We start from the raw sequence: 144179 nt of genomic DNA on the forward strand, positions 1-144179 counted from the left end.
TGCTGCCTGTTTTGTTGCCTGTACTTCATATTTTATAGTTTCTATTGATTGATTAATTGATTTTTAGAAACAAGGTCTTGCTCTGTCTCCCAACCTGGAGTGCAGCGGCATAATCATAGTTCACTGCAGCTTCTGACTCCTGGGCCCAAGTGGTTCTCCCGCCTCAGCCTTTCAAATAGCTAGAACTATAGGTATGCACCAGCACACCCAGCTAAGTTCTTTAAATTCGTTTTGAGATTAGGGTCTCACAATGCTGCCCAGACTCATCTCAAGTTCCTGGACTCAAGAGATCCTCTCTCCTCAGCTGTCCAAAGCGCTGATATTACAGGTGTGAGCCACTTCACCCAATTGTATACCTTCTATTGCTTTGTCTACGAGGTCGCTGAATCTTTCTTTGCCATCTTTAATCTTTTGTTAGTTACATCAAATAAATTTTTATTTTAACTTCTTAGAACTTTCATTTTGTTTTTTAGTAGTTCTATTTTTAGTTTTACTTATTAAGATTTGCTTTTCTTAAAGTGTTTGCACATATTTCAAACAACTGCTTTAAAACTCTGCCTACTAATTTCTATCTCTGGTTTATCTTGGATTATTTATTTATTTATTTATTTTCCTTCAGTCATATTTTCCTAGTCCATCACATATTTAGTCATTTTTATGTATTACTAGACACTTCGGATGGTATACTGTGCAGGCTCTCATCCCAGATTAGCCAAGACTTTGAGGAAAGGTTATACCTAGGTATGGATATCTTTCATTAATTTTTTGAGCTAATATGTTAAAAATAAGGTTGATTAGACTTTAAAATATGGTTTTCAAGAAATTATATTACAAGAATTTTATGAAATTTTTTCTTTAAATACAGAAAATGCCTATATAAGTGTAAGTATATATGCATATATTTGCACATATATAACCTTTATAGTAATTAATATTTTATAGCATTATGTTCAATGTTGATCATGGTAACAATACTTGAATAAAATCAATCGCTGAAATGTAATTCTTTCCCATTTTTGTATAAAATTACTTATCAGTGTAAGTAGTGCTGGGAAAACTGGATATCCATGTGTAGAAGAATAAAATTATACCCACACCTATTATCCTATACAAAAATCAACTTAAAGTAGAAGAAACACACAAATATAAGACTCAAAGGAGTTGAACAATGAGAACACATGAACACAGAGAGGGGAATATCACACACTAGGGCCTGTCAGGGGCTGGGGGGCTAAGGGAGGAATAGCATTAGGAGAAATAGCTAATGTAGATAGCAGGTTGATGGGTGCAGTAAGCCACCATGGCACATGTATACCAATGTAACAAACCTGCACGTTCTGCACATGCACCCCATAACTTAAAGTATAATTTTAAAAAAACCTTAGAATAAAACATATGGGAAATTTTTCAGGCATTCATATAGGAAAATATTTTATAAGACTTCAAAAGCACAGACAACAAAAGCAAAAAAAGAAAAAATACGACTTTATATCAAACTAAAAAGCTTCTGCATAAAAAAGAAACAACAGAGTGAGAAGACAATTTACAGAATGGGAGAAATATTTGCAAACTATTCATTCAACGGGTGTTTAATATTCACAATATCCAATGAACTCAAACATCTCAACACTAAAAAAAACTGATTAAAAAATGGACAAGTTATCTAAACAGACAATCTCAAAAGAAGAAAACAAAAGTGTTGTGGGCATTCTCCAAAAGACAAAAATATAAAATGCTGGAGAGGACGCAGATAAAAGGGAACCCTTATATACTAGTGGTTTGAATGTAAACTAGTACAGCCACTATGGAAAACAGTATGAAGATTCCTCAAAAAACTAAAAAAAGAATGACCATATGAGCCAGCAATTCCAACTACTGGGCATTTATCCAAATGAAAAATAAGATCAGTATGTTGAACATCTGCATCCCCATGTTCACCGCAGAACTATTCACAGTAGTGAGTTAACCTATAGGTGTCCAAAAACAGATAAATTGATGAGGAGAATGTGATCTATACACAATATCACATTGTGTGATATACACAATATCACATTGTGTGATATACACAATGGGATACTATTTGGCCATAAAAAGATTAAAAGAATGAAAATCTGTCATTCATAACAACATGGATGTAATTGGAGGGCATTATATGAGTGAAATAAGCCAGGAATAAAAAGTTAAACACTGCAGATTCTCTCACTCCTATGTGGAAGCTAAAAAAGTCGGTCTCACAGAAATTAAAAAGTAGAACAGAGGAAGGGTGTGGGAAGGGAGGAATAGGGAGAGATTTATTAAGGGGTATATAATTATAGCTAGATGGGGGAAAATTTCTAGTGTTCTATACCACCGTAGGATGACTATAGTTGACAATGTGTTATACAGTTTCAGATAACTAGAAGGAGGATGTTGAATGTTCCCAACACAAAGAAACGATAAAGGTTGGAGATGCTGGCTATGCTAATTACCTGGAAAATAGTATACATCACTAACTGCTGTTAGTGGTCTAGTCACTATACAGTAATACAAAATTACTAATAGTAATTAGTTCTTCAATTAATATTAGTGATCTAATCATTTGTATATATCAAAACATATATTCCATTAATATGAACAATTATTACATGTCAATTAAAAAAATTTAAATGCCACAGTACTTACTTTTCCTATAGTCTAAGGTGAAAGCATAACATTTTCTTCTACCTATAATTAGATATTAGTACTAATTCTCATAAAACCTGCTAAGCTTCCTGGGAAAGTCCCATTTAGACCTCTAAACTACAGAAACTTGAACACATTTCGGCAACCATGGTAATGTGAAGGGGTGATCCCTTCACATTTATGATATTCATTAGAATCTCTATGATTTGTGCAGATCATATTTAAAGCAGAAAAAAAGTGCTGTGGAGTTTTACTTGTTAATAAACACTATAAGCTTCTTTTCCATACAAGATCTCTTTCCTATTTTTCTTCACATTTCCCTTAATGTGTTTCCCCTTCTGCTGTTAAATTAATTTATGTTTATAAAAGTTAATCTACTTTCTTTTTTTTTTTTTTTTGCTTTTTTACCTCTAAAATAAGTGTGAAATTATTTTGAGTTTCTCTAAAGGTTGTTTGTTATGAGATAGAGTAAGGCAAAATACAAAGAGATGAAAGAAGACAAAGCCTTTGCTTTAGAAGTAATGAGATGTCGAAACCACTGAAAGACTCAAAAGTAAAGGACTCACTGTCACTTTTTGTTCTGGTGGCTCCTATGTGTACAGAACCAGCTTAATGCTGCCCACAGGTAATCCAGAGAACATGGGTTGAAACTAATCCACTTTTATATTTTGAAAGTATTTACAATGTTCATTTTTGTTACTTTCTGGCTTAAGATAAAGAAAATAATTTTTAAAAATAAAATTTCAAGGTACCCAGAGAAGACATACTCTATTTTAAATGCCACAGAAGCAAGACATTTCAGAATTTTTTTACAAAGTAAAGAGAGCTGTGTAACAATAACAAGCACAAATAATCACAAACATTAAATAATAATAATAGTAATAAAGATAATTAGTAATCAGACTGATGTAAACAGGTGTTTTATGAAAGAAACTCCCCATCAAATTATTGATGAATAAGACAATAAAAAGCTGAAAAGTTAGGCAAATCACCAATTTCTAATGGAAATGTACCAGCTCATGAAATTAAAACAAACTAACCAACCAAAGCCAATTAATAAAGTCTATTAAGATTTGTTTCAGGCAGATGATTTCAATGATTTTTATAAACTCATGATACATATGTAATCTTTCTCACTCCCCAAATATGGAACAACTTCTAATGCTCTGATTCCTACATTCAGACATCATTCCTAGTTCTACGCACTTGAATTTATAAGCTTTTTTTGAGAAGTCTATTAGACATTAATATTTATTTATTTTATTTTGTTTTCTGTTAAAAACTTTATATCTATGGCATTAGACTCTTCATATGCTATGATAAAGTTGAGCAAATGAGAATTTGAAAATTGAATTTTGTTTAGTGTGAATTTATTTCTCATCTTGGTTATTTAAAGTATAAAATAATCAAAATTTATCTTATATATACTTTTCTAATATAGACAATCATCTTAAACAATATAAAATAACAGATATCTATAAATGGATAACATAAAATATAGACAAAGATTTCCCAAAGTACTGAATAAACTCATTCTCAATATTCATCTGAAAATTGACATTAACTTTTGCATTTTGGCCACTACTCATCTTCACACCCATTTCTGGAAATCCCTCTCATATGCTCTTTATTTCCCCTGTGGTTTGATAAGAACATAGTGAATGTAGAGCATACTTGGATTCCACGAGAATATGGTTGAATCATAAATATCTCTATAGCAGAATCCATTTAAAAACATATAAATGAGTAGTTGGTTTGGGGTATGTTCAATGTTTTATGTGAACTATTTCCCTAAATATTAATTACTTGTAGTAATGCTTTCTTGGAAAACCAAATGCTACAAATAAATATTGTAAATCAGAATTAGTGCCAATATTAGAATGTTATATACAGTAACTATTATATATAATTTATTTTAGGTAATACAAAGTACATATGGTAATAATATATTGTAAATATTCAAAATATGCTTAGATCCCCTTATTATTATTCTCCACTATGTTTTAGAGTATTTTAAATTCATAATCTAAAAAATTAATAATCTATTTTTCTTACATCAGAAGTTTTATGAAACTTATAAATTGTAGAATAAACACTATCAGGATTTTTAACTGACTTTCTTATATTACATACGAGTGCTCTTTACTATGTTTTGGCCTGAATTATTTTATATTTTATATTTGTAGGATGTGGGATGATTTTTACTTCCATAATTGCTTTTAAAATTATTTTTTAATCTGACCTTTGATGCATTTTTACAGAAAGCATGGCAAACATAATTTGATTTGTTTCTTCAAGTTGTTGATGCAAGACTAAGAACAATCAAATAATGTGGTTAATAAAATTACTACAATGATTTTTAAATAATTATTTGAAATATGCATTCAACGTTTAAAAATATAATTAAAAAATTGAGTCGAGTATCTTCGCTGATGCTTTTTAGAATAATAATATAATGGACTATTTTTCATTTATTCATTTATAAATTAAGAGTACAAAATTTAGTAAGAATTTGTTGAAAATAGGTTATATGGAAAGCTTTGAGAGATATAATTTTTGGAGGTTGAAAATTACTTTAGTCACAATATTAATTCAACATAAGTAAAATTAACAATTATATTTAAAATGTGATAGTTATTTAAAAAACTCGCAATTATAACTTATTGTGCCTTAGCAGTTACTGGTGTAAGTAATGAATTTTTTGTCAACTAAAACACATCTAGGAACATCTACTGATGAAAAGCTGGAATATTAAAGGTTCAATATAACTAAACTGTCTCCTGAAAAATTTTAAAACATCTAAAATTTATTAATATCTTCTTCCTTCCAAACAGTAATGAGATTGCCAACTTTTATCAGTATTTTAGTGACATTTTGGTATTTATATTTCCTAATTTGTCATAGTTACTATTACTGTTTACAGTCAGCACTTGTTTATTATATAATCAGAATAGAGTTTCAGTATTAACCATTATATAATTTGAAGATAAATAATCTTTTGAAAAAGTCTATGATTTCAATATGTTGGGTCTCATAAAAGTGATACTAAAAATCTAATGCTTTACAATCTTTTTCTGTCTTAGTAATCTAAACTAAAGTATCTGTAGCTAACATAGTACCAATCATGGCAACATATGTAATAAGAATATTTTCTTGGGCTTTAACTTACATATGTGTGAATTATAGAATTAGTTACAGGCAAGGGTGACTGACTCTGTCTTAAATCAGACTGCTAACATTTACAGTCACAGCCACAAGATAAAAAATACAACTAGCACTAACTGGAGCACTTCCAATAATGGCCTTTTTGACGAGGATTTATTACTGTGGTGCTAAGGCCCTGTTCAGAAGTCCTGTTCTGAGGTGTTGTGTGCTAACCAGTGAAAATATTCATTGTGTATTATATATACTGTGTGTACTTGCACACACACTGTGTGTATGTAAATACATAGGACATGTACCTAGGAAAATATAAGAAAGATAATATAGATTTCACTCAGACCCACCATACCCTAGTCCATATATTTTAAAACTTGAATTTGTCTATTGCAAATTTTCTATTTTTGAATTAGTTAGCTCTTTCATTGTCATTAAGGTCTAAATAGAAACAGGCAGGTGAACTGTTCTTATGACCCATTCCTTATTTGCATATTTTTTCCTGAATTAATTTAAAACTCAGCTCCAATTTTTTTTTTTATTGAGTTATTAGTCAATATACGTTGCAATTCATTCAAAGTCTTCTAAATATAGTTCTCTCTTGCTTGGCCTCCACATCCACTTTGAACCCTGCCAACCCTGTTTTAGACTCAGGACGCTGACATAATGTGGGCTGTATCAACAGGAATCCAAGACCCTCTGACTTCTAGTTGAGTCCCACCAATGATTAGCCCCAGTAGGAAATCTAAAGGGTGAAGGAGAGATAGGTCAGGAAAATTATCCTCAGGCTCCCTCTTAATAAGATCACAACAGTTGGCTGTGTTCCTTTACTGAAGATAACTAATCCTCAAAGCTATATTTTTTCTTGTTTCTATAACCTCAACCTTCCTTTATTGTTTAAAACTTTCAGCTAGTGCAAGAATCTGCACTAACACTTGAATTTTCTTACACCTTATTCACACCTTTATAATTTATTCTTACATAAATAAAACCTCTTCAAATTATCTTAACTGAAATGTGCTATATGTCTCCATTTGGGATGTAGATTGATACATTTTCAGTCATAGAATACATACTTTGTATAGTATGTACATAAGGATACATCAATGTGCTTGAAATCTAAGACATTATTAATTGAGATCTAATAACTTTGTCAAAACCGACAGTTGATAATGTGTTAACACCTACTGCAATATAGTTATTCAGTTTTCAGGAGAATTCACGGGGCAAAGCACAGAATACTGTGAAAATAACTTGAACATATTACTAATAGACAAATTTTTTTCAAATCATTACTTAAAATTAATTACATAATTTATATTATGGAACAATTTATCAAATGTTAGAAGATCATCTTCTGTGGTCAAGATTTCTATTTAAGCCCATATAAATGCATTTAAAAATCAGTATAAAAATTAAGTACTTTTATTAATTACTGTGTTCCCTATGTTCAAAGAAATAATGAGGTTGTACTACTTCAAAATTTTTGTTTAATTGCTTTTTAAATAATAAGATTAGATTTAGATGTTACCTCAAAAGATAGATCAGCATGAAAAGAATTTTAAAAATAAGTGTTTAAAATACATTTTATTTCATCTTCATGAAATATGTCACAGTCATAATAAAATTGAATTAATAACACCTGGATGGAAAACTGAATTAAGTACAGAAATACTAGCTATTTCAGTTGAAATTTGAGTATGTTATTTCCTTTACTTTTCATTTTGTTGTGTTTTCCAAACTGGGACCTAAGTACTAATTTATCAATTTCCCTCTCCAGTTCCACATTGTTAATCACTCAGTGTGTGAAGTGTAGGTTTACAGGATCTGGGCATTTGGCTCAATTGGTGGGTGTATTTCTCTAATGAAGCCAAAGATCTATGCCCAGTCCCAATAGAAGCCACTTTGTTTCACATAGGAACAGTAACTACATAATGTATCTTTAAACTCAATACTAACTGGAAAAAATCAAACTATTCATATGCAAGCTTACTTTCATATTTTTGCTTGAGGAAATAGTCTCTACTTCATTACTAAATAAAATAATAATAATATCAATACTGCTACTACTGATGAAGCATTTTAGCTTATCATTTGCTGAATACAGCACTTCATCTTAAGCTCTCTCATGTAGAAGGTGCTCATTTTCCATATCTCACAAAATTGGGGGTCAAGGAGATTATATAGGAACCTCCACTATCCCTGCTGCTGTGATTCTATTTCCAAATTATAACTTCTCCATTTTTATGTGAAATCACCTGTGAATTACAGGCTCTTAGCATTGTGTTATATATCATATTATTTTCAATTTCTAACAGTGAATTTTGAAGCATTCAATTTACACAAAAAAATTAAAAACATTAAAAAGAACATGTATACAAGTTTTACTTGTATCCTATGTATTTTACCAAACTTCTGTTCAATTTCTGTGTATTTTCTCTCTCACACACACATACACACATTTGAGGGTAAATTCTAAGTGAGCTGCTCCTTTACCTGTGAATGATTTTGTATATAATTGTGTGTGTGTTTATTAAAAGGACATTCTTTCGGCCAGGAGCAGTGGCTCACACCTGTAATCCCAGCACTTTGGGAGGCCGAGGTGGGCGGATCATGAGGTCAGGAGATCGAGACCATCCTGGCTAACACGGTGAAACCCCGTCTCTACTAAAAATACAGAAAATTAGCTGGGCATGGTGGCGGGTGCCTGTAGTCTCAGCTACTCGGGAGTTTGAGGCAGGAGAATGGCGTGAACCCGGCAGGCCGAGCTTGCAGTGAGCTGAGATCGCACCACTGCACTCCAGCCTGGGCGACAGAGTGAAACTCCGTCAAAAAAAAAAAAAAAAAAAGGACATTATTTCAAATAACCACGGTTTAATGACAGATATCACAAAATCACATTGATAAAGTACTATTTATATAATGCATAGATTATTTTTTAATTTTACCAGTATTTCCCACTGGCGCTCTTTTTTTTTTTTTTCTAGTCTAGAATTCAATTCAGGTTGTCATCATTTGTCATTCTTTTAAGGCCTCTTTAAGATGATATAATTTTTCAATCTTTGTTTTTTCATGACCTTGGTATTTTTACTGACATCTCCTTAACTCTTTCTCATTCATTAAATTACTGAGCACTGGCCTTACATCTGCCTTTTCCACGCTGACATCAAGCTAGGTAACTTAAACAGAACCTGACATTATCTCTAATACTATTCACCTTCTGCTTATTTCAGCTCTCCTTTATCATGGCTACATCATGGCCTTAGTCAACACCCAGAAGTTTCCTCACATCTAAAATATTAATGCTGCGATTCCTTTCCTGTGTGACAACATTCTTACTATTGACAGTGATTATCAACCACTTCTCCCAAAACGCAAATCTCTCTTGTCTTTATCCTTTTTGGATTCCTCCTGTCTTCATTTTCCTCTTTGTTCAGTAAATATTTTACAGTATATCACTCTACGTAAAGCTTTTCAGCACTTTAAGTTCCTTTATTCAGTTCATTTCTGTGTCCTCACGTGACAAAACACCTATTTCAGAGTAATCAAATATTTTGCAAAGTCTTGCCTCTATCATTAAAGCAGACATAATTATGACCCTGCAAGTTTATGATCTCAAAGACCAATTAGATAATCAATACTACCTGTCGATTATGTCTATTTTTCTTTCCAAGGAAATAGAAATTGACCCTATGGGCAACCAAACGCGAAACAGAGCAATCAAAAAACTATCTCCTCTTCCTAAGCATAGCACTCCTGTTTTTGAATTATCACTACTTCCTTACCAGTGACAAACCTCACCAAGCTTTAATATTCCAGCCTCCGGATAAAGATTATTGAGATATCCAATCACCAAATTAACATCACTTCAAATTCAGAAAATGGCCCATCTTTTGAATTACTTCTTTAATATTATAAAGTCCCTCCCAATTGCTCCATATTAAAATCGTCCTGGCTATTCCCTGGGGTGTGTTTCATCTTATAACAAACTAAATAAACCTGACTTTGTTTCAGTAAAATTTGTCCTGGATTTACTCATAAGATGCTTTTCATTTTCCAAAAGGAAATATGATAATTATTATCTGTCTTCAGATAATAATTTTCTGTCCTCAGATAATAATTTTCCCTGGCTGTGTTATAGGGAATAGATTGCAAGGGAGTTAAACTTAAGGTAAGAAAAATGGTTCAGGCTGGGCATGGTGGCTCATGCGGGTAATCCCAACACTTTAGGAGGCCAAGGCAGGTGGATCACCTGAGGTCAGGAGTTTGAGACCAGCCTGACCAATATGGTGAAACCCTGTCTCTACTAAAAATACAAAAATTAGCGGGGCGTGGTGGTCGGTGCCTGTAGTCCCAGCTACTTGGGAGGCTGAGACAGGAGAATTGCTTGAACCTGGGAGGCAAAGGTTACAGTGAGCCAAGATCATGCTGCGAGACTCCATCTCAAAAAAAAAAAAAAAAAAAAAGAAAGAAAGAAAAGAAAAAAAGAAAAATGGTTTACATTTTCAGGTCAGAGAAGACAACAGTTGGGGTTAGGCACTAGGGTGGAGTTTCAGAGAAGTAGTCGGAATTCAAGGAAATTGAGGAGACACAACCATGAACTTAACAGCCAATCACTACACCCCTTCACTCCTACTACAAAGATTCGTAGGTTTGAGATAGCTTAGAAGAGAGAGGAGACAAAGTGAACGGGAGTTCCCTTTAAAGATACTGGCTTGGACATTTTGTTAACTGAGTATAGATTCTTCTTGGCTGAAAGTGATGCTATTGTACACCAAAACTGAAAGGCCAGTTGGAGAGTTCTTTCTAAAATGGTGAAGAAGAAATAATCCATAGAGTATTCAGAAAGAGAAAGAGAAAGAAAACATAAAGTTTTTTTTTCTAGATTGTACCACATTGAATTCAGCTCATTCAGTAGGTTATTTATGCATGCCATTTTATTATTTCTGATTTTCCACTTTAGGTATTATCTACTGCTTCTTCACTGTGTATCATGATCCATGCTGGGGCAATAGAAAGGCATCATTTTCTATCTCTCCATCTCCATCCACACACATAGACAACTGAAATATTCACACATTTACAAAGATTTTTTTGATGTGTTTCTGATTTTCATTGGAAAAATACCTGAAAATTATTTCAAGACTTGGATAATAAATTATTCCTCCAGAATGCATAGGGGTTTACATCTTTCAGTTAGTCAACTGGGCAACTATTAGTCCATGACCATTTTAAATAAATTCATGGTTTGATGTTTTTAGTTTTATTTGTTTTGTTTTTTGCATAGTGCAGATAATATGAATTTGTGCTGCAAATCCACATGAGGGCGTGTTTATGATGATAACTTCGCATGGATAATTATTTTAATTCCTTGACTGTGTGATAGTATTTTCACTGCAGTCAGCTAAGGTTGTAAGGTCAAATTTGTTTGCTTCCAGAAGGGATAAACCCGTGGGATCCCTGCTATAAAGGATTTGTCTCCTATTTAACTCTCCCTTTGGTTTTGGGCTTTGCCTTTTATTCCCAGCAGCCTAAAAAGGAAACTAAAGCCCAAACCTGGTTCTGTAAATGATCCCAAAGCAAATGATCTCTGGTTCTCTGCTTATCTCTGTGGGTGCTCATTTTCTCTAAGACTTTAGTTGAGTAATAGCTGAGTAAATAACTATCATGCAAAGTTTTTAATGTCTTTACTGAGAAATATATATATTTCTTCTTAAAGTAATTTAACTTGCTTTTTTTACCCTAGTATATCTGGCTAAGTATGCTTTTAAAAACATCCCGGGGCCTGTTGTGGTGTGGGGGGAGGGGAAGGGATAGCATTAGGAGATATACCTAATGTAAATGACGAGTTAATGGGTGCAGCACACCAACATGGCACATGTATACATATGTAACAAACCTGCGCATTGTGCACATGTACCCTAGAACTTAAAGTGTAATAAAAAAAAATGAAAATTTAAAAATGCATGAAGACATACCTAGACAGCTATAAATTAGAAAGAAAAACTCCAATAACACACTGATATTATTTTGTGATAAATGAGATTTAGTGTACAATACATGGTTCAATATCCACTTTCCAGAAAGTATAATGCACAAATGTTCTGAAAATTGTATTTAATATGTATGTATGTATATATGCATATGTATGGATGCATCTGTGTATACGTATGTAAAAGTGTACATATACATAGCAGTGGTAATTTCAACTTATAAAAAAAATAAACTTGCCAAAATTACTATTCTTAATACTTATTATGCATGATAATACTATAACAGACACTGAAATAAAAATGTTGATCATAAATTATAAGCAAATCTTTTCAGAGATCCATAGTATTTTATATAACAGCTGTATTTTAAATGAATGTTTCTTGAATTAGGATTTAGGGTGTTTACTTTGTAACAATTTCATTTTTTTTTCCTTGCCAGTGTTGAGAAATAATAGATTTTTATTGCTACAATGTACTCATAAGAATAAATCATGATATATTCATTGGGATGACATTTAGAAATGTCTCATATAACCCTACTTTTAAAGATTTCTTTTATTATTAAAAGAAATTCTCTCTTTAGAATGTAATGGCCCATGAACACAGTCAATCCACTAAATTTATTCTAGAAAACACAGGAGAGTTGAATCTCCACATGACTAGAAAACTGAATGTATAGGTGCTTTTAGCAAGGATTCAGGATCAATCATATGGGGCTAGCTTCAAAGGAACTGTATAAACATGAAATAAAAGTCACTCTGTTTGCAATATTAGTCACAAACCACTTGTTTATTTGTTCAGTTTATTTCACAGTGAACATTTATTTCTTTTGCAATTTTCATCATATTTCAAACTCTTTTCCTCAGTAAAAGTTATCCGCCCATAAGTAAAATCTACCTTCTATATTTCTGGGCTTTAAAGTGTAATAGAGAAACTACTGAGAAATTGAACTTCTTTGGATGTTTATCTGTCAATGCCAAAATTAATCCTAAAGGTTGTTTTCCCAGTAGGTACAAATTTTTTATTTATTTAGGTTACACAATTTAAAAAATACAATAGTCTAGCTTTAGTGCTTATTTCACTTAGAATTTTTTTTAAAAATGTGCTAACTGGTAAATCCAGTTGTTTATCAATAGGTCTCAGGAACATACCTTCTCTTCAAAAATAACAAAGTTAAAAAAGGAGGGATAAACAGAAAAAGTAAAGAAGAAAGGGAGATGAAAAAGAAAAAGGAAAAGGCAAAAAGGCTTCACTTCTGGGACAATGAATTCATGATATTATGAAAAGTTATTTGAAAATTATGACCACCACAAAATATATTTTTGTATTACCATGATAAAATTTGAGGACTGTATTAGAAAATTAAAGTGTGGTACAATTTGTTGAATACTTGAGTTTATTTATAACTTACAATGTACTCACAGATTCAGCACTAACAGATGAAAAGTAGGCAGATGAGGCAAATTTGAAATTGCTTCCCATCTCAAAACGTGTAGCAGAGGATATTTCTATATGAAGCCAACACTAAGTAAAAATCAGTTGACATACAAAGCCCCTAAAAACTATCTTTTCAGGTTCATCCCTTTTTACCCTTTGGCCAATAGCTAAATATCTTCCATTACTATGAAACTGGTTTTCCATTTCCCCTTTGAAGCATGTTTCCATCATGCTTTTGTGCATTATTGTAAGCATATTTATCTGCAGTTTTTCTGGGTGGTGAGGATATTTGATATAGAGGAAAAAATAAATATTGACTGAAACAATGGACAAGTAATAAGATTTCCAAAGGAGTTTTTCTAATCTTGAATGATTAGTTCATCATGTAGAGAAATTTGAAACAAAATATTCAAAGTAGAGAAAAATTATCCTCAGGGCTATATTTCTTTTTTAACAATTTATTTTATTTTATTTTTTTAAGTTCTGGGGTACATGTGCAGGATGTGCAGGTTTGGGACATAGGTAAAGGTGTGTCATGGTGGTTTTCTGCACCTATCAACCCATCACCTAGGTGTTAAGCCCAGCACGCATTAGCTCTTTTCCCTAATGCTCTCCCACATGCCCCACCCTCCCCCAGCAGATGTCAGTGAGTGTTGTTTCCCTCCTTGTGTCCATGTGTTCTCATTGTTCAGGTCCCACTTATAAGCGAGAACATTTGATGTTTGGTTTTCTGTTCCTGCACTAGTTTGCTAAGGATAATGGCTTCCAGCTTCATCCATGTCCCTGACATGATCTCATTATTTTTCATGGCTCTGTAGAATTCCATGATCTATACATACCACATTCTCTTTAGCCAGTCTATCATTAATGGACATTTGGGTTGATTCCATGTCTTTGCTGTTGTGAATAGTGCTGCAGTGAACATACATATGCATGTTTCTTTATAATAGAATAATTTATATTATTTTGGGTATATACCCAATAATGGAATTGCTGGGTCAAATGGTATTTCTGGTTCTAGATCCTTGAGGAATCACCTCACTGTCTTCCACAATGGTTGAACTAATTTATAGTCCCACCAACAGTGTAACAGCATTCTTATTTCTCCACAACCTCTCCAGCATCTATTGTTTCTTGACTTTTTAATAATCACCATTCTGGCTGGCATGAAATGGTAGCTTATTGTAGTTTTGATTTGCATTTCTCAAAAATCAGTGATGTTGAGCTTTTTCATATGTTTAGCCACATGTGTCTTTTATTGAGAAGTATCTGCTCATACACTTTGCACAGTTTTTCCCCTTGAAAACTAGGACAAGACAAGAATGTCCTCTCTCACCACTCTTATTCAACCTGGTGTTGGAAGTTCTGGCCAGAGCAATCAGGCAAGAGAAAGAAATAAAGGGTATTCAGATAGGATGTGAGGAAGTCAAATTGTCTCTGTTTACAGATGACGTAATCCTATATCTAGAAAACCCAAATCCATTGAGCCCCAAAATTTGTTAAGCTGATAAGCAACTTCAGGAAAGTCTCAGGATACAAAATCAATGTGCAGAAATCACACACATTCTACATACCAAAAACAGACAAGCAGAGATCCAAATCATGAATAAACTCCTATTCACAATTGCCACAAAGAGAATAAAATACCTAGGAATATAACTAACAAGAGAAATGAAGAACACTTCAAGGAGAACTGCAAAACACTTCTCAAGGAAATCAGAGAGGACACCAGCAGATGGAGAAACATTTCATGCTTATGGATAGGACGAATCAATATTGTGAAAATGGCCATACAGCACAAAGCAATTTATAGGTTCAATCCTATTCCTATTAAACTACCATTTACATTCTTTGCAGAATTAGAAAAAAAAGCCTATTTTAAAATTCATATGGAACCAAAAAGGAGCTTGTATAGCCAAGACAATTTTAAGCAAAAAGAACAAAGCTAGAGACATCATGTTATCCAGCTTGAAACTATACTACAATGCTACAGTAACCAAAACAGCATGGTACTGGTACAAAAAGAGGCCCATAGACCAATGGAACAGAATAGAAAACTCAGAAATAAAACCTCACACCTACCACCATCTGATCTTTGACAAATCTGACAAAAACAAGTAACGGAGGAAGGTTTCCCTATTCAATAAATGGTGCTGGAAGAACTGGCTAGCCATATGCAGAAAATTGAAACTGGATCCCTTCCTTATACGTTATACAAAAATTAACTCAAAATAGATTAAAGACTTAAACATAAAACTCAAAACTATAAAAACTGTAGAAGAAAATCTAGGCAATACCATTCAAGACCTAGGCATGGGCAAAGATTTTATGATAAAATCACCAAAAACTATTGCAACAAAATTAGAAATTAACACATAGGATCTAATTAAACTAAAAAGCTTCTGCACAGCAGAAGAAACTATCATCAGAGTGAACAGGCAACCTACAGAAAAGGAGAAAAATTTTGCAATTTATCCATTTGACAAAGCTCTAACATCCAGAAACTACAGGGAACTCAAGCAAATTTTCAAGAGGCCATACTTTCTACTCTTCTTTGAAAAAGATCAGGCACTGTTCTTTTTTAGGGATTTTAGATTTTATGTACCCTCTAACTGGAGTTGCAAATAACTGCATTTCCTCTTGAATAACTCCTTCAAGTATTTTCTTAAATGTTTTCTAGTAAGGGCACTTGTCAAAAATTGTAAACTTCTATTCCAACACTCTTTATTTTGCTTCTTTATTTTTTCTTCCCAAATCTATTACCATTAATACATAATTTATTTTTTAATTTATTTTTCTTTTTGTCTTCTATTTCTGGAAGGCAAGTTTTTAAGCATTTCTCTCTTTCTCTCTCTTGCTCTCTTTCTCTAACGGCCCTAATCACAGTATCTGGAAAAGAACCTAAGCCCTCAAATAAATCTAGCATACAAATGAATAAATTGGCTTAGATAAATATGAAAGATAGAAAACTCTGAATTAGTTTTAATTATTGACATTATTGTTGCATTTGTATCACTCAGGATAAGCTAGGTTTTACTGCATTCGCTAACAAACCCTGAATTAATTAGCATAAAATAATTATCATATGCCCACAATAAATACTCAAAACAAGTCTATGGGAAGTTCTGCCATCGTAGACAGAAACTTAGACTGACAGAGGATGAACTTGAGCTTTTTTTAAGTGTTTCACCCCCAAATAAAGGGCCAGTTGGTGTACCTTGTACTCTATACTATAAAGAAAGTGGCACACTTCTTTATTGGCCACATTTGATAATAGAAGTGACACAACCACTTCTGCATGTGCTGTGTCGTCTGCCTGGAATGTCATTCTCCCAGAATAATCCATTTACCAAGTGGCTTTTAAGCTTTCAGCTCTCAATGGCAGGCAAAGAAAGAGAAGGCTTCCTATCAAGTATGAGCAAAAGTGTCAGCTCTTCTGCTTCTTTGGCCAAATGATCTAGTGTATCTTATACAATTTCAAGTTTCCTTGGCAGATAAGAAAGCTTTATGGAAACTGTCAATTACTGATGGAAATATCATGGCACATACACTTAGTGCTATGGGAAAGCTTTGGAGAAGACTATGTACTTTTCTTGAGAAAACTATTCCACCTTTTAAAGACAGAAATCAGCTTATGACTGGGTCCTTATGGAGACAGAATACTTTATTGTGGGATACAAAACTTATGAACCTGAGCTACTTAACCGCTTTGTATATAATCCCTAGATTACACCAAGTGTATGGCATGTAGCAGAATCCTGTCTTTAGAAGACAATTGGATTCCTAATGATCCTGAAGGAACCAGTATTTGCTTAAGTAAGTGGTTATTGTTCCTATAAACCTACTGCTTCTATTCTTTTTCTTTTTAGCTATCTCTTATGATCTCATAGAGTTCCCTCTCAGCAGCTTAATAAAGAAAAAAAACAAAACAAATATATGTTTGTATATGTTAAGCGATTCCTCTCCTTTCTTTATGTTATCATTTTACATGATTTCATCTGGGATAGTTAACTTTGCATTTGAGTCTTTATACAAGTTATCAGAGGACATTGGTACTAAGTTTAGTAAGTTTAAATGACATCTAGATAAGCATAAAGAGACTAATGGGACTGCTTGCCTATAATATTATAGAGATGATAAGCAAGTTTTAATTTGTACTATAGTGGTTGGTAGTATTAAGTAGAAGACTGATAGAGGAGTTGATGTTTAACAGCTCTAATATAGATAGAAGTTTGTATACGTTAAAAGTGGAACAAACACGTAAAACGTTGGAGACTCAGTATCATTTCTGTAACCTTTTACCTTCTCTCCTATGTCATATGGAAAGAAGTTTGAAAATGAACTTCGCTAAATCTCTCCACAATATATTTATAGAATAGAAGGTGACAATTAAAAATCTAAAAGATGAGAGGGAAAGAAATCTCATTTTCTGGCAATAGCTGCATATAGGTAGTTGAATTTCTAAGCTGTGGCTTCCAGATGTTGTGGGATTAATCTTTTGGTGCTTTAGGTATATGGGATTATTTGTAGCAGTTCCCTTGCAATTATTATGGAATATCTTTTGCCAAAGAATAATTAAGATGAGTGCAGTTTATATAGGATATGTTAAATAGTTACCATGTAAAAAAATAATAAATGAAGACACATGTTTAGTTAAATGAGTAGAAAAAAAACAATTTGCACCCAAGTATTAAAACTAAGAGAAAACAATAATGTTTTACTCATTTAAACATACCTTTGCAATAAGTTAAAACTAGAGTTTATTCTAATGTTTGTAAACATAAAAATACAATTGACAAACCTGTTAATTAGGCTAAAGACCATAGTACTATTATTCAAGATAATTGTAAGGTAACTAAAATCCCATAGATTCAACAGAACTGACAAAGTAAAATAAAATGAAAGAGTGGTTTGACTCTTGAGTATAGCTAAGGTAGGGAACTTATGAAGTGTGTAGTTCAAACATTTTAGTTAATTTCATGAACATTCTTTGTTTTGAAAAAAATTATAAAATTATAAAGAAATGGCTTATAGTAAAAAAATCACATAAACTTATGCAATTGAAGAGCTTCTCCCTGCTTGTTGACTCTATATATTAACTGGCATCTGTATAAAAGTATAAATTTATACATCAGTACATATGCACGTATATGTCTGTGTCTTTATATGTCTTCACTGTGTACACTCATTAAAAAATTAAATCTCAATTTATTAGTAATTTAGGAACTTTCATTGTTTTTGTCTTAATTTAAAAGAAGATATTTTAATTTCATTTTTCTTTTTAAATATATATGTATAAAACAAGTAAATGCATAGCATGCTGTATTAACAACATATGTACTTGAAAAAATAACTTTGAAATTGTAAAAACTATATAAAAATAATGCTGTGAAATCTTTAAGTATGCCTTTTTAAAAAGCACTTAGTAAAAATAATAATAATTGACTATGTAATTTAAAGATGAGACATGTTATAAACATCATTTGAATATATAATTAAGAATATTAAAAAAGTAATAAAAAAAGCACAAAAATAGATTCCACTATGCCTAAGCCTCATCCTCCTTTCTGCAGATGGTCTGTTGAGGCAAACATCTCTGGGAAACTAGCCATTAATGGAATCAGTGGAAGTCGACAGTTAAACATTAGCTGGAGGATTTAAAAATTACTTGTGTCTGCTTGGCAAGTACACTATAACTGATGTTATAAACCCAATGATACAAAAAGTCTTGCCTGAGTGGAAGGGAGGCATTCAAGGACCAATGGGATTCTCAACTTATTTAGGTGGTATCACTGGTGATGATGTATCTTCATAAGAATTGAACAGAAAAAGATGCTCTTTTAACCAACAAGATAAATGTATTTGTTTGTTAAGCTTTTTATCCGCAACCATTTTTATGCAATTAAGTTATTTATACTTTAAAATTGTAAAATTATTTAATCTCTCCATGCATTAGTTCCATCTTCTGTGAAATAGGGCAATAATTTTGTCAAACTCATAGAGTGCTTTTTGGATTGAATGTTATAATACAGGTGGAGCATTTAGAAAAAGTACCTAGAAACTCAGCATTAGTAAATACTACTGTAATCAATATTTTATATATATTTATGTAATATATTGTATAATATATAATTTTATAAATAATAAAATTAAATTATATTGGAACTTGTGTCTCATAAGACTGTCGATTGTTAATCTTCCACCTTCTACAATCTCCCAAATGAGAATAATCAAATACAACTCAAATAAATCAAATAAAACCATAAATAAACTTTTAAAAAATGCAACCGATTTTTAACAAAGGTGCATAGTCATTTCAGTAGACAAAGGAAAGTCTTTTTAATAAACAGTGCTACAATATTTAGTTACACGTATGCAAATAGTTAAGCTTCAATCTATAACTTGTAAAATGTACAAAAATCAAAGCAAATGGTTCATAAATCTAAATGTAAAATCTAACTCTATGAAACTTTTAGAAGAAAGCATAATGAGAAAATCTCCATGAATTTAACATAGACAAAATCTCAAGATACAACACCAAAGCATGATTTATCAGAAAAATATGATAAGTCACTTCATCAAAAGTAGGCAATTTTGCTCTTTGGCAGAAACTCTGAAAGAATGAAAAGGCAAGTCATAGAGTGGGAAAAAATGCAGTACAAATATGGGATTTAAAAAATCACAAAACCAAAAGCCTGGTATCTAGCACATATAGAGAACTCAATAACAGTGATACCACAACCCAGTTTTTCAAAGTTTACAAAACATGTGAGCATACAATTCACAAAAGAAGATAATGCATTTAGTAAATAAGCACATCTACAGATATTCAACGTTAGTAATCATTATGGAAATGCAAATTGAATTCACACTGAAAAGCATTAGAACTCTATTAAAACATCCAAATTTAAAAGATTCATAATAGAAAGTGCTGCTGCTGATGAAGTACAACTGGAACCGTTATAACTTGAAGGTTGAACGTGAAAGGGAACTACCACTTTAAAAAATAATTTAGCAGATCCTTAAATAGATAAATATATCCCTGCCACATAACCCAGCCATTCCTCTATTCGTTTGTCAGTTCTAGAGAAATAAAAGCATACGTCTCTACTAAGATTCTTACACAAATGTTTATAACAGCTTCATCTATAAGAGCTTCAAACTGGAAATAACCCAATTGTTGAGCAATATACACTGTAATATTAAAATGAATGGTGCTTGGCAACAATGGAAAAAATATTAACAGTTGATACATGGATAATCATGGATGGATATTAAAATAATTATGCTGAATAAAATAAACAGAAAAAAGGGTACAGGCCCAAGGGTGGAATCCTCGCCAGAAACCCCGCCCTTCTCCTCCTAGCACTTCCCTGCCCCACTTCTGCATCAATGGCATGAGTTTACCTACATAACAAATTTGTACATGTAGCCTTGAACCTAAAACAAATATTAAAATAAAAAAGCAGAATTACCATTAGATCCAAAAATCCCACTATGGGGTATCTATCCAAAGAAAAATAAATTGTTTCTCCAAAAAGACACACACACTCATATGTTCATTGCAGCACTATTCACAATGTCAAAAACATGGAATCAATCTAGGTGCCCATTAATGGTGGATTGGATTTTAAAAATGTGGTACATATACACCATGGCATACTATGCAGCTTTAAAATCAGATGTTTTTTCTCAGTAATATGGATGCTGCTGGAGCCTATTAATTTTAAGCAAGTTAATACAGTAACAGAAAAACAAATACCACGTTCTTACTTATAAGTAGGAGCTAAACATTGGGTACACACAGACACAAAGGTGAGAACATTGGGGACTACTAGAAGAGGGAGAGAGAAAGTGGAGAGAGGACTGAAAAACTACCTCTTGGGTGCTATTTTCAGTACCCGAGTGACAGAATTAATCGTACCCCAAACCTCAGCATCATGCAAAATACTCATGCAACAATCCAGGACATGTACCCTCTGAATCTAAAATAAAAGCTGAAATTATTTTTAAAAATTGGAAGCACAAATAAGGTAAGTTACTTTGATAAGGTCTCACAGCTCACAAGTGGCAAGGCAAAGATTTGTCTGTCTCCTTGCAAAACACACCTGGAAACTGCAAAGTACTAATAACTGTTTTATTATAGTTTTGAAGGATGTTTTGTTATTTGTAATGTTTTTCACTTGGAAATTGTAATAATATTTTACTTTAGAAATGTATATATGTAGAATTTCTTATGTACTGTCATTTTGATTCTAGTAGAAATCATGCCTGCTATGACCCCTCTGTTTTGGAACTGAGACAATGAAACAGAGAGATAGGAAAATTCATTTTCTCTCTAAAAGCCATCTCACATTCCAATGTAATTGATCAGATGACACTTCAACATCCAGCTTTAGTGCAACCAAAACAACAAATTCAAGCAATGTGTTTTATTGATATGAAAATCGGAGAATTATGTTTCAACTCCCAAAACAAGTTTCTAGGGAAAGACAATGGAAGAGACAAAAATAAGGACCCAAGAGGAACATATAGCCACTGACACGTACAGCTACAGCAAACAGTGAGCACAGCATAATCTCTAGCCAGATAAACATAAAACCTCATTAAAGGCCTACTGACCTCTCTTCCTTTCACCCACTAAATCATATCCAGTTTTCAACAAAAACTTACAAGGCATACTAAAAGACAAAAAAAAAAAAAAAAAAGAACACATTTTGAAGAGACACAGAAAGCATCAGAACCAAGACTGTGACATGAAAGATGTTATTATTATCAATCCTGACTTTGAACATAACTATAATTAATATGCTAAGGACTCTAATAGAAAAAGTAGACATCATGCAAGAACAGATGGATAATGAATGCAAAGAGATGGAAACTCTAAAAAAATGAAGAAAATGCTATAAATAAAAAACACTGTAACAGAAACAAAAAATTATAATTACTACTTCAGTTACAAAAATAGCAGGCTTTGTTTGAAGCCTTTTGTGTGAAAGTTTGTGAATGTCTGAGAACTTAATACTTCTAAATATCACTTGGATTTTGGAAGAAAATTAAAATTAAGGGTTCTAGAGATTTTAATACTTTTTTATTTGCTTATAAGTCGTAAAGCGACAAGTTAACATTATTTCTCTTCACACATGCATGCACTTATTTTCTATGGGAAGTGTTAATAGTTTGATTTAGTTCTAACTTTGATTCAAAGCCTTTATCTGGCCCTGTGAGCACATGAAAAAGGTCTCCATGCCAAAGTTGTGATTAACTTTATAGATTCAGGGGAATTATGGAAATGCATCATGCAAAATGCCTACTTGCCAAAATTATTCCATGACCTTGTGCTTAGGCTGAGTTTTAAATAATTCAGTGATGTATTGAATGAATAAATTTGTATTGCTTGTTACTCTAAACAGTCATGCATTCACTTTTCCTTGCCATTTTTAATAAAGCCTAGTTTTCTAATATTCATGAAATATTGCATTTCAATTAAATTACATAGGTTTTGAAAAAATAGTTTGCCCTAAGCTGTTTGGTGTTGACACCAACTGTCATTTACTTTTTCTTTGGTATAATGCTCAAGGAGTCTTTGAGTACAACTAATGCAAAATACTGTCACTTTTTAATGAGATACTTTTTGATCATGTATAACAGAACACTGTTGGAGGAACTGGATAATAAATACAAACAGTATTTTGTGTATGGGGTATATGATGTATTAAAATATCCAGAAAATTTCAACTTAAACTTTTGCTAATTTATTGGAAATTATAAGTGTATACTATCCCAAATCGTCTTAATTTCAAGTGTATGCACATAATACATTATCCTCAAACTTTTCCTTTTTCTCTCATTCACATTACACATCTTCACAACACAAAAATAACTGGACAAGACCAAGTGGCTTTTTGGATTATTAGACTTATTTGCTTTTTAAAACCATGCACTGTCATGTAGCTGTTACATTTTACTAACCTGTTGAATTTGTCCTATATTTAATGATATTTATGCTTCAAATAATTTTGATGTTCTCAGGTTATTTCTTAGTGAATCAGAACAGTAGTTCTTTAATTAAAAAAAAACTTTCTATGATTAGAAACAGCAGCAATAATAATTCTAGTTATTATATGTTGTACTTTACAGATATTATCCTATATTTAATTATAATACATATACTTAATGAACTTTACCTTGCATAGCAGCATATTTTTATCCAACTTTAGGCATAGTAAAACTATAACAGCCATCCCATTAAACAAAAGAAATATAAAATTGAAATGTGTGATGTTTTACACATGAAAAACCATGAATTATTAGCATCTACATACTAATACGCACTTTGCACATGTCTTTTTAAAAAATGTATATGATAGCATTGATTTTGGTAGCTTTGAATCATTTCGCATTAAAATTATTGGCATTTTCATAACAAAACATCCCTTTTAGGTATCCTCCTATTCACCTTAGCTCTCTTATTTTATAAAGGCAGGTGATTTCAGGCAGCTGGGATTTGATGCCACAAAAGAATTTTAAATGTATTCCATTGCAGAGGGCTTAGAAAAAGACACAGTCAGAGTCTGTCATGAGGATTTTGTAAAGCATTTTCATTTTTATAAAAATCAAGGAAATACAATCCTATTCATTTATTCTCTTTAATTCACTCGATCTACACTGTAGCAGCCATTAGTGTAGCAGCATCAGAAAAGGGTAACTTCAGATAGCCCAAACTGCCACACACTCACTCATTTCTTTTGTGTAGATAATTATTAAAATAATATATATTATATTAATATAGCCAAATATAGTGTAAAATAAAATCACATCTGTATAAGGATTTTAGATTTATTAAAGTTGATCTCATTAACATACTTTGACATTTCCCTCAGCCCCTATGCAAAAAGACTCATTTTATCTCTAGCCACATACATGAGCAGACTTCTAAGGTAATCCCTGAGACTCCTGCCCTGTTATACATGCCCTGTATGTATAAATTTGTATACATACCTTGTACGTGTTAAATTTCCTCTTTTTGAATATGGGGGAAGCTGTTAATATAATATGATAGCACCTCCCTTGATTGTCCCTTCATATGGCAAAAATGATGATATAGTCACCCCCATGATAATGCCACAAAGACTCCTGTTTATTACACTGGATAGCAGAGACACTCTTCTGCTGTCTTTGAAAAAGTAAACTGTCATGTTGTGAGAGAGCCAAGTAGCTATGATCTGAGGGTGGCCTCTGGGGCCTGTGAGTAACCCCCAGAAGACAATCAGAAAACAATAAAGACCTCAAGCTACAACCACAATTAATGAGTTCTGCCGACCACTCAAGTGAGCTCGAGGAACCCAAACCTTAGAAAAGACTGCAGCTTCAGCGAACACTTCTATATCCGTCTTTTGAGCAAAGAACACAGGTAATCCAGGTTAGGTTTTCTTACCTACTGGAACAGTGAGATAAATGTGTGTTGTTTTTAAGTGCTGAGTTTGTACTGATTTGTTATGCTGCAATAGAGAATGAGCACAACATACAAAGGTTTCAAATTTGAACAGGTATCAAAAAATCATAACAAATATTTCAAAGTGTCTTTCAAGATATAACAATATTTATCTTTGCTTTAATGTATTGGAAGTTATAGATGTAAATTCTAAATAATATACATTAGAAAATATTACAGCCCAGGATATTTATATACATATGAGTCTGTGTGTGAATGTCTGTGTAAAACAACACATATGGTTCCCTACATATATTCATGTTTACACACACACACACACACACACACAGACATATCACAAATATTCATCGCTAAATGCTATAAGGAGATATATTGCCCTAAATAAAGTGAAAGTTTAAAGTTAACCAATGTTTTATATCTTTATCAGAATTAAGGGAGAATGCCTGCAGCAGAAAAGATGAAATAATTGTGTAAAATAGAGGTTTATTACCATTTTCTACTGCAGAAAATCAATGTTGCTGATAATGTACCTTTACATTTTCAGCGTAAATAAATATGAATATAAAATATTTAATTGAAAAAATAAAATTATGTTTCAAGTGATGCAATTTTTAATTTAAACCTTAAAAATCATTTTAAATTTTAAATAATTTTATTGCATTACATTCTAAAAAGCAGATACAAACTTGAATCATTTTGAATCATTTGTAAATTGAATAAGAATAAAAAGTTTAATGCATCAAAGTCAGTGTATAAAATAATAGATTAGCACCATCCTCTTCGTGCTGATCTGGTGATAGAGACTGAGTTCTCATGAAATCTGGCTAAAGTGTATGACACCTCTCTCCTTTTGCTACTGTTTTTTGCCATGTAAAGTGCCTGCTCTACTTTGCCTTCTGCCATGATAGTAAGATTCCTGAGGCCTCCCCAGAAGCAGATGCTGGCACTGTCCTCCCTCTATAGCCTGAAGAACTGGAGCCAATTAAACTTTTTATAAATTATTCAGTTTCAGGTATTTCTTTATAGCAATGCAAGCGTGGCATAATACAGAGACATCATGTATGCTGAATTCGAATTTGTATTTCTAATACAATGTGGTGTTTATGTATTACCAATATCATTGATTCATATATTCTAATTGAAAAATAATAGCAAAATCTTCTGTTAGTGTTAGGATAACTATAATATCATTCTATTTATGAGCTAATAGAATTTCATCTAAGATATTGCTTACATTGCATTTAGAGATACTGAGAAGAAAATAAAACTTAACTTTGGTTTATAAATACTGAAATTTGTGCCATAGTCTAGCATTAGGTGAATACTAGAGTATTAGATTTACTCTATAAATGGACTAAAGCTTTAAAATCTGAAAATATATTTGGAGATATTAATTGTTAACTTACATTGGTTATTATTAATGGAATCACTGCCTATTAGGAGAGATTCTGACATAAATTATTCCTTTAATAAACTGTATTTTTGACAGCAGAGCATAAAGAAATTTAAAATAAATAAAGGGTCTAAAACTGATAAAATATAAGATTATGTAGAAAAAGTGAAGCTTTAAGATGAACCCTATGTAAAAGTCACTAATCCTACCTTTCGGCCTAACTTTTGATTTTTGGTTACTAAATATAAGCCAATATTCAACTCCAAAGTAATCTGGAATAATTATAAAGTTAAGCACTTTATCGCTTAACATTTGAATTTTCAAAGGAAATAACATAATTTCTGAAGGTGCTTGTAGTTATGTTGTTCTTGTTGAAATACATGATGATTTCTTATTATTAATTTTACCTGTATTGCATCATTTGACATTGTAGTTTTGGGAGGTTTTGCATAATATTTTAATGTTTAATGTTACTAAATATCTCCTTACCAGTATGCCTTGACATCAGGCAATGGTGAGCCTAAGGCTCAAATCTAGACAGTTCTTATTTTTGATGTTTGTATTTTCTTTAGAAGAACCTTATAGGTTTTTAACTAATTTGTTTAAGAAAATTCAAAATTTGTACACTTTCTAAAATATATATTTTGTTGTTATTACTATTTAATTATATACATTTGTAAAAATATATTTAATTTAAATTTATATTTATGGGTACATTTAATTTTGATTGGTATGTTTGCATGGATAGCAAATCGTTCTAATCAGTCTCTGATAAATTTGAAATGCATTTCTTAATTACTACTCTTGGGAAATTTGTTGATATCCTCATCATTCCAGTTTTACATGCAATGAATTAGACACTAGGGAGAACCCGATATTTTTCTATTCCATGTGAATATTGTTCCAATAGCTTTTTCAACACCTGTTTTGTATTTTGTTATTGCCACTGTATTTTAATTAATAAAATTAATGCTAACATTTCATAATATTAATTTATGTAGCATTTAAAGGTACTTTCATCTTTCACCTGGAATTTCCAAACGCTACATATTCATATCATAATTGATATTCATGGTTAACTTCTAAAGCAATTAAAAAACATTTTGTGACAGGGCCTATTCTTCAGTTGCCTGAATCTATAACAATATTATTTCTTAAAATTTTAAACTTTATAGAGCATAGTAAACTACATTGAATCACAATTATATACTCATTGTACAAATCAGTATTTTTCTTTACAGTTAATACTATTAATTTTCCCTACCAGATCTGCGGTTATAGTAAAACCTTCCTAACAGCATATATAAGAGATGTCTAAATGGAACTATAAAATTCATTTGGGAGTAGTAAATGTCATTTTTTTCAAAATTATTTTTATAATAACATGGTAAGAATATTGGAGCTACATTTCGTGTTTTTTGGAGGTTAAATATGATCTTTACTGAATACATATATAAATAATGATAATATAAGCTGTGCATCTCAGTAGTTAAGTATATTATAGCAAAATGTATATTTTACTAATAAAGACATTGCTTATTAGCATAAATAAGGAATAAAATCATTTATTAGGACTTCATAAAGTGTAATGATAAAAGAATGCTCTCATTATTTTTCAAAAAACCTTTTTTTCATTAATGGAAAACAAATATTGTGACCAAAGTACATAATGCTACGTATTTATAGTACATGTTAGTAGTATTTTAGTGTCAATTATTTATTTTAGAAAAGAATTATCAGTTAATAGTTTCAGAAAGTAAGTACAGTAAAATGGCAAACCCCACGTTAGAAGCTGAGATGTGTGAGAATAACTTTCTTTCAACTTAGCACCTTCAGCCTATGCTCATATTTCTTATTCTTCTTTGTGTTTACATTAGATATTTAAACACAGACCATCTACTGTGTCAAATATACAATGATGACAGTGGCAGCTTGAAACTATAGAATATTAGTATAAAATTACAGCAAGTTACCAAATAAGAACACAACAGAGAAATTAAATAGAGGTAACTACCAGTCTTCAGTTTATCTCTTTCCCCCAAATCCTGAGAATCTCTCCTTCTTTGATTCATTCCACTTTAATTTTATTTATCTGGAACTGAATAAAGTAACACCTAATTTATCTATGAGCTATGTTTAAAAAAAACTGGGAGTTATCTATTCAAATGTGTCCAGTTGTCTTGCTTATGTGTATTTTAATTGATTTATAAATGTTATTTTCATGTATTTTAGAACTCCTTGCTTATATGTGATATATTGAGGATTGTCTATGTGTTCACTGGTTACACATGATTCATGGTATACATGTTAAAGCTTCTAAGAAATGTACTGTTGTTAACAGTGCTATGCTTGGCTTAAGTTAAATCTGGCTAAAAATAAGTATTTTTGTGTATTATTTTTAGTTCTCTTTATATTTTCTCCTCAAAGGAATGTGGAAATTCAGAGGATTATAGATGGCAAATGCTTTTTTCTTAATTTTTGAGAGTTAGCAAATAATTGTATGCTTTAGAATAGAAAAGAATTTGGTAGCCACCATACTTAACTTTATTCTTTAAATTGATCATTTTTTTAGATAGAGTAAAATTATTTGAACATGAGGATATGATTAGCTGATGGAGCAGATTACATTTTATGTACCATTGAAACAGTTATTGATGCTTCTTTGATTTGGGGCAGCTTATAAAGAAGTCTTGTGTGCATCAAGAAACACACAAGGAAGCACTCACACAAACACACACATACACACACACCTGACATATAAACATTTAATTACCCTTGCTATGTAAATTCACTAAACACACTAAGAAACAGTGGATGGTTATTAATAGCTTATAGCTGATCTCTGTTTATGACCTAAACACCAAGGGAAAAATCTGGCAAATGAATTAATTTGTGTTGCTTATATATCTTTTATTAAATATACTTATTTGGTTGAAAATTTGGTTGGCTTTCTTCACTTATTATAAAACTAGAGTGCCCAAAAGAAACTAGGAATATGAAATATAACTAAAGCTCTAATTTGGTGTTCACTTTATTTCACAGAAATGACTAGTTTTGGTCAAAATTGTTGCAGTCTGAGAGAAGGCACTTCATGAAGATATAGGTTATAAAGACAATAATTTTGAGTATTAGGTGTTCTTTTTTTAATATAGTAATCAGTTTTATGTCTGGGATAATTATGAATGATACTTTTATTATTCCATAAGGTATGTAGAAGATCAGAAGTACTATTTTTTTTCATCTATCATGTTAAAAACTCATTTCACATACAACAATACCCAAAAAATTAAGTGGCATTGTTTGATGAAATTATTTTTCAAGGACATAACATTTTGCAGGATCCTATTCATGCATATTTTACCATCAATGGTGACTGATCCTTTGCAGCTCCTGCAATCTACCCTGCATTTGACTTTTAAATTCTAAGGTCTAAAAGTAAAATGTATTTATTTTTATTACCTAGGACATAATCATGCTGAAAACTAATTTACATTATGTAGTGATTTCCTTTCCTTAAATATTATTTGGTGATGGGGGCTGAACTAGAAAAGCAAAATGTACATCAACTTATAATCATTTAATTTACAAGTGAGAAATTTAACCTAAAGTAGCAAATAAAAGGTAGTGTAATAAAATTGGCCTTAATGAGCTTTGCATATTTAATCTGTCCAAAGAACATTTCTTACAAAGCAAAGACAGAATAATATTGACTATACTGCAAAGGCTAGATGACCTTCTGACTATATTAAAGTTCTACCCTCCCTGCCTTTATTTGAGGTAGCTTAATGCATTTTTCTTCAGGTAAAAAAATGCTAATCATTATTCCCTTTTCTAGAATTTTAAACATGCCTAGCTAAGCTCGTATTCTTTCTCAAAAGCACTAAACTTATGAAGTTAATTTAAAAAAAAAAAGTCTATCCAGTTTGGGAATACTAACATTAAATCTATTGAATCATAGTTTCAGATAAAAAACACTGAAATTTAAATGTATATATATACACTTAATTATATAACAGATTGATGGCCATGCGTATATTTAAAAAACAATCATTTCAACTATTTTCAGCTTAATTGAATCATGTTTTATTGCTAACCATAATTCAAAAGCTGCCATAAATATTCTCTGGACTTTTTGGTTTAAAATTTGACTTCTTTTAGAAGCTGTGGCTCTTATGCCATCAGGATTCATAGTGTGAGTGAAAATATATAGTACCTATGAATCACTAATCAACACTGATGAAAATGAAATATTAGGGAGTCCCAAATTCAGATTCTTTGCTCCCAGCTACCCTCACCACGTTGCGTGGAAACTTATCCTGCAAAACTTCATTTTAAAATCTCCCCTAGATAACGCTATTCCACTGAACGTCAGACCTCAGACCTGCCCTGTAGCTGAGCATTCCATCCTGTTCATCTCACTTTATCTAGTTTATAGATTTGTTATATACTGTTGTGAAGGTTATTACACAGTGTTTCTACTTTTTGAACACTTTGCCTCCAATATCATGCATTGTTGAACTAAGAGTAGGGACAGTGTTTGATTCAATTCTATATATCTCACAAATCTTTCATTTTAAGTAACTAAAAACTGTACCACTATTTTACAGAATGAAAAAGAATTATCTAGATCAATTTTATAAAAAAACATAATTATTAAAATTGTATTTATTAGCATGCTTTTGAAATTCATGATTTACTGATTCATTGTGAATGCTGGTAACTTATTCTTACAGGTCAGTAATAGTGAAATGTAGTAGGCTTCCAATGTTTGAATCCATGCCCCTGTTTGACAGTAATGAGAACCTCACCCAAGAATATTAATTTAATTTCATCTGCCACATCTCAATAGTTTTAATGGAAAACAATTAATTGGATGACCCTTTATTTAGTAGAATAACGTAATGCAGAACCCAATCTAGATTCACAGACAGCTTTTATAGAAGGGGTTGAAGTGATGAGATCCCACTTCCTCCTCTATTTCCTAAGATAGCAATCTCTCTTCCTTTTTACAAAATTCCTGCTAATCAGAGGCTATCATACAATGAAAAAAAGGAAAGAACATGGAAACAATAGAATAACATATAGCAAATAAATTAAATTTCTTCTAGTAATGCTCCACGATGGAACACTAAAACTGATGTCATCATTTTGGAACCACATTATATATTACGACTGATGACTCCCTGCTTCTTTGTACCTGACACCTTACTAATCACCTTTTATTTCCCCCATATGTAGCTTTTAATCCAGTCTCCGTTGTTCTTCTCTGTGCTCTTTTAAATGGCATTGCTCTTACAAAGTCTCTATTCTAGGTTAAAATTAAAAGAATGAACAATTTTTGCTAATTTTCTCTAATAACATTTATTGGCCTTTTATATAATAACATTTTTGAAAGACTTCTTAATCTTCCTTTCAATTAATGACATATTTAGTTCAATTGTGTAAATTATTTTTATAAAACATCAATTTCTTAATATCAGTACTTATTTAAAAGCGAATTTCACTATTTTACATTACTACCAAATTTAGTAACATACTACATATTATTGTGTATTTTTTGTCAAATTTCTATTAGTGATGTGTATTTAGTAATATAAGAATATATTTGTATTCATTTGTAATCTTTATAGGTTTTACTTTATAGGTTACTATAAAGTAAATCCCTTTATAGGTTTGAGAAAATTAAATAGTTTGCCTTTTCCTCATAAAGACTGGTTTTTAAACAATGCAATGAGATAATTTTCTAAAGTAATTGCATATAGCTTGTTTGAGTGACTTAGAAATAAATGGCAGAAAGTCTCCATCAGCTTTTTATTCATGACATTATCCAATATGTTCACTGCCATTCACTGATAATGTCACAAATCACTCTGTTACCTACCACTGGCTTCCATTCAGGATGTTATTACTTACTCTCACATTTCTGCAGCCACTTATTATATAATTCAGTGGAGGGTAACCAACACATTTGAAAGCTTTCCCTTTCACCCCACCCCTTGATTGACAGGATTCCTGATTTCTATTAGGACTGGACTCATTTGTATGTAAAATATTCTGTAACATCCAATTGCTTGCATAAACATTTAAAACAAACAAGAATCAATGCAATTTTGTCCTAGTTTCAAGTGACAAGTACTGGATGTTGCACACATTGAAGAACCCGTCAGAGGAATTTTTATGTATATGACTATTTTAAAAGAATTTAAGAATATGTATTTTTAACTAAAATCCAAAAGAAATATTTTAAGAAAGGAAATATCAATAACAGGGGAATCCTGGATTATTTGATTTTCAGGCTTGAAGGTAAACATAATTCAAGTGACAGATGAATGTACGCCTCCAGCTGTACCTCTGAACATTGAACTGCATAATTTTTAATGTGACAGCAAAAGGTTGGATGCCTACTGATTGTATAGTTAAATAACACAATCTATATTCACAGCTTGCAGATAGGACAGTTAGATCACAGAAACCATTCACTTACTAGTATTTTAATGTTTTATTTTTGCAGCCTTCTTACATTGTATTACAATTTAGGAAATATGCTTTATTTTTCATTCTAGAAAACAAGTGTCTCATTGGTAATAACCACAACCTAGACTATATTACTAAAACAGCAGAAGGCAAAGCTTGCATGTTAAAATAATGTATATATTCACAGTTTTTATGTTGTTGAAAGTAACTAAAGATTTTTACCCAAAGTTCCCCTTGTTAAAAATTATATTATCTAAAAAGATTAAAATTGGACCCTCAATAGCAGTAATGTTATATGCTCTTTAAAGCTTAGGAATATAATGTCCAACTATGAGAATAAACTGAAAAGTTCTATCGTTTAGGAAAGAACACACTCTATAAAGCAGTCTAATTAACCACAAGAAATGTGTTTGACTATAGATTTTATTATACATTTAGCCATTTGGATGGTCTTCAAAAATCTGGTGATTCATTGGGGAATACGGCAATGACTGAGTTTAATAACTAATTAATTGAGCTGCAGAAACTGACTAAGGATTAACTTCCAACATAACTCTCAAATGGAGTGTGAAATAACACAAAGAACAAGTGGATACATTCTAGAAATATTTTAAAAATATATTCAAAAGGGCTTAAGCATTTCAACTGGTTCCCCTTCTAAATCATAACTTCTCTGATTTCATACTATTGAATAGGTTATTTTGATGTCAATTAAATAACAAACCCTCTCTATCTGCTTAATGTGTGTGCATATGTAAAGCACTGATGGATAATTGTAATGACATCACCAAAGCTATTAACCAGCAATTAGGTAAAATATTACACTGTGGAAGTAGAAAGGCATAACCAATTGTCACTTATCACCCAACATCATCTAAGTATCTATGATATATCCAATTACTATGTTGCCTAGAAACATTTTATAAACTATTTTCTACTTACTACTTGTTTTACTGGCCCTGTAAATACTATAATCATTTTGGGGAAAAATGCAGGATATATAATTCTCTCAAATTCTAAACATTAGATAGAGCTAGGTTGTCAGATTTCAGTTATTCATGCTTAAGTATCAAATAATGATTTTTAAGCCATTTATTTTATTTTCAAACTTTGAAATCTTAATTAGTTAAATGATTTAAATGTGAACGTGTGAAAAACAGAATTGTGAGTTTGTACTTTTGTTTGTTTATTTGTTTGCTGTTTTGGTAGCATATCCTTTTTATCAACGAGGTTTTTGCTGCCAGAAACAGATTAAATGGGAATTCGCTCTTGCCATTTTTTCATTCACCTCTCATGTTTTAAGAAGTGTAAGGTATGAAATATGCTGATCTTGTGCTCAAGTAATGTGTAAATTGTGAAGGAAGGTGACCAAATATGCCAAAGGTGAAGCTTAGAAAAAATTAATTGTAATTGTGATACATAGCTTCTCAATACATGAGCTGAGGAAATCTCAGCATAGAGAGACATCACATTGGTAGAAATAATCAGAAAATATTTTGTGAGAACTATGACCTAATGGAAATTGTACATAGGTAGAGATAGTCAATCCATAGATTAGATACTCTAGAAAATAGGGCAAGTAGAATTTTACCATAGTGGTGAGTTAGGAAATACATTTGCCTGCTATTGACAAATTCCAAAAGTAATAATGGTTAAAATTAGGTAGAAGTTATTTTCTTCTCAAGTTAAAAAAATAAATAAATAAATAAAGAGCACTGAAAGCTCTGTTCATTTCAGGCAAAACGCCAGACACAGAAGTCACAGGTTTCCATATACTGCTTAGTTAGCTTTCAGGATTGTGTAAAGTGCAATATTTATAATCAATTACATATTAAATAGTATTCTGCTTTCTTTTAGTTTAATCTTATTCTATTTCCCACACTGGAGTGCAGTGTCAAGATCATAGCTCACTGAAGCCTCCAAATCTGGGCTCAAGTGGTACTCTCACCTCAGCCTCCAGAGTAGCTGAGACTACAGGTACATGCCACCACATTCAGTGAATTTTATTTTTATTTTTGTAGAGACAGGGCCTTGCTCTGCTGCCCAGGCTGGTCACAAACTCCTGGCCTGACGTGATTCTCCTGCTTCAGACTCCAGAAGTACTGAGATAACAGGAGTGAGCCACTTCACCCAGCCTTCTGCTTTCTGATCAAAGTCTGATACAGAATTTGAAACAAAAAATTATTTTAGGCTGGGCATGGTGGTTCATGCCTGTAAACCTAGCACTTTCAGAAGATGAAGCAGAAGGACCCCTTGAGCCCAAGAATTGGAGACCAGCCTGGGCAACATAGGGAGACCCCATCTCTACAAAAACATTAAAAAAAAATTGTTGGGTGTAGCAGCACACGCCTGTTGTTGCAGCTGCTTGGGAGGCTGAGGCAGGAGGACTGCTTGGGCATAGGAGGTCAATGTTGCAGTGAGCTGTGATCTCATGAATGTACTTTAGCCTGGACAACAGAGTGAAATTCTGTCTTAAAAATAAATAAATAAGTAAAAATAAGATAGATTGTTTCAGGAAAACAGAATCATACAAATTAGTTCACTGAATAGGTTTTGGATTATATGGAATGAGTTCTCTAATTTAATTTGACTACAAATTATATTAAATTTTGATTTTAGTAGATCATTGATGACCTCATTTCCAGAGGAAAAGTGGACAATGTATTGGAAAATCATTACTTAAAGTATTACCTGTGGATACTTATAATGAAATTATCATTGAAAATGAGGCTTGGGTTAAAAAATAGTCACTCTCAGAATATTTTTGCTAAAATAATGAATATAATGCAATTGGTTTCTTCTATGTTCACTGGAGAATGTGGGGAAATAAAATAATAAGCTCAGTGCTTTAATTTTTAAGATAAAATATTTGAGTAAAGAACAACAAAAGGTCTATGATTGTGCTTAACAGTCATTATTGGCTGTGGCTGCAGGGCTGATATTGCTCAAATCCATAGTTAGAGTGTAATCCTATAGGTGGCTGAGTTACAATACAAATTGAATTTACAACCTTGCTAAGTCTATTATTATAAAATTAGAACATTGGGAAGGAATGGAACCCTGAAAACTGAAATGAGAGCATGTGGGCAGATTCTTATCAAATTGGAGTTATTAAAGTCACAAATTCATTCTGATTTTCCTGGTCAATAAAACCAGACTTTTTTCCTTTCCTTGAGGAATTTAGTCTGCCGTTGTCTAAATAATCATTAAATTCCTTCCATGAGGAAGTTGCCTACTGGAATGCTTCTGATCATCTTCTGGACCCATTCATATAGGCTCTTATTGCCTCTAGTACCTTTCACCAGATTCAAGTGCCAGCATGTCCCAAAGGGAAAAGTAAAACATGGAACCCATCAGGCATATTATGACAAGTTACCTCAATAAAAATGGGGAGAAATGTTCAGAAAGAAATCCTAAGGGTATTGTGTTAGAGTAAAATCAGTGCAGTGTTTTATCAGGTCGAAATCATTGATAGGGTACACTGATAAGGCATTCTAGGTTTATCATGTTAGCTAGAGTGAATGGGAGTGGCTCTCACAGTTTGATATGCGGAAGAAAACCTAGACCCAAAGGTTACCTATAGTAAATAAAAGTAAAATGCTAAATATGTCTTAGCATATGGTAAAGAAAGTCCCCAGAAGACTGGGGACACTAGAATGTTAGAGTAGATTTATCATGCAATAACCCCAAACTATGTCCTTTGGAAAACTTCAGTGAATACTGCTTTGTAAAGGCTTTTATATATATATATATATATATATAGAGAGAGAGAGAGAGAGAGAGAGAGATTTATCTCAAAACCTATATATATATATATACCTCAAAACCTATATATATGTATATATGTGTGTGTATGTATGTGTGTGTGTGTATATATATATGTGTGTGTGTGTGTGTATATATATATGTGTGTGTGTGGATATATATATATATATGTGTGTGTGGATATATATATATATATATATATATATATATATGGTTTTTTTTTTTTGAGATGGAGTCTTTTTTTGTGTGTGTGTGATGGAGTCTTGCTCTGTTGCCCAGCTCAAGTGCAATGCCATGATCTTGGCCCACTGCAACCTCCACCTCCAAGATTGAAGCAATTCACCTACCTCAGCCTCCCAAGTAGCTGAGAATACAGATGCCACCACCACACCTGGCTAAATTTTGTATTTTCAATAGAGACAGGGTTCCTCCATATTGGCCAGGCTGTTCTAGAACTCCCAACCTGAAGTGATCTGCCCACCTAGGACTCCCAATGTGCTGGGATTTATAGGCATAAGACACTGCTCCTGGCCTTGATAAATATATTTCTAAGAAGAATCCTAGCATTCTCAAACTCCAAATTGTCTCTTCTCTGTAGTCCAAAATTTATTATCTCTTCTCTGTAGTCCATAAATTATTGTGCAAAAATTTGCATTTGAACTACCTAACTCCTTAAATTTAATTCAGAGGATGGCCCCCTGTGTGGCAAGGGCCAAGTGGTAGCGTGTAATTGTCAAAGATAAAGTAGTTGTAGTTACTTTAATGGAAAGCACATATACACCATAACCATAATGATTTGCCCTGCAGAAATATTTGACATTGACTAACTAACCATGGTGACCCTAGAATTGAAATAAATGGTCACCTTACATCTTTCTTGAGTTATATAAACAGAAAAGCTCTTGATCTGGTGAACACAAGTATGAGTAAATTACTACAATAAAGAATGACAAACCCTCAAAATATTTTCAAATTTAAGGCAATTCACAGCACAGAAATTATTATTTTTTTAAGCCAGCATCTTGCTCTTGTTGCCCAGGTTGGAGGGCAATGGTGTGATCTTGGCTCACTCCAACCTCTGCCTCTTAGATTCAAGTGATTCTCCTGTTTCAGCCTCTCAAGTAGGTGGGATTACAGGCACCCACCCCATGCCCAGCTATTTTTTTTTCTATTTTTAGTAGAGATATGTTTCATCACGTTGGCCAGGCTGTTCTCAAAATCCTGACCTAGGTGTTCTGCCCACCTCTGCCTCCTAAAGTGCTGAGATTATAGGCATGAGCCACCACACCCAGACAGCACAGAGATGATTGAATGAAGAGGAGGCTTCATCCTCTTGAGGAAGTATCCTACACTGACAGAAATTTATAATGTAAGTCTTCTTTCAGCCTTCCCTTAAAACAACCTCACATTATTCATCAAGATGGCTGTAAACTGAAGAAAGAAAATAATCAGAATATTGAGGCCCACCTAATACTGGTTTTAAATTGAGGCCCCAAATATCTCTAGAGTGTACTAGTCAGAACACAAGTTAATAGAAGTCAATCATTCAAAAGAGTTTTGTCGAGACCAGCTCAGTCGTGGAGACCCTAACCCAGTGGTGCTAGAGAAATTAAAGGCACACATACAGAAATGTAGAGTGTGGAGTGGGAATCAGGGGGCTGACAGCCTTCAGAGCTGAGAGCCATTTACAGAGTTTTACCCACATATTTATTGACAGCAAACCAGTGATAAGCATTGTTTCTATAGATTATAGGTTAACTAAAACAGGAAACAAAGGGATGGGCTCTGGATAGTTATCTTCAGCAGGAACATGTCCTTAAGGTGCAGATCTCTCATGCTATTGTTTGTAGTTCAGGAATGCCTTAAGTGGCTTTCAGCCCTTGGTTGCCCTCATTCTGGTAAACGAACAACCTTCAGCGTGGGTGTCATAGCTGTCATGAGCATGTTACAGTGCTGCAGAGAATTTGTTTATGGCCAGTTTGGGGGTCTGCCTATGGCCAGATTTAGGGGCCTATCCCAACATTTCCCCCTTTTTGTTTTTGCAAGACGATAAAAGCAAAGGTGGCTTTATCACAGTGAGCTACTTCTTGCAGGAGTTGGGATCCACGTGTACAGACTATACAAAGACAAACAAACATAGATTAGAAGCACAATCATCATTGCCATCACAGAGCCTCCAATTGTTTTTATCCATTTTAATGGGCTAATAGCTGCTAATCTGTCTGCAGCTCTTCAAGCACTCCAGTTCCTGGCATTAAGGTCAGGTGTGCCTGGGATGCTTTAAATATTTGTTCTTTTAATTTTGCAATATCCAAAGACAAGTTTGTAGAGTGTCCTTCTAGATGCTTTTTTATTCTTTCCCAAATTTTGATCTTATTAACAGCCATTAATAGTTTCCACTAATCCTTATGTTTAGCTCCTAGAGCAGGCCACATCATTTGAGGTTGAGGTGCCACTATACCTCCATGTTTCCTGATAATTGGAACTCTTGCCATACTTATTACCATTTCTACCATATGACTGTTTTGTTCAGACCAGCTGAACACAGTGTGTCCATGGCACACAGACTAAGAAGTGCAATTCAAGCTAAACATTCCCTCAGGAGACCAGTTAATAATGATTCCATAGGAATCGTTGCACAGCACCTCTGCCTCTTCTGCAATGCAATCTTCCCAAACAAGGGCATTCATTTTTTTCTGACCAGGTCCAATCCTGTTTACAAATAGGTTTTTGAGGGCGGTATGCCTCAATTATAGGAGCAGATTTATTATGGTAAATACTGAGACCACAAAGTATGTGTAACTGTGTCATACTGTGATTACATCCAGGCATTATTGCCAGTCAAGATTGATAGCGAGGGGATAGGCAATTAGTGGCCTTTCCCAAACAGATAGGCAGGTGTTCAAATCCTAAAGAAATATTCGTAACAGTTCCTTCCTCATGTGGGTGAGATGGGCCTCTATCATCTAAAGGACCGAGCATCCAAGAGCTATCATGAGTGTATACCTCCATTGGGGATCTAGCGAAGTTACAGGCCATAGAAGTGGTGGAAAAGGTAAATATCCCCAATAAGTATAATTGTTCTCTGTGCCAGCCTTTGCTAAAGGAATACTCATGGCAATGGTGATCACCACTATCATAGCTATCATTAAATTACTCACTGTGACTGGTTGTCCCACTTTCCTCAGGTTTTCTTCTGCCATCTGTGACAGCTTCTTGATCTGTCCCCAGGTAGGTGGCTATGTTCGATGGGTGTTGCTAATGACAGTTGGGGTCCTCCTCAGTGTCAGTCTCAACATGGCTGCAACTGGGGGATCTTTGGGATCCTTCCAAAACCTCTTCCTGGGTATCTGGCTCATGATAAGGTTTCAGGTGTCTTGATGGTATCCAAATCGGCTGCTGGTTGTGGCCTAGAGAAACACAAGCATAACCTCTACCCCAAGTTATTATTTTACCTATTTCCCAACTTTTTGTTATCGGACCTCTCCACCAAACCAGTTGTTCTGCTTCTGTTTTTTCAGCTGGTTTCTGTAGATGCTGTTCAGCTGCTGATAGCATCTGGCCTTTAGGCAGGCTCAAAAAATTTAAAGTCAATAATGCATATGTGGTGTCCCATAGTCCCTGTTTCCCCTTTTTGCTTTTGCAACTGCTGTTTCAGGGAGAGATTCATTCTTTCAACTATGGCTTATCCTTGAGAATTATATGGGATACCAATAATGTGTTTAATATTCCATATAGAGAAAAATATAGCTAGAGCTTGGCTAGTATAGCCTGGTGCATTGTCTGTTTTAATAGAAGCTGGAATACCCATCACCGCAAAATACTGCAAAAGGTGACATTTAACATAGGCAGAAGACTCTCCTGATTGGCATGTAGCCCAGACAAATTGAGAAAAGGTGTCCACACATACACGTACATAAGCTAGTCCCCCAAACGAAGGAACATGGGGGACATTCATTTGCCAAAGAGAATTAGGTTCCAATGCACCTTTTGGCAAGTTGGGCATCACTGGATAATAGCTTTAGCTTCTTGTCAGGTAATGCTCTATCTGTGTTTGAGACTAGAGGCATTAACATAGGTAAAATTGTGCAAGTGTCTAGCATTAGATTTTGCAGTAGCAACTAGGAGATCAGCCATTTGATTCCCTGCAGTCAAAGGTCCTGGGAGAGATGTATTAGCCCTAATGTGAGTGATGTAAAAAGGGTGCATTCTACTTCTAACTGCTGTTTGCAATTGGGTAAATAATGTCATCAGTTGTTGATCTGTATGGAATTGTAGCTAAGCATTTTCAATTAATTGTGTGGAATGAACCACTAAAGAACAATCATAAATCACATTAGTAGGCATATTAAAAGCAGTCAATACCTCAATTTCAGCTACAAGCTACGCTTTTTGAGTAGGGCATACTTTTTGAAGTATAGGGCGTATGAAAATCTTTACCTTTCAAGCCAGAATAAGAAGCTTTACCATTACTAGACCCATCTGTGAAGACATTTTCTGAACCTTCACTTGGTTTACATTTAGTTATTTGAGGGATAATCCAATTAGTTACTTTCAAAAATTGAAACACTTTCGTTTTAGGAAAATAGTTATCGAGAATACCCACAAAGTCAGCTAAATGGGTTTGCCGAGTAAGACTATTTATAAAGGCTTGCTGTATTTATGCCTTTGTGAGAGGGACAATAATTTTTCCACAATCATATCCACGTAATTTAACAATCTGAGTTCTCCCATTTCCTATCATAGTAGTGATTTGATCAAAATAAGGAGTTAGAGTCCTTGAATTAGTATGTGGAAGAAAAAGCCACTCTACGAGATCTTGCTCTTGAACAGTGACACCAGTAGGTGAATGCCGAGTTGAAAAAATTAGCAAATCTAGAGTCTTCTCTGAATCTGTTATATGTATTTGAGTCTTATGCACTTGCTTCTCAATTAGCTGTAACTCTGCTTCAGCCTCCTTTGTTAATTGCCAAGGGCTAGTGAGACTAGGATCTCCTCTAAGGATAGAAAATAGATTACTCACAGCATAGGTAGGAATGCCTAGAGCAGGTCATATCCAATTAATATCACCTAGTAAGTTTTGAAAGTCATTTTATGTTTTCAATTGATTCCTATGTATGGTTACTTTCTGTGGCACTACTGTAGTGTCATTTACTAAGGTCCTCAACTAAGAGTACAAAGTAGTAGTCTGAATTTTGTCAGGAGCTATAATTAAACCAGCACGAGAAATCTAATTTTGCTAGTGATCATAACACTGGAGTAATATTTCTTGAGCGGGGGCAGCACAAAGTATATCATCCATATAATGGATAATGTAACACTGTGAAAATTTTTTATGAGTAGGTTCAATTGCTTGCCCTACATATGTCTGGCAAATTGTTGGACTGTTTAACTTCTCTTGTGGCAACACTTTCCAATGAAAATGTTTAGCAGGTTGCAGGTTGTTTACTGCAGGAATTGTAAATGCAAACCATTCACAGTCCTGCTCAGCTAAGGGGATAGTAAAGAAACAGTCTTTTAAATCTATGACTATTAAAGGCCAATTTTTTGGAATCATAGCAGGAGAAGGCAATCCTGGCTGTAATGACCCCATAGGTTGTATAACTGAATTAATGGCTCTAAGATCTGTCAACATTCTCCATCTACCTGATTTTTTCTTAATAACAAAGACTGGAGAATTCCAGGTGGAAAATGTTGGAGCTATGTGCCCTTTTTCTAATTGTTCAGTAACTATGTCCTCTAAAGCCTCCAGTTTCTCTTTACTTAGCAGCCATTGTTCTATCCAAATTGGTTTATCTGTTAACCATTTTAAAGGTATAGATTCTGGAGGTTTAACAATGGCCACCATCAAAAATGATATCCTAAACCTTGGCGGGAACTTTATCTTTCCACTTGAAGTGGTTCCTTCAAACCTTGCAAATTTTTTCCTAGTCCCATACCAGGGACATACCCCATTTCATGCATCATATGTTGACTTTAAGGGCTGTATAATTGCTCTGGAATTAGAACTCATGCTCGCCATTGTTGTAATAAATCTCTTCCCCGTAAATTTATAGGTACAGAAGTTACAATTGGTTGAATAGTCCAAGGTTGTCCATCGGGCCCATCACAATGCAAAATATAACTGCTTTGATATACTTTAGGGGCTTTACCAACTCCAAATATGTTAAATTGGATGGGTTGAATTGGCTACGTGGATGGCCAGTGCTGTAGAGAATGATTGAAATGTCTGCTCCTGTATCTACCAAACTTTTAAATTTCTTTCCTTGAATAGTTTTTTCACAGGTAGGACATTTATCAGTAATTTGACTCACTCAATGATCTGCTTTGCCTTGTTTATTTGTGCTCCCAAATCCTCCTGTTCGTTTAGTTTCACTTTTCCCCATTTCCACACAAGGCGCAATCAGGAGCTGTGCTATATACTCTCCTGGCTCTGTTTTCCAGGGAAAAAAAGTAGATATAATAATTTGAATTTCCCCATTATAATCTGAATCAATGACTCTTGTATGTACTTGCACTCCTTTTAAACTTAAACTAGATCTACCTAGAAGTAAACCTACCGTCCCCATTGGTGTCATCTGACTGGAGACAGCAACATTCTTTAACAGTCCCATTACAAAAGGAGAACCTGGTCCATATTGGTTAATAGCTTGTTTAAATTCTTTGAGTAATTTAAAAGGAAAAGGCTCAAATGTAGCTATAATATTTCCCTGTTGATGTAGAGGGGTGTATCCTAACAGGGAACTGCCAAGCCTCACTTTCACCCTCTCATCTAACTTGCTGAATTCCTGCCTGAATAGAACTGAGAGCGGTCACTTGTGGCACTGCTCAGTCACTGGGGCAACTACTTTTGCCCAGCATCCTCCGGAAAAGAAAGATCTGGAGGGTCAGGCCACTCTTTTTCTTCAAAATAATGAGGGGGTGCAGAAAGGTAGGGACAAGCCTCTCCCTACTTTGCTGCTTTAGCTTTAGCTGGCAAGCAAACCTGCTCTGTCACCTCTTCTATTACATTATACTCTCCTTCCTCCTCCTCATCAGTGTGAAAAGGTTCCAAGGTGGAACAAACCAGAGCCTACACTTGTTCCATTGTTACCCTGATGCTTCTGAGCTCCCCTTCTTACTCACCAAGGGGATTGCTTAAGAGTACTCTGGTGTCCTCCAGCATAGTTCCACGTTTTCCAACCATCGTTCTGGTGACCCTTTGACCTGGGTTTGAGCCCCATGTATGGGCACCACTTGACGAGACCAGCTCGGTCATGGAGACCCTAACCAAGTGGTGCTAGAGAACTTAAAGACACACACACACACACACACACACACACAGAAATATAGAGTGCGGAGTGGGAATCAGGGTGCTGACAGCCTTCAGAGCTGAGAGCCACAAACATAGTTTTACCCACATATTTATTGACAGCAAGCCAGGGATAAGCATTGTTTCTGTAGATTGTAGATCAACTAAAACGGGAAACAAAGGGATGGGCTGTGGCTAGTTATCTGCAGCAGGAACATGTACTTAAGGCACAGATCGCTCATGTTATTGTTTGTGGTTCAGGAATGCCTTAAGCGGTTTTCCGCCCTGGGTGGGCCAGGTGTCCGTTGCCCTTATTCTGGTAAACCAACAACCTTCAGCGTGGGCACCATAGCCATCATGAACATGTCACAGTGCTGCAGAGATTTTGTTTATGGCCAGTTTGGGGGCCTGTCTATGGCCAGATTTGGGGGCCTGTTCCCAGCAAGTGTGGTTTGGGTCTACCTTCCTGTGAAACCAGTGAGAACCTGAGGGCAATCTGTGATTATTTCCTCAGTTTTGTAATTAAAAATATTCATAACTAGTAACTCACATTTCTACATTGATACCCTGATCCATAGAGTTAAGACTGTTATGGCAATACAGGTGAATTGGAAGTGATTATAACTGCCTCTATCAGCCAAAACAGTCAGTCAAATGTAATACCATGTTACTTAAGGAATTTCAGAGATTGATGCTACCATCGCGATGTAGTGGAGGTGAATTCCTTCGTATGTTCACTCAACTTGCCTTTTTTACCTGTGCAGAAGACAGATGAGTCTTAGAAAATGAGAGTGGATTACAGAAAATTTAATTGGTTATACTTATTGCAGATTATGTTCTAAATGTAGTTGAAGTACTGGAACAAATTAGCACATCTGGCACCTGATATGTAGGTATTAATCTGACAAATGCTTTTTTCCCCAAAACCTGTTTATAAAGATTATCAGAAGCAGTTTTCCTTTTTCTAGCTTGGCAGAAATAAATCTTTACTGTACTACTCAGGGGTACATTAATAATCAAGGCCTGTGTTAAAGGACCCTTGAATGCTTCTCCATTGCACATGATGTGATACTGATTCATGAAATTGATGATATGCTGATTTAATGGATCTACTACCATGCCTGGTGGCCATGATTAGTAGGCAAAACTGCAACCCTATATTGGTAGAACCACTGAAACCCTCAGCCTCTCAAGAATAAAGGATTGTATCACTCCACCAAGAAGATAATTATTTCTAGCTAGAATACAGAATCTGAGGGAGCATGAAATGTTTATTGGAAGTTAAAGATTTGTAACTGTAAAAATAAAGTTTATATAGATTCTCTTTGTATTTATTTCCTTGGATTGCAATGTGTAAATCTGTATCTGTTTAACAAATATTCCCACTACATATCCCCACCACTAGCAACAAATGTATGATGGTTAAATATATCATAAATTGCTCACTTTTTAAAATATTGAAAATCAATTGCAATGAGATTAATGAGGGTTTTTATTCTGAGAAGCTAAACTTAAAGTAGGATACTAAAATAACTAATACAACTTTGGATATTCTGTAATACTTGAAGGAGACATATAGTTTTGTTTGTTCCTGGAATATTTTTCTTATGTTAATCTTGAGATTTCAAGAATTATATTAGGCAATAAAGATGTATGCTAGGCAATGCAATGACTTTATTATAACAGACATGTTATTTTTGTCTTGGCCAACCTCCTCCCCTTGATTGTCTTATGTGGAATTACTTAATTGTTATCCAATGGAATTTGGTTGTATACATTAAGTTACTCTTTCTCAGCTACAAAAGGCAAACATTTTGCTCAACGTTGGTCAATTAGAAGATTTCTCCCTGTAATATAAATCTTCAACAAAATGATAAAAGAGCCTGAAAATTCAGAAAGTAGCTTTACTCTTTATAAGGCAGGATCCTATAGTTTTCTGCTTTCTGCCCCTGTGATGCTTTTTTGGTTTTGGCAAACTTTCAAGCTGGGTTTTCATATTTCCATAGATGTAAACTCTCTGTACAATTTTGCTAAAGATAACTAAAATTGAAATCTGTTGCTTGCAACCAAAACAACCTTAGTTTAAAGAGCATTCTAATAGTTACTTTCCTCTCCTCTTTTTTTAACTATCCTATGTCAGCAAGTGACAGAATCAATTGTAACACCTTTGCCTAATGATGCGAGTTCCTTGTCTATTCTTTGTATTGAATTGTATTGCCACTGAGATTTAATCTTTACCTTTGGGATATATGTGCATTTTTATACAGACAGACACATACAAATGACAGCAAGATTTTGTTTGTGAGTTCTCTTGAGAAGACACTAGAATGTGGAAGAAAGGATGAGGGAGCATTTCATTACCTCAAACTGATAGAGAATTCTCTAAGGAGACAACAAGTAATATGTCAAATGTTAGTGTGGACTATTGCAATTCAACTCCTATAATCCCCAGGGTGACATTCTTATTTGTGTATTTTAGCGTGGCTAAAAACATTTGGTTCACAGTTGCTAAGAGTTAAATAAAGGAAAATAGGTTAAAAACCAGTCTCTCCTCAGAGAGAAGGGAAGAAATAAAGAAAGAGCAAGGAACATCTTGGCAAAATGTAAAATGTGGAAGTGGATGCCCAGGGGAAAACTCAGCTTCCCCAAATGCTACAGCAAGAAAACCTGCCAGAGACACACAAGGGAAATATGCCAAGATAACATATTTTCTCCGAGGGAAACAGAGTCTGAGAGGAAAAACAAATTGAAATTGGGGAAATAACTGAAAACAAAATCTGAAGCAGTAAGGAGACAAAAGGTAATGAGCATAAGACACAGAGGAGATAAAAGATGAGGTTCCATTTATTTGCAGATGTTTGTTTTTATTTGAATACATATGATAATTATTTTTCTTCCAAAATAATATTGTTAACAAGAAAAATTTAACTATTCATGCATACAGCTTTATTACTATCTTATTATATAATGAATTATTGATGATGAATGTAACAAAGTGTTCATTATTAATCACAAATCTGCATTAGAGTTAAGATTCAGTTAGTAGCAACATAATTCCCAGTAGTGACTAGAATGTTACAATGTACTTCTTGTGTGAAGAATATGGTTGCAATATTATGAGTATTATGAGATCAGTTTTTCTGTTGTTTTTTTTTTAAGCAAGCCATTCTACTACTTTAAAGGCAAACTATAGAAATAAAAGTATACTTAGGAACAATGAAACTTCCCAAAATTATAATAGCATGGTAAAATTATAATGAAATCACTTTAATATCTAGCACTTAAAAAACAAATGTAAATTTATATATAGAATTGAACTTCCAAAATAATGACATTAAATTTTGACAAAATATTAAAACTTAAAAAAAAATCCTAGAATAATCATCCAAGAGTGAAGAGACTACAATGTCAGCAAAAGAATAATTATTCTTATTGATACTTTATAACTGAATAGATAATTTCACCAAAATGTCTTTTATTAAGACAAGGCAGTAGTAATTTCTCACTGTGTTTTTGTGAGAATTGAAGTCGTATAATATCCATTAAAGTGTTTTGAGAAATAGGTTTTGATAAAGATAATTTTACTATGATTTTTTAAAGAATCTGATGAGTAATCCAATGTTTAAAAATGATAACCCAATAACATTTAGAAATATATATACAGACATTTACTATCCTTTAAGGTACAAGCTAATGAATATTGTAATGAAAGCTAGCAATCATATATTTTATTTAATATTAAATTATATTTACTTAAAATATTAAATGGCAACCTATTTTCATATTAACTAGAAAATGAGCAACTGTTTTTCAGCTGAAATTCAAAAATGTTTCTATTATTTTGCATTTATGAATAATCATAACAGTTCAAGGAACATGAAGCATTCAAGTATGAACCCATTTTAATAACGTTCAGCCTATTGATTAGATAAACACAGGATTACTGCTGAAATATATCAAAAGGTAGCCAACCTTTAAAAATTATATTTCTTTTCCAATATATTATCTGAAATGACAAATGTGCTTTTGAAATACTAACATCCTTATGCATTATGATCTAGGTTAGGTCAAGCTATGTAACAGGCAACAAAATGTTTCTTTGCAACGCCACATTGAAAAATGTGTAAAAAGAAATAAGATAAAAGTTATTCAGGAACTTCTTTTTTTCTGGTTTCTGGGTCATTTATTTATTGTTTGAAAATGTCAGGGGCAAGACAAATATTAATCATTTCTTTTATTTGTTTAAAAAAATAATGTTGAAATGCTTTCTTTTTTTAACAGTTTAATTTATATCACAAGTAGTGGTGGAACGTTCCAAAGCTCTTATCATTTTCTACAGCCTTTACATTTCTGGCACTGAACTGAATGTAATTGATGATATACAACCATTTTCAGGTTAAAAGTTTTAGAAAACAGGTCAGTGCTACAAGCTTTTTTATTTCTATACTACCCTACTTTTTTCCATACATACATACCTGCTGTGTTTTCTTAACATAAAGAATATAAAATAAGGTTAACTTAGATTTAAAATAACCTGGATAAAATTAGCTAACTTCCTGTAACATTTATTTTTACTGTACACAATATCATTTTTTCTCATACGAATTGTAGCTAACAACTTGACCCATTTTTTTCAACTGAATTGCTTTCCCCAAATTTATGTGTTGAAGCCCTAACCCCCAAAACCTTATAATGTTACTGTAAGAAGACAAGATTAGGACATACAGAGAGAGAGACACCAGAAAAGGCTACTTGAGAACATAGCTAGAAATTGTCTATTTGCAAGTCAAAGTGAGAGGTCTCAGGAGAACCCAAACCTGCCCAAAACCTTGATCTGAACATTTAGCCTCCAGAACTATGAAAAAATAAATGTCTGTTGTTTAAGCCACCCAGATTATGGTATTTTATTAGGCAGCTCTAGCAAACTCATGCACTCATAGAGACTTTTTTTTTATTTTTCCCTTTTAATTTGCTTTCCTCTGCCGTGAGAAGAAAGTTATTTCTGTAATGAATCAGGTATTATCAAGTTTTTAAATTAGACTTAATATATTTGTTTATGTTGGGTATTATTTTTATATAAATCAGAACTCTAAGCTATCATATTGAAATAAACCAGAAAACCAATAATATTACTAGACTTTAACATGGGCAACACAGGTTATTTTAATTATTTCTGAAGGTTATCCTTTATAGTCAGCAAAGTTTTAAAGAATCACTGTCTAACCCAACCAATTTTAGAGAATGATAGATGTAACAGAGATACTCAGTTTCTTGTCAAATTATCTTCAATTTTATACTTTTAACTTTCTATGATACAGTGATATAGCAAGATCCTAGAGTGGCATAGGCTCAAAAGTAGTACAATTGAAATGCATAAAATAAAATTTTATTTATAGACATCTACTATTATGTTTTATTGTAATTTTATATGAGTAATTTGTTTTACAAATTCAGTTTATTTATGCTGAATTGGCAATGCTCATGGTGCCATTTAATTGTAGAAAATGAAATCAGAACAATGCATCACTTAATGTCACAAAGGAGGATTGCTGGTAAAAGATTATTCGTTAAAGAGACACGAGCTCTGAGTCAAAGACCAGGTTCTAATAAGCTGTGTGACCTTGAGGGACTCACTTAATCTTATTGGCTTCACATCTACACAAATGAGACATTTAGAAAGAATAATTCTAAAATCCATACAGCTTTAATATTCTATGATGGTCAGACATAGAATATTAAGGTTGGATGAAGTATCTTTTATGCATAAATATATAATTCTATACATTTTAATAAAAGTTGAAGTTTTAAAGCTATGTGTTTCTGTTGTTTGTACTGTCCAATATTTAAATATATTCACTGATGTCATTACTTGATTATCTAATTCATAGACCACAATTTACAGAATAAACATGCAAAGATTTGACCATCATTGCCTTCTAGTACTAGAAGATATAAATGAAGGATTAGCAGCAGTGATTGATGGCCATGCTCACACAAGGTTAGAAAGTGGCTAGAGGATGATGGTAATAATAATTAACTTTCTAGGGAAGTGTGCTGAACAAAATCGTTCTCTATGACAATGCTGGCATATCTGTCACAAGTTAAATGGAACAACATATTTTTCCTAATATGTTAAGGACTATGTGCCATGCTTTGGATTAGATGTTTCACATGCAGAAATAAGATTCTCTATTTTCAATAAGAGGAGAGTTTATTTTAGCAGAGTACATACCTATGTATGTAGGTATGAGGGTGCGTAAAGATATATATATATATATTTATCTTATTCTGTAGAGAAGTTTTAGATTCACAGTCAAATTGAGAGAAAAGTACCAAGAGTTCTCATATATTTCTTTTCCCCCAACACGCACAGTCTCCTCCACTATCAACCTCCCACCCCAGATTGGTGGATTTGTTACAATGGATGACCTTCCATTGTCACATCATTATCACTCAAAGTCCATAGTTTATATTGGGATTCACTGTTGGCGTTGAACATTGCATGGGTTTTGTCAAATGTGTAATGGCATGTATTCACCATTGTAGTATCAAACTGAATAGTTTCACTTCCCTAAAAATCCTCTGTGCTGCCTATTTATCCCTCTCCTCCTTCAGATCTCTGGCAACCACTGATATTTTATTGACTTTATAGTTTCGCCTTTTTCAGAAGTTCATGTCAGTGGAACTATACAGTATGTACCCTTTTCATATTGGTCTCTTTCTCTTAATAATGTGCACTTAAGTTTCTTCCATGTTTCTTAAGGCTTTATAACTCATTTCTTTCTGACACTGAATGATATTCCATTGTCTGCTGTATTACAGTTTATATATTCATTCACCTACTGAGGGATATCTTGGTTGCTTCCAAGTTTTGGTAATTGTGAATAAAACTGCTATAAAATCTGAGTGTAACCACCAAAGAGCATGATTGCTGAACCATGTAGTATGTTTAGTTTTGTAAGAAATTGCCAAATTGCTTTTCCAAGTGGCTTTACCATTCTGCACGCTCCCCAGTAATGAATGAAGAGTTTCTGTTGTCCCACATCTTTGCCAGCATTTGGTGTTGTCAGTGTTTCAGATTTTCACCATTCTCATAGGTGTGTAGTAACATCTTATACATTGACTATGCAATTCTCTAATGCCATACAATGTTGAGCATTTTTAATACACTTATGTGCCATTTTTATATCTTCTTTAGTTAGGTCTGTTTTCACGTCTTTTGACCATTTTTAAATGTATACATTGTGAATAAAAGTCCTTTACCATATATGTTTTTGTAAATATTTTCTCCCAGTTTATGGTTTGTATTCTCATTCTCCTCACATTGTCTTTTACACAGCAGTAGTTTTTAATGTTAACGAAGTCCAGCTTATCAATTATTTATTTCAGGTATTGTGTCTTTGGTGTTGTGACTAAAAGGTCATTTTCATACCCAAGATTATCTATATTTCCTTCTATATTATGTTCAAGCAATTTTATAGTTCCATATTTTACATTTACATTTAAATCTATGATCCATTTTGAGTGAATTTTTGTAAAAGATATGAGGTATATGCTTTTTTTTTTTACATGCAGATATTCAGTCTTTTCAGCATCATTTATTGAAACAACTATCTTTTCTCCATTGGATTGCCTTTGCTCCTATGTCAAACAACAATCAACTATATACTTAGGTGAATCTTCTTCTGAGCTCTTAATTTTGTTCCACTGATTTAATTGTCTGTTCTTTCACTAAAACCACATTGATATGAGTCTTGATGTTATATAGTATCAGTCTTCCAATTTTGTTACTTGCCTTCATTATTGTGTTAGCTCTTTTTATTCTTTTGCCTCTCCATATAAGCTTTAAAAATCAGCTCATTTATATTCACAAAATTACTTGCTAGGATTTCTATTGTAATCAATATCAGTTTGGGAAGAACTAACATCTTGACAATGTTGAGCCCTTCTACCCATGAACATAATATATTCATCATATTATATTTATTTAGTTATTTTAAATTTCTTTTATCAGAGTTTTTAAATTTTCTTTCATATATATTTCCTTACACATATTCTATTAGATTTATACCTATTTCATTTTGAGAGGTGCTAATGTAAACAGTATTGTGTTTTTAATTTCAAATTTCACTTGTTCTTTGGTGATATATAGGAAATGATTTACTTTTCATATATATTAACCTTGAATCATGCAAGTTTACTATAATTGCTTATTAGTTCTAGGAGACTTTGGTTAAGTTTTAAAGATTTTTTATACAAATAATCATATAATCTGCAAACAAAGACAATATATATTTCTTCCTTTCCAATCTGTACAAGTTTCATTTCCTTTTCTTGTCTTATTGCATTAGCTAGAACTTCTAATACAAAGTTGGAAAGGAGTGTTGAGAGGACATATTCTTGTCTCATTCCTTATTTTCTAGATTTTTATTTTTTTAATCTTAAGAATGCTATAAACATACTCCTGAAAACTTTCTGTACCCATATAGAGTCAAAATTTTACATAGAAGCTCACGGTGCATATGAACATAATAGAACACATCTATATATCTGCAAACCACATATGCTCCACATTAAGAATCTCTGCTCTGGTAGACTACCACTAAATGATATTAAGATGTGTTATTGAGACTGGATGCAGTGACTCATGCCTATAATCCCAGCACTTGTGAGAGGCCAAGGTGGGCAAATTGCTTGAGCTCAGGAGTTTAAGACCAGTATGGGCTACATGCTAAAGCCTCATCTCTACAAACAACACAAAAATTAGCCAGGTGCTGTGGCACACACCTGTAATCCTAGCTACACTGGAGGGAGGGAGGACCCCTTGAGCCTGGGAGGCTGAAGTTGCAGTGAGCAATGATGGTTCCACTGCACTCCAGCCTGGATGACAGAGTGAGGTGCTGTCTCAAAAAAAATAAAATAAAATAATAAAGTATTTTTAATTAAAGATACTTTAATAAAAATTAGAATTAGATTAATATAAGATGTATGTATTTAGTGATTTCAATGACCTAATGCAATACTTAAAGACAAATACAATACAGTAGATAAGAAAAGTACTTGGCAGATCATTTGACCCCCAAAATTCCTAATTTTCTGATACTAGAATTGAAAAATAATTGAACAAATTGTAGTATAAAAAGAAAAGGTTTTTAAAAAATGATAGTGAAATGCCAAAAACTAAATAGGAAACTGTGCTAAAAACAATTTTTTAATAGAGAAGGAAATCAATACAAAACAAGACAAATTTAAATAATGCTTTTCACCTATTAAATTAGTAAAATATTTGTTAAATTTCAGTCTTAGAGAAATTGGAAGGCAGTTACTTTCGTAACTTTTTGGTAGAAGTATAAGTAGTTTTAATTAATTTGAAGGGAAATTTGATTTCATTCATAAAAACAAAGACTTCTGCTGAGACGGTTTTAAAAAAGGGCACTCAGTTACTGCTTTGAGGATATCTAGCATTCACATTGTGATGACCTATACCAGTCTACAGTGAAATAAACCAAGTTTCTTTGGAGAAGTAGCCATTCTAATGCTGGGTAAAAAATACAAGATAAGCCTGTAGGATTTTGTAATGTCAGAAGATAGAAGCTAAAAAATAAATAAATAAAAATGTTTAAGAAATTGTAAGAGTACATCAAAGGATATAGGAGAAAAACTGAAAGAGTTCTTAAGGGCTAAAACTGGAACAATTTGAGGAATTAAATAAATAATGTAACATCAAATAATAACCAGAAGAAAAAAATACTATTTATTGTTTATTCAATTATTTATATTAGTAGAAACTCCATACTCCATGTCCACACACATATAAATCATTGAATAGATAAATGAATAAGGCCCATACTAATATAAATAATTGAATAAATAAATAAATAATAAGGTCCATACTAATATAAATAATTGAATAAATAAATAAATGGTTGGGGAGATACAATTCTTTCTTATAGAAAAACTCCAGATAATTTATGCAGATACTTCTCTCATCAAGAGGTGGAATTTATTCTTGAAAATGGAAAAAAAGAAAAATAAATTTAAGATGGAGGAACTTGGCAAAAAGTTGACCATGTGATAAACTTAACATCACCAGTGGTGAACCATGCTGATAGCTTGGCTCCTGATAAGATGTGATGAGAAGATTCTTTCTCTCTGTGATTTTTCTCTCAGTAACCCATCATATCCGGTGTGTAAGTGATAAAACCCAGGTAGGATCCTCAGGGAGTCATGCTCCAGAGCCAGGGGTCTTAAACATGCAACACTTTCCTTATAGCTAGACAGTACAAGTTTAATTTAGCTGCATCCCTATGCAACAAAATATATTCATATCGAGTTATTTAAACTATGTTTTTCACTTATAAAATATTTGTCCTCAGAAGGGTGCCCTAAGGCAAGTATTCCCAACAAGTGTGTTCTGTGGGGCATTGTTGGGTGATAAAAGTCTATAGTGATAAAAACTCAAATCTATAATTTACAGCCATAAATAAATTTAAAATGCCTAGAATTTAATTTTAACTCCACTGTTTTTGTTTCCTGAATGCAAAATTTACATTGTAATGTAAGCCTTAGGAATACCATTCTCACTAGTGGGCATGCTTAAATTATCATGATCTTTCACTCCCAGATCATGGAATTAAATTATTCCAGTTAGTTTGATTAATATGTAATATTCATTTGTTTACCCCTAGAAAATTGTTTGTAAAGCCGTCATAAAGTATAAAACATAGAAGGGACTCATGATGCTTTTGTTATTAGCATTACTGTTGTTATTACTAGCAGTAGTAGCATCTGATATTAAGTTTCTATGAAGAGAAATAGTTGATATTTTTCTCAATTACTACATATATTTACTAATTTATTTATTGACATTTTATTTTAACAAGTAGCCAAAATCTACTTATGTTTATTTACTCTCATTTAACAAAGAAAAAATGTTTTAAAACAAGTAAATCTTTCTATAAATTTTAAACCAATTATTTTCCTAAATATTTTCTATAGCCTTAGAGATCTAGAAAATTAACTTAGTATTGTATTGCATGCATATGTAATATTAATATTTTGTGCAGGTTTTAGAATTTTAATTGTGACTCTCACAAGTATGAATACTTTTTAAGTTTTTATGCTACCTGTAAATACCTGATGTTTTTGGAATATTTAACTACGATAATTTTTTTTTTTTGGATGGAGTCTCACTCTGTCACTCAGGCTGGAATGCAGTGGCATGATCTCGGCTCAGCGCAACCTCCGTCCCCTGGGTTCAAGCGATTCTCCTGCCTTAGCCTTCCTAGTAGCTGGGAGTGCCTGCCACTGCACCTGGCTAATTTTTGTATTTTTAGTAGAGACGGGGTTTCACCATCTTGGCCAGGCTGGTCTTGAACTCCTGACCTCGTGATCCAACCGCCTCACCCTCCCAAAGTGCTAGGATTACAGGCCTGAGCCACCGTGCCCGGCCTACAATACACATTTCTAAGGACCCAACCACAAAGTGTTTAAAACACTGAAAAACTTATTTTCTGAAGATTTAAATATTTTATATGCAAATATTTTAATTTTTACAGATAATAATAAATATTTCTACCGATATGAACTATTCTCTAGTAATTTCAGAAAGTTTTCAGTTTCACCAAACAAAACTGAAAAAAATCAATCATAATTAGGCAGTAAAATGTCAATTATCCAAATTTAGATTTGTGAGTCTTAGTAGTTATTGTCCTCATACTAAATACTTTATGTAAGGAGTGAAAATACCCGGTTGGCCTTAGAGGCTCATTTTTCTTCCCCTTTTACATAGCTTAGTCAAAAACTGATTCAGGTAGACTAAGTCAGTCTGTGGAGATACACGGATTTTGGCTTATGTCAGCATTACTGGCAAGTAATGTCCTCATAGGGCCCTCAGTGTGTAGATATTGATCCTTGACATGTACACTTTCAGGTCCTGGGCACTGTTCCTGAGTTAGAAGAGTCTTTGATACACTTTTGTTACTGTTATTACTACGTAGGGAGCTAGGCGATACTTAATCCCACTTAGGCCAGCCTATAAATATATAACATTTTGCGGGGCATGATTATTTATGTGCTAATGTGGTAGTCACGCACCTCTCTAGCTTTCTTGTCTAGGCGAACACCTCTGTTTTGGAACTTTGGCCCTAGAACATACTCAGAGTATCTATTCCTGGCCTATGCTATGGAATCATGTTTGTGAATATTATGGGGAGCAGTGTGCTGCTTCTTTTTGTGAAAGTTTATCCCTAATATGCTTATGCTGCATCTGCCCCATCTAGCAGTACTGATGTGTTCCTGGGATCTTCTTTGCAAGTCAGTTGGTGATCAGCCTGCAGCAAACATTACAAATCCTGGTGGTACATGTTCTGGGAAACTACAGGGTTTAACTGGAGCACCTGTGTGTTAGAAATTTTTGATAACATCTGATGCTGGGTGTACAGTAACCCATGAATAGGTAGGCCTACCAAGGAATCCTCTGAGAACCTTCCAAGGGTACAAAGATGCCTGCCCCACCATGGTACCCCAAAGGAGTAAATAACAGCAACATGTGTTGGTTATTTGAAAGAAAGGTGTATTTTCTTCAACAGAAAAATGCTGTCAAGTGCCTGCATTTTTACTGGGTGGAGAGAGGAGTTCAAGAATTTCAGAGTTAGAGGGGGAAGCAGTTGTGGTAGAAGAACTGCAAAAATGTATATGTTTTATAAATCCCAGGAGAATTACACAATTCAAAGAGACAGGCAGAGCTACCTGAGATGGAGTTGTATTGGCTGCTCAATTGCAAACATGCAAATAGCAAATTCTGAATAATACTGAAATCTGGAGTGAAATTCAAAAAACTATAGCAATGTAATGTACAGTAGCAAGGACTAGATTTGGAACATGATCCCCCTCTTTATTCCTAAGGACAGACCCAGAATATTGTGAAATTCATGAGTTTAGATCACTCTTAGATTACTTATTCTGGCTTCTGTGTCTGTACTATTAGTCTTTTCTCATCTTTTATGTATCATGTGGATGTTTTGGACATTCCAATAATTGGTTAAAGTCATTACATCCCCAGTTTTTGACTTTTTCAAAACCAGGAAATTGCATTGCCAAGAATGGTTATATCCAAGTACAATTGATGTACTGCCTCTGGCTAGAGGAAGAAAAGTATTTGGTTTACTCACAGAAAAATTAGCAGAGTCAGAGTTACTATGCAACACATCCTTCAAGGTTAATGGCTCTGACAAGACACTGGAAGTGACTATGCCTAGAGCCTTACTGTGAACTACATAGTCTTAAAGAAAAGGGAGCCACTGTTGTTCCCACACTATCTGACATCACAAGAGTAACTCTGATGTATTTCTACTGCCACTATTTGCTCTTGGCATGCAGCCTTAGGCATTGCTGATGGTTTATTTTTTGTATCATTTTGGAAAGAAAACCAAAATCAATTTGCCCTCCCTGCCTGACAAAGCATGCCAATGACAGATTATTGCTGGATTGGACGAACTCTAGTATAATATAGATTTCTGGTGAATGTACAAATATTCTGTTACAACAAGTTTTTGATAAGGACTTCATCATAGTTTGTTTAATATCATAATAAAAGAATACCTGATGCTGGTAATTTATATAAAATAAAAGGTTTATTTGGCTTACACTCCTGTAGGCTGTACAATAAGCATGGCATCAGCATCTGCTTTTGGTGAGTGCCTCAGGTTGCTTCCACTCATTGTGAATGACAAAGTGAGGCTGGCATGTGCAGAGACAACATGGTGAGAAAGGAAGCAAGAGAGGGGACACAAGAGAAGTGGTGGAGATACTGGGCTCTTTTTAACAACTGCTTTTTGTAGGAACTAGTAGAGTGAGAACTCATTCACCACCTTCCTGGAACCCTGGGAGGGAATTAATCTATTCCTGAGAGATCCTTGCCCATAACCCAAACACCTCCCATATGGCCCCATTTCCAACATTGGGACCATATTTCAACATGAGGTTTGGGGGACAAACATTCAAACCATAGCAGTCCTCCATGATAAAATTGCTGTGCCTCAAATGAGAACAAAGTCCAAGGCTACACTATCTAGTGATTACATTGGGAATTAAATGGACTATAATCCCAAGAAATTAAAAATGATCTACTGTTTCTGCATCCATCAAATACAAGAAAAGGAGGCCTACCTACTTGTTGGGCTATCTGGATATTGAAGGCAGCACATCTTTCACTTGAGGTATTTTACTTCAACTTTCAAAGTCAGTCACACTTGAATGGGAGTGCCTGTCCAAGATGCCTTAAAAGACAGTTCAAACAAAAGTAACACATGTTGTCATGTATCCCCATCTCCCCTTCAGATCCCATTGCATCATCTTTTTGTACATCTTCTACCATTCTCATAAATGACTGGAGTCTTTGGCAAAAATATTCCACCAACATTCCTTGGTATTAAGACGTTATGGTTAGGCTGGCTCCTAACAGAGAAAGAATGTCTCGCTAAAAAAGTCTTAAATCTTACACCTAATATTCTCATACTAAAATGGACCCTCCAATTAATGGATAATACCAGCCCCTGAGCTCTTGGTCCTCTCACCCACAAGCAGCTGCTCATTCATTAGATATACATTCTTACTCAAGACATGACACAAACTTCTCACAAGGCTTAGTCCTTATAGTGTGGCTTGCTGGGAGAAACAGCCAGCATTCAAGGTGGCCATGTCCTATAAAATACAGGAATGATCCACTACAGTGAAGATGAATTCCTAATGCCTGTGTTTTTGGATGTTCTACATAGTAAGCTAAAACTCAAATGTTATTCCTGGACATAGAGCATATCAGTATAGTACTTATAGAAATCTACCTGTACAGAGTGATGAGCCAACAACAATAGTCTAATTCTATGGTCACAGCTTTAGGACTATATTACTAAAGACACATACATATAGAGTGAGATATTTTAATAATTATATCATGTTCCCTAACTGAATCTTTATCAGTTCCACATGCCAAAATAAAGCAACCATATCTTAGGAGAAATAACTGGACTTTCAAAGTCAATTAAATATGTGCAGATATCACCTCTCCTATGGCCCAAATAAATGGTGCTCAAAAACTGCCATAATACTGAAAACTCTGCAAAAAAAAATAGGGTGCACACGAATAATATTTTTTGATATGATAGGGACCACTCTTACCTCCAAAGTGTTCACTCTATGCCAACCATACCATCCTCTCCAGCTAAACCCCTATAAGATTAGCTGATCCTGTCATTAACTACTTACAAGTTACATGTGCCACATCCTCTCTCCCTCAGCTGTGTGTCTAGGAATCAGAGTCAGATAGTAGGGAACAGGAATGTGAGAAGGCGCTGTATACTTCCCTGAATTTTCAAAACAATATAATTTTCTTCAAGACTAGTGCCTTCTCAAGATGGACTGACAGTTCATGAAGTGCCTGCTTTTGACATCAGAAGCTGGGAGGAGAGATCAACACTGCTCAGACCAAAGATATCTGGGCAGACATTTACTTGAACGCTGAGTTGGCCATGGGATGATACTTCTGTCCTCAAAGATAAATTATGATGTAACCATGGTGCCTCCTGTGTCTTTATCAAATCCTAGAAAAAAAGGACAAACATTCAAGTTCTTCCAAAAGTGGATGACATAATTTAATTGGTTGGTTATGAACATGCTGTATGCTGGGAAGTCAGTGATTATTTCATTTTCTAGTAAACATATGGGTAAATAACCCCAAATAGTGTTTCACAGCTACTCTTAGCAATGTCTTACAGTGTGAATTCCTAGGAAGTGTTAATATTTAACTTCCATCTGACCCAGTGGTATGAGATCTCATTGATACCACACTACAAGTTGATATTGGTCACAGCCTATGAAGTCACTTATATGTTATAAGCCCTCAAAGTCCATGGAAAATCTGATAAAAACCAAATATGGACACCCCTTGGGTCATTTGTTTTCCTCTTTGAGTAACCTACTCTAGTAGACAGTGAGGTCACGTGAACTGAAGCCACCCTGCAAGGTTGTACCCTGTGTCCCTGGGATGCAGAACCTGTTTCCCTATGTGCACTCCCCTTAGTATTTCTCAGAGAGTCTAAAAAGCCCTGATACTGTAATTATTATTTAGAGAAACTAAGTTTTATTTGACACCTATTACTGTAACCCCATGCATACATGGCATGGTGTGTGAGCAGAAGTCATTCTCTCTGAAGATACTCATCTTGAAAAAAAAATTATGTTCAAACAATATGCAGCTTTATTCACAGAGAAACTCTCTCATATAGTTGAATTATGTTACCTCCAAGGTGAATTAAATTATGAGTGTTAAATATAATAACATTTAAATTTATACAACTTGTACAGTTTTCAAGTTTACAAGAAAAAATGGCATATTACTCTCTGCTATTTTATGCTAAAGTTCGTTGGTATCTGGAAGAAGGGCTCTATGAAGAGTGTATAGGCAAAATATTTGAAAATATGTTGGCAGTGACACTAATTTGCAAGTTTCTGGAACAATACTTTTGCCTCCAAAAATAGTTTGTAAATTAGAGATTTTGAGCACTTTAACAAGTGCAATTGAAAATTGCAGCTACTGTGTTAAATATGTTCTGACAAATTGTATAGATTGAGAGAAAAAGTCAACTTTGAGTTTCAAAGTGCTTCAGTTTTATCGATTGAATGGTGTTATAATTTCATTTCTACAGCAGAATTATTTAAACTAGCAGAACTATATCCATGTAGACTTAAGAAAAGGCCTCATTAGAGTGAGGCTTATGCAATTTTCAGTATAGAAAATGACTTGTGTTCATACTTACTTTACATTATCATAGTTAATTTCATCATTATATTGTTCAATTAAAGAAAAGACTGATAGAACTATGGAAAAACTTTTTCCTTTAAACACAATTTTCAATAATTGACATGGAAAAATTCTAGTTAATGGAAATAAAAAGTTTCTGTCAATTAGAGAAAAATAAATAGTGTTCTGTCATTTGCTACCACCCATGTGTACAAAGATTCTTATCAATTGAGACTCTCAGAATGTGAAGAGACAATCTTTTAAAGCCTTACTCAGCAGTTGGGTGAGAGTATTGTTAAGCATTATATATTGATATAAAATTATGTTTGTAGTAGTATATCAACTATCTCATCAACAGATTTTAAAATATTTTATCTTGATGTATATATATAAAACTTAATATTTAATATATTTCCTTAAATACGTATTCATATAATCAGAATAGAACTGTATTGCAAAAATGTAGAAGACATTTTCACCTTGCATGACATTATTGCCTGTATTTTTTTACAGTTTAACTAAAGCTACTACAAAATTACTATTCTTTTCTCTCTGTGTGGATTTTATAACAATTATTGGGAATCACTAGAAAAATGAAGTTCACTGGTGCTGTGTATTATCATTTGTATAATAATAATAATTATCATCATCATTGTAACTTTTTTAACTATTCCATTTTCATAAACACACATATAATCAATAATGAGTTACTTCTGAAAATATATTTTTCATGTAATCCTTGAGAGTTATTAATAAACACATATTGAGAAATCTAGACATAAATATCCTTTACATGTTATTTTGTGACTCTTTAAACATAATATGTCAATATTTTATGCCCACAATTGTCCTTATATAAGTAATGTAATGTTAAACCAACAAAAGATGCATTATATCATATAAATGTATTTAAATTCATATGCAATAATTTGTTGCTGAATATTCTGTTTCTAAATATTTTATGTCCAGGATCAGAGGGTATGCTGGTTTTTATGACTCTTGATGCAGATTTTAGAGTGCCCTCTGGGCTTTGTATATTTAAATTTTCTAGAATAGTCAGGTTCAACATATGGCTTCATGTTCACAGATGTACAATAAATGGCATTTGTAAATTCTATTCTATCTGAAAAATCTTAAGGCATATGTTACTCACCATTCTGAAGTTAGTATTTCTATGCATTTTCATGTAGCAATGGTTTTTGATAAATAAAACATCTTCCTCTTCCCACAAAAAACTTTTTGTAAGAGAAATTACAAATTGATGCAGTATCTACATATAATACTTGTGCTCAAGATTGTGAATGCAAACTGTATTTTAAAACATTCATCTCAGGTTTAAGGTTGTAATCAGAAGTTTCGAAAGCCAGATGCTCTTTCTGTTCAGTAAGAATATAATTGACAGTTAGCTTGGAATCTTGCACTTATGCTAGAATGTTTTTCAAAATCGACATTGATAATGAGGACAAGTGTAACAATACCAATTACCTGGTATTTGCAATATCACTAACAGAAAAATGTAGCAAGACTTTGAAAACACAAAAAAATATGGATTTACTGGCGAAAATCTTCACTAAGTGGGCTTCACTTAAAAGGATCAATGAGAATCATAAGTGAGAGTGCATGAAGAAAAGATCCTTGAACCATGTCTTTAGGTCAGAATTAACATTATCTTTCTCTGTGCTGACAAAGATAATTGGAAAGAATATTTTAACCAATAGATCCCTGAACTTATGTCATTTTCATTTTCTTTAGAAAACACTTAAAAGACAGGTGCATCCACTGAAAACATTTACATGTACTAGAAGGGGCCAAATGATAGCCGTCTGTCATAATGACAGAACCTTATTATTGGGAAGACTTTAGTTAAACTTCTAAGAGCTTTTAAAAATTTTTATTCCAATGGAGAAGTAAAGGAATTAATTTCCCAAGGACATTTTCAGAGGATGTTTATAGCAATTATCTTGACCCAAATTTTCTTTTCAATTATTCTGATGAGTTATAATTCATTTACATATCTATATGGTAATTATTTTTAAAATATCATTTTACACTTTCCCAAATGAAAAATAGAACAATGCAAATTAGTTTTATCAAGAAAACTGTTCAAACCATTAGGAGGCTGTTATTCTTAATATCAAAGATTAGTTAAAAATAATCAGTAAATTTGAATCTCTAAATAATACAGAATTGTAAATTCCACCAAATTAATATTAGATTAAATAAATGTAATTTTTAGATAAATCTTTAAGAAATAGAAAATGCCACAGTATTTTATTACTGGTCACACCACCTTACTTAATAGATAAATCTTGTACATAAAGCATGTCAATTATTTTTCCCTGCAACATATTCTTAGATATCTGTTTAATCTTAAAAATATTTCCATACACTAGCTTAACCATACGACGTGAATTATTGTTAACTTAACATTGGCTTCTAGGATTTTAACCACTTCATAGCTAGTGTTCTTTTAACAAGGTTATCCAAGTTTATCAATTACACATGAAACTTGCTCTAATTACATAGGTCTTGCCCAAGCCCAACTAAGCCAAAAGCTCTAAATGAACACCATTAGACTCTTCATGGATAGCTTTGACTCTTCATAGATTTATGTGATTTGCATCTGTCTTCAGGATAAAAGTGTAGAGGGTGTTGAGGATCTAAATGATATTCAGACTCAAACTTCAGATTGATATGTTAATTATTATTAACATGATTCAAACTAAAATTATTACTGACATCTTCAATAAAACATAATACTTTAAATATAAAGCCTAGTTTATTTTCCTATGGGCACCTTTTTACATTAAATACACACATAAACTCTATAAAACAAAGCAAAGAAAAGCAATGCAAAATATCCAGCATTAGTGTAACAAAGATATTCATCTAAACATGATAACTATAAGCCATAATAGCTTCCATAAATAAAAAAATGGCATGCTTATGTCTGATAATGTTTTAGATCTTAATAGCATCCAGACATAAGTGTTTTAATTTTTTGAAATCATTTTCGATGAGACTATTAAAACTATGCTTCATTTCTAAGTCCTAGGGACAATTTAGAGTGCAAGAACAAAATATTAATTTACAAAAAGGATTTTTGTATAATAACAAAGATAATTGTGTTGTATTAAAAAAAGCTTTCTATCATAGCCTTTGCCTTTACAAAAAATGTGAAAATAAGTTTTACAATTTTTATTTGCATTAAAGTTATAATATATCAGTATTTTATTCTGTTATTTCTAGAGTTTAATAGAAACAAAATCACTAAAAATAACTAATTCACTTCACTAGCAATATAAAGCATATTTTGAACATAAAGAGTGGCAACTCCATTAGAACAGTTCACTCATGGATGCATACATCGGGGAAAGTCCCAGTTAGATCGTCCATCCTAAGGCTTCTGGTTATCCAGGAACTTTATCTACTTCCAAGTAAACTAGAAAATACTTATAAGTGGCAGAATTTTTTTTTAGTTTTATTATTATTATTTTAAGTTTTAGGGTACATGTGCACAATGTGCAGGTTTGTTACATATGTATACATGTGCCATGTTGGTGTGCTGCACCCATTAACTCGTCATTTAGCATTAGGTATATCTCCTAATGCTATGCCTCCCCACACCCCCCACCACACAACAGTCCCCGGTGTGGGTGTGTGATGTTCCCCCTTCCTGTGTCCATGTGTTCTCATTGTTCAATTCCCACCTATGAGTGAGAACATGCGGTGTTTGGTTTTTTGTCCTTGCGATAGTTTGCTGAGAATGATGGTTTCCAGTTTCATCCATGTCCCTACAAAGGACATGAATTCATCATTTTTTATGGCTGCATAGTATTCCATGGTGTATATGTGCCACATTTTCTTAATCCAGTCTATCGTTGTTGGATATTTAGGTTGGTTCCAAGTCTTTGCTATTGTGAATAGTGAACAGACACTTCTCAAAAGAAGACATTTATGCAGCCAAAAAACACATGAAAAAATGCTCGTCATCATTGGCCATCAGAGAAATGCAAACCAAAACCACAATGAGATACCATCTCACACCAGTTAGAATGGCGATCATTAAAAAGTCAGGAAACAACAGGTGCTGGAGAGGATGTGGAGAAATAGGAACACTTTTACACTGTTGGTGGGACTGTAAAGTAATTCAACCGTTGTGGAAGTCAGTGTGGCGATTCCTCAGGGATCTAGAACTAGAAATACCATTTGACCCAGCCATCCCATTACTGGGTATATACCCAAAGGATTATAAATCATGCTGCTATAAAGACACATGCACACATATGTTTATAGCGGCACTATTCACAATAGTGGCAGAATTTTTTAAAAAGTAGAGTTTCCTGAGAAATAACTGGAGAAAACAGAACAGGAGTTTGTATCTGCAATTGGCAGGCTTAATTTCATCAAACACATGTTTATCACAAAGGCTTGGTAGCACTAACACACTGGTGAAGCTCCATTCTCATTATTTTATATCACTGCCACAATGAATAGAAAAACCTACCCAACCCATTTATTCAGTAGTAACCATTTTTTTATAATATAAAAAGATGTTTAAAGATTGCACTTCTAAGATGTAAAGATATATTTATATGAGTCCTGCTGATTTATTCAAACTTAAATAAATAATAACTTGATATTTTAGAAATCTTTAGGTGACCAAAATAAATGTCAATTTAAAATATGAATTAATCATTATAAAAATTATGGTGGTAAAAAATATCAAAGGAAGTTTTACAGACTTGTTAAGCTTAGTGCTGCACCATGTCTTGCACCTGAATAGCAAACATTTGAAAAAATATATCACTTTATGAGATAGTAAAAACATTAAGACAACTGTCAGCTGGTAAATAATTGATGTAATCAATTTTCTACGCCCATACTTTGTGGCATTTTTCATTTGTGCACCAGGGCTTGTGGTTGTTTCATTTTTATATTTTCCTGTCTTTCCACAAGCAACTTTCCCTGCCTAAAATGTATTTTCCATCCTCTAATCTCATACAGAATGTTCCTATTTTTTGAAACGCCAGCTTGTCTCATCAACTCCATGAAACCCTACCCAACCACTTCAATTCACTTTTTTTCCAAAGGTTTTTCTTTGTTTATTGTTGTTTTTGAGACAGAGTCTTACTCTGTACCCAGGCTGGAGTGCAGTGGAGTGATCTCAGCTCACTACAGCCTTAACCTCACGGGCTCAAGCAATCCTCCCACCTCAACCTCTTGAGTAGCTGGAACTACAGGCATGCTCCACCATGCCAGCTATTTTTTGTTTTTTTTGTAGATGGAGTTTTGCCATATTGCCCAGGTTGGTCTCCAACTCTTGGGCTCAATCATTCCGCCCGCCTCGGCCTCCCAAAGTGCTGGGATTACAGGCAACAGCCACCGTGCCCCACCTGGTTCCAAACTTTATAATGTGTAATCCATAAGCAATATTTATATCTATTAACAGTGCTATGTTTTCATTCTGCATCATGTATCGTGTGTGTGTGCATCCTAATATTGATATATTTTTTAACGAATGTTAATTTAAGAAACTTTAAAGCATGTGTATAAATTGCACTAGGTTGGCTTCTACGGAAACAATCATCAGCCAGTGTTTTGGGTACACGATATTTCTTAGGGATCAACACTATGCCAGTGTTGAGCAGCAGGTCATCCCTTGAATAGAGGTTGCCTCTACAAGTATAGCACAAAAAAGTGTACAAATGATTACTGTACTAGGCTGAATAGCCTCAATAAAAGACATAATTTCCTGAATTTTTTTGGCTTTTTTAGTTGGTTTTGGAATAAGTATCAGTAAGCTGCAAGAAGTGTCAATATGATGACCCCAGTTATACATATATGTTGGGCATGAGATAACTGAACATATTATAGCTCCCACATTTCCTAGTGAAAATCTCCATTTTTTAGTGGGCTGCCAGCCTTAGGGTTATGCAGTCAACGAGCTGAAGAACGAAAGGTGTTTTCAGCTACCTAGAAAGTTAATCAAATTAACCAAGCAATACAAATTGGGTCATATATGTCCCATATTATGCTTTCATCTCATATCTACCAATTACATCCAAGCGTCAGGGCCAATTAAAACAAAATCAACTAGAGACGCTGAGGGCAATTACCTGGTTGATACATCCTTAAAATGCTGAAACAGCTCAGCAAGAGTGCTAAATAATTCTCAAAGCAGCTAACTAATGTTTTGTTACATATGTTAGGCAACATTAGTAGTGAACATGTAAGATTGAGAATAATATAGAGCAGACTAATATTAAATCATTAAAAGGATTAATGAAAAAAATGATCCCTAGTCTTAAATCATATTTTACTATGTAAAAAAATTAGTAATTATATATATGTACACATATATATACATTTTTGTATATAAACACGTGTGTATATATGTAGATATATAGTAACAGTTATTTTTCCTTTCGCTACTCTATTACATTTATAGAGAATAGTACTAATCATAAACATACAACTTGATGAATCTTTACAAATTAAATGTAATTCTTTAACCAAGATGGAGATGAAGAAATGAAACAATACCAGCACCCCCAAAGTATTGCTCATAGCATTTTGAGTCACAATTTCTCTAAGGATAACCATTTTGAAATTTACCACCATATATGAATTTTATTTTATTATAAAATAATTTGTTTTGAAGTAATTTCAAAGTTTTAGAATAACCTCAATTACAATGAAAAGGACTGTCATATATTCTTCACTAAGATTTCCCATTTTGCCATCTTTGCTATTGCTCCTCATCTTTCTGCTCCCCACAACACCTCTCTCTCATTCTCTTTGTCTCAAACCTTTTTAACAAGCCACACATATGCATTTATGAATTTTAGCCCCATGTTTCCTGGTACCAGTATGTACTTCCCCAAAACAAGGATATTCTCCATTGTAACAACTCTATATTTCCCCAAGATCGTAAGTCAACATTGATATTGCCCTGCCTTTCTTTCCCATAGTTCATTCAAGTATCCAATAAAGTTTCTTTTGACATTTCTGGTCCAAGGTCCCCTTTAGATGCTATATAATTGTCATTATGGGGTTTGTAATTTCACATTTTAGAACTTAAAAAATGAACAAAAGTCTTTTAAAATAAATATTTGCCACATATTTCATTAAACAATTTGCACAGAAAGGTATTGAAGAAATAATATATGGATATAAATTCTTCTCTCTGTTCACTAGAAAGTTGCCTGCAGGATATTCTCAATTAATTTCCATTTTTAATGTCCTATAAATGTAAGATGAATTGCTATAAATTTTAAATTTGTCTCATATGCCTACTTGTTTTCTTCTGGAACTCTGATGAATCTTAGTTGAGGGAATTTTCTTTTTCTTTTTTTTCTTTCTTTTTTTTTTTTTTCTTTTTTTTTTTTGTTGAGATGGAGTCTTGCTCTGTCACCCAGGCTGAAGTGCAGTGGCTGATCTCAGCTCACTGCAACCTCCGCCTCCTGGATTCAAGTTATTCTGCTGCCTCATCCTCCCGAGTATCTCGACTTACAGGCATGCATCACCACACTAGGCAATTTTTTTTTTTTTAATTTTTAGTAGAGATGGGGTTTCGCCATATTTGCCAGGCTGGTCTTGAACGCCTGACCTCAGGTAATCCGCCTGCTTCAGCCTCCCAAGGTGCTGGGATTACAGATGTGAGCCACCCTGCCCACCCGGGAATTGTCTTTAGAGGATGTATACTTGCTTTTGCTGTTTACTCTGGAACACTACCATTTCAAACTTCCTTTATATTAATTAATCTGCTTGTGAATTCCTGGATGATAAAATAATGAAATTTCTGCCACAATCCTCTGTGAATACAGAACAATGAATTTAAATTTTCATGGATGTTTTCCCCACCCAAAGCTGGAATTCAGGCAGAAGAGTTTCATTCTGATTTCCCTTGCTAGGTAACTGGATCTTTTTTCTAATAGAAGCTTCTCCCTAAGATGTATTATTTTTTACAGCCCTGACTTCATGCAAGGATCTCACTTCTAATTCTCTATCTTGAACAGGCCAAGGTCTTACTTGTCTTCCTCCAGCTGTACAAGGCAAAAATTAAATCCTATGCAACATTCTGATTGCTGTTTTCTCTTTAGAGCTGTTTCCTGTGGTTTTCCTCAAGAGTATTTTTAGCTGAAACATATAATAATTATGATGTGTGTTGCATCTTAAAAAAAAAAAGTAGAGATGGGGTCTTACTATGTTGGCCAGGCTGGTCTCCAACCCCTGTCCTCAAGTGATCCTCCCAAGTAGCTTGGATTACCTGGCTGGTACGTGTTGCATCTTACCTAGCATTTTACCTAGTTCATAGAAGGACATTTTTCATACTACACACACCCTGTTTTGCTCTGATGTATTTCTTGTTAAATGCAGACTTCCTCTCTTCAAAAAAACAGAAGAAGAAGAAGGAGGATGAGGAGGAGGAATCTGCTTATTAGATTAATGTTTACTCTAAAGCATTTGTTCCCAAAGTCACCAGCTGCTGTGCACTTAACATGTTCATATCCTTTTTTTTTTTTAAGTTTAAAGTAACAACACAAGACTTACGTTGTGCTTTAACAAGTCCTCTTATTACGAGCATTTCACAAGCAGGTCAAACCTTTTTAATATATTTGAAATTTCACATTTTAGAACTTAAAAAAATGAACAAAAGTCTTTTAAAAGAAATATTTGCCACAGAGAATAAAGTCATTTAGAGCACAAAAGTAAAAAGAACTTTCATAGATAATTTATATTTCATTAAACAACTTGCTCAGAAAGGTATTGAAGAAATAATATATGGATATAAATTCTTCTCTCTGTTCACTAGAAAGTTGCCTGCAGGATATTCTCAATTAATTCCCATTTTTGATGTCCTATAAATGTAAGATGAATTGCTATAAAAATGCAAGACATGTGGGTGAGCCTTTATATACATATATCAGTGATGGATTAAACAAATCTAATATGAAAATAAGACAACCCTTCCAGGCTTAGAATATGCTGAATTGGATTATCCAAGCAATGCTAGAAATACACATGAAAAATAAGAAGTGTATCTCAAAGGAAAGAGATTGGAAAGTGTTTTGAAATTGTCTGAATATTGTAAATAAATTCATTTTATACAATTTGTGATGAAGAATTACACAAAAATGAAACATTTTTGTCAATATACTTAACTTTCAAGAATGACCTGCAAAGAGAAATTATCACTGTTCGGAAACAGATAAACACTACCTCTACTTCCTTCATTTTTCTATCATAATTCAAAATGCCAAAGGTATATTCCCCCACTAGTTATATGTATATGTATAATTTATAAATATATATACACCAGTTGTATTTCCATTAGGCTAAAAAATTCACAAATAGCTCAGAAGTATAGTACTCTTCTTTAAGGGCATACATGAATGTGCACCACTATTAAAGTATTTCTGTATCAATTCTAAAAAATAAACATACTTGATTAAAATGGTAATGTAATATCTCCTTGAGTAGTTAGATTGATGGCTGTAAAATCTGCTTTAAATTGAGAATTTTGGTTTTAAAAGACCAAAGCAGATAACAAGTAGGACTGAGATACAAAAGAAAATGCAGAAATAATTATCTCTCAGTTAAAAATTTTATCTTCTGAAATTTATATGTTCTTTCTTGTCTATCTTCTCTCTCAGATCATTTAAACACTTTAATTGCTCTCTATAATATTTTTCTTCCAATTCTGTATGCAAAGTATTATTTTAAAATGTTTTCTGAAAGTAGGCTTGTATTCATCCCTCTTTATTCTTCTTGTACTCTTTTCTAAGGACCAGGCGGCTTAAACCTAAGGTGGCATCAGCAGATTGGCTGTCACCTCTTCCTAGCCTATGGACGTGTGTTGAACTAGTTGTCTTAGTCCACTTTGTGCTAAAATAATGGAATAACTCAGACTGGGTAATTTTTACAGAACCATGATTTATTTCTTACAGTTCTGGAGGCTGGGGAGTCCAACATCTAGCAGCCTGCTTTTAATGAGGGCTTTTTGCAACATCATTCCATGGAGGCAGGCAGGACAGCAATAGCACAAGTGCTTGAGAAAGAGGAGAAGGTAGCTGGACTAATCCTTCTACAAAACACCCACTTCTGCCACCTTATAGCCCCTCTGGTGATAACAGCATTAGTCTATTTATGAGGGTGGAGCCCTCATGACCTAATCGCCTTTTAAAGGCCCCACCTCTCAACACTATTATACTAGGGATTAAGTTTCCAACCCATAAACTTTAGGGAATCATGGTACTTGTCCTGCCTGGTTTTAAGGAGCCATACAAACCCATCCCTGGCAGAGGCCCATAAGCCCTGCTTTAACCTCTAGTTGTGACATACACATGCTGCTATCTTTTCATTCCAATGGCAGACCTTTCCCTATTCAACAACACTCAGTATTTCTTAAAAATGGAGCATGTTGGGAATCATGGATTCTAGGCTGCTTATCTCATGCCAAGCTGAATGTTAAAAGACTGCCCTTCGATTCATCAAATCAGGTTCTCTCTTATCATTTGTTATTGTACTACCTGCATATTATGTTAGTTATTCTTCTACTCTGCTATTACAGAGCTTTTTAAATGTATTGAAAATTTCCCCTGCTAAGCCCTGGTTACAGAGGCTTAACTCTCTGTTGAGTCTTCTACCAAACTGATGTTGTTCTTTTCATAAAACTTTTCACCTTCTAAAACACTATATAATTCAAGTATTTATTGTGATTATTAGGTATTATGTGACTTTCAACAATTTCATGTGAATTTCAGAAGAGTAGAGATTTTTTGTGTTCTTCCTAGGCTTCCAAAAAAGTACCTATCACTTAGTAAGCTGTCAATAAATAGGTATTGAATTAAAAGATGAGTAAGACTTAACATACCAAAGTAAAGCCTTTTCCCTTTTCCCACAGAATTCTCCACCCTTCCCTTAAAGAATTCTAAGTGGTAAGGATATGTCTTTATCTCATATTCTGCTTCCACTTTAATTTATTTTTATATTGTAATCTCTATGTTCTTCCACCAGAATCTTATTATTATGTAAATAAAACTTAAATAATACAGAAATATTCTGTTAAAAAATAGATAGCTTTAGCAAATAACAATTATGCGGATTTGAGTATCCAGAGCCAAACATATGCTAAGAAATCCACCCGCTCAGCCTATTATTTGGCAGCCAGCACACACCTGTCCTCCTTTAAAGAGCAGCAGGAATCTGGATCTAGCGAGGGGAAATATCTGCACACTTACAATACTAATATTGTGAAAGGAAATATGGTGGGCTTAAAGTGGCTAAAGTGGCTAACTGTTACACAACGCCATTTCTTACTCTAGTAAATTTTAGTTTTATCATCTCAAATAGGATATTTACGTTCATTCTAATTTTCCAGCATCTTTTTTCAAGAAGTTAGGATCTTGTATATAATTGTAATACAATATTGAAATTTCATGTAATGTAAGGATCTTTTTTCAGAATATCCTTCCAGATATACCAAAGTAGCCTAGGAATCAAACTGATTCTCTCTCTTTTTTTCTTTCTTTCTTTTTTATTTTTTTTAATTTTTATTTTATTATTATTATTTTTTTTGAGACTGAGTCTCGCTCTGTCGCCCAGGCTAGAGTGCAGTGGCGCGATCTCGGTTCACTGCAAGCTCCGCCTCCCGGGTTCATGCTATTCTCCTGCCTCAGCCTCCCTAGTAGCTGGGACTACAGATGCCCGCCACCATGCCTGGCTAATTTTTTGTATTTTTTGTAGAGACGGGGTTTCACAGTGTTATCCAGGATGGTCTCGATCTCCTGACCTCGTGATACGCCCGCCCCGGCCTCCCAAAGTACTGGGATTACAGGCCTGAGCCACCGCGCCGGGCCAGGAATCAAACTCATTTTCATCTTCCTCAAATAGGGTTCAAAAATATTTTCCCTCATTTGTACTGTCCACAATACTGGGTAAATTAGCACCATCTGGGGGTGGGATAGATATACACCTGTGTTTGTCGGAGACTCCCTTTCTCCTACTACTACTTCATGCTGTGGCATGAGAAAAATTTCCTAGAGAAAGAAGGAATAAAATTCACTTAGGTCCTTCTTCTTTAATCCAGACCAGTGAGTCTCAAATTTTAGTCCTCATTAGAATCACCAGGAGGATTTGGTTAAAACAGTGCCAAAAGAATATAAATTATTCTAACATAAAGAAATATGCATGTGTATCTTCATCGCAGCACTATTGATGGAATCAAGCCATGTGCCCATGAACGGTAGACTGGATAAATAAAATGTGGTACATATATACCATGGAATACTACGTAGCCATAAAAAAGAATGAGATCATGTCCTTTGCAGCAACAAAGGTAGAGTTAGAGGCCATAATCCCACACAAACTAACACAGGAACAGAAAACCAAATGCCACATTTGCTTACTTACAAGTAGGAGTTAAAAATTGAGAACACATAGACACAAAGAGGAAAACAACAGACACTGGGGCCTACTTGAGGGTGGAGGGTGGGAGAAGGGAGAGGACTGAAAAAAAGCAAATTGGGTACTATGCTTATTACCTGGGTGACAAAATAATCTGTACACCAAATCACCAGGACACACGTAATTTACCTATAAAACAAACCTGCCCACGTAGCCCAAGCTAAAGTTAAAAAATAAACAAATTGTATTATGATGTAAAAAATAAATAAGTAAATAAAAATTATATAAGAATGTTTTCACAGAGCTAACAAACAAAAACAGATTGCTGGAACCCATCTTGAGCTTCTGATTCAGTAGTCTGTGAAAGACCCTGAGAATTTCAACTATTAACACATTCCTAGATCACGTGGTACATATGCTGCTGGTCCAGATGACACACTTTGGAAACCATGGTAGATAATTCAACAGCATATCTTTTTAAATTATTCTATCAGTTATATGATAAAGCCAAAGGAACCACTGCACTATGTAGTGCTATATAGCACTTATATGAGGCGAAATCTGATTTGTCTTAGACAGACATTTCAGGTTGTCTTACTGCTTAAACTTGTATTATGTTAAAAACTTTCATGATGGTACCTTCCTTACTCAAAGACATTCACCTAGTATAATGTCACTTAGTATAATTCCCAACGGTGAACTATTTAACTGTATATTCTTAATGCAATCTTTTTATTATAAGAAAGTAGACAATTTTTAATAATGCTGGTTAAATTCATAGTAACTATATTTTGGGTATAATCTGAGTAAAATGTGAGCAATATTATAATTAATAGCATCTGTATTGTTTCTATTTTAGATATTAAGAGGTCTTTCTACTCTATTTCAAAAATAACATTGCTGTAAAAGCAATATTTTGATTTAGATAATATTATTTGAGCACTTATTATATACCCACTGCTATTTCTTTACATTTATAAGCGCTTTTGTAAATGATGTACTATAATACATTAAAATTACACTATTTTAAATAAATACAGTAATTGGGAATATAAAAATAATAATTGCATATAGTTATTTTTCATATTTATATTAAATATATAATTATGGATAAATAAAAAAGCTAAAGACATATATGCTAACTTGTAATATAATACTAAACATCAGTAAATGTTTTTGTTTAACAACTCTGTATTAAAAAAATCATTGTAGTCTAATTGTAACAAAATATTGGACTTTAATGTAATGTTTTTACAGAAGGTATCAGTCATGGAGCTATAATATTTTGGCATAACTTCTTGTTATGGAGCTTGATCTGAGATGCATTCATTCTTTTTGCCATAAAACAAATTTTGCCTTAAGGAATTTTACACTTTTAAATTGCTTGGGAGCTATTAAAAAAGTTGGCCCATAAATTGATCGAAGGTAAATGAATTTAGATTTCAAATTTTACTTCTTAACTGGTTAAAATGTTTCTATTTATTTACCGTAAATGTTTATGGAAAAGGAAGAATAATATAAAGGTATATGAAAATTTATATCAATCCATTTTTATTTTTAATTTTAAGTGTTGTGGGTGCATAGTAGGTGTATATATTTATGGGATATATTGAATATGTTGATATAGGCATATGATCTGTAATAATCACATCAGGGTAAATGGGGTATCCATACCCTCAAGCATTTATACTTCGTGTTTCAAACAATTCTATCACATTCTTTTGGTTATTTAAAAATATGCAATTAAATTATAGTTGATTGACTATAGTCATTCTGCTGTGCTATCACATACTCGATATTAATCATTCTTTCTATTTTTTTTTTTACAAATTAACCATCCCCACTTCCTTCTAAACCCCCACTACCCTTCCCAGACTCCAGAAACCATATTCTACTCTCTATCTTTATGAGTTCAATTCTTTTAATTATTAGTTCTCACAAATATGTGAGAACATGTGACATTTGTCTTTCCGTGCCTGGCTTATTTCACTTAACATAATGACCTCCAGTTCCATTCATGTTGTTGCAAGTAACAGGATCTCATTATTTTATATGGCTGAATAGTAATTTATTGTGTATAAATACCATCTTTTCTTTATCCCTTAATATGTTGATGGACACTTAGGTTGCTTCCAAATCTTTGCTATTTTGAATAGTGCCACAACTAACATGAGAATGCAGATATTTCTTCAATATCCTAATTATTTTTCTTTTAAGTATATAATTTAACCATCTCCAAGAGCAATGTCATGGATATCAGACCAAACATCAGGTATTCCAAACATCAAAAAGTAGTTAGCATTGGAATTAAACTTAATTGAATATTCTCTCAATCTTTCTAAAGTAATAGTGAATTTGTAAATTTAAGTAAACCATTTATATTGATTAGTAGAATTGTGTTTCACATATACCTTCCTATATGTATATGTATATTTCTGTATTTTTTAATGCTTGTAGCAACGATTGGAAGGTACACATTCTATATAGGTGGACGTGCAAATATTCCCAATTACCTATGAATATAAGGTTATAAAAAAGAGAGCCTGCAGAGTACAAAACTGTTCTTCTTTTCTTTTGGATGCTCAGTCCCCCAAATAACTTTATTTTATCCAAATTATTTGGAGTATTATTTTTCAATACTCCATATATTGCTTCCCCTTATTGTTCAGCAATGTGATTCTCATATCATCCATGTTCATGACATTTTTCCTCAACTTTCTAAATCCCTAAGTGTATGTCTCCTTCCAAAGCTTGGAAATCCATCAACCACTTCTACTAGTATTGCTCAGTAATTCAATTGTTCAAAATCCCATGCCTGGTATATATTTGATGCATATTCTTTCCCCTAGACAAAAGTATACATACATTATATAAGGTATATATACATATGTGTGTGTATATATATGTTAGGTATGGTACAAAAACATTTTTACTTTTCATTGCATTATGTACCTATGGTTTTTAATCATTTTTCAATGTACTCAATTTTTGCTTTTGAATAATTGAATGATACATATTTAATTTACACCTTTATTTCAAAATTCAATTTTATTGTGAAAAATCATCCACTAAAATAAATATTTTTCCGTCATTAATGTTCTCTCCAGAAATTAAAAAAAAAGTATTGCTTGCCTAAAAAAGAGCAGTGTTTCTTTGCTGACAGTGTATTTCAAATTATATATGTTTTGTTTTTAATTTTCCATTTAAAATAAATTGATAACATGTTCAAAGTACAGGCATTACTATGAAAAATTTAAACACATTTTTATGGTGATGTTTTCAAAATTCAATTACATAGTCAATGAAAGACTTTTCATAATTAATTAAGCTTAAATCACTTGAAGCAAAAAAACAATAATTTGTGAAATGCATGTATTTTCCTGTTTCATGCAAACACATTTTAATAGTTCCAGTACTTCATATATAAATGTATTGATACAGGAACTTGAAACGTTTCTTTGCTAATATGAAGAAAATATTTACACAAGAGAATAATTTTTTGTCTGTCATTAAATTTAGCAACTGAATTCATTTATTAAAAACTTTTTATTTCAGGAAGCCCACAGTATTTCACAAGGCATCCAATATTCTTCACCTCTGCTTTTGAAACTGTGAAGTGTATTGATCCAATCCAATAAGTTCAATGAGAATGTCAGTACTTGTAATACAATTTCTATACCAGTTAGAGTTTGGCCAGAACAATAGAAACACTTCAGGAATCACAAGAAGGAAGGAACTTTATTTTAAGTATTGGAGGTTTACAAATCCATTGGGGGAACTGGGGAAGCAGGAGACAGAGAGGTGGTTATGAGTGTTCAATAAATCAGTAAGTAGGAATCACAAAAACCAGTGATGATAACAATGACTGTCTGCAGCACCTCAATGGTTGTTTCTCAGAAGGAAAGTAAAAAGATCCTAAGACAATGTGACATTAACCACCTGTCAAAACCAGATCTGCTTCCCACCAGGACTGATATAAATAAAAATGGCCCCATTGTTGTCTTCCTCCATTCCCATCTCACAAAATGTGTCCCATTAGTGGAAGTGAATCTGAGAACCTGAAACATGTAATTCCCAGGCTTAGCCTCTGTTACACAGGGAAGACACACAGGGTGAAATGAGGCCTAGTTGCTAAGACAGAGGCTAGCGCTGTCCAAACTTTTGGCTACTCTGCATCTGTATAGCCCTTCTACATTTATAAACTTTTCAGAAATAGTAGTCCAATGGATGCTTCTACCTAACATAATAGGAATATCTCCTGTAAAAATACTGCAGTACTCACCCTTTTCATCTGCAAATAAAAATCAAAAATGTCTTTAATTTTTTTTTATTTCTAAAAGATAGTCTTGCTTTTCAGTTTGGTACTGATACACCTGTGATATCCTATGCAATAAAGAATAAATTATGGGATTAACCACCCAAATCTTACCTCATGAAATATAATAGTACAGAAAAATGAAGAAGAAAAGCAGAATTTGGTTAATTATAACAAATTGAGAAAAATATGCACAGCTGCTATGGTCTTCATTTCTTCCACTTTTCATAAGACCATTTATAAATTCTTATACTACATTTCTCATCCCATTGTGCCTGCAATCAGCTCTTTAAGAAGTTATAATTTTTCCTTACTTCTTCTATGTTTTACTTATTTCTTTTCCTGTTTTATATTTCAAATGTGGTTAATGGAACATTTTTCTTTTAGGCAATCTTAATATCTATCATAACCCTTTTCTTTTCTTTTCTTTTCTTTCTTTCCTTCTTTCTTTCCTTCTTTTTCTTTCTTTTTTCTTTTTCTCTTTCTTTCTTTTTTCTTTCTCTCATTCTTTCTTTCCTTCTCTCTTTCTTTCTTATTTTAGGTTTCGCAAAGATAATGTGCACACAAACTTTTAACGTCTTTCTTTTCTTTCTTTTCTCTCTCTCTTTCTTTCTTTCTTTCTTTCTTTCTTTCTTTCTTTCTTTCTTTCTTTCTCCTTCCTTCCTTCCTTCCTTCTTCTTTCCATCCATTTATTTTTTCTTTTTTTCTTTCTTCCTTTTTCCATCTTGTAGCTCTCTCTCATTCAGGAACATATGAACACTTTTATATAGAACTTCTTTTCAAAAACTTGTATTCAGTTTTTCTTAAGTATTTTAATGTTTTGTTATATTAACTTTATTTTAGAGTTTTCTTTTTAAATTAAAATTTAAAATAATTATGGATTCACTGACAGTTCTAGAAGATGGTGCTGTGATTACTGGCTAGCCATATGCAGAAGAATAAAAGTGGACCCCTAATGTATTAGTTCGTTCTCGCACTGCTATGAAGAAATACCCAAGACTGGGTAATTTATAAAGGAAAGAATTTGAATTGAATCACATTTCAGCAGGGCTGGGGAGGCTACAGGAAAATTACAATCATAGCAGATGGGGAAGCAAGCATATCCTTCTTCACATGACAGCAGCATGAAGAAGTGCATGACAACCAGGGGGAAAAGCCCCTTATAAAACCATCAGATCTCATGAGAACTCACTCACTATTACAAGAACCACATGAAGGGAACTGCCCCCATTATTCAATGACCTCCCACTGAGTACCTCCCACAACATGTGGGGATTATGGGAGCTAAAATTCAAGATGAGATTTGGGTGGAAACACAGCCAAATCATATCATTCCACCCCTGGCTCCTCCCAAATCTCATGTCCTCACATTTAAAAACAAAATTATGCCTTCCCAACAGTCCCCCAAAGGCTTATCTCATTCCAGCCTTAACACAAAAGTCCAAGTCCAAAGTCTCACCTGAGACAAGGCAAGTTTCTTCTGCCTATGACCCTCTAAAATCAAAGGTAAATTAGTTTCTTCTAGATGCAATGGGGATATAGATATTGGGTAAATACACCCATTCCCATTCCAAATGGCAGAAATTGGCCAAAACAAATGACTACAGGCCTCATACATGTCTGAAATTTAAAAGGGCCGTAATTAAACCTTAAAGTTCCAAAATGATCCCCTTTGACTCTGGGTCTCACATCTGGGTCACACTGATGCAAGAGGTGGGCCCCGCTGCCTTGGGCAGCTCTGCCCCTGTGGTTTTGCAGGGTACAGCCCCCCTCCCGACTGCACTCATGGGCTGGTGTTGAGTGTCGGCAGCTTTTCCAGGTGCATGTTGCAAGCTGTCATTGGATCTACCATTCTGGGGTCTGGAGGACAATGACCTTCTTCTTTCTCACAGCTCCGCTATGCAGTGCCTCGGTGGGGACTCTTCGTAGGGGCTCCAACCCCACATGTCCCTTTTTCGCTGCTCTAGCAGAGGTTCTACAGGAGGGTTCTGCCCCTGAAGCAAACTTCTGTCTGCATATCCAGGCATTTCCGTACATTCTCCGAAATCTAGATGGAGGTTCCCAAACCTCAATTCTTGACTTCTGCACACCTGCAGGCTCAATACCACATGGAAGCTGCCAAGGCTAGTTCTTGCACCCTTTGAAACAATGACCTGAGCTATACCTTGGCCCTTGTAGACATGGCTAGAGTGACTGGAATGCAGGGCACCAAGTCCCTAGGCTGCATACAGCAGGGGTCCCCTGGGTCTGTCCCATGAAACCATTTTTTTCCTCAGAGGCCTCTGGGCCTGTGATGGGAGCGGCTGCTGCAAAGGTCTCTGGAGACTTTTTTCCCATTGTCTTGGTGATTAACATTCAGCTCTTTGTACTTATGCAAATTAAATTCATACAGTAGATTTTTCATGTCATTGTGCCTGTAATTAGCACTTTGAGAAGTTATAATTTTTCTTTACTTTCCTAAGTTTTACTCATTTTTTTATTTCATATTTCAAATGGGGTTAATAGAATATTTTTCTTTTAAGCAATCTTAATATCTATCATAATTCTTTCTCTCTTTCTCTATCTTTTTTTTTATTTTAGGTATTGCAAACCTGCCTTTCATATTTTAGGTTTTGCAAAGAAAATGTACAAACACATTTTAATGTGTTTTTCTTTCTTTATCTCTCCTTTCCTTATTTCCTTCCTTTATTCCTCCTTTCCTCCTTTTCTTCCTCCCATTTTTTCATCTTTTTTTTCCCTCCTCCATCTCTCTCTCATTCCAGAACATATAAACACTATTTTTTTTTTTTGAGATGGAGTCTCGCTCTGTCTCAATCTTCACTCACTGCAACCTCTGCCTCCCTGCTTCAAGCAATTCTCCTGCCTCAGCCTCCCAAGAGGCTGGGAATACAGGTGCTCACCACCATGCCCAGGTAATTTTTGTATTTTAGCAGAGATGGGGTTTCACCATGTTGGCCAGGATGGTCTCATTCTCTTGACCTCGTGATCTGCCCGCCTTGGCCTCCCAAAGTGCTGGGATTACAGGCATGAGTCACCACTCCCAGCCCATAGAAACACTTTTGTGTGGTGTTTTTTCAAAAACTTGTATTCAGTTTTTCTTAGGTATTTTAATCCTTGTTATATTAACTTTATTTGAGAGTTTTCTTTTTTCTTTATTTTTTCTCAGGGGAAAGCGCGAATGCAGTCCCCCACTACCACAAATTATGCAGTTGAGTTTCCCACATTTGGGGAAATCGCAGGGGTCAGCACACCTGGAATGCAATGGATAAGCCTTGTCCTGGGAAAACCACCTTTGTGATCATGGTATCTCCCCTGCCAGGTAAGTATGCGTTTTCTTTTTTAATCAAGATTTAAGATAATTATAGATTCATACACAGATCCAAAAAATGGTGCTGAGATAACCAGCTAGCCATATGCAGAAAAATAAAACTGGACCTCTAAATTTTTCCATATAGAAAAGTTAACTGAATATAGACTAAAGATTTTAATGTAAGCCCTAAAACTATGAAAATACTTGAGAAACACCTAGGAAATATGATTCTGGACATGAGTTTGGCAAAATTTTATGAATAAGTCCCCTAAAACAATTGCAACAAAAACAAAAACTGGTGTGATCTAATTAAAGAGCTTCTGTACAGCAAACGAAACTGCCAACAGAGTAGACAGAAAACCTAGAGAGTGGGAGAAAATATTCACAAACTCTGCATGCAACAAAGATCTAATATCCAGAATCTATAAGGAACTTAATTCAATAAACAAAATTAAAGTAAAATAAAACCATCCCATTACAAAATGGTAAAAGGACATGAACAGACACTTCTCAAAAGAAGACATACATGCAGTAAACAAATATATGAAAAATGCTCAACATCAATAATCTTTAGAGAAATACAAATCAAAGCCACTATGAGACACTACCTCATACCAGTCAGAAGGATTATTATTAAAAAATCAAAAAACTACAGATATTTGGGAGATTGCAGAGAAAAGGGAGCACTTATGCACTTTTCGTGAGATGGCAAATTAGTTCAGCCACTATGAAAAGCAGTTCAGAGATTTCTCAAAGAACTTAGAACTACCGTTTGACCCAACACCCCCACTACTGTGTGTCTACCTGAAAGAAAATAAATTGTTCTTCCAAAAAGACACATGCACTGGTATGTTTATCGCAGCACTGTTCACAAAAGCAAAGACATGGAATCAATCTAGTTGCCCATCAACAGTGAGCTGGATATAGAAAATGTGGTACATATGCATCATTAAATGCTAGGCAGCCATAAAAAAGAACAAAATCATGTTGTTTTCAGCAACATGAATGCACTTGGAGGCTATTATCCTAACTAATGACAGGAACAGAAAATCGAAAGCACATGTTCTCACTTATAGGTGGGAGCTAAACATTGAGTACACATGAACACAAGGATGGGAAAGTCGACAGTAGGGACTACTGGAAGGGAGAGGGTAGGAGGAGGGGTGAGAAGTGAAAAGCTACCTATCATGTACTGTGCTCACTACCTGGGTGACTGGATCATTTGTATTCCAGACACAATATACTCTTGTAACAAACCTGCACATATACTTCATGAATCTAAAATAAAAGTTAGAAAAAAACATACAGAGAAATTCTATGTACACTTTACCCAGTTTCTCCCAATGGAACAAATTTGCAAACGACAGTACAATACCAAACCAGACAATTGATATTGATAATATTCAACAATGTATTAAGATTTTCTAGTTTACTTATTTGTGTTTGTTTATTTATGTGCATATTTCGCTCAATGTAATTTTATCTCATGTGTAGATGCATGTACTTAAGACCAAAATCAAAATGCTGAACAGTCCTTCCACCATAAAAATCCCTTGTGTTGCTCATTTATTAACACATCTGCCTGTCTCTCACCATACCCATTCTATCCCCATCTATTCATAGCGGCCATTAATCTGTTCTCCATTTCTAAAATTTACCATTTCAAAAATATTGCATAAAAAGAATGATAAAGTTTGTAACCTTTGATGCTTAGCTTTTGCCCCTTAGCAATGTATTTATTGAAGTTGTTTCATCTATCAATAGTTTATTTCTGTTTATTGCTAAGTAGGAATCCATGGTGTGGATGTACCACCCTTTCGCCATCCATGTGTTGAAGGATAGATACCTGGACTGGAAAACCAATTTGGGATTATTATATAGGAGCCTGCTATAAGCATTCATGTGCAGTTTTCAGCATAAACATATGTTTTATTTCTCTGGAATAAATGACCAAGGGTGTAATTACTGGTTTGTATCGTAGCTGAATGTTTAGTTTCATGAATAGTTGTACCATTTTAGTTTGTGTTTTCTTAATTAAAATTTTTTGAGAAATTGTAGACTCAAATCCTACCTACAAATATTAAATATTTTCTTTAACAATTATATTATATAATTTATATTTTCTCTGTATGTTAAAGTCACATAAATATGTTTTCATCTAATATTTTTATTATTTTTAAAGTTTTTTGTATTGTTGCTTTTTTGTCTATTATCTGCATTATATTTGTGTACCTGTCAGAGTGTGTTATTCTGTTTTGCTTTGTTTATTCATATTCCTCAGTAGTAATTTTGAAATAATATATTTTTGGTTCTACTTATGCCAAATTGTTAAACTTTCAATGCTTTGTATAAATCCTCATCGATATCACAACATACATATTTGAAATTTGTTCTTCTTCCCTACTCGCAGTAATATTCTAGGATTTATGTTTATTATGTAGTTGTATTAATATAGGGGTGCCAGTTATATTTTAGTCAAAATTATCAGTTATGTAAACTAACTTTTACACTGAGTTTACTCCAGTGCCTATTAAAAAATGTTTTTTTTTCCCTAATACAATCACTCTTCTTGAATTATTCAGGTAAATTTTGCTTACTCGTGTTAAACTGCTGAATATTTGTTCTAAGATTTTCATAAATTTTATAGTTACTGAGCCCATAGATATATGAGAATATATTTTGGCTTCTTTATTTGAAATATAACTTATTGGATCTACTTTCTTCAAAGTTTTGTTGTGGTTATCCTATTGTATTATTGTGGACTAATACATAGTTATGAAATAGCCTAAATACAATCTAGACCATTTTAGCTTAAGAATAACTCAATATTTTCACCTGATCCTGAATACGTAAACAATAATTTCTTTATCCTTGAGTATAAATGGCATTCAGAATATTTCTAAGTTTTCTGATTCCACAATAATATTATCCATAAATGTTGGTATTTTGATATTTCACAATTTGCCTTCGTATAAGAATTAACTTTTATTGGCTCTTCACTTTTTTGTTATAGTTGTTGTTTTTTATTTTTTAAGATCCACTTATTTTACTTATAAATATAGGAATTCAGTTATCTATAAAAGGAAACTCTGTTATCCATACTTGATTTCTGTCCTTTTTACTTTGTTTTCAACTTTTTATAATTTTCTGTGAATTCTGACTGAAATTCTAAAACTTATTTTCTGAATATTAATCCTGAAATTTATGTGATATTGGTTCTACTCTGTATTCCTATTCAATTTTGTAATGCATTGATATTACTTATATGATAATCTCTATTTGTGTTTCACTATAATATTTTCTGGTCCCCACATGAATAGTTTGAGTTGTGACTTCTTAATAGAATACATCCTGACATGCTAATCCAGCTGGTATCAGTGAGGTTATTCTAACTTCAACTGTTTCTTTGAAGGTAGGGGACTTAAAGTGAATGCCTCTCAGTTTTGTATGAGCTTTCCTGTTTGTAGAGAGTTCTGGATTTCTAGCACAAGGTTGGGTTTTTAACAAAAGGTTAGCCATACTATGTTTCCTCCTTCATTATTATTGTTGTTGTTGCTCTTGTTGATTTTATTAAGATTTTAAAGTGTGAGACTTTTCAAGACTGCATTTATCCAATTATGTAGACATATTGTCTGTTAAGGCATATAGTTATGGGATTTATTATATATTATTCATATATGTAATACACATTATAATTTCTATGCAAACATGTTTCCAATATGCAGAAAATGCTTAATAAAGGTTAAAATGCTCATATGTGTTTAAGTACATGTATTCATTACCTCTGCATACAATTTATAACTTCATAAATTTGCATGCAGAGATAAACTGACTGACTGAAATACTGACAGACTACAATAAGACCCTTTAGACAGGGTCAGTTGATCTGTTTCTAAATATGTAAGCAAATGGTATAGGGTTCTGTTCTTCAAATCTTGAATCTAGAAAACTAAAGGGTATGAAGATGATGGGAGGTAATGCAGAAGAGGAAATAAACAGACCCTGTCGATTTTTAGTAACTCTTTGTAAACATTGAAACAAGTGGGATTTTGACTTTTTACAAAGAATAGGTAGAAAGAAAAACATAAGTCCACAGTTGTGTATTTTTTTGAAGCCTGGAGAGATTTTTGTATTTGTATTTTATTATCTACTTGTGTTATTTAGGAGAATGTTCCTTTAGTCTTTAAATGGAATGTTAAATGCAGTTTTCCTCAAGAGAGCTACATCTCATGTTCTTTAGGAGTATCCTGAATAACTTATTTGATAAGGAAAAAGAATTTTTCAATGTTGCTTTTATTTCTTCACAAATATGTACTTCAAATTCCAGTTTAGAATCCTCTCCAAACAATTCAAGCTAGCCATAGTCAATATATGTGAATATATTTGACAATGTCATCAGAAGAAAAACAACAAAATAGCTTTTACAATTCAGTGTTCCAAAAGCTTTCTTTTTTTGGCAGTGAAGTGTTTTAAGTATTCCAATAATTTTATTTTTATAGCAGTATTTTTAGACTTATAAAATTTTTATTCTTTATTTAAGCTTTTTTAATTTTCCCCATCAGGGAAGAGCAAGATGATAGAGTAGAACAATCCAGTGACCATTTCTCCAGAGAAATATCAATTTGAATAACTAGTCACTCACCCAAATACCTTCACAAAACCTATGGAAACCAGGTGAGAGATCACAGTACCTGGGTGTAGCACAACAATAAGAAAAGACACATTGCATAGGGTAGGAAGGACACTTTTAAATTTTCTATGTCACCACTCCCCTAATGTCAGCGAGCATAGCAGAGAGAGAGATACCATCTACTTGGGGGAAGGAGAGGGAAGTGAGCACAAACAAGACTATGTTGTGAACCCCAACACTGGCCCGCCACAGTCAAATCCAGCACCAGGACAACACCCGATGGCCCCACTACTGAGTACATATCCAAAGAAAATAAAATGAGTATATGAAAGAGATATCTGCACCCCCGTGTTTATTGCAGTGCTATTCCCAATAACAAAGATTTGGAAGCAACCTAAGTGTCCATCAATAGATGAATGGAGAAAGAAACTGTGGCACCTATATGAACTTCATAACATCACGATATATACAGTAAATACATATAATTTTATCAGTCAATAAAAACATTAATTAATAATGAATTTTAAAAACAGATTATTCACATAGTCCAGGGCCACTGAAGTCAGCCCCATGGTGGCCTGGGCCTGAGATCCAGTCTGTCACAAAAGCCTAAAGCTTGGAGCTGTGTGATCCCATTGGTGCCAGAGAAGGTCTAGAGGCTCAGTGTGAGAGAACAGGCCTGGAGTATATGCACAATGGAATACTATTCAGGCATAAAACGAAAGAAATTCTGTCATTTGTGACAACATAGATGAATACAGAGGGCATAAGGTCAGTATTTAGTAAACCTAGCTAATTTTGCTAGCTTGCAGTGAAGATCACTAAGGGAAAGTAATAATCAAAGTGTTTATATGAAAATAAAATAGTTTCAAATGTGAGGTAAAAATGATAATTAATAAATCATATCTTGGCACTCAGTAAGAAATGAAAATAATAGTGCATTCATCTGCAAATCTTACTTTTCCATAAGATAGCTTAGTTTCATACTCACATGTATAGCTTTTATGGTAAAAAACTCATAAACTGTACTTTAGCTCATAATGCGGTTAATGAAAAAGATCGCTCAATATAAAATGAAACGATTATGTGTTGACTAATACGTAAAGACTGGGTATTGAGTATTATTTAATTATTAAATTATATTTTCAACACTTCTATTAAGTACTAGTGTCTGCTGTCAGTATTATAAATAAAACTTTTAATTTTGTATTCTAGGAGTATGGCCAGATAGATATTCAGAGAGCTGTAGAGAAAAGAACAGCATCAAATTTCAGCAACATCAACAAAGCTTGAGTTTATTTGAGGGCATAAGTAAACCACAGCAAATGCCAAACTCTATCTGGTGGCTCAGAGGTTTATGTTTGTTTGGTTCTGTTTTTTTCATCATGTTTTATTCTGATATAATTTCAAAGCTACAGAAAAATTGCAAGACCATGGTTAGGTATCATAAATGCTTTGGCTCCATGATGAACAAAACAAGAGATTAAATCAAGCACCAGATAAAGTGCTGCAATCAAAAGATGTGGGGAAACCAAAATGTATGAGGCTGCTGCCAGCCATACCCTTGCATAGTAAACATTTTTTTGTATTAGTGGAAGGTGTACACCCTAAAATAACAATACAAATTATTTCATAGTAAATAATAAATCAGTAACACAATTGTTAATTCTCATTATCATGTATGATACACTGTACACTTTTATATGACTCACAGCACCATAGATTGTTTACTCCAGCATCACCACAAACATGTGAGTACTGATGGGACAATGTTGTGACAGCTATAACATCACTAGGTAATAGGAATTTTTCAGCTCCATTCTCTTTCATGAGACCTGCCTCATATATGCGGTTAGTCATTGACTGGAACATCATCGTGCCCTGCATGACTGTATTACAAAAAGTTTTCTTATGCCCTTTATCCAGATTCAAAGATTGTTTACATTTTAACTCAGTTGATTTATCCTTCTATCTTATGTATTTATCAATCTTTACATTTATCTGAACTATTACAAAAATTATTACTTATGAACATTGAGTAAGGTGTAAGTAACATGACTGTTTAATGTGAAATACTTCAATGTATATTTTCAAAGATATTCTTAAATATAATCACAGAACAATTAAAATCAGCAAATTAATATTTATACAACTCTATTTTCTAATCTACAGTTTATTAAATGAGGTGAAATTTGGGATTAAAAAAGCGACAAGGCTAATAAGTATTTTGTAATCAGACTTTAGATTGTGAATATCTACCAACCAAATATCCAAGTACCTATGATCATAAAGCATAATTATCTGACAAAATACAAAAAGAAAATAAATACACACATGATAATGGTAGAATATTTTAATTCACTTCTCTCAGATAACGAAAGGGTCACCAGAACATCAAAAAAAAAAAATAGAAAATATAGAAGAGCTATAAAAATAATAACATAGAGGTTATTACTTCCATATGAATTTTGGATCCTGAAGTTAAAGGATAACTTTCTGTTTAGGATCTATGAAACATAACTAAAATTTGGCCAAAAAGAAATTTAAAAACACATGATACAAAAGTAGAAATGATACATACAGTATTTTCTCATTAAGATGCAGGAAAGAAAATATAAGATCATAAAATGAAATGCAGAAAAAGAACTACAAGAAAATCTGTAATAAACTGATTTTTCTAATTCTATACAAATATATTTGAAAAATGCAATCAAACACATTATTTTCCATGAAAATATAATTGCCTAAAATCTATCTTGGAGTTGAGAAATAATATACATGTTGGTGTATACAGAAGAACCAGAAAAATTGGACTGTGAATTATTCCCTACAAAATGCTAGGCAGCCTCAGACAGCTTTATAAAAGTATTCCAACCAAATCGTTAAGAACAGATAATTCCAACACTACTTAAGCTATTCCAAAGCATACAGCAAAATTGATAATTTTTCAAATATTATTTAATAATTCTATAAAACTGATGCCAAAAGCGTGAAAAAAATTGCGCCAAAAATTTACAGATCAAAATCAATTATGAAAAGGCAAAATTTTAAATAAAATAATAGCAAATAGAATCCAAAAATAATTGAGGCGAATGACATATCATTAACAGCAGTTTTCTTACTGGAAAGTTAACAATTATAGAGCACATTTGTATAATTTATTATATTTATTCATCTAGAATTAAAATCATATAAATCCCTCTAGATGAGCTAAAATGCTATTTGACAGAATTTATATCTCTAAGTTGCAATTTCGAGGATAGGTTTTTCTCCCTGACATTCACCTCCCCCCATTTCACCATATGTATTTTTTTTGCCGTCATATCCGGTATTGCCACAAAATAGGTCGCTGTAAAATAGTGCAATTTATATTTCACCAATCAAAATTAGGAACAAAATATCTGGAATCAATTAACTTCTGAAGGTTTACAACTGATAACCTTGGTGTCTGTGTGTAAATATCAAACCTGTTTTGTTTGTTTGTTTACTTTGATCAAATACAAGCTCAGCCAATTTCACTTATGTAAAAATGAAACCATTTAATTGATCCAAAGTTGTATTTAGAACTCATTTTTAGGTATTGCTTTGACAGTATCGTGAGCTAATGAATGTTTTGGTCAAATTGGTTTAGTTGGTCTTGTTTATATATTTTTTTCAATAGCCTATACTGATGAATCTATTTCTGGGAATGTTCTAATTTTAAGTGAGAAATTTGTTTTCATTCCACCACAATTTTTTAACTTCGTTTGATGCTTGAGGAATGAGGGGTGTTGTACCTGACCCAGTTTGACTACCTAGTAGTCATCCAGGTCAAAATATTTTTCGTCTTTCCCGTGGTATCCCATTCTCTGTTAATCCACTCAGAACTTCAATATCCCTCCGATTAGTCCAAGTCCATTCACAAACTACAATCCTCTTCGAAACTTATCAGTAAAAATTTTAGATCCAGTTAGATCCAGTTTTTTAATAATATGTATCAAACCATTTTATTTGGGGAAGCTCTCATTCATCTCCTTTTTTCTGCTGTAAGCCCTGCTTTTGACCATGAGATGAGATTTACCCTTCTTTTGTTCTGGGATTTAATAGACATTACTTTTTTCTTCTTTATTATATTGGAGATGAAGATCCTATCGCATTATATTTGGATTTGTATTGGTTTATCACCACCTATACAGCCCACGTTTCTAATCTTCTAGTGCACTTCCAACTTTAAAAGAGCACTTGACAGGGGTGCGGGTGGGGCAGGGGGAGGAAAAGCATTAGGAGAAATACTTAATGTTGATGACGGGTTGATGGGTGCAGCAAACCACAATGGCACATATATACCTATGTAACAAACCTGCACATTCTGCACATGTACCCCAGAACTTAAAGCATAATAATTTTTTTTTAAAAAGCACTTGACTATGAGGTTAAAATAAGAAGAAAGTATTTTGTATATTTTTTGATGAGACAATATTTGCATAATAAGGCTTTGTCAGTGTGTTTAGAATTTTTGATATGTTTTTAATAATTTCTGTAACTTACTTGAGAAAATTAAGTACAGTGTTTCAAAAATGTCTGGTTATTTTTCTCCCTTAGAGAATAATAAATACAACTTTGAAAACCGATCAACATCTGGCAGTAACTAGTGATGAAGAATGGTCATTTAGTATGGTAATAAATTCTTCATGAATGATTCTACAGTTAACAGATTTAAAATTTGCCATAAAAATGTTGCTTTTACTTGAAATGTACTCAATATTGACACTCCTATCAATAGTATTAATATTATCATATTTCAACTGCTCTCATTTTTTTATGCTTGCTTAATTAAACAACATATATTGAGAGTCATAGAATTAGAAAACTGCAACAAATAAGCAGGCAATCTAGTGAGGAATATATTATAGAGTCTAAGCCAGTTAAATCTTTCTTGAAAGGAAGAATCAAAAGAGGAATTGCACTCTTTTAAGAAAATGTTTTAAGAAAAACATTCAGGGACCATAAATTTATTCTCACTACCCTTACAACTAGAATTTTTTGGAAGCCTTGGGGTTTTTTGAGACACGGGACCAGCGCAGTCCTTTGGTTTACAGATTAAAAATTTGACACACAAAGGTTACATATTTGGGAGCCATCTCATAGCTAGCTACATTTTAAAATTAAGCTAGATTTTAAAATAAGATTTTAACACAGATTTCCAATAACTTTTTGAAATAGTAGTTTTCAGTAACCCGTTCATGTTTCCTCTACATCACGTATGCTCTTGCTCCCCATATGTATCTACCCCTGCCGAGTTATACAATCAACTAATTTACAAAATGTAGCTTGTGATCAATATATTTGCCGTACATATGTTTTGGTTAAGCCTTGTAAAACTTAATTAATCTGGGTCTTTATTCTTAAGCAATGAACAAATAAAGTTTTCTTTGCAGTACATTGCATGGAATGAATCTATATTACAAAGTTAAATTTATGTTCTTAGAAATAACAGAGTAAAATTGTCACTTAATACATTTTTAAATAATAGGTAAACATGGAAAATGTGTTTTTTGATCATGTTTTACATATAAAATATATGTTTTATAAGCAAAGCATTAAGCATGTGCTATTTCAAAAAGAGATTATAATTTGAGTATAAAAAATGTATTTTTTAAAAAATAAATTTAACATATAAAAGATAGGTGTAACTCTATTTTTGTCCTTTGCCTGATTCTATGCTACCAAATTGATTACTGAGCTTTGAACAGAGAAAAAATTTGAGTAGGGATGCTTTGTACATTTTGTTCCTAAGTATTATTTTTCAATCAATATAATACATCTTAAAATGTAAGATTTGGTATTTGTTTTCTGGAGATCATCTCCACTTACTCTTTTTTTTCTAAAGCAATTAGAGTTGTTATTTATAGCAATATTTTGATATCATATTTGGTTCTAAAAATACTCCCTTTACTGAAATCACAATAAAGATACATAGTAATATATATTTCATTTCTGAGTTTTTTCTTACTCTATTTGCTATTATTGTTTCTCTACAGAAAAGTTTTGCTTCTGAAAGCTGAAGCCATACTTCTGTTTTTCTAGATTCCCTGGTAAGTGGAATGGGCAGTCATTGAAATCAAGATTAATTTAGAATGTCTGAAAAGTGTTTCATCCAAGTTAACTTAAAAAGGAAATCATGTTCTAAAATTAGGGTGTTCTGTGTTTGAAAACTTTTAAAAAATGTTTCCAACATTAGTATGTCATTAACAATATATTTATCAAGTTGTCATATTACATTAAAAGTTAGAATGAATTAACTTCTTATTTTTAAAAAAATCAAATATAGAGTATTATATTTTTCTGTATATTGTCAGATAGTTTGTAGCTTACTAATACTTCCACTTCAAGGTGAGGCTATCTAAATCTGTAATGTCTCAATTTTCCCTTTTGTAATTTTGTCTAATGAGGGTGCATATATCAATAAATTATACCTGTTCCCAGATGGAAATTTACTATGCTTTTGATAGCTACCCAGCAACTGAGAGAACCAAAAAAGAACTTGATACTCACTTGTATCTTCAACCAAATGGTCTGTCTGTAGTCATTAAATAATTCTTTTTAGATCATTCTATATTTATTTCACCCAAGAGAATTAATCCCAGAATAACTCCATGTGCTTTATAGCTATAGTATAAACTGAGTTATTTTGTGTTATTTGAATATGATGTATATAAAGATAAAATGAATTTAATTTTTATTGATAATAATTATTCTACTTAGTTTACATGGCATAAAATTAAACATGTTAATCACCATTCACTCAAACTAATTTTAAAAATCAAGTAATTCCTGAAAACTTTACATTAGAGGATGTTATAAATTTGGAGTAATATCCTACCAACAACTTAGAAATTCCTCGAATTTGCGTTAAAAAAAATCACCTCTTTAGAGAAGAAAAAAATCTAGAAAAAAAAACACAAAAGCATAATAACTACTGTTCAGGTAGAGTCAACAAAAATATATTTCTTTTGTGTTACCTGCCAGATTTTTTCTAAATTTGTATTTTTCTTCCAGGCTGAATTATCCTATGAAAATTTTTGTTTATTTCCTCTTCTGAGTAAATCAGGAAGCAAGCCCCCTGGCTTAAAATCTGAAGCAACCTTATCAAACATAGACATTATGTTCATGACTGCCAAAGGGATATCTCAGTGCTTGCACACAAAAAATAAAACTTTGAGAATAAATGGGACAAGTATACAAATATCTCAGATAAATATTTTTCAAAAGCTAAATAACAAAAATAAAACAAATACTCATTTGTTTTTGGAATGTATATCAAAATAAGAGATTAGAGATATTTTGTGTTCCTAAATAGAATCCAATCAGGACTGTCCTGGAATTGACGGCAGTGGTAGCCTGCCTGGGGCAGCCACTGCCAAGACGCCTGCTGCAGCAAGGGAGGTGCGGCTGGACTACATGCTCCACAGAGCCAATGGGACCCAGGGGCAGGCAGAAGCCCCCAACCCTCTCGGGTGCAGTTTCAGCCCCCCAAGCCATGTCTGTAGACCTGTGCATCTCTGAACCATTGGGGGCCCGGGAAGGCCCCCACACCGCTGCCCCTACAGGCTTGGAGGTGTCTATTCCCACTGCCTGGTTCCAGTGCCTGTTCCAATTTTGGAGCAAGGTTAGGCCAAGCCTGGGTTCTGTTGCAGCCCAGCTTGGTGTGCACGTGCTCAGGGCAGCACTGACATGCCAGCCCCCTGCTGCCTTGACCCCCTCTGGACTCTGGGCACCAACAAGCACAGGAGGGAAGAAAATGGGATGCTGAGGGCAGCCCAGCACTGGCCGGCAGGTGCTCCTCAGCATAAGCAGCCGGGGTGCCATGAACAACGGCAAGAGGAAGACAGGCTTTGGGGTGGAAAGTGGTGGGTCTCCAGTGAAGCCCCTCGTTCAAGCTGGGAAAGGCCTGACGCCTGGCACCCAGGCTGCCAGTGCCTCTGACCTGAGTGGGAACTTGGTACTTTTTCCCAGCCTGCCCATGGCCACCCATGGACCAATCAGAACACACTTCCTCCCCTCTAAAGACCATAAAAACCCCAGACTCAGCCACACTCAAAGAGATGACAGGATGAAGTGTCTGCAGAGAAGAGCTACCCACCCCAGGGTCTTGTCTCTGCTGAATGCTGAACACTTGTCAGGACACCCTGCCTGTGGAAAGGAGCTACCCAATATGGGTCTCCTCTGAGCTCTTCTGTCACTCAATAAAGCTGCTCTTTGCCTTGCTCACCATCCAATTGTCTGCATACCTCATTCTTCCTTGACACAGGACAAGAACTTGGGACCTGCTGAATGGTAGGGCTAAAATAGCAATAACACAAACAAGGCTGAAATATGCCCCTTGCTCACCACATTGCAGGTGACAAGAAGGAGAGATAAAAGGAGGAGAAAAGAGCTGCAGCCCTTCAGGAAGCCCAAACCTAGAAGCTCCCCGAGACAGTACTGTGTCACCCTCTTTTGGGCTCTGGTGTATTTAAGCTTTTGAGCAAGCCCAAAACTAGAAGTTCCCCAAGCCAGGGCTGTGACACCCTTATTTTTTTGGGTTCCTGGTGTCTCCAAGCTTCCGGGCATCACCATGTTCTCCGGTGCTAGTCGTGGAAGCTTCTTGTGGTATGCCTTGTCCAACTGCAGCCTCACAGGAAGCCAGCACCCATGCTGGCTCCTGGAGCTTCCCAAATCACCACAGCCAGAATGCCTCGCTATGCAGAGTGGCCAGACCCTTTGCTTGCTTTTTCACACACCCCTGGCTGCTCTTCTCACCCATGGCAGGCATGAGATCCAGGCTGGTAGCATGTGCCAAGTGTAGCCTGCCAGGCTGAGTGGACCCAACGAGTCCAAGGGCCCAAGCATAACTCAGGCAAAGGCACCACTGGCTACAGAGGTTTCCAGTCAGAAAAGCATCATCTCAATAATCCCAAGAATCCCAAGAATCCCAAGACAGAATGATTGAAGCAGTTAGCAACTGTCTGTTAAAAGTAAATGTCACAAGATACTTTATATCAAGAACAAATTAGCTACTGGAATGTTGGAAAGAATGGTAAGTTAATGGGATTTTTTTCCCACGCAATACCCTGCACTTTCCTGAAATCTTAAATTTACCCTTACTACCCTTGGATCCTCAACTCATCAGTATCATTGGTGTAGTATATAAGGATCTATTACATGTTGGTGATAAGAGAACACCACAAAATTTCATGCAGTAAGCACTGCTCTTTGTTTTTTTTTTTTTTTAATGGCCATTACACTGATCTTAGCATACCATTGCCTACCGAAGTGCTTCCAAAACTCTGAAAATAATACCAGTTTAAATTTACTTTGAAAAATTCAACTATAATGATCAAACAGTAAAATTAAGATTATACATAATACCAAAGAAGCTAAAAACAAAATAACCTATGAATAATTAGTTTCTATTAATTCCTGATAAGCATAGTTTAAAAATGTAATCATATTAATATTACTTAAAGAATGTTTTATTTATATATATTGTATATGTAATAGCTATTAGTTTTTTTAAAAAACTAATAGCTCCCAAAAATGATATTCACAGAAAAGCAATCTTCTTTGTGGTCTCTATACCAAAAGCAACTTAATCATTTGATGAATGAATAGTATACTGAGTTATTTTCCATAAATGTTGTAGAAAACAACTAATGATATAATTCTAAATATCTCACCTGGAACTATCTTGTAATAACTACGCATTGCATATCAAGGAATTGAGAAATATATATTTTGTAAAATCACACTTTAAAAATATGATATTAAAACAACACAAATTTGCTTTTCCACATAAATAATTTATACAGGAATAATTGAAAGAACTGGCAAAATTCTGGACCAAGCAAGGCTGTGCAAATAAATTAGAAAAATCTGGGGTTCTTTTAAGCCAGATTGACATGAACGTACTAATGACTATGTTCTGATTTCTAGAGATTTTATTATAATTTGAATCTTCAATTTGGGTTCTCTTAAGCCAAGGGTGCTAAAACATTTTTTTCAATAGCACAAGCTCTCTAAGAAGGCCTCCCAGGTTTATATTCCACATCTTTCACATATTAAATGTGTGCTTATACACAAGTTACCTAAATTTTCTGTGCCTCAAAAAATGGACCAATAAAGTTAGTCCTAATGCAATAATTTAAAATTCCGTCCTAAAACAAATCAATTACATTTATTTAAATGATGTTTTCTTTCTAATATAAGTCATAATAGTTCCTTCCTCAGTGAAGATGGTGATGCATCCTTGCTAATAAATTTAGCCAAATTAGACAACAGAAGGAAGGAGAACTAAACTTTTCTAGGAAATATGAAGCATACTTTAAATAATATATTTAATTCGCTCTTTCAAAACCTCTGTTAGATAATGATAATTGCAATATTAAAAATGTGTATCTCAACTACTATTTACTAATTACTTACTGTGTTAGACTTCATTAAGTACTTATGCATTATTATACAATATCCTTACAACAAACCAATTAGATACATATTTTTTTTTTACATTTTAATGGTAGAAAACAGTGCTTCAAAGAGTTTTCATTGTTTTTGATGTGAGTTCAATGGTAGGGCATGAATCAAAGATTCCAAACCCTTTATATTTGGATGTAAAGCACCCCACACTAAACATTGCGCTTTTTGAAGAAAATCAGGTTAATTGTCTTGCTCAAGACTGAACAGCTTGACAGTTACAGAGTTGGAGCTAATATACTTCAATCCACATGTGATGCTTAAGCATAGTTTCATAAAACCATAAAATCAATTGATTATTTTATATAACTACAATTTTTTGAAATTAAGGAATAAGATATTAAAAGACAACATGTTAATATTATTTAAATATGAGAAAATAATTTTTGATTAATCACTTTCTGTTTATATTTACAATTATTTTTACAAAATTAGCCATGTTCCAAGATATACTTTTGAAATACAAAACCATGAACTATAAAGAATTTGTCAAAAATAAGATAAAATAATATATTTAAAACATCATTCTGCCTGTTTAAAAAAACACTTAATTGGTCTATAATTCCATCAGTCTTCATGTTCTGGTCCTGAGGAAGCAAGACAATTTATTGTCATAAAAGAGATCCAAAGAAGGAAGAAAGAAATCAGAGAAGGGATATTATTTCTTGCAGCACTTCTTTTATGAGAGAGAAAATATCTTTTCAATCAGCCTCTAGTCTTCCAGGATTGATAATAATGTATCCACCAGCTGTGATCTTTCTCAAATGCTTTTCAATTCCCTCATTTTTTAAATAAGGCATCTGAATTGTTTGTTCTTTCTCCCTTACATACTATTCTTTTTATTTAAAATGATTTTGTTTAACATTTTAGTTACTTTTGATGTTGTTTCATATAAGTTATGATGTATTTTTGATAATCTTAATCCATCATCTCTGATTTAGGATAGTGCAACGGACTGAATATCTGTGTTTCCCAAAAATTTGTGTGCTGAAATCTTAATTCCACGATGATATGTTGAGGTGGGACTTAGGGGAGGAAATTAGGTCATGAGGGTAGAGCCCTCATAAATTGAATTAGTGAATACCGTTTGCTAAATCTTTGTGCTTAAAGGTGGATAAACTAAAGTTCTTATTTCCTGCATGTGTAGGAGAAGCACTAGATTAAGAACAGCTGTCTGATCTGTTGAACTATTTCTCAATTCACTGTCAAGAATTCTTAACTTTGTGGGTGCTCACTGTTTCACATGTAAAGCTTTTCAAAGGGAAGGGGTAGTAAATCATTCAGCACTGTGATTCCAAGGCAGCCATTCACTCCAGTTCTCTGACTCCAGTCTGTCTAACCCTGAATCCACATTTTCAGACCAAGTAACCTGAATCTACATGTTCAGCACCAAGTAACTTGCAGACTATTGTTTTAAATCATTTTTATTACTCTTGCAATAACTCTAATCACTAAAAATGTTTAACAAAATCTTCAATGAATGTATCCCAATATTAATATAAATGATTGCTTTTTCCTAGAAAAATGCAAAATCTTTTTGAAGCAAAACTTCTTTGGATTTGAGCAAGTCTAAAACCTATTGAAAGCTGCTCACCAGAAACATAGCTATAAATCAAGCAAATATGAAATAACAGACATGAACTTGTTGGGAGAGAAAATATGCAAAGGGCCTGAATGTCCCTGCACATCCTTGAGTGCTCCAGATTGCATGGCTTATGTTTTTCCCTATATTGAGCAGTTTTTGTAGCTACACCGGCAAATACGTAGGTCAAGGCAAGTACAGTACATGACTGCCATGCTTACTTTATGAAGGTGGAAGTTGGGAAAAGTGACTGGGCTGGGTTGTTTGCTGTTTATGAGTGTGTTTCCTGCTTGCTCAAAAAGTCTTGATCTTGGGTGCCAGGTAATGCACACCACAGCGTTTGCAGGTGTATACTAATTTTAAGTTATGTCACCTGATCAGCTATAGAAATCTACTTATATGAAAGAGAACTGAGGCATGCAGCTTCAACGAAACTCTCAGACAATATGCAGATGCAGCCAACACTACCTTGTTAGCCTGTGAATAAGCCACCTGGACTGGCTTCTGCACAGTATTACTGATCCCAGTTTGACTGTTACAGCTAACAATACTTGGAGCATAGAGAAGCTGTCCCTGTTGAGCCCTATCAACTTTCAAATTTTAAGCAAATACATGATTTTTCTATTAAGCCACTAAATATTGGAATTTCTTTTTGCTTTATTTAATTAAATTTTATATTGAGATAAGGGCATATTCACATACAATTATAAGAAACAATACAGAGATCTCATGCATACTTAACTCAATTTCCTCCAGTGGTAACAAACTGCTAAAACTGTAGCACTATTACAACCCATATATACACAATGATACAGGCAAAATAGAGAACATTTCCGTCATTACAAGAATCCTTTGTGTAGCCATTTTAGAACCACATACACCTCCCTCTTTTAACCTCAGTGCTGACTTTTAACAACCACCAACCTCTTCTCCATTTTTAAAATTTTGTCATTTCAAGAATGTTACATAATGAAATCATACAGAATCCAATAATTTAGAATTGACTTTTTTCATACAGCATAATTATATGGGCACTTAAACAAGTAGTTCTGTGTATAAATAGTTGACACCATATACTGCTGAGTAGTATTTCATGGTGTGGGCGTACCACAGTTTTTAAACTATTCAACAGTTGGAGGATAGTCATATTATTTTCTATTTTAGTCTATTATAAATAAAACTGCTATGAATATATCTGTATAGATTTTGTGGTAAATAGAAATTTTCATTTCTCTGGCATGAAGGTGCAGGAGTACAATTCCTGGGTTATATGATAGCTGCGTTTTAATTTTACAAGAAACTGGTAAAAATTTTTACTCACGTTATATTCCCATCACCAACGTGAATAATCAGTTTCTCCCTTCCTCTTAAGATATCATTTGCTTATCGTTAGTTATCATGGATAACCTCATTGGTTATCTATGTTTTTTATTTTTAGGCTTTCTAATAGGTATGTTGAAAGGTGAAATCTCATTGTGTTTGTAATTTGTGTTTCTCTAATGTCTAATTATGTTCAACATTTTTTTCATGTGTTAAATTGCCATCTGTACGTACTCTTCAGTGAAATATCTTTTCATTTCATGTATTCATTATCTAATTACATTTTTCAACTGTAAAGTTTGAGACTCCTTTATATATTCTAGATATAACTATGTATCAGATATATGGTCTGAAAATATTTTCCATCACTCTGTAGCCTGTATTTTTTTTCCTCTTGACAGGGATTTTATGAACCAAAATTATTTCAATGTTGATAAATTCAAATTTATGAATTTCTTCCTTTATAGGTTATGGTTTTGCTGTTAAGAACTCTTTATATAGTTGTATGTTCTGAGTATTTTTTCCAATTTATTAATAAAGTTTGATATTTATGTTTTACATTTTTTACAAATAATCCATTTTGAATTGGTTTTGTTATAGTTGATATAAGTTGAGAGTTTTTCTGTTTATTTCCTTCTAGTTATTAGTTTTTCTTCTCTTTGTTGAGTTCTCTTGTCATTGTTGTTATTTTGACTTACGGATGTCCAATTTCTCTAATACCATTTCTTGGAAAGAATATCTTTTTTTCATTGAGTTGCTTTTGCAACTTTGTCAAAAAATTAGGCATATTCCTATGCATCCACTTCTGGATTCTCCATTGTGTTACACCGATCTTTGTGTATATACCTCTGATAATACTACAGCATCTTGAGTAATGTAGATGTACTATGAATTTTAAAACTGGGTAAACTGATTTTTTCCACTTTATTATTATTTTACACAATTGTTTTACGCATTTTAGTTTCTTTGTATCTTTCATTTACACTTCAGAATAATCCTCTTTGTATCTACAAAAAAAATCTTGATGGGATTTTGATAGAAATTTCAGTAAAACCAAATTTCACAGTTTTTTTAAGTTTTCTTAATGTGTGTGTTCGTAATAATCATGTCTGTGACTCATTAGGCATATTCGACTGAACAACTTAAATTCTTCTCATCTGTTCTTTTTTTTTCCCATTTCTGGAACACATTAGGTCTCCTATCCTCCAAGTTTTATTTATTCCCAGCTTTAATCTCCATTTTTTCAATGTATTGTACTATGATGTCTAATAAGTAATTGACATGTTAGACAAAGTAACTTGAGATAGTGCACTGCGATTTACAAGTTACTTGAAGTATTGTACATCATAATACAATTGTACATCCTACTACAAATAATCAAAACAAAAACCTGCAATAAATAAGAGAATTTAGTGTATATTACACATGTTTTTCAGGTTTTGTATTTAATTATTTTTCCAGTTGAGAAATTTAGGTGTCTTTCCTACAAAATTAGTTTTGGTTTTCAATTATAATACACCAGAGTACTTTCAATTAAATGTGCAAAGCTAACATACTAGAAAAGTGTGAAGAAGTTAAAAAAGTATAATTATAGTGCTAAAATTTATTATTTATCTCCAAATATTGCAGAGATCTTGAGGACAAAAGAAGAAAAAGATATAGAGGAGGTAAATACCACACCCTAAAATTTATATATGCAAATACATCTTTTTAAATGACCGTGATGTACAAACAAAATTTATTACATACTTAGAGTACAAAAGAAACGTTAGCACTATTTTTAAATAGAGATTTTTATATAGAAACTAATTCAGATTATTATTGTTTACAAATAAAATTACATAATTATAAATTGACCAAAAAAATTAACTATTTCTAAAAGTAAGATATATTCCAAAACGTATTTTGTATAGAAGTGAAAATTGAAAAGGAAATAATAAGCTTTCTAGAACCAATAATAAATAGAACAATACATATGAAAAACATGGTGTACAGATAAATCCCTTCATAAAAAATTTGTAACTTCATAAAACATTTATAACATTTTTTATAACTTCTTTATTTAATAATAAATATATAAATAAAATAAATTAGTCCTGAAAAATTAAAAAACTCACAGGAAAATAACTGAATGATCTATTAAGAGAGACAAATGTAAAAGTAAGAGCAATGTAATATAAAATGAATAAAGTTTAACAAAAGGATGCATAATAAAACAGCAGGAAAGCAATTTAAATTTGTTTGTTCTTTGAAAATAATTTTTAAAAGATAAACTGTTCAAGAGCCTACTTAAAGGAAACTGGAAGAGAAACCAAATATCTAAATTTTGTGAGAACATCTTAAAAAGAATTATTTAATTCTTCTTTTCTTATTTTAATAAGAAATATTAAATTTTTTTATTTTAATAAGAAAATACAAAAACTATCCAGTCAGGAAGCCTAGGGAAGACTTCATTCTAAAAACTTACTCACACAGGAATAGTATGTTGAAAACGCTAATTAGAAGGGAAGATATTGAATGATGATGAAATATCTACTCTAAAAAATCAACTTGGATAAAATTATTCAAGCTATTTTTAATCAGATTAATTATTAACTCAAATGTCACTTCACACCAAAGTAAGTGATGAAATTCTCACCAACATTTTATAGAGCTGAGATGAGTCTACACCCAAACTCCAAGAACTAGTGCATGTAACATAATTAGTGCAGGCTAATCTCACTTAAGAACATATATGCCAAAAAAATTGTTAAACATATTAATGGCAAATTTTAGCAAAATCATATATATATACCAAATGTGTTCACTATCAAATATCCAGAGGTAGAAATACTATCAATGTAATATTTTACCTCAACAGATTCATAGACAGAATTATTGATACCACCAATAGATAGATGGTAACACATAATTTTATAAATATAGACTTTTATTCTTACATAAACTCTAAGTAAAATGGAATAGACGGAAAGTAATTGAATGATTATGTACTACTAAATATCTGCATGTAATATTCTGAATATTGAAACAATAAAACAATTTCCAGCAAATCAGAAACTAGACAGGGCTGCCTACTACTAAAATTTGTATTTGAAATTGCTTTGGAATTTCTAAAAACATAAATTATTGCTGGAGGAAAAGAGAAGAGCTGTGCTGCACATAGTATAATTATATATTCAGGAAACTAAGAGGCTCACATTAAAAAATGTGACTTCTAGAACTAATAAGAAAATTAATTGTGTTTGATAAATAAAATTTAAATTTAAAAACATTAATAGATGCTCTCAATTCTATCTGCAGGAACCTATAAAAGGAAGTGATATAAATGCTCCTATTAATAACAGCAGCAGAAATATATTTATAATAAATTTAAGATGAAGTGAATTACTCCATACAAAGAAACCAATAAAATCTTCTTGAATCATGGCAGAAATATCAGTCTCTATAACTGGAGGTATTGCAGATTATACATAAGAGGAGGAAGGAGGAAGACATGTAATTAAATGACTTAAGCAATTAAATTGTTCATATTTTATATACAAATCTTTAATCTGAAGGTTTAAGTGTGTCTGATGACTCACTAAATTTCCTTATGGCTATTGCTGTTCACTCTTGTCCTAACAGCAATGAATAAAGATGACAATTTCTGTCACTTAAAGACTACCCACTATAGCTAATGTCATAAGTCAGACACACCACTAAGGGACTATGCCTTTATGAATCAGACTACTGATTTCATTCATTAATGCTTAATTCTTTGAGGAGATGTTGACTGCAATATTAAATTTTAAAAGGATAGATTCAGATATCTCCCAGGACAAATAACAGGATGCTCACGCTTTGGGAGCAAGTTACCTATTACAGGTCGTACAGCCAAAGCTACATGTCAATACCCATTCAACTTTTTTTTTTTGAGACGGAGTCTCACTATGTCTCTCAGGCTGGAGTGCAGTGGCGCGATCTCGGCTCACTGCAAGCTCCTCCTCCCTGCCTCAGCCTCCCTAGTAGCTGAGACTACAGGCGTCCGCCACCATGCCCGGCTGTTTTTTTTGTGTGTGTTTTTAGTACAGATGAGGTTTCACCATGTTAGCCAGGATGGTCTCGATCTCCTGACCTTGTGATGCGTGCACCTCAGCCTCCCAAAGTGCTGGGATTACAGGCATGAGCCACCGCACCTGGGCTATACCCATTCAACTTCCGATAAAGAAAAATCTCAAAGATCCTGGTCTAATGTTTTTCCTGTGTGGAGGTTCCTTCCTTGAGTATCTCCGGGAACCTTTTTTTTTTTTTTTTTTTTTTTTAAGACAGAGTCTCGCTCTGTTGCCCAGGCTGGAGTGCCGTGGTGTGATCTCGGCTCACTGCAAACTCTGACTCCCAGGTTCACGCCATTCTTCTGCCTCAGCCTCCCAAGTAGCTGGGACTACCTGTGTGCACCACCACACCCGGTTAATTTTTGTATTTGTAGTAGAGACAGGTTTCACCATATTAGCCAGGCTGGTCTTGATCTCTTGACCTTGTGATCCGCCCACCTCAGCCTCCCAAAGTGCTGGGATTACAGGTGTGAGCCACCGTGCCCTGCCTCCAGGAACATTTTTATCTTCAGCTGTACATCAGACTTTTTGCAAACAGTAGTAACTATGTCTCCAACTTTGTACAAGATATACTCTGGGCAGACAAAAGCTAAGGCAAAGAATCTTTATGAGTATTTAACTAAAAGCTATTCACAAAACCACTAATCCATCTATCCATAAAAGTAAGTCCTATATTAAGATGTATCTATTCCTATGGTTTTGTTCCCTAAGAAGACACAATATTACTTGATTGATATATCTATGTTTAACATATTAAATACACCACAATAACAATTTTTATGAGGATTATATTTTTACAGCAATTTCAGAAATACAGAAAAAATGTGCATATAGTGCTATATTCCCATATGCATCCTCTTCTACTCACACAGTTACCATTATTATTAACATTTTGTGTTAGTGTGATACATTAGTGTCATAATTTGTACCACTATTAATACATTAACATTAATCAAAGTCCATAGTTTACATTAGGGTTTATTCTCTATGCTGTACAGTTTTACGGGTTTTGACAAATGTATAATATCATGAATAGACTATAACAGTATCATACTGACTAGTTTCACTGCCCTAAAAAAACCTGTTCTCCCCCTAAATATTTCTCTCTCCTACCCCTTAAACCCTAGTAACCATTGATATATTTGTACTTTCTCTATAGTTTTATCCTTTTTAAGGATGTCATGTAGCTTTAATCATAGAGTATGGAGCCTTGTTAGACTGGCTTCTTTCACTTAGCAACATGCACTTGAGGTTCCTCCATTTCATCTCATGGCCTGATAGTTTATTTCTGTTTAATTTTGAACAATACTACATTTTGGAAATGTTTATCTACTCCCTATTGAAGAATATTTTGGTTGCTTTCTGTTTTGGCAACTATGAATATGACTGCTATAAACATTTACTTGCAGGTTTTTGTACAGATATTAATTTTCAACTTATTTGTGTAAATACCTAGAAATGTGAATCTTGTATTGAAAGCTTGTGTTTAGCTTTGTAAGAAACTGTCTGCCAGGTGCGGTGGCTCACGTCTGTAATCCCAGCACTTTCGGAGGCTGAGAGGGGCGGATCACGAGGTCAGAAGATCGAGACCATCCTGACTAACACGGTGAAACTCCGTCTCTATTAAAAGTACAAAAAATTAGCCAGACGTGGTGGCGGGTGCCTGTAGTCCCAGCTACTCAGGAGGCTGAGGCAGGAGAATGGTGTGAACCAGGAGGCAGAGCTTGCAGTGAGCCGAGATCAAGGCACTGCACTCCAGCCTGGGCAACAGTGCAAGACTTCGGGAAAAAAAAAAAAAAAGAAAGAAATGAAAGAAAGAAAGAAAAGAAAGAAAGAAAGAAAGAGAGAAAGAGAGAAAGAAAGAAAGAAAGAAACTGCCAAACAGTCTTCCAAAGTTGTTGTTCAATTTTGCATTCCCACTACCAATGAATGAAAGTCCACGTTCCTTCTCACCCAAATTCAGAAAAGAATCAACTTGGACAACCACAATAAATAGGAGAAATTCTAGAGCCAGGCCCATGTTTTAGGAAAAAATGAGGATGAAGGAAAGGATAAACAACAAACACTTCATGATTAAGTCCTGCATTAGGGAAGTGTCTTTAATTAGACAGTAGAGCATTGCATTTTGGAAATATAATACCCACTTTAGCAGTAATACTATGGACTCAGACAAATTGAGTAAACTTTGCTACAACAATGACCTGGCACAGAAATGCAAGATGATACTGTATTCATTCCTTGCAATTACTAAGAGTCAAGTATTTGGAGCTTAACAAATACTAATTCCTAGATTTCAGTTAACTTTTTCATTTGACTAGGAAGTTATTATCAATAGATTCAGTATATAGCCTCTGTGAATAGTCTCTGTGAATTATATTTACCTGCACCATATTACAAGACTCAATAGCATACTATATCTAATAAAATTCATATACAATCTATTATATACTGCTAGAAATATTTTAGTAAAATTGATCTTTGATGCCTATAATAAATATTAATAGGTACACATAGAAAAGAGTATTGCTAAGGTGAGCAACTAATAGTTAATCATTAATTGATAACCTTGTGACTTGAAAAAATAGTTTACCTTCAAAAGAGTGTAGGTATAATATTTGTTAATAAGAGAAATCAATTTTAAGAAAATATTCATCTTCGTTTCCTTTTTACTAGATTTTATCTACCTTGAATATCTTTTGAGTCAACGAACAATGATTTATTCTTGGATTTATAATTTCAATATAAAATCAAATGAAGAAGTTTGTTTTATTTGTACTCCTTAAGGCAATTTTAACAGTATATCAATGCTGCTGAATAGCGATTTAATACTACTAATAATAAACTACCATATTTAAGTCTCAGGTAGAAAATTAAGGCAGAAGAGTTTAAATTCACAATTGAAAGGTAAATGAGCAAAAGTTTGCAAATCATTAAAGTTTTAATTTCCTTTTAAATTTATCTCAGTTTTAGTCTTATAGATTTCAGTGAGTTTGAATTTAATGTGGTATCTATTGAAGTAATGAGATTTATAGAAGAGCTGCATTATCATTTTTAATAGTTATACTGAAATTATATTCCCTTATGTGACTGTATGTATCTAAGCATTTAAACGGTGAATCAAATGACCTACTTGGTTCTCAGAATAGATGACAGTTCATAGATCATTTATTACAATTTCAGAGTGGCAAACAGAAGTTAAAATACTTTCAAACCAAGCAATAAGTTGAAAGACTTGGAAAAGGTTATTAGCTCTGTATATTGGAAAGAGAGCAGAAAAAAAAGAATGGTGAATTTAACACCATTTTAAAAGTAAAATTTTCATAAGCAAGTACAGTAAAGTTTTATGACAAAGAAGCATACACTGATTTGTCTTTGTATTTTATTGAGTATAAATCATATTTAACACTACATCATGAATCTAAACTGAACCAACAGAAGTGTGAAAAATGGGACATTTTCTTGCATTTCAAAATGCATTTGTATTTCTCTGCTTGGTTTAGTACATGAAACTACTGATATATTGGGCAGTACATTAATCATCTCATGGGAACTCCACAAAATTTGGAGGTTTCTTTTTACAAATTTTTTTTTTTTTTTGAGATGGAGTCTCACTCTGTCTCTCAGGCTGGAGTGCAGTGGCGTGATCTCGGCTCTGCAAGCTCCGCCTGCTGGGTTCACGCCATTCTCCTGCCTCAGCCTCCCAAGTAGCTGGGACCACAGGTGCCCGACACCACACCTGGCTAATTTTTTTTGTATTTTTTGTAGAGACTGTGTTTCACCGTGTTAGCCAGGATGGTCTTGTTCTCCTAACCTCAAGATCCTCCCACCTCGGCCTCCCAAAGTGCTGGGATTACAGGCGTGAGCCACTGCACCCGGCCTTACAATTATATTTTTGGGAACATAGTTCTTTTTTTTCTTGTCCCCTGTACCTACCTTTCATAAGAGTCATTCTCCCATTTATATCCATCAGTTGTTGTCCAGCAACTACTATTTAAAAAAAAAAAACAGTATTGAATAAATGAAGACAGAAATTTATGTTGTAAGCTCTGCCTATTGATAGACGATGATTAATGTGGAATAGGAAATATTAACTATAGAGCATAAGTAAAGGGTTGTAGAAGTAAGACTGATGATCTCCAACCATCCCTCTTACACATCCCAGAGCCCCTTGGTCCCTAGCAAAACTTTCTTATTGAGAAGCTACAACCCTAGTCAAAGCCCTCATCACTTCAATGGCTTGGACTATTCCTGCAGCCCTCTGAGTAAACTATCAGCAATATTTTCTTTTTAGTGGTTTTACAGACTGTAAAATATGTTTTTAAAGCTGAATATTTCAAAGAATAAATATTCAGATTATCTGATAAAAATGAGATAGACAGCAACACAATAATAGTGAGAGACTTTAATATTCCACTGACAACACGAGACAACTTATCAAGACAGAAAGTCAATAGTGAAACAATGTACTTACACTATACACTAGAACAAATTGATTTAACAGATATTCATGGAACATCCTACCCAACAACTGCAGAATATACATTTTCTCATCAGCACATGAAACATTTTACAAGGCAGACCATATGAAAGGCCACAAAACAATCTTAATAAATTTAAGAAAATCAAAATCATATTAAGCATCCTCTCAGCCCACAGTGGAAGAAAACTGGGAATTAACTCCAAAGGAAATTCCCAAAACTATATAAATGCATGGAAATTAAATAATCTACTCTTGAATGATCTTGGGTTGACAATGAAATCAAGATGGAAATTTAAAAAAATTTAGAACTGAATGATAATAGTAACATAAACCTTTGGGATACAGCCAAAGTGGTGTTTGGAGGAAAGTTCGTAGCATTAAATGCCCACTCAAAATGTCTGAAAGACCACAAATAAACAACCTAAGATCACACCTCAAGGAACTAGAGAAACAAGAACAAACCAACTTAAACCCAGCACAAGGAAAGCATAACAAAGATTAAAGCAGAACTGAATTAAATTGAAACAAACAAAAAAAATTAAACAAAAAACTGGTTTTTGGAAACGATAAACAAAATTGATAGACCGTTTATGAAAATAACCAAGAAAAGAAGAGAGAAATTTCAAATAAGCTCAATTAGAAATGAAATGGGAGATGGTACAACAAATACCATATAAATACAAAAAATCATTCAAGGGTACTAGGAATGTCTTTAAGCACACAAGCTGGAAAATCTAGAGGAGATGGATAAATTCCTAAGAATATTCAATCCTCCTAGATTAAGTCAGGAAGAAATATAATATCTGAACAGATCAACAGCAAGTAGATAACAACAGATAAAAAAAAAAATACCAGTAAAAAAAGCCCAGGACCAGATGGATTCACAGCTAAATTCTATCAGACATTTAAAGAAAAATTGGTACCAATCCTGCTGAAACTATTATTAAAAAAAAGAGAAAGAGAGAATAGTCTCTAAATTATTCTATGAAGTCAACATCACTATAATACCAAAACATGAAAGGACATAATAGAAAAAGAAAACTAGAGACCAATATCCCTGATGAACATAGTTGCAAAAATCCTCAACAAAATAATAGCTAACCAGCTCCAACATCATATCAAATAGATAATATGTCATGATCAAGTGGGTTTCACACCAAGGACGCAGGTATGTTTTAATATACACAAGACAATAAACATGATACATCACATAAACAGAATTAAAAACAAAAATCACATGATCATTTCAAATGATGCAGAAAAAGCACTTGACAAAATCCAGCATCTCTTTGTAATAAAACCCTGAGCAAAATTGGCACAGAAGAGACATACCTCAAGGTATCTATGACAAAACCACAGCCAAAATTATACTGAATGGGAAAAAGTTGAAAGCATTCCCCTGGAGAACTGGAACAAGACAAGGATTCCTGCTTTCACCACTTCTATTCCACATAGTACTGGAAGTCTTAGCCAGAGAAATCAGACAAGAGAAAAAAAAATAAATGGCATCCAAATTGATAAAGTGGAAGTCAACCTGTCACTGTTTGCCAATGACTGTATATTGAGAAAACCCTAAAGACTCATCCAAAAAGCTTCTAGATCTAACAAATGAATTCATTAAAGTCTCGGTATACAAAATTAATGTACACAAATCAGAAGCACTGATATAGCCCAATAATGACCAAGCTGAGGATCAAATCAATAACGCAATCACTTTTACTACAGCTGCCAAAAAATAAAATACTTAGGAATATACCCAACCAAGGAAGTGTAAGATCTCTACAAAGAAAACTACAAAACACTGATGAATGAAATCATAGGTAACACACAGAAATGGAAACACATTCCAAGCCTATGGAGGGATAGAATCAATATTGTGAAAATGACCATACTGTCAAAAGCAATCTACAGACTCAATGTAATTTTCATCAATACCAACATCATTTTTCACAGAACTAGAAAAAAAAAAATCCCAAAATTCATATGGAACCAAGAATGATCCCACATTGCTAAAGCACAACTAAGCAAAAAGAATAAATCTGGAGGCATCTCATTTCCTGAAATACTCTGACTCTTTTCCCCACCTAAATCTCATGTCAAATCGTACTTCCCAGTGTTGGAGGAGGGGCCCAGTGGGAAGTGATTGAATCATGGGGACAGACTTCCTCTTTGGTGTTCTTGTAATATAATTCTTATGAGATCTGGTTCTTTGAAAGTGTGTAAACCTCCCGCTTCACTCTTTCTCTTCTGCTTCACCATGTTTGAATGGTGCTTTCTTCCCCTACAATTTTGGCTATGATTGCGTTTCCTAAGGCCTCTGCAGCCATGCTTCCTGTATAGCTTTTGGAACATGAGGCAATTAAACTTCTTTTCTTCATGAATTACTCAGTCTCATGTACATCTTTATAGCAGTGTGAGAATAATCTAATACAGAAAATTGGTACCAGGAGGAGGGGCATTGCTATATAGACACCTGAAAATGTGGAAGGGAATTTGGAGCTCGGTAACATGCAGAGGTTGGAACAGTTCTAACAGGGCTAAGAAGAAAAGAGAAAGATGGGGAAAAGTTTGGAATTTCGTAGAGACTTGTTGAATGGTTGTGACCAAAATGCTGATAGTGATATGGACACTGAATTCCAGGCTGAGGTAGTCTCAGATGAAGATGAGGAACTTATTGGAAGCTGGAGTAAAGGTAAGACTTGCTATGCTTTAGCAAAGAGATAGTGGCATGGTGCCCCTGCTCTAGAGATCTATAACTTTGAACTTGAGAGAGACCATTTATGATATCTAGCAAAAAAAATAAATAAATTCTTAGCAATAAAGCATTCAAGAAGTAGCCCCTTTGCTTCTAAATGCCTATGCTCGTTTTCATAAACAAAGAGATGAACTGAAACTAGAACTTATATTTTAAAGGGAGTTAGAACATAACAGTTTGGAAAATTTGCAGCCTGACCATGTGGAAGAAAAGAAAATCCCATTCTCTGGAGAAGAATTCAAGGCTGTAGAAATTTGCATAAGTAAAGAAGAATGGAATGTTAATAGCCCAGACAATGAGGAAAATGCCTCCTGGGCATTACAGAGACCTTTGCAGCAGCCCCTTCCATCACAGGCCTTGAGGTCTAGGAGGGAAAACTAGTTTGGGCGGCCAGGCCCAGGGCTTCACTGCTCTGTGCAGCCTTGGGACATGGCACCCTGCATCCCAGGTGCTCAAGCTCCAACTGTGGCTAAAAGAGGCCAAGATATGTCTCATTCCACTGTTCCAGAGGGTGCAAGCCATCAGAAACCTTAGTAGCTTCCACATGGCTTTGAGCCTGCAGGTGCACAGAGTGCGATAGTTGAGGCTTGGGAGAATCTGTCTAGATTTCAGAAGATGTATGTAAATGCTTGGTGGTCCAGATTGAAGTCTGCCACAGTTGTCCCTCATGGACAATTTCTATTAGGTCAGTGGAGATGGGAAATGTGGGGTTGGAGCCCACACACAGAGTCTCTATAGGGCTCCTGTCTAGTGAAGCTATGAGAAGAGGGCCACCATCTTTCAGACCCCAGGATGGTAGATCCAGAGACAGCTTTTACCATGTTCGAGGAAAAGCTGCAGGCACACAATGCCAGGCCATGTAGGTAGCTGTAGGGGCTGTATGCTGCAGAGCCACAGAAGCAGAGTAGCCCAAGGCCTTGGGAGCTACCCCTTGCATCAGTGTGTCTTGGATGTGAGACAGGGAGTCCAAGGATTTTATTTTGGAGCTTTAAGATTTAATGGCTGCCCTGCTGGGTTTTGGACTTGCATGAGGCCTGTAGTCCGTTTGTTTTGCCTGGTTTCTCCCTTTTGGAATGGGTCTATTTACCCAATGTCTCTATCTTCATTGTATCTAAGAAGTAACTAACTTGTTTTCAATTTCACAGGCTCATGGAAGGATGGTGTTGCTTTGTCTCAGATGAGACTTTGGGCTCGGACTTTTGAATTAATGCTTGAGTGAGTTAAGACTTTGGGCGACTGTTGGTAAGGCATGATTGTCCTTTGAAACGTGAGAAGATATGAGATTCTGGAGGGTCCAGGTACAGAATAATATGGTTTGGCTCTGTGTCCCCACCCAAATCTCATGTTGAATTGTAATTCCCAGTGTTGGAGGAGGGATGTGGTAGGAGGTGATTGAATCATGTGGGCAGACTCCACTTTTTTCTGTTCTCATGACAGAGTTCTCATGAGATTTGTTTGTTTGAAAGTGTGTAGCACCTCCCCCTTAACTCTCTCTCTTCTCCTCCTCTGTCAACTGATCATAGGGAACTCCACGTAAATTAAACCTCTCTTCTTTATAAATTACCCAGTCTCAGATATGTCTTTATGGGAGTTTGGGAATGAACTAATACTTTTCTCGACTTCAAACTATACTACCAGTTTGTGTTTACCAAAACTGCATGGTACTATTATAAAAATAGGCACATAGACCAATGGAACAGAATAGAGAACTCAGACATAAAGCCAAGTACTTACCACTAACTGATCTTTGACAAAACAACAAAAATGTAAAATGGAGAAAGGACAAATGATGCTGAGACAATTGGCAAGCCACATGTAGAAGAATGAAACTAGATCCTCATCTCTCACTTATAAAAAATCAACTCAAGATTGATCAAAGACTTAAATCTAAGACCTGAAATCAAAAAACCTCCAGAAGATAACACTGGAAAAACTTTTATAGACATTGGCTTAGGCAAAGAGTTCATAACCAAGAACCCAAAAGCAAAGCCAACAAAAACAAAAATAAATAGGAAGTACCTAATTAAACTAAAAAGCTTCTGCATATTGAAAGAAATAATCAGCAGAGTAAACAAACCACCCACAGAGTGGGAAAAAATATTTGCAAGCTACGCATCTGACATAGGATTAATACACAGAATCTACAAGGAATTCAAATCAGCCATAACAAAAAAAAATAATAATCCCTTCAAAAAGTGGGCTAAGGACATGAATAGACAATTCTCAAAAGAAGATATACAAATGACCAACAAACATATGAAAAAATGATCAACATTGCTAATTATGAGGGAAGTGCAAATTAAAACCACAGTGAGATACCACCTTACTTCTGTAAGAATGGCCATAATTGAAATCCAAAAATAATAAATGTTGGCATGGATCTGGTGAAAAGGGAGAATTTCTATACTGCTGATGGGAATGTAAACTAGTACAACCACTATAAAAAACAGTATGGAGATTCCTAAAAAAAAAAAAACAAAAAGTAGAACTACTATTTGATCTAGCCACTCCACTACTGGGTATCTACCCAGAGGAAAATAAGTCATTATATGAAAAAGACATTTGCACATGTTTATACGAGCACAATTCACAATTGCAAAAATATGGAACCAATGTAAATGTCCGTCAAATGAGAAGCGAATAAAGAAAATGTTATACACACAGACACACACAGACACACCATGGAATACTACTTAGCCATAAAAGGGAACAAAATAAAGGGATTTGCAGCAACCTGGCTGGAGTTTCAGACCTTTATTCTAAGTGAAGCAACCCAGGAATGAAAAACCCAATATTGTATGTTCTCACTTATAAATCTGACCTAAGCTACGAGGATGTAAAAGCATAATGATATAATGGGCATTCGGGACTCAGGGGAAAGGGTAGGGGTGGGTTGAGGGATAAAAGAATACACATTGAGTACAGTTTACACTGCTAGTATGAGGGGTGCACCAAAATCGCAGAAAAAAACACTAAAGAACTTATCCATGCAACCAAAAACCACCTATTTCCCAAAAACTATTGAAATAAAATAAAATAAAAATTATGCCAGTATTTTTCAATAGATGCATCCATTATTTCTGTTGCATATAAATGTTCATTATGAATTCTTCTCATTTTTCAATACTTACAAAATCTCAATTGAATTATTTTTATTATATTATTATTATTATTATTATTATTTCTTTTTGAGACAGGGTCTCACTCTGTCATCCAGGCTGGAGTGCAGTGGTGTCATCTTGGCTCACTGCAACCTCTGCCTTCCATGTTTAGGTAATCTCCTGCCTCAGCCTCCCAAGTAGCTGGAATTTATAAATTACCCAGTCTCAGATATGTCTTTTGGGGAGTGTGGGAATGAATTAATACATTTCTTGACTTTAAACTATACTACCAGGTTGTGTTTACTAAAACTGCATGGTACTATTATAAAAACAGGCACATAGACCAATGGAACAGAATAGCAAACTCAGACATAAAGCCAAATACTTACCACTAACTGATCTTTGACAAAACAAACAAAAACTTAAAACAGAGAAAGGCACAAACCACCATGCCCAGCTAATTCCTGTGTTTTTAGTAGAAAAGGGGTTTCTCAGTGTTGGCCAGGCTGCTCTCAAGCTCCTGAACTCAAGTGATCTGCCCACCTTGGCCTTCCAAAGTGCTGGAATTACAAGCATGAGCCACTGTGCCTCTCCTAAATTTAATTTTGATTGAAATGAGGAGTTCTTCTTCTTTTATATAGCAAATATTATAATTTCTCAAGCTTACTTTTTCTAAAATCTGGAGAACCTGATTTATGAATATCTAGTCATCTTCTACTTGAGAACCAAATTAGCTATGGAAAATGTCTTTTGGTAGTTAGTTTCTATAGAACTCCAAAACTTCTTTCACACTAATGTGTATATGCATATTTCAATTTGATTTAATCTTTATACAAGATTTCAAAAATTTATTGTGTGGGATATAATCATTGTATAAATTGTTTCACGTAAATTGTCAACAATTATACAAATAGAAGTTATAACCTTAATTTATTTGAAAGAAGATGATTTCCATATTTCTATTCCTATCAGTTGATTAACTCTGGAATTAATATCAACTATTCTCTCCACATTTCCAAGTCAGCATGCTATAGTTCTCAGTATTTATTTATGTATGAATTGAAGACTCTGCACTAAATAACATTTGTTTGCCTCAACCTTACTTCAGTTTTCAAGTCCAATTAACTAATAATTTTTGTAGTATCATTAACCAATTTATTTCACCAAAACTATTTAGTACAATATAAGTGTAAATAATATTTCTAATGCATTTCTTTCATTAAATCATTTTGCAGCAATTCAACTCACCCATGTTGACTTCTGTTGAAACTTTTCTACACAGGCTTTCTGTATGCTCTCTAAAAACACATCCCTCTATACCTGCTCATCCTTTTAAGTAAACTCATCTTAAACTTCAAGGTTCAATTAACATTCACATCTTCCATTAATCAGGTCTTTCATGAGCATGGCAGTCATTTGTATATATTAGAAGAACATATAATCATATTTGCATATTGGTATTCCAATCTTTCTTTAATTATACACATTTTTATTTTGCCCTTCAGCATTTTTCCTGGTATAATTTTTGTCCGCAAACCTAGATCTTGCTCATCTTTCAAGGCATACATTACATATTGCCTTTAATTTCTCATAAGGTTAAGTTAGGTGACTTCTCCTTGTAATTGCAAATCACTCTCTGGATATTTCTCTTGTTGCTTTTATAATGTTTTATAATAGTCTATTTACTGGTTTATCTTCCCCACCAGAATGAATTTTCTAACCACTGGTTACATGGTACTATTTCTTGTTGTTTTTGTTGTGTTGAGCCTGCTAATCCATATGCATTAAACAAATGTGTGCTAAATATAGTAATCTGTGAAAATTTCTTGTGTCTGCATAGCAAACTAAAAACAATATATTCTTGATGAACTAAGATAATATAAAGATACGAGGTCCGGAGTAGGTTAGCTTGTGGCAGAAGTCTGGCTCTGCTATATACAAAGTGTGTTAACTTGGCAAAATATATAAAACTTTGTTATCTTTATTATCATCTTCAATATGAAAGTTATTCTATTTACCCCAATTTTTATAAGACTAAGGAATAGTACAAATAAAATGGCTATCCAGTGTAACAAACTTAACTACAACCTGGGAGAAAATTCTAAATATTTACATCCAATCCAAACTGAATTAATATAGATAATACAGGAATCCATATGGGAATTATGTAGTATTTTTCAATACAGGGGTGGGAAAAAATAAGAATTTCATGACATGTAACCCCTGAGTATAAAATAAAAGTTGAAATTAATAAATAAAATAAAATAATTTCAAAAATAATTGTACTTATTCATCAATGTGCATCAAATATGGATCATGTTAACAGGATCTGTGTTATGTAATAGAGAATGGGGTGGGGTTAGGGGTGAGAAAGACTCATTGAACTCATTAAGGTAACAATCTTTCCAAGATAGCCATTAAATCATTGCCCAGATTGTTATTTAAATATAACTATGTTTAATGATATGATGAGAAGGGCACGACTTTATAATAGATGAAAAATGGATGGTTGAGTCTAGTCAGAGGAGGATGGGAAATCTTTCCTAGTGCAGCTTAAGTTCAGATTTTAAGGCTGATGAGCACTGGCTAGGTGAAAGGAGAGAATGGCCTGTAGGTAGTGAAAACAACACACGGAGACAACACTAACCTTTAGATCGCAACTCCACAAGCTTTAGAGGTCCTTTCTGAAAATTGTCTGAATTCTTGGGACTACTGGGGGAGCTACAGGGTCTCTCCAGTGGTGGTAGATATGGGCCCCTCTGTGAACCTCTTTTCTTGGAGTTCTTGCTGACCTTCTTGGTCATGGGTGAACTAGATGTCATAAGGAGCTCTGGATCTTTCTCCTATGGGAGACCCAGTGGTGTGTAGCTTCTCTAGATTCCAGGAGGACAGCCTTGTGAGGAAATTATTTCTGTTGACCTGAACAGAATTTCTTTCACAGGATGTGTGGCAATAAGCAACAGAATGATGCTGACCAGCTGACATGAGGTACCTCAAATCATGTATATAGACAAAAGTATCATAAAAAATAGTTCTGGCTGGGCACGGTGGCTCATGCCTGTAATCCCTGCACTTTGGGAGGCCAAGGCAGGTGGATCACTTGAGGTCAGGAGTTCAAGACCAGCGTGGCCAACATGATAAAACCCCATCTCTACTAAAAATACAAGAAATGAGCTGGGTGTGGTGGCGTGTGCCTGTAATCTCAGCTCTTCAGGAGGCTGAGGCAGAAGAATCACTTGAACCCAGGAGGAGGAGGTTGCAGTGAGCTGATATTGCGCCACTGAACTCCACCCTGGGCAACAAGAGCGAAATTCTGTCTCACAGAAAAAAAAAAAAAAAAGAAAAAGAAAAAAATTTCCCTGGCTCAGCACATCCTAGGTACAGCCCTATGTTCAGGAGGTAGCTAGCTGAATGAATTGGAGGAATAAAATCAAGTGGGGCTGTAACAGCAAATTAAAATGATTAATACTATATAAACATATTAGGGGTTGAAAAATATTTACATTCATCTATTATTTTATTTTTTTCTGGTGGACTAAATTAAAGTGTCCTTAAATTGATTCAAACCTTACATGATTCTCACAATAAGTTAAATATAAAATTTTACATCTATAAATGCTAAAATGGATGCCAAAATACCCACATTTGTTATTTAACACTGTAAAAAAAATCTTTATAATCTTGTAAATCTTTTTTAAAAATGTTCTGAGATAAGTTTAATTAAATGAAAAGATGTTGTAAAAGAAACATTGAAGCTTATTTAAAATGACCAAGAAGACCTTACTTATCCCCTCGGTGTGTGTAAACTTCAGACAGGCTCTTCACACTAGGCACCTTACCACCCTTTTCCTGGGGGATTTACTTTAGAAATCTTGTCATTGTAAATTCTTTTTGTCTTTCAGAAATATAAATCTCCCAGTTTTTTGCCAGTTTCACAGTCTAGGAATGTACTTTTCAAGGACCTTTGAAATTTAAAAAAACAAAAATAATAGAGCCTCTATCTCGGTTTCTGTAGGAGAGTAGAGGCCTAATATCAGCAGGCACCTGGATTCAAGTTGTAAAACCACCTCCTGTCATGCAGATAATGAGAAAGTTTACTTTTGTATTGGGTAAAGCCAATAAGCAAACACAGATGGCCAATGATCTCCCTTTCACACCAGCCTTTAAAATCTCTACTGTCTTTTGTTGAGTCAGAGTTGAGTTCAGAATCACTTTTGGCCTCTCTTTTTTGTTGCAATAGCCTTAAGTAAAGTTTCCCTTGCCTATTTAACATTATTCGGTGCAATATTTGCTTTGGAAGAAAAGATGGCATTTTTTGAACATTTTTTCAAGCGTTCAATATTGAAAGACCAATGGCAATTTCAATCATCAATGAGTATGTGATCATATTCCATTCATTCGGTTAATTTGGCATTCGCCTAGGAAACTTTCTTTTTTAATTTTGAAAATTAGTTCAAATTTCAAAAAATGAACATAGTTTATTACTTAATTTTTTATCCTGTTTTCTTATCTGTTTTCCAAAGAAGAGATAGATATATAAATACATCCATAAATACACTGATAAATAGATAAGCAATCAATGCACTCTGCCGTTTGTATGAATGTCCATTGTCAAAGTGTCTGGGGCATAGTGCCTTTTATGGCATAAATTTTAAAGTGGTATTTTCCAGAAGTATGAAAGGTGTTGATAATAAATACAAGGCCCCTACTGTCTTTTATTTTTACTTTTTGGTAGCATTTTCCTTTTCCAAAATCATTATCCCTTTATGAATTCATGATATGTTATTTACTGCTTCTAATTTTACATTTTTTGCAGACGTTGTTGTGAGTAGAACATGCATATATTTGGAAACAATGTGTGAAAACCAGTTGTCAGTTATAAGTTGACCTCAATTTAAGAGGCATATTATTTTTAACTTTAAAATTTCCGTGGTGCAATTCTATTTGTAAGGCTTGGACACTATGAGCATTTTTGTGTTTTGATAGCATGTGGCTTAAGATATGAGCGTTTTGTATTCTTTCCCCTGATTTTTCAGGTTTTTAAATCTTATAATTGAGCATAGAATGTTAATAAAAATCAAACAACCTATCTTTACCTCTTTTTTCTTATTCCATAAAATTATATGTCTTTTCATTACTCCTATCTCCATTCTTCTGCACCTGGATTTCCAAGAAAGAAATGGAAACTTTGGAGGGTTTTTGGGTAGACAAATATTGAAGTTAGTTTCCTAACATATAGAAAATTTTATTTGCACATTAAGTAGGACATAACAAGTGGTGGGAATATAATTACATGTTGAGTCTCCTGAAGGCATTTATTTTTATATTTTAAAATTAATTTCTCAAATAGTGGCTATTACAAACATAATTTGGCCAACACAAATTATTTTCATAGAAAGTAATTATTGGTAAATTTTTAAAATTTAAAGATTATATGAAGTATAATTTTTCAACAAAGATTAAAAAGATGAAATACACATTATGTTTAATTGGGTATTTATTTTTTCTTTTGAAATATTAAAATTAATATAAAACATTAAAATTTCTCTATTATCAAGTGTTGAGTTATATTTGCATAACATAAACTATTAGAACAATCTTTTTATGCTCATGTATATGCTGCCAGAGATCATTAGCTGGGAATTTACTGCTGGGGTCCACTGTTCTCAAGACTTTAAAGAGAAATTTATCCAAAGAACTCTGTTGTACATTTCTAAGAGAGCAGTAGAAATCATTTCATTTGGCTCTAGAGTAAATGTTGTTGTCCAGAACAAAAGAAAGACCAGATTACTGCAATGTCTGCCTTCAGGTAATAGAATCTCAACTGAATCTTCAGTGTCAGCTGCCATTATTTTACACCAGATTGCTCAAATTGCCATACGGTTGGCTTTTTTCATCTTAGACCCAGTTCCAACCTAAGGAGCCAAAGTGCAGGCAAATCAGTGTGAATCATCACTTTATTTTTATTTATTTATTTTTTTTATTATACTTTAAGTTTTAGGGTACATGTGCACATTGTGCAGGTTAGTTACATATGTATACATGTGCCATGCTGGTGCGCTGCACCCACTAACTCGTCATCTAGCATTAGGTATATCTCCCAATGCTATCCCTCCCCCCTACCCCCACCCCACCACAGTCCCCAGAGTGTGATATTCCCCTTCCTGTGTCCATGTGATCTCATTGTTCAATTCCCACCTATGAGTGAGAATACGCGGTGTTTGGTTTTTTGTTCTTGCGATAGTTTACTGAGAATGATGATTTCCAATTTCATCCATGTCCCTACAAAGGACACAAACTCATCATTTTTTATGGCTGCATAGTATTCCATGGTGTATATGTGCCACATTTTCTTAATCCAGTCTATCATTGTTGGACATTTGGGTTGGTTCCAAGTCTTTGCTATTGTGAATAATGCGGCAATAAACATACGTGTGCATGTGTCTTTATAGCAGCATGATTTATAGTCCTTTGGGTATATACCCAGTAATGGGATGGCTGGGTCAAATGGTATTTCTAGTTCTAGATCCCTGAGGAATCGCCACACTGACTTCCACAATGGTTGAACTAGTTTACAGTCCCACCAACAGTGTAAAAGTGTTCCTATTTCTCCACATCCTCTCCAGCACCTGTTGTTTCCTGCCTTTTTAATGATTGCCATTCTAACTGGTGTGAGATGGTATCTCATTGTGGTTTTGATTTGCATTTCTCTGATGGCCAGTGATGATGAGCATTTTTTCATGTGTTTTTTGGCTGCATAAATGTCTTCTTTTGAGAAGTGTCTGTTCATGTCCTTCGCCCACTTTTTGATGGGGTTGTTTGTTTTTTTCTTGTAAATTTGTTTGAGTTCATTGTAGATTCTGGATATTAGCCCTTTGTCAGATGAGTAGGATGCGAAAATTTTCTCCCATTTTGTAGGTTGCCTGTTCACTCTGATGGTAGTTTCTTTTGCTGTGCAGAAGCTCTTTAGTTTAATTAGATCCCATTTGTCAATTTTGGCTTTTGTTGCCATTGCTTTTGGTGTTTTGGACATGAAGTCCTTGCCCATGCCTATGTCCTGAATGGTAATGCCTAGGTTTTCTTCTAGGGTTTTCATGGTTTTAGGTCTAACGTTTAAATCTTTAATCCATCTTGAATTGATTTTTGTATAAGGTGTAAGGAAGGGATCCAGTTTCAGCTTTCTACATATGGCTAGCCAGTTTTCCCAGCACCATTTATTAAATAGGGAATCCTTTCCCCATTGCTTGTTTTTGTCAGGTTTGTCAAAGATCAGATAGTTGTAGATATGTGGCATTATTTCTGAGGTCTCTGTTCTGTTCCATTGATCTATATCTCTGTTTTGGTACCAGTACCATGCTGTTTTGGTTACTGTAGCCTTGTAGTATAGTTTGAAGTCAGGTAGTGTGATGCCTCCAGCTTTGTTCTTTTGGCTTAGGATTGACTTGGCGATGCGGGCTCAAAAAGAGGATACAAACAAATGGAATCATCACTTTCAAAAGTAAAGGAAAAAAATTGATACTTTTTAAATTTATTTTGTTTCACTATTTAAGAGTATAAAATGTGGAAATATAGAGAACTGCCTTAAAAACATAAAAAGGTCGATTACTTGGCATGTTAAATAAGCTACATTTCTAGTCCTAGGATCTGATCATACTTCATTCAACCTTTGAATATGTTTTCATTTTAACTATAATTTTATGAGCTAGTTTTCATCTTTGAAAAAAATTGACATACTTTCTTGATTTTCCATTTTTAATTTGATAACATATAAATTATTATTTGAAAAATTACAGATACAATCTATTTACCTTAGCATTATATTGAAGGTGCCATTAATGGTACTAATCATGTAACATCATCAGTGGGAAGGGAAGACAATCAACCTTGTTGTTAAAATATTCAATCCCAGAATTGTAAGAGATATAAGAGACATCTGAATGGAAAACTTGATAAACTAGAGGAAGCTAGCAGTTTTAGTGGAAGTGACATTTTTTTAAATGCCCAAGTTAAAATGTATTTCTATTTAGAACCAGATTAGAAATCTGATGTATGGAGGGTACTTTTAATTTTGTTAAACAATAGTCATGCAGTTTTTGAAAGGATGAAACATTAAAAGATCCCAGATAAAATATTTAGATTATATATAACTCTTGTTCCGACCATTTGGATGACCAACATATTTTCACCTACTCCATCATATCACATATTCAGAATTAACTGCATAGTATTTTAGTTTTCTCTATATTTGTGATGCAAATTTTGTTGAAATTTCTAAAATTAAAGCCAAGATTTATACACATTTTCAAGTCTTAAAAATGAGACATATAATTTAAAAGAGAAAGTCACATATTTTCCTCTATATTGAGCATAACCCTTGCATTAACTGTATACATTTTTCGATAATCAGAGCCACACATATACACAAATCGAAGCAGGAAGATGAAACTTCACTGTTGGTAATCATCATAATGTCCTCTGTAAAATTTTTAAAAAGTTATATGAGCACTAATGCTGTTTTTTTTTCTTTAATTAGCTTTCAACTAATGATCATATTTTCAGGCGCTACGTTTGGTATTATATGACATTCAATCTGAAAGCATAGGCAAACACATAATAATTTATTGGTATTCTTTTATATGGAAAAGTAATATCAATTTTTCCATGTTTTACTGCCACCCTCATATTCTTTGGCTGTGTCCCCACCCAAATCTCATCTTGAATTATAACTCTCATAATTCCCATGTGTCATGGGAGGATCCTGGTGGGGAGTAATTGAATCATGGGGTCACGTCTTTCTTGTGCTGTGCTTGTGATAGTAAATAAGTCTCATGAGATCTGAGAGTTTTATAAAGTGGAGTTCCCCTACACAAGCTCTCTTGCCTGCCACCATGCAAAATGTGCCTTTGCTTCTTGTTTCTCTTCCACCATGATTGTGAGGCCTCCCGAGCCATGCTGAACTGTGGGTCCATTAAACCTCTTTCCTTTATAAATTACCCAGTCTCAGTTATGTCTTTATAAGGAGTATGAGAATAGACTAAAACACACCCTACATATACACTGAAATGCAATTAGAGGACCATGGCAAGTACTCTTGAGTTTTATCTTACTGAAACATAAAAGGATACAATTCAGTTGTTTGACATTCTTTAGTACCAAATTTTTCTTTTCAGATATAGTAAAGAGAAATAAAAATAACTAATATTCTTTGCAATTCCAGTTACTTTAAATAAATTTAGCATTTATAATCTTTTATCAATTACTTTCAAAGTTTCAACATTTGAGAGAAAATATTGGTTTTCTTTGTTTTAAATGGTAACATTTTATCTGTACTTGTAATAAAACATTAACATAAAAATATGTAATATTCCAAATGATTTTAATTATTAAAAACATAGTTACCTATGATATATTATTTTATTTTTGTCATAAATTTCATTTTTTTAAGTAGAGACTGAATAGAATATTACTGTTTGACTTGACTCTGTATTTTGAAGCCATATGAGTCTACATGAGATTATCGAGCTCCATGATGTCAAACATAGATTCATAAGCAAAATCATTTTACTAATTGAATAAGACAGGTGAAGAAACCAACCAAATATAGTATAATTAATGTGATCTTGTTTGTGTTTCTCAAAAACATTAGAATTTGCTCTCAACATTTTTCACATATTAGCCATGCATATATATATATATATATATATATATATATATATATATATATATACACACAGGTTAAAATTTTGATATTTTAAAGACATTTAATGAAAGTGTATTAATAACCAGTCATGTCATGATACCTTAGAATATGAGTTGGTTTCTACCTCATCTTTTTTCATATATATTATATATTTATATATATAATATATATAAATATATATATACACACCCACACACAGGTTAACCTTTTGCTATGTCAAAGGCATTTAAATGAAAGTGTATTAATGACCAGCAATGTCTTGATTCCTTAGAATATGAGTTGTTTTCTAACTCATCTTTTTCCATGGTAACTAAGCTAATTTTCCCAAGTAATGCTAGTATATTACGGCTATAAACAATGTGACTTCAGGATTGGGAAGGAGATCTGAGGCCACTCTCAGTCAACCACATCCATTCTGTGTCCTGGAACATGACTCAGCTTGCCTCCTCAAGATCTCTTTGATTATGCAATACCCTGAAATGCCTTCCTCACTTACCAGAACTTCTGTAAATCCTTCCCTGATCTCTTAAACAAACAAACAAACAACAAAGCCAATATATTTATTCTTTCTGAATTCTTAGAGCAGATGTTAACAATTATACATATTTGGAATTTATTTACAACTAGAAGTGATAGTGCATATATTATTATACAATCACAGCTAAAATGTAAAGTCCTAAGGATGAGAAGAATGGGTTCTATTTCAACACCTATGGAGCTATCCACTACTACTTATTACATAGTATTATCACAAGAAAAAGGTTGTTGGCCAGCTCGGTGGCTCACGCCTATAATACCAGCATTTTGGGAGGCCGAGGTGGGTGGATCACGAGGTCAGGAGATCAAGACCATCCTGGGTAACATGGTGAAACCCCGTCTCTACTAAAAATGCAAAAAATTAGCCAGGTGCCTGTAGTCCCAGCTACTTGGGAGGCTGAGGCAGGACAACAGCATGAACTCAGGAGGCGGAGCTTGCAGTGAGACCAGATTGCACCACTGCACTCAAGCCTGGGCAACACAGCGAGACCTTGCCTCAAAAAAAAAAAAAAAAAAAAAAATTGTCATTCAGTCTAAAATTTCATTTCACAAATAATGAAATTAAGAACATAGTTATTAAGTGACTGACTCAAGAGACATTACTAACGCAAAAATAATGAGCATTAGTATTATAACCAGAAAACTGGCTTTCACTACAGTTTTTTTTTGAAGTGCATTCCACTGATTGATATTGTTTAATAGATATTATAGAATAAACCATTGGCTTTAATTAATTCAGAAGATCTCCTCATCTAATTTTTTGTTATATAATGTGAATATTTCTCAAGGAGGTTGTTCTCTTAAAATTTGTTTTTTTATATTTTATTTATAAAATATATTTATATATTTATAAAAATATATTTATATATATTATAATATATGCATTTATATAGAGATTTTATAAAAATATATAAAATATTGTATATTTTATATATTTTTCTATATATATATTTGCATTTAGACAGTTTTGGAACTTGTAGGGCCAAATTAATAAAATTCACTTTTATTAATTTTTAGAATTACCTTGCCATTCTGAGAATAGAAAATTATTCAAGTATATTACTCTCTTGCTTTTCTTTTTATTTTTCATTTTAATTATTTATTCTGCAACAAACCATTTTGATTTATGGCATCAAATTAAATAATGCGTGTTTTCCAAATATTAAAATACTTTTTGTAGTCATTGGCTCAGTATCTAGTTGTTGAATGATTAACCACTTTCTCCCCCATTTTAAAGACTCTTAATTTTTTTTCAATCAATCAATAAGCTTTTGATTTTCAGAGTTATTCTATTCTGTTCCAGTGATCTTTACACCTAATATATTTCTATAATTAAAATTTAAAAATGAGGATAACTTACATTTTACTATAAGTTTAAAGTTACGGTGTACTAGCATGAAGGTCACATATGTGAGTTTAAGAGATTCACAAATCTTAGAAATAAGTGGTGGTAAATCAGGAAATGTGAAAATTCTCCAATATACAGCTTCTTTAATCTTTCCAAGTAAAAAGGGTAGCTACTGAATTTAGAAATTTAACCTTAGAATTATAGGCAAATCTTCAGGTAGACAATTTATGATTCTGAGAAATTTTTATGATAATTATGTACATAAGTGAATCTTTACATAACTGACCCTCCTTACTAACTACTTTCTCCCTCTTCATCTCGCACTCCAAGTGAACAGGCAGAGGCTGTTAGAAAAACTGGATCTAGTAATGGAAGGCAACTATTCCAGTTTTTCCATTAACCATGTGTTTTAACATTCCTTCTAAGTGGTTAGGATCTCCATGGAAAAAGTTTTACCCATCTGTACTCATATAAGTACTATCCTATAGTAATATTTCAGCTGTAGCTATTATTCAAAATCCTCACTTCAAATTTGATTCTTCTTAAAATAAATCAAGTCTGTTTTTCCATATTTGCCTTTTTCTGGAAGTCAAAGTCAATAGGTAACCATGTTTTTATAGTTGGCTGAAAGTTACACAAAAGACAATGCTTGTTCATTTACAAAATCATTTTAAAATTCTATTTGTGGACATAACCCTGTAGAAAATAATTTTTAAAATTCTATATTTATCAATGTTAACTTTGCCTTCCCCATATTATAATAAAAATCTTGAATTTTCTCTGCTTTTCAAAACTGTTAAACCTGGGTCTCTTTAAATGTACATCCTTATAAAAAATTGCAAAAGCAATAAAAGAGATGCTACTTCTTTAATTTCTTATCATGCTCCTTGTTTAATTCTATATTCACTAACTCACTATGCTCTACATCATAAAGCAATAGCAATATTGATTTTTATTTCAAAAACGCTTTAAATCTCTGCAGTAAATTGAAAATATAGATTTATTTACAAGGAAGGTTATGTATTAGATATTTCACATATATTCATTAATGTAATAATCAAACTAAATTTATATGTGAATTTCTAGTTGGGAACTTTTAAAGTCAAAATGGTTTTTGGACTTATCTAGACGTAATGACTACGATTTTAAAAAGTTAAGATATGACCCTAAGTCGGTCTAGCTTCAAATTCACTAAACTTTGCATTACACCATAGGGATTTTAGCTTATGCCATTTTTCTCAGTTTAAAATTTTCTTAATTTTACTCATGGATTTTAGACATCAAATGGACTATCATTACCAGATAAATGATTAGAATTAAAATCAGAGGAAATCTGAATGAATAAGTATGGCAAACACTATTTTTCCTAGATATTCTGCCTTGATTTTGAGTAATTTGATTATGCAAACTTTGATATCAATTTTGGCATGATGATAAGTTACTGTTTTTCATTAAAACCTTTTTATGTGATATAAGTAATAAGATTTTCAGCCCATGGAAGCAGTTGCCCTTGAAACCACTTATATGTAACTTTTGAATTTTATTTTTCTAATGGCCTATTCTTATTCACATAGAAAATATGAATTTTCTCTATCCTAAATTAGGATAAGCTTCTCTTTCAGTTAATCCTTAAAACAAAACTGTATTTAGAATGTTGGCCTAGAATTTTCTTTATAAACTTAACAGAAATTTTATTCAGATGTATACTGTCATAAGAGTGAATGTTTTATATTGTATAAATATTCTGTATGTGAAATACTTCATAAAGTAGGTAATTAATGCCTTCTTTGTACATAGATTACAAATGTATTTCAAAATTTAGAATCAAAACACGAAAGAAAGGATGAAATAAGAAGAGAGATTTTGTGTAAGAACCTTAAAACTCTGTGCTCAGTTGTTTTCCCTCCACACCTTTGTTATTACTTTTAAACCAGTTTAAATAATATGAAAAAATGCCTTGCTATATATTGTTTTGCTTTAAAAAGTTAATATTAGAAAATAAGAAAATAAAAATTAAGAAAACAAATCTTCATACTTTGTATGGTGTTTACCATTTCAAGAATTTGTCACTCCTTAATTTAGATACAGGTTTCCATCTGGTATTTTTCTTTTGTTTGCAAGACTTTATTTATTTCTTTATTTATTTTTATTTTTCTATTTTTAACTTCTGCGGTTACACAGTAGGTGTATATATTTATGGGGTACATGAGATATTTTGATACAGGCATGTAATGTGTAATAAACACATCATAGAGAATGGGGTATCCGTCCCCTCAAGTATTTGTCCTTTGAGTTACAAACAATTCAATTACACTTTTTAAAGTTATTTTAAAATGTACAATTAAGTAATTATCGACTATATTTACCCTGTTCTGCTATCAAATAGTAGGTCTTATTCATTATTTCTATTTTTTTACCCATTCTTTATTATTTTTTCAGTGGAAATCTACTAGTAATGAATGATTTCAAATTTTGCATTTCTGAAAAAATATGTTTTAACTTTATGTTTGAAAAATATTTTTCTGGGTTAGGTACTTTTGTTTCAGTGTTTTAAGATGTCGCTCCATTGTGTTAAAACTTGCATTATTTCTGATGAGAAATCTGCTTTCTAAATGTATAATGTGTCATTTTCTCTTTTTGATTTTTAAATTTTCTGTTTTCATGGTTTGTTGAAAGCAATTTGATCATGATGTGACATAGTGTCATTTTATCCATTTTTTTTTGAATGGAGGATTCTGGGGTATTGGTGAGCTACTTGAAAATGTGAGTTTATAGTTATCAAATTTGAGAAATGTTGGCTATTATATCTTAAATATCTCTTCTTTCCATTCTCTACTCATTTTTTGGGAAAACAATGTTATAGTGACTGGTTCCAATTATCCTGCAGTTCACTGATGCTTTGTTATTTTTAATTTTTTTATCCCTTTTATTTGCATTGTTTCTACTTCTATGTCCTCAAGTTCACTTATCTATTTTTCTACAATGTCTAGTCTTCCATAAATCCCACCAGGTGGATTTTTTTCAGCCATTGTAATTATATTCTCCATATTTTTATTTTATATCTTCTATGCTTCTACTTAATAAGTTCAATGATTCATCTAGCTTCTGAATATATATAATACAGTCATATATTTTAATGTCTATGAATACTTTCATCTAAACAATTTCTTCAAATAGTTTTTATTGATCCACTTTTTATTATGAGGTGATTTTTTATTAGGTGATACTAATTGTAAATTTTACCTTGTTAGATGCAAGACAGCTTTATGTGTGAAAAAATATTACATGTAAAACGCTGTTAAGTTCTTTGGAAAGCCAAATATTATTAGGTCTTTATTTTTATGTTTTATTAGGATAGACTGAATCTGTGTTTAAACAGTATATATCTTTATTATTTTTCTTCAGGTATTTAGGAAAAAATACATAGTCTTTAAAAAAGAACACTTTAATACATAATCTCTGGTTATGATTATTACCACCTGTTCATTACTCATTTGGACTCACTAGCTTATGTAAGCATTAGCATATTATTTTAAGACACAGACCCTTCAAATGTGGTTTTGCACACTGGTAAATGGGTTTTTTTAAAATTTCATTTTCTTTTTTTGTTTTTTAATTTAACTTTGAAGTCCAGGGTTACATGTGCAGGGTTTGTTTTACACATAAACTCGTGTCATGGGGGTTTGTTGTACAGATTATCTCATCACAGAGGTATGAAGCCTAGTACTCATTAATTATTTTTCCATATCCTCTCCCTCCTCCCACCCTTCACCCTCCAATAAACCCCAATGTGTGTTGTTTCCCTCTGTATGCCCATGTGTTCTCATTATTTAGCTCCCTTATAAGTGAGAATATGCAGTATTTGGGTTTGTGTTCCTGTGCAAGTTTGCTAAGGATAATGACCTCCAGCTCCACCCATGTTCCTGCAAACAATATCATATCATACATTTTTATGGCTGCATAGTATTCCATGGTGTATATGTAGCACATTTTCTTTATCCAGTCTATCATTGATGGGCATTTGGGTTGGTTCCATGTCTTTTCCATTGTAAACAGTGCTGCAATGAATATATGCATCCATGTGTCTTTATAATAGAATGATTTATATTCCCTTGGATATATACCCAGTAAAGCGGTTGCTGTGTCAAACGGTATTTTTGTTTCTAGGCCTTTGGAGAATCACCACATTGTCTTCCACAATGGTTGAATTAATTTACACTCCCACAACAGTGTAAAAGTGTTCCTTTTCCTTTACAACCTTGCCAACATCTGTTATTTTTTGACTTTTTAATAATAGTCATTCTGAACTGGTGTGAGATAATTTCTTAGGTAAATGCTTTATACTGGAGCATTTAGTTTGAAGGGAAACCTGCCAATACACATCAAAATAAATAAATACATTGATATATTAATACATGTTTTAGAATCTATTCTAGGTAAGTGTACTTGTATTAATACAGGAGTGTATATTCTAGGATGGTAATTCAACATTATTTATAATAACAAAAAAGTAGAGACTCCCTAAATATCTGGAGAGTGGGAAATAACAATGATAATCACAGTATAGATATACTGTGGAGTAATATGTAAGAGAAGATAATAAGCTAGCTAGAGAAATTAACAGATAGCCAATTGGCGGAAAGAGAAGCCTTGTAGAATTACAGGTATGTTATATTGCAATTTATGTTAAATATTTTTCTCAGGTATTTTTTGTAAAAATACACAGAACATAGATAATTACTTTACTTTTTAAAGAACACCAGGATGTAAATAACACATTTTGAATGAGAGTTTGAATGATTTTGAATGAAAATATGCATTTCTGGTATGGTTAAATATTTCTAAAAGAACTTACAGAATCATATTCTGTATTTTAAGAATTAATCAAAATAATACATTTTTCTCTATAAACATATTCATAGTTTTACCCACAAAATGAGAAATGTGCTTAAGATTTGATTTTTTCAAGCATGTAACAGAGAATTTTACTATTTCTTTACTAGGCTGTCACCTAATCAGATCCACCTCATTTTTACTATTATTTAAAGATTCTGTTGATGGTTTTTTCCAAATATAAATTAAGCTAGCTATAATAATGAACTGGTTGTTCTAAATTTAATTGTTATATTTTGGTTATAATGTAGATAGTTTAATTTTCTCATTTATCTAGTAACTAGAACTCTACTATCAGTACTTGTGTATCAGAGAAATTTGTATTTAACAAATATTAACAGTACTTGAAATGAAATGATATATACAAAATCTTTAAACTATAAACATGCAGGTAAAAGAATCCCTTACTTTTTTATGTTTAATTCTTAATTTGTTTATAAAATACATGGAATAAATTCGGTTTATTAATTAATATGTCAAAGTCAGTGTTTGCACGTGTTCACATATCCTTTATTATTACTAAAGAATGGATGTGTCGGCTTGGCGTGGTGGCTCACACCTGTAATCCCAGCACTTTGGGAGGCCGAGGCAGGCGGATCACGAGGTCAGGAGATCAAGACTATCCTGCTTAACGTGGTGAAACCCCATCTCTACTAAAATTACAAAAAATTAGCCAGGCGTGGTGGCGCGCGCCTGTAGTCCCAGCTACTAGGTAGGCTGTGGCAGGAGAATGGCTTGAACCCAAGAGGCAGAGGTTGCAATGAGTTGAGATCGCACCACTGTACTCCAGCCTGGGCGACAGAGCGAGACTCCCTCTCAAGAAAAAAAAAAAAAAAGGAAGTGTCACCATGATAAAACATCAGGTTCCATACTGAGAATGAGAAAGGGGGTAATAAAAATGGAGTAGGATTTTAAACCAAAACAGCCTTTCACGATGATTTTGAGTATAAAATCAGATATTGAATTCACATTCAAATCCACCATTGAGTTTGTAGTTTATATTAATTAGTTGTGTCTTTCATCTAAAATTTTAAGATTAAACATTATAGCGATAATACCAAACTATTAAATTGGTGCTTACTCTAGAGAGGCAAATAATAATGTCACTTTTAAAACAACACTTTGTTTGAAAAATTATGTTGAAATAAGTTGCATCAAATTAGCTAGGAAATTTGAGGGTATACATAGCCTTAGACTTATTCGTAAGTGCAACATTACAGCACAAAATGTAGGGTACGTTCACGGTGGGCCAGCGTACCTGATGTTGGGCCAAGGAAGACAGATACATGGAATTTTCACACATATTATTTTAAAACCAATATTTTAATTTAATTTTCTATTTCTAGGTAGAAGATTGTTGTTCATAAACAATATTTCTTAATTTATAGAAAATAATTTTTCACAGTCTCTCTCTTTCCAGAGCTAGTGTAATTTAGCTATATATTGCTGAACATGTGAGAAAAGGATGCAGTATAAGCAAAGGACAGAGCATAAGCTAATATCAGGAATTGTAACATGTACACACAAAAGTAAAAATTTTTATTGTTTATGTAATACACATTTTTAATACCTGCGGCAGACTCGTGACTTTCCCCCTTAAGATACTTTTAAGATTTTGAAACTGAATGGGGCTGAATGTTTAAGAGCTAAAGTGGAATATTTTTATGAAAAAATTGGATTTTCCCATTTTTCAGATACTTGCTTGAGAATCAGAAGCAAAGCAGAGATCGCTTTGGTCTACTCAAATGTCAAAGCATCCCCAACTTATCTCAATTACAGATGGAAGTGAAGAAAATAGGCCCTTTATGGAGAAAATAAATAATTGTCTAGGACTTCTATTATTTTTATGTACACAGCTCTGAGTGCAAAATTTAAAAAAAGAAATACCAGATATTTACCTAAGCAAGAACATATATCTCATATCTAACATATTACAAATAAAATGCAGGAAAAAATCATAATATAAAGTGTTAGGAATGATCCAGATTGCTAGCAAATACAAGAAAAGTATATGGAATTTACATAAGTCTGATGAAAGTCTTTAAAAATAATTAAAAAATAGTTGGCACTATTGGGAGTTTCACAAGAGAATATGAATATATTAAAAGACTCTTAAAACATGCTAGCTGATACTTAGAACTTAATGGATGAGTTTAATTAAATATTGGAAATTGGACATGGAATCAAACAGAGGAAGATAACGAAATTAGAAAATGCAGAACCTCAAGTACTGAGAGAAATAAATGAAAAAAAAAAAAAAAAAAAAACAGAGAGATTTGGAGCATGCTCAAATGTTCCATGTCGGTATTAGTGGAATTGTAGGAAAAGAGAAAAGACTATGGGAAAGAAACAATACTCAAAGAAATAATCATCAAAAACTTATGAGAAAAAGTCAAGACACATATTCAGGATGATAAGCAAACCCAAAGAAGAGTAGGCTTAAATACAACCAAACCTAGCCTTATTATAGTAAAACAGATCAAAAGCAAAGATAAGAGAGAATATTAAAAATATCCACAGGGAAAGAAATGGCACATTGCCATTAAATGAACAACAGAAAAACAGTAATACTTGCAATGGGTTTTCAAAATAAGCATAGAAGCCAGACATCAATGAGATGATCTTTTTAATGTCTTGAAAGAAGTTTATACCCAAGCAAAAATTATCCTTTATAAACAACAGCAAATAATTTTGGAAAACTGAAAACAGACAATGTATAGCCAGATTTGTTTTAAAATGAATACTAAATGGAGTAATTTGATGTCATAAACATAATCTCTGAGAAAAACAGGGATATGGAAAATGAAATGAGAAAAGAACAAAGCATAATTTTTCCAAGCATTTAAAAAGTAATTGTCATAAACACTTTCCAGAAAATAGAACAGTAGGGATAATTTTGCAACTTGTTTTGCAAAGCCAACATAACATTGCAGCCAAAACTTGATAGGAACATTATAAGGAAGAAAAAAAATTACAAGGCAATCCCTCAAAAAGCAAAAATCTATAAAAAAAAATTAAAATTGTGAATTAAAACAAAGATTAAACATCAGTACAAAATTTGGATTTATTCAAGAAACTCAAGATTCTGTAAACTTTGGAAAGTCAATCAACCTAATTTACCATAACGAAAGACATGCAGAATGATTATTTGCTAAAATTTAAGAACCCAGTCAATGTCATTATTCCTAGCATACTAGAAATAAATCATTCTCTTAACTGAAAACATTGTCTACAAAAATTTTGGGGAGAACGGTATAATTTGTAGGATTTATTAATATGTTACTAATTAATTAATATGTTTACAACTAAGAACTAGATGAGAACTTGACAACTGGTATATCTACTTCTATTCAATATTATACTGAGGTTCTAGATAGTACAGTAAGGAAGGAAAAGAAGCAAAACACATAAGATTTGAGAGAAAAAACTTTTATAGATGACATACTTGTGTATGTAAAATTCCAATTAATCTACAAATAACTTATTTGAATAGATAAGTGTTTTTAGGAAGGTTGATGGATTCAAGGTTACCTATACCATTTATTGTGTTTTTCCATACCATAAACAATTAAATATAAGCTACTATTTAATGTCAATACATTTTAATAGCATGAAAGAATCTAAAAATAAATATCTAAAAATACCTAAAAATAAATTAAACACATAAAAATTTGTAAGACCTATACAAAATACTACAAATTATTAATGAAAATAATAAAAAGGTAAAAAAGGAAGATAAAAAATAATGGAAGTTAAAAATTAATGGAAAAATTAATGAATTATTATACCTATGGATTGCAAATAGTCAATACTATAAAAATGTCAACAGTCCCTAAGCTGATCCATAAATCCAGGGCATTCCCACCAAATATGTGAAAAACTTTAAAAGTAAAAGAACCATTAATAGACTAAAAGGTGCTCATTGTCAACAGTTACTTGTAGAATGAAGACTGAAATCAAAATGTGATATTAATACATATCTTAAAGCAGGAGTAACAGGAAAAAATGTTTACTTGTTAACTTACGAAAAGGGTAAAATCTAAAACTCTTCACAATTCTTATCTAATGGGTGGTACACTAGGGGGTCTCTGGGACTCTAGTATTTTTCTACTTTTTCATCTAGATATTGGTTACAATCATACATTCACTTTGTAGAAATTTATTGAACTCTTTATTTTTGATGTGCAATTTTCTGTGTTGTTTTATATATCAAGGAGAGCCTTTTAAAAAGAGTATTACTATGTGACATCTAGAGAGAGTGCCACAAAGTAACAATTAAAATTTCAATGTACTGGGAATGTATAAAATGTGTACCTATATCTACCTAGCAATTCAAACTAAAATAAAAGTCTCTTAGAAAATAGGATAGGAAATACAATATATTTTCATAAAGAGTAGTTTTAACATACTTCTTAGCAATTGATAGGTAAAACAAAACAAAAACAATGATATATTAAACTTTGAACATTAGTAACACTATTGAGCTAATCAATTTGATAAAAGCACGTTACACATTTTTTGCTATTTTTGTAATCATTATCAAATTGTATATCAAATTGCATCTGGTTATGCATAACAGCAGGTTATGCCAAGTCATCTTGGGGGATTTATTTTGAAAATCTGACTGTAAAATATTGAGGCCAGGCACGGTGGCTCATCCTTGTAATCCCAACACTTTGGGAGGTCTAGGTGGGCAGATCATTTGAGGCCAGGTGTTTCAGACCAGCCTGGCCAACATGGTGAAGACCCGTCTCTACTACAAATACAAAAAATTAGCCCAGTGTGGTGGTGGGCACCTGTTATCCCAGCTACCCAGGAGACTGAGGCAAGAGAATCTCTTGGACCCGGGAGGCGGAAGTTGCAGTGAGCTGAGATCTCTCCAGCCTGGGCGACAGAGAGAAACTCTGTCTCAAAAAAAAAAAAAAAAAAAAATCTGTCCATAAAATATCAACAAATTTCACAGAATTAGTATCTAGAGTGGCTTACCAAAATATAATTGTCTAAGCCTGAAATAAGAAAAAAATGATTTTTCAAACCATTTAAAAAAGACATCACAAAACTCCTGTTAACAAAGAAGTCATAACAAAAATGAAATATGTAGAAATTGAAATGGAAAAGGGTACATATAAAAATGAGTAAGATACCACTAAAATAGAAATTAGAGGGCCTGTAATTACCTGAAATGCTTATATTAAAAGAATATTGAGAATTCACAAGACATACATTTATGTTAAGAAATTCCGAAGAATAGAGGATGAAACAATTAATCTATGTAAGCATAGAAATACGTATAATAGAAAAACTGACAATGTAAAGTGTTATCAAACCAAAAGATGCTTTTTTGTAAAGACTAATGATATTTCTAAGATTGACTTTAGGCCAACGAGGTGGCTCACGCCTGTAATCCTAATCCCAGCACTTTGGGAGGCCAAGGCAGGTGGATCACGAGGTCAGGAGATGGAGACCATCCTGCCTAACACAGTGAAACCCCGTCTCTACTAAAAATACAAAAAAAAAAAAAAAAAAAAAAAGCTGGGCTTGGTGGCGAGCGCCTGTAGTCCCAGCTACTTGGGAGGCCGAGGCAGGAGAATGGCGTGAACCCAGGAGGCGGAGCTTGCAGTGAGCCGAGATCCCACCACCGCGCTCCAGACTGGGAGACAGCGGCGAGACTCCGTCTCAAAAAAATAAAAAATAAAAATAAAAATAAAATTGACTTTAAAGGGTAAGGAGAGAGAGAGAGATGGAAGTGGAAGGTAACATTTAAAAGGAAAAGGTTCTAAATTATAATGAAGATAGACAGTATGGAAAGTGATAGAGGCTAACCAGAAATACCAAGTTTGGTTAAAAATCTACCTGCCAGACTTGAAAAGAAAAAACATATGGAACTTCAGGGCGGGGATAACTTAGTCTTCAAAACTAAAATTAGATGGATTAACCATCAAATAAATAGTGACCTAGAAGATAGATCTGAGGCCCTTAATCAAATTACTGCAGAGTGAAAGAAAATGTGGAAAAAAATCAATAAAAATGTGGACTAGATTGTGAAGGTCTAATATATACTTACTATGATAGCAATAATTGAGATTTTATAGGCTATTAGGCTAAATACAGTAATATAGTATATGAGAAATTTCCAGAATTGCTGTATAAATGGAATGTTATAGATAAGTCTTTACTCCTATGTTGAAGGATAAATAACTTTTGAGCAAAATAATAAAAACTAGCAAACAAACAAAAACAACCAAATCCACAGCTGGTTACATTGTACAGAATTGAAAAGATCAAAAACAAACATGTAAATGTAACCAGTGTTCCAGCTACATTGTCATTGTAGAATAAGCAATTTCTTCTCAGCAAAAAGAGTTTAACATTACCAGATCACTGTTGAAAAAACTAAAGCAGGAGCTTCATAATACAGAAATCTAACCCCAGGAAAAATTGAGATGCCAAAAAATACAGAGAAGAGGAAGACTAAAACTAAATGTTTAGATAAATATAAATAAAACTCAGTTAAAAGGGTGTTATCTTAAAAGAAATAATAACTAATATATTACAAAGAAATAACATGACAGATTGAAAGGGGATCTGGGAACTATAAATCATAGTAGAATTTCAAAGTACTGGAGGAGCATAGACAGGTTGATTGACTTCATGATATTTTTAGTGAAACACACATGTTAAAAATATAAGAAAGGAGATTAAGTATTATATTAAAGTAGTTAACTTCCAGAGTTATAAAACACAGGAAATATTATCTGACAGCAAAAATTAAAAAGTTATGAAAGTAACAAGAAGCAGGAAAGAAGGAAATGAGACTATTCCACACCACACACAAAATGACATAAGTATAAAATAAGCCAATAGTAACAAATCCAAATGATCAATAATCACTATGAATAAATACAGATTTAACTAGTTGATTAAAGGAGGAATTTTCAGATGATAATTTTTAGAATTCCTACATTTTAATGACACAAACATGACAGATAAATTAAAAATATGATTAAAAATGATTACCCAAAGAAAGAAAATATTAACAAAAAGGAAGCCAGTATAGCTTTAATAGTATGATGATAGACTAAAAATAAATATATAGGAGATAAATGGTGCTCTGAAATTACATTAAAAGGAATATTCCAACAGAAAGTTACAACATGAAGTAAAAATGAACAGAATTACAAAGAAAGGGGACAGATCTACAACTGCACTAGAAACTATTTTTGCCAGAAACTTATACACAAAACAGGGAAACACAAAAAAACACCGAGTACATAGAATACATTAGTTCCCTTGTGATTCACAAGAGATGCATTCCAAGGCTTCTGGTAGATACTTAAAGCCATGGACAGTACCCAGTGCTATATATACTATGTTTTGTCCTGTATATACGTAACTATGATAAAATTTCATTTATAAGTTAGGCATAGTATAAGATTAACAACAAAAACTGACAGAAAAATAGAACAATTTATAGCAATATATTGGCCAGGGCAGGCCTGTAATCTCAGCATTTTGGGAGGCCAAGGCAGGAGGATCCCTTGAGGCCAGGAGTTCAAAACCAGCCTGGGCAACATATAGAGACCCCAGACTCTAACAGAAAAAAAAAAAAACTTTTTTTTTTTTTTTAATTAACCAGGCACAGCGGTGCATGCCTGTATTCTCAGCCAGTAGGCAGGCTGAGGTGGCAGGATTGCTTGAGCTAGGAGATCCAGGCTGCAGTGAGTTGTGATCATGTCACTGCACTTCAGTCTGAGAAAGACCCTGTCTCAAAAAACAAACAAACTGATACGTTTGGCTCTGCATTCCCCTCCAAATCTCACCTAGAATTGTAATTCCCATAATCCCCATGTGTCAAGGGCTGTACCAGGTGGAGGTAATTGGATCATGGGGGCAGTTTCCCCCATGCTGTTCTCATAATAAGAGTGAGTCTCGTGAGGTCTGATGGTTTCATAATCATCTGACATTTCCCCTGCTTGCACTCACTCTGTCCTGCTGCCCTGTGAAGAAGGTGCCTGCTGCTCCATTGCCTTCCACCATTATTGTAGGTTTTCTGTAGCCTCCCTAGCAATGCAGAACTGTGAGGCAATTAAACCTCTTTTATTTATAAATTACCCAGTCTCGGGCAATTCTTTATAGCAGGATGAGAATGGACTAATACACAAACAAACAAACAATATATTTTAATAAAAGTTACGTGGATGTGGTCTCTCCCTTTCTTTCAAATATCTTATTTTATGTCACATTGTTGGTCTGCAATTGACTATGGGTAACTGAAACCTTGAAAGCAAACCATAAATAAATGAGAACAACTGTATATGAAGAATACAATAAACAAATGTAGTCATAGATAGACCTCTGAACCCCCAAATTAGAGTTGCACATTCTTGAAAATATGTGTCAAATTTGATTTTAAAAGTAAGATTTACTATATAATGAATTATCTGTTTTAATTCAGAAAAATGAATTACGATCTTAAGCACAAAGAACATAGGATTCAATTTGACATTGAAATGGCTTAGAGAGATGAGAGAAAGTATGTGATGTTGTGGGGTAAAGGCTAATGATGTGAATATAACTAGAATTTTTATCTGAGAAAGTGAATAAATAGCTATATGGTATAGGTGACATTGGGTGAGAGTGTGCTTATTAACATAACAATATCTGAAGAATTCTTATTGTATGTTAAGCACCCTCCTAACCAACTTTCATTTACTAACTCACAGTCCTTACAGTCCTATCAGGTAGGTTTGCCCCATTTACCATGACGAAACTGAGATACACAGAATAAAATTAGCCACTCTGAGGTAACACAGCTAGTAAAAAAGGAGACTAGAATTGGAATCCTGGAATTTGGGATCATTACTTGGACCCTGAGTTAGAAGCTGATTTAATGGCCAACTTTGAAATGTTTTACAAACGGTAATGTAGAGAAATGAAGAAACTACACTTTATTGTGAGTGAATCAAGGTTACTTGGTGATTGACTTTAGTGCCATTTCTTCACTGCAGTTTGTTTGTATTTTTACCTGAAGAAGAAAACATCAAGAATAGGAACTGACCAGGTGTCATGAACATGTTAGCTCTCAATCTCTGGAAATAATAGGAGTTTGTATTAAGTAATATTTTTCCTTTATGTTAGAATAACTATCTCTACTTTGGGAGAGGTAGTCTTCTAGAAGATACCTAAAATGTAAAAGTGCTACAGATTTGAAGCATGTATTTTTGACCAAATCTGCTGATAGTTATTGTTCTTTTATGAATATTACAATCCATAACTAAGCAGAATATGTAATTTTTAAACATGAGGAAGAAACTACAGGTGACCAAAAAATGAGAATATGCTGGCATAAGCCTAGAAAGATGAGAACCAATGATATATTTGTCCCACAGATGGCTATAAAGTTAAAAATTTCATGGGAAAAGAAGAATCTAAAGCCAAGCCTGAAGTGGTCTATTAATAGAGAAAATAAGAATGCCAACTCTCTCACTCTAGCTACTTGAAACACCAACGAATTTAGGTTTTTACAAAATTATTGGGAAACATTCAAAATTTTATTTCTTAAAGACTGCAAAAGCAGAGACAGGTGATGAAAGGGCCAGCATGTCTTAAGTTTTACTACAATAATTAATATTCAGACTTTATTGCTGTTAAAATGTGTATTTGTAAGGCCTACATCCAAGCATTCTGATTTCATAGGATCTCAAGCAGCATCTAGAATTCTCTATTGTTTGGCAACAACAGCTCTATTTATCCTCCGGTTAGCAACACACTTAGACATCGTTCTAGTGAATAAAATTGCTCAAAGAGAATATACCAAATTATCATTCATATATTCTTTCGCTCAACTAATATCTGAGTACTTATTTTGTGCCACACTCAATTTTGGGCCCTAAGTACAGAAAAGTCAACAAAAGAAGGGAAAAGATGCTCTTCACTGAGGGAATTCACATTCCAATATATGTGTTTTATACATCACTTAAGCTGATTTCTTTTAACTTGTATCTGAATGTCTGAAATACCCAACCTACCTCAATCACTTAGCATGTGGCTGACTCTGTGATTGTTTCAATTATCCCAGTTACACCTTATTAAAAATAAATTAAAAACTCAATCCAATTCAAATAATAATTTGGCCATCATTATGATGATGATTTAGCTCTACAAAGCGTAGTTTTATTGTTTGCTTCTGTTATAATACAAGTGTGAGGACAATGAAATGTACCATAGAATAATAATGAAGCCAGGGTTATCCAAGGTAGGATATACAGAAGTAGGTGGGACAGAAAAAGCACAAACATCTTTCACATATTGATTAAACTCTGCTTGCTGCTTCAACAGTTTTGCTGCAATATCATGCCAACTTACACTCTAGCTCCGCCTGTCAACTAAAACATAGCTCTGAATCATCAGTAATTATTTTCAGGAAACAAAAACAACTCTAGCTATTTGAAACACAAATGCATTTAGGACTGTACAAAATCATCAGAAGAGATGGAAATTTGGTGGATCTCAACAATTGCTCCCACAACTGCACTAACAAACTGTCCATCCAGGGGAGCCAGCTCCATAGGGGATGTGCTGACTTGGGGAGCCTGTTACAGCAGCTGTGATCCCAAGATCTAGAAGCTGCTGTGTACTGAACTGGCTTTCAAAACCTCAAACCTAATAAAAGGACACAAAAACACCACTGCAGAAAACCCCAATGACTCTAGAACCTGGCTTGCCAGCAAGAAACTACCAAAACCAAAGGAGGATGCCAATGACTCACTTATACCTTCAAAACATTTGCGGATGTGTCTTATTGGCAAAATCTAATTTGTATCCAAAGCCTATGGGTCTTCAGTGACTACAGGAATGTTCATTATACCATATTTGAAATGGATGCTGAGTACCAACTTATCGTGTCCTCAATAATTCCACCGTGGAAAGCAACTTGAAGAAGCTTTTTGTTGATAAAAAAATTGTTTAACACAAATGGTGAAAAGGGAATATTCCTGGGAATTATTTACTATACCTCCTAAGATGAACAGGCATCACTACTTAGAACTTTTGGCACCCAGCAGATATGTATTTTTTTTATTAATTAATCGCTTTCACATTACCATTTCAATGACTGATAGACCTAGTCTCTCCTCTGACTGCATTCAGTTGTCTTAGAATATCTAATTAGCATAAATTAATTTCTGATTAGCAGAATGCTATGGGGAATTTCATGTAACACACACTGTGTGTGTATGTTTATTTCCATCAACCATATTTATCATAATTCGAGCAAGAAATTTGGCAACTTACTTCAAATATATGCCAACTACTTTATAAATATCATAGAAGCTCCAAATAATGTTCTATGAGTAGTGAATTTCCTGAATGAAGAAAATTTAAGTGATATTCCTAAAAATACAATTTATCACTGTCTTACTATGTGCTTTTCTAGATTTGTCTTAATGACTATACATCAAAATTAATGCATAATTTCTTTAAACTATATAGTGTGAAGTGTCTGTTTTGTTCATAAAAATAATGATTAGATTTAATTATCAGAATAAAAGGCTAGCCATATCTTGTTTCTTGGTTCCAGCTCTGCAGGATTTTATGTATATTAATATATGTGCACATTGATGTCCTCAGACTATGTTATCCTTGTTTACCAATGATAAAATTAGTTTCAGATACTTTTTAAAAGACACTTTATATGAAATAAAGAATTTTTGAATTAATATTAATTATTGATTAGCTTACTAATCAGCGATTTTTCTTACTCAAAACATTTTAATTCTTATCTGTTTTAAAAATACTATATTTATCACATGTAAAATGCTTATATCAGTATTTTTGTTACCTGCTTTTATGTTTTCTGCTAAATGTTGTATTTACTTATTGGGATTCTTGAAACTATATAGAAATGTTTCAAAGTTTAAAAAAAAAAGGCTTAAAACCCAAAACTGAATAAAATACTTCCCACCTTTAAAATGATTGAGCCAAATTCACAGTGAAATAATTTTGTTTGCATTTTCCCTGTTGAATAATATTTTGCATCAGGCCTATTTAATTATATTAAAAATGTCTTGCAGCATTGGAGCACAAATAAATTCTTATATTCAAACACCAACCTACCTTTCTCATAGCATTTTTTTTTTACATTTTTAAGGGAGTACTCAAAATATTGGTTAAAATAAAAGGGTTTGAAATTAACGCACTATTATAACTGAAATGTAGTAAATATTTCATTCCATCAAAAACCTAAAGTATGTACAGGTTTTACAGTTGTTAAAACATTGCTTAGTTCAGCAATATTTGAATGTAAACAAACTTGGGAGAAATAATTCCTTAAGAAGGTACACAGATAAAAGAGCTCAAAAATGATGTGAAATGAAATCTAATGCAAATTATAGATAGACGCCGTTTTAAACAAAATAGAAAAACAAAAGCAAAGGGAAGGCAAAACAAAAGGAACCCAAAATAGAGGAAAGTTAAGGTTCATACAAGTAGGCCAGGAAAAATGTGATGAGAGGCACAAATGGGGTAGAAAATGTAGATTTGGGAGATATTGGTCTATGTGTATTATAATAGAATAAGATTTGCTAAAACAATTACTGCTGTCATAAATATTTAAACAGAGTAAATTGAATAAAGTCTAGATACAGTAAGCATCCCTGTTTTATCCATCATTTTTGTGGCTAATTATTTAATCACAAAGTAAATTTAGTATGATGCAACTTCCTAATATTAGTATTAATATCTAGTATTTAATCAATGTTTGAGATTTAATGATGTGAATAATGTCAAATTGTCTGATATGGTTACTTACTCCTTGATTTGATATGAAGCAAATTTTAACAATATGTATTTTCTAAATAATTCAATTTACACTATCCTCTGAGCTATCCACCCTACCTCCACTCTAGCACTGAACTCTTCTCTACTCGTAATCAAGGTTTTCTTACATAAGCCGGTCATCTGGGAACTACCATCGACAATCAATCAGACCCAAACCCACAATGATCACACCTGCTAAGTATCTGATATATTTTTAAAGTGATGGTCTCCATTTATACTCCATGCCACATGTCCCCAAAGAATTTGATGTTACATGTCTATTTTTCCTAGACCATCTCTGGGAGTTTGTGTTTTGCCAAACATACTTTGGGTGTTGCTCTAAAAGTTACACTATATTCAATTAAGAAATAAGCTTTATTTTCCTACTTTCAGTTATGCAGTGCTTTTTAACTCTATGTTTATAGTAAAGATATTTTAAAATATATACATGTAATTACATTAATAGCAAAAACTATTGTGAAGTAGGTTCACCAGGCACAGGTATCCATCCAGGGAAAGACTTTAAACACCTCTCTAATAACATACATCACTATCAACCTACTTGTACAAATTCGTTTAAACAGAACACATGCAAATTAAAAGAAGCAATTTTATTATTCACAGATAAGAAACAAGGGGCAATAGAATTATAGAATTCATGATGAACCAGTCTCTCGAGGCTGAGAAAAGCTGACAAAGGAGGATGGAGTCTCATCTCTAAGTAAGCCACAACACACTGCAGCCGAGGGACTCCAAAAGCACTCCACTCGGGGTTTTATACTCGGGGCCCATTGGGCAAGCTGGGCTAAAGCATTGCACGACATCCTATTCTAAGAGGCCTGAGAACTTTGAGCTGTTCTTATCAGTTCCTCCTTATCTCAAGAGGTTTCATTCTCAGCATATTCTACAGTTATTCTGAAATCACAAGTGAGAAAGGGAGGAAGAGTTGGGTCATTAAGGCCACCCAGGGGCTCATCCCGAACTTATGAAAATCACGTGTGTGTGTGTGTGTGTGTGTGTGTGTGTGTGTGTGTATTTGGCTTTATATATGCCATCTACATAAATACATAAATGGCTTATTTATATATACCATTAATTCATGGCATTTATATTTGCTGGTGTTTAAGTTTTCAAGACATGATAAGGTTTTTATATTGAAAAATAGTGTGTACGCTCAGACTACATATATTTTAAGCCATACGTTTTGTAATTCATTAATTTAAAAGCCTAATATAGGCCAAGTGCGGTGGCTCACGCCTGTAATCCCAGCACTTTGGGAGGCCGAGGCGGGCAGATCACTTGAGGTCAGGATTTGGAGACCAGCCTGGCCAACATAATGAAACCCCATCTCTACTAAAAACATAAAAATTAGCTGAGCGTGGTGGCTGGCGCCTTAATCCCAGCTACTCGTGAGGTTGAGGCAAGAGAATCACTTGAACTCGGGAAGCAGAAGTTGCAGTGAGCTGAGATTGTGCCACTGCACTCCAGCCTGGGTGATAAAACAAGACTCATTCTCAAAAAAATAAATAAATGAAATAAAATAAAGGCCTAATGTATTCCTATTTAAAAATACAAATTGCAGATACTTGCTATTGATTGATATAATTTAATCAGACATAATTAATATTTTATAATTAATTTATAGCCTTAAAGGTGTGTATGGTGTGTGTGTGTGTATGTGTGTGTATGCATCCATACTTTAAAAATATATCTTGTATAAATCTACCTGGAAAAGCTTTTTAGCTTTTGAAAAATTTCATGTAACAAACTGAGCATACATAAACCCAAATATGCTTATTGCTTTTGTTTTTCTTTTTTTATATATATATTTTTTATGATACTTTAAGTTCTAGGGTACATGTGCACAACAGGCAGGTTTGTTACATATGTATACATGTGCCATGTTGGTGTGCTGCACCCATTAACTTGTCATTTACATTAGGTGTATCTCCTAATGCTATCCCTCCCCCCTCCCC

At 33.4% G+C, this 144179-nt stretch overlaps 1 non-coding gene across 1 annotated transcript; it reads right to left on the reverse strand.

Moving 5' to 3' along the window:
- Positions 1-80312: 80312 nt before the first annotated feature.
- Positions 80313-80476, reverse strand: LOC112209110 (U1 spliceosomal RNA). Its single transcript, XR_002943778.2, has one exon. It is a non-coding gene; the product is annotated as a U1 spliceosomal RNA (small nuclear RNA).
- Positions 80477-144179: the final 63703 nt, after the last annotated feature.

This window comes from Pan troglodytes, chromosome 3 (assembly GCF_028858775.2).
Source record: "Pan troglodytes isolate AG18354 chromosome 3, NHGRI_mPanTro3-v2.0_pri, whole genome shotgun sequence".
Classification (NCBI taxonomy): domain Eukaryota; kingdom Metazoa; phylum Chordata; class Mammalia; order Primates; family Hominidae; genus Pan; species Pan troglodytes.